Raw genomic sequence first — 120,104 nt, forward strand, 5'->3', positions numbered from 1 at the left:
ATTTCTTACAATATTTCCTTGTCAGCAGAAACGTTTGCGTAACTTCAATGAAGACTACCGCATACCTGCTTAAAAGCAAACTTGACAAGTTGCTTACATAATCAACCTCAATTTAGTAATAGAATCAGTGAAATGTGCCGTAGTGAGTTGGCAGCGAAATAAGTGTAGTGCTGTGAGGTAATTGTGCAGGTATGAACATACCATACTCGTGGGTTTTAGTTCGAACTTAGGGTTAAGATACAAATTAGACTTACTTTAAATGTTATTTTAAGTGATCGTCCTGCATTTAATTTAGGATCCTCATTATTATTATTATTATTATTATTATTATTATTATTATTATTAGTAGTAGTAGTAGTAGTACTACTACTAGTAGTAGTAGTAGTAGTAGTAGTAGTAGTAGTAGTAGTAGTAGTAGTAGTAGTAGTAAGCAGTCGTGTTCTGTGTTTGTAGAGACTTTTTAGTAAGAAAATGTCCTTCCAACAGGTTACTAACCTGGAGGAAGTAAGTCCAGTGGTGGGAGTTGCCACCTATAGCCTCTGGACAGGCATAGGAGTACAACATTTCCTCTGTACTAGATGTAATGGTTATTCCGCCATGACTCGGTCCCCAGAGTCCCCGTTAGTTAATCAGTAGGTTGCACCACTAGCAGGTGGGGTTGGCAAAACAAAAACAGACAAAACTGGATATCATATGTCAGCTGAATGCCTCGTTTTAGAATTCCACGCCAAATTTTAAATTACCATCCTGTGGGCGAGAGATCCTTGGGCAGACCGTTCAAGCGTTGGCAAGAGACCGTAACGGGCTACTAGGCCCAATACATGCAAGGATGATGATGATGATTATGATTATGATTATTATTATTATTATTAATTTATTATTAATTGTATTTTTATTAGTTGTGTTTATTATTAATTGTCATTATTGAGTGTAATTAGTTACCACTGCCACCGGGTAGTGGTACACCCATCTGCAGTGTGAATAAATACAAACAAATATTAGTGTTTTATAAGGTACATTAGTTTCATCCGTCTGGGACTGACACATAGTCACTGCCATGCACAGTCAAAGCAGCAGTCATGCATTATCCGTAGGCATTAATTTTAATATCTAATTCAGAGATCAAAGAATTTTGGAAACAATATGTATTTATACTTTGACAGCTTCAAGTGAAACCCATAAAACACGCCAACTTCTGGAATCTCTCTCTTTCTTTCTTCTCTCTCCCTCGCTCCTTGTCATTCAGTCACCAATCACCACGTAAATATCTGAGAGGGTGTGTGTGGGCATCGCGACCAATAGAAGAACCACTCTCCAGTATTACCACAATAACGGATTCTTCATTTTTGCCTCGACTGTCGGCTAGGAAGGTTCCATTATGCTAGCATTGCAGGCAACTAGTCAACCTTTTAATGCTTTTGTTAGCAGGTTTGACAAACTGTGAGTGCACCTGCAAGTACATAGTGCATAGCGCTCTCTCCCTTCCCCCCGTGCTTTCTCACTTGCTCCTTCCCAAGACAGCCAGCGCTCACGTAGTAACTCGGTCAGGGTTTCAGTTCGATTTGTCAATCTATAGTATAATCAAACTTCTTAAACACTATACTTTTGTTACACAGGGAACTTCTGGCTGGAATTTGGATTACCTGTTGCACGAGAGCCTCCATTGCATTTACAGCATAATGGAGTCCACAACACTGCTGCTGATTGCTGCCCTTCTCTTAGGATTTCTGATTTTTTGGAGACGAGACCCAGAGGCGAGACGTATAAGGAAAATGATGGATAAAATTCCTGGGGAACCAGTATATCCAATCCTGGGAACAGTCCTACCATGTCTATTCGCAAAGCCGGAAGGTATAATACACGATCAATATATAGTCATAATTTTATAAGAAGTAAATGCATTTAATCTCGGTGAGAAGGGTAAAAGAGTAATTAGGACTAAAAGAAATATCATTGCTAGTAACAATGGTAATTGCGATACTAATAAATTATGTTGTAGTAACGATAGTAAAATGACAGAAATAACTATGCTTCGTATTCCAGCTACCTATAAACTAGAATAAGGTTGCCTGATTCGTACTATATGTGGCGTCACAGCACTGGTACAGGTACGTTCGTATACAAAATAGCTGTTACGCATCCTCTGCCCTCTTCTTCTAGAAAGTCAAAACCGGGACGCAGTCATAGTGAGTAATCTTATCGATCACTGCTCTTACTAGTCGTATTATTTAAATAAGTACATTTTTGTGGCTGATTGAAGGTTCATTGCAGAGGTAAAATGCCTTAGGTAAGATGCTCAAGCATGCAATATGTAATATTGCAGAGCATAGTTGAGGATATTTGAACGTATATTTTCAACAGTCAATATTAGACAACATTACATACAAATTGTGCAAATTAAACGTAAAAGTGACAAAAACAGTGCACTGAAAGACACTGCAATACCAAGGGCACAGAAAGTGTGTTGAACGTAACCGAAAAGAATCAGTATGAACAAATCTGAAAATGATGAAGATATTAACTCGACGTTTAGCATGGATTTGTGTAGCCTACCATGATGTTCAGTGCCAACACCTCAATTAATAAATTAAATAATCTATATTTTAGGGAATTTCTAGAAAAGTATATAGAAAATTAGTGGGTTTTCAATTATGAGCGACATATGCAATAGGCATTCAAATGAAACAAAAAAATATATATCAGAAAATAAGAATATCTTGTACTACATCATACACCAATAATGTCATGTGCTATTGAAATAATTTCTTGCAATATAAAATAATTTCAAGTGACATCCGCATATGTTCAAACTTCGTAACTTAAGAATGCACGTCATTATTCACTGCAAAGATGACGACGAAAATGAACATCACTGCTCAAGCATGTGTTTACTAGTAGGCCTATAGTTTCAGAATATCGGGAGTTGACTGTACTCCACGAACACGCAGCGACGACCTGTTTGTTTATATCTTTATCCGTAGCACTGCTATAAAATTGGAGTGAGGTACTGTTTCCTTCTTTTTAGTGAGATTATGATTGGATTTTACTGCTTGTAACTGTTTAATTTAAACACAACGACGGTGTTGAACTTAGACTACTAACACACAAACGTTTTCAAAAGTTCTGGGGCTTCATAGACAAAACAAGATCCTCTCCTTTGTTGAACAAAACATTTTCTGCTAATATAAGTCCAGAAACTCTGAAACACATCGAAAACATTATCCATAATCAGCAGTATTCAAGAGATGATTACAGGGAACTTCTGGAGTTGACCACTATATTTTTAGGGGAAAAACCAAGAGTCATTCGTATCATAGCACCCGGAGCCATTCATCATGCAAGGTGGATGTCGAAAGCCATATAACTATGCCTTCAATATATTCTTGTTTGGAGAACAGTTTAAGCATAGGAATAGCGAGATGAGGAGATTAACGAGGTTTTGCAAATTTGTGGCAAGGATTTACGTAAAAGTTTGGTTTGAAGCCCCGTTTTTCTATTTCAGCCCCCAGGAATGATATTTATCTACTAAAGTATCTCCATGAATATAAAGAAATTGATCCAGAAATAGAAAATGTGGCCAGAAACAAGTTCGTTCAACATCTTTGGTACCTATCGGAGGAACTTGTAGGGTTTGCTTTTTTGATAGGAATGTCCCTTCACAAACTAAGTGTTTGATGGTTGAAGCTCTACATAACTTAGTAACAAAAATACAAATCGTGGCATTAGAGCTACCATAAAAAATTGACAATATCAATCAGCTGGAAATAAAGGACTTTGTTGGTTGTAACACTTCAATTCTAAGGCATTCCTCTCAAAGGACCTAACTGAATAGAAATATATCTACAGAAGAATTTATCAGTGCTGAAGGAACGTTAAAAGCAGAGGTGTCAACGACACCGTCTTTCAAATAGTTCCCTTCAATATTACTCCGCCATTACACAGCGGAACACAGACGATCACTCAACTTCAGTCTACTTCAAACCATCAACACTCCCACATACACCGAGACATATACGTATAATTCTTCCATATACACACATCTTAATTAAACACAGTAATTCAACAACGATATGCATTATAAAAGATAGATTATTTAGATCTAAAGGAACAAGGATAACCACTATTTGCATCGAAACTAGACAACATTTAGATTACAATCAAGCAAAGTACTCGTAAGTAATCTTAAAACCTTTTCACATCTCCAAAACCAAAATAGACTTCTATCCCATTTGATCACTAAATAATGCTCATAATTTGTATAAATAAATCATACTTTTATGTTTACAGCATATGAATGATAATTTATACGCACATCACAATCAACCTACAACATCGATTACTGCAAACTTCGGTATGATACACAGTACTCCAAGACGTGTCATTTTCTAAACATTGAATAACTATAACCCAAGATTTTATCCATTTATTCATTTTAACATGATCATAATTTGCATAACATTATTTGATAAAATGTATTATAATGTAACATGACTTATATGTACACACAATCCAATTTTAATCATATTTGAATTTACACTACATTGAAATTCATCATTTTATTTCTTGTTACAATTTGTATACATATAACTCATGAAAATTTTATCACCATGTATTACACACTGTTCGTATTTCCTTTTATAGATCTAATTTAATATAAGCTCAGATCACATAATTTTAATATATCTGATGATGCCCCACAAGGCGAAAACGTTTATATACCTTATATTCACGTAGAAAATAAACATTTGCAGATAGTTGTATCTTTGATTGAAATTTACAACATTATTTTATGACTAATTCAGGAGTTCAACTAACTTCTTACGGCGAATGAGGAGCAGAAACAATATTTAATGACGATGATAAAAGAACATAGAAAGAGGATTCCTGACTCAAAAAAGAGCACAATGAGCACAATTTTAAAATACCATGAGAAGAAAGTTTAAAACTGGTTTCTTGTTTAATGACCAATATTGTTCGTGTTTAACATATTTTATTATAGAGGTCTGAAAATTTAAGACCTGGTAGCGACCTCTAAATTTGTTTCTTTTGTAATAAAATCTTACACAGTTCTTTTCTGATGTTATTGCTCACATTTTCATCCTAAGTCCATTAAAATTTGTTAAGTTTAATTTTTACTCCCCTGATAATGATCACCCTAATGTAACATGCTGCAGTCAACATTTGTAATCGGTCCCAAACATTACAAGCATACTAACATCATTTTAAATGAATGCAAATACCATGCAATATAACATTTCACTGTGGGTAGACTTCTAACTTCTTGGAAATTGATTTATGTTGCAGACTACTTGAATATGGCTATAACAATGGTAACAAAATACAAACCCTTACTTAAGGTATGGTTTGGTCCAATACCAGCAGTCGTTATAACGGATCCTGATTATGTAAAGGTAAGTACGTATATAAATACAGGGCTTCTGTTATAGGTCTGTGTACTGACCGCTTGCGGTCTTTTGCTTCTCGACAGCTGGACGTGTCGTTAACCCCACTAATTAAAACGTGAATAAAATCGTGCCTTATTAAAGATGCTGGAAATTTCGTCTTTCCTCTGTTAAATAGCCGTTGTATAGGGAAAATATATTCTGATCAACATAATGAGTTCTGCCACTGTAAAGTTTCTGACTTCATTTGTCCTACCGCTATATACGATATTTAACCTAACAAAGTGCTCAATTTACGATCAATGAAGAGTATATCAAGACGTGTGTTCCACTCGCAAATATCCAACCAATTATTCGCCTTGCGCTAACATCACACCAAACTCCAAATTTCCTATCATCAATAGAGATTTCTTGTACACAATGTCGATTTTCAGAACACTAGTAGCTAGTATTTTCATTATTTGCACGACCAATTACTGTAAGTGGAACCACACCTCATCTGAAAAGAACATCAGCTATGAGTCGATTAAACCTCATGTCACTGATGAAAAAAGCCACTCACAATAACGTACTCGTGCTACTTCATCGTCTTGTTGTAAACAACGCACACGTATACACTTGTGCGGCTCCAATTTTAACAATTTCGTTGCTTTATGTACAGAAGACACTGACATCTACACTTGTTGTGATAATATCGGGAGAGATTTCGTTGGCGACCCTTTCAAGATATACGCCAAGATGGTCTAAGTAGCCCTCTGTTAGATCTGTACATTTTGGCGTCGGCTTTTTATTTTGCACTGAAGGAGTAGATTCGGATCTGTTCGCAATATTATGAATTACAGTTCTGGAAGGAGGTAACTGACCAGGGAACGTCCGAATAAATTCCGCAAGAACAAGACGAGCTAATTCGTCATTGTAATGAACTGCACACACACACAAATGCGATGCTATATGTAGAGTCAGCTGTCTAACCATCTTCACGAACGAATGTACACTGTCTCGAGAGAACAGCATATTTTGTACTGGGGTTGAGCCAGTTGTCAGTAATAGAAGCCGTGACCAAGCCCAACTTTTAAAGTTTATTAAACATTTATTTGTTTCATGTATCCTACTAAGAACATTTTTGTATGCTACTACTAGCTGTCTACTCTCACAAGATCACTCTGTTATAGCCTACATCAGACGTCTCAATAGGGCCTTCTCGGAGCACTTCCTCCTCTCTCTCTCTCTTTTTTAATGTAAGAGTGGAACAAGATGCGGGAGCAGTTCGTGTATCTCCGGATGACGTCATTGACCGCGACGTTTGAATAGACATCTGTAACCGCTACGATTTTGTCTCCATCTCCGAGGAAAGAATGTCCTTATTACCGCAAATGTATGAACAAATAAAAGCTTTAATAGGGAAAGCGAAATTGTGGGCGTTGCAAGTTTCAGTGGATAACTGTTACCACTTTATTAATCTAAAATTGTTACCTAATTTGAATCAAAACCAGTATGACAAATATAATAAAGTACTGAAGGACTTGAGAAAAGAATTTGAGGGGACATAACATAAGAATGCGTACCTTAACAATCAACAAGTTTAATTGTAATTTAATTATTATTATTTAATTGAATTTTATTTTATTAAATATAATATGAACTTAAAAAAAGGGAGATACCAAAAACCATTTACTAGAAATGAAGTACTTTGTTGTTTAGTCAACTATCCGAAGACAGTCTGAACCACACATGTGATATCAACAAGGCACCACTTATGAGGCAACTAGGCAAGGAGATAATGGGATAGGGAGCCAGTTCCTTGTGCTTAAATGATTACGTAACAGGTATGGTTCTTCATGCTTCAGATGTCTTCTTTTTACTCATAATATATCATTAGAAAGTACATTTATTATTATTATTATTATTATTATTATTATTATTATTATTATTATTATTATTATTATTATTATTATTACTGCAAACGACTTAAATTTTATTCCTTCCGAAAACAACCGTTTATTTTGACAGTACAACTCAAAATGCCGCTTTGTGGAATTTCTTTAGCTCACTCATCCTTGTAACATAAATCAACGATCGGCTATCTTCGGGTATTGCGCTTATCTCTTCAGCTGACTACGCTATCTACATTTGCTCTGTGTAACAACTTTCATGCGTTGGCCTTGAGATGCCTGGCCTACATGATGGAAGTAATGTAACTCCAAATTTTAACAGCTTATTCCTTGGATATTGTACAAAAAACTTCTGATAACATTATGTCATTCTCGTGCTGTTTGACGTCTTTATGAGGAAAGATTTCCAGGTAGGAAGGTTTCAAATACTCAAATATTCATTTAGTTTGTGAGCGTGTCCGTGACACATGAAGAGTAGTACCTAGTTTTCGTAATTGTTGTATCAAGGGGACACTGCACTAAAACAACGTTTTTTTTTTCTAATCACTTTTTTTCAAGAACATTTTGAGAGCGTGTTCACTATGTAAAACACTAATAAAATCCAAATGTTGAACTCCCAAATGTTTTTGACCTTTTATTTTTTATATATTTTTTAGATATATTTTCTAACTTACGTTTTAATAATAATAATAATAATAATAATAATAATAATAATAATAATAATAATAATAATAATAATCTTTATTGTCATTGAATGAAAAACTTCACTATAGACATTTTCAAATGTTACAATCTTACTGCAATACATTTCATAGATAAACAAAATAAAAATTTAATTATAAAAACAATGTAGATATTTATCAAATTACATAATATTTGGTTAAAAGTACTATATTTACTAGATAAAAGAGAGTATCAAGTACTAATTGTCATATGTTTAATAACTAATTGAATCGGTCATTGCAGAAAGGGGATAAGTCATAAAATCTTACTTTTGAGATAATCAATAAAAACTGTTTTCTTCTTCCAATACTGGAGTAATCATTATAAATATTTTTTCTTACTTTGTTTATGAATAGTGAAGTATAATACATCATGTTAGACATCTGACATCTCAAACACTTTTGTTTCAAGTTGTTTAATCGAACCATGACTTATCCCCTTTCTGCAAGGAATTGTTAAATATAAAAGAAAAAAATATATAATTTACAATTTTGGGCTAATGTAATATTTGAAAACAAACTAAAAGTTAATAATTACAATGATAACGATGTTTTTATGTGTAATTACTACATTACTGTCACCATTTACATAATTATTTTTGCATTTTAGTCATTATTCCTACTACAGAAATGTACCAATATGTGATTTTATATCACAGTTTTAAATCAAAACTCTACTTTAAACTCGTACTTAAAAACTGCATATAGGAGAGCACAATAAAAATACACTAAAGCACTACACAAAGTCATTTGTTTCAATTGTTATAGAGTGTATTGTTAGACGTTGGAAACCATGTCATTTGTAGATTTCTTGTCACAAGGTGGCCAGTTCAGGATCTCTTCGTAAAAGAAAGTGTGTTCCAATGGAATTTATTGCGTCACTTTCGATAAGTCTCCAAGTTTTTTCGTATTAATGGGAATTTTCCCATTGTATGCTTTTGTGTAGGCATTACTATGCGTCCAGAACCTGGTTTTTTCATACAGAATCTGTGTTTCCTCATTTCACTACCAATGAACAAACTGGCAGTCACACATCCTGGATCATCTATAGAGTAAACAAATTCACTGAATTGTGCTGAAGAAAACATATTCTTATCTTTCCCTTTCTTCTTCAATGTGTCTAATGAGCAGGTGGTTTTCTTGTAATACTCTGGCGACTAGTATTTAAAATTCAAAATATCATCAGTAGTAACTGATTCTACAGAAAATCTGTTGTTTGTGTTTGCCTGGTGGATCAAGGTATTGTATTGGTCTGGCACATATACCCTGTCTGTCTTTCTTAGTTTGCGCTTCACTACACCAAAGTTGCGGTCACAGGGAAGAAATGAATGTCCTCGTTGTCGAAAATAATCTCCCCATTTGGATCAGTGCAAGCAACAATCGAATTAAGGTATGATTTTTATTTTGCCCTCCACAGTTATAAGAGAAAAGATACAATTCCTGGACTGAAGAAGGGACATTATTTTCAATGTAGTTCAGAAGGGACACACTTCATTTGAAGATTTGTGGCCTATACCTTCATGATAGGAATAGAAGTGCGCCGTATGGTCTTTGAAATTGTGAATGTTGAAAATTGATGACCCAAAGTTGCGGCTAAACAAACAATGAGTAGTTTCTTACCCACATTGTTCTCCTGTCGTACGGGCTACTACAGACTTCCCAACGGAATTGACGTTCCAATGCCTTCAGTTTATTTTTCTTATTTACATTTCTGCGGTAGTTAATTTCATTGCGTTTACGTTTACCACTAATAACACAGTTTTCTTCTACCTTATCTGTCATTTTCCTTATCAGCTGATGAGCGCGTAACTTATTAGATCCGCGGCACTCAGTTGCGTCACGTCGTCAGTCAGTGCAGAAAGAAGGTAAGTCGCTGACTTGTCCCCTTTCTGCAATGACTGCGCTGCTTATGGTGCTCTGCTTTGCGTTGAGAATGAGCAAATTTGTCCCATTTCTGTATGTAAATGTGTGTCTAGGCCTGGAGAAAACAATGGCACTCTTAACTCATTTTCGCGTTTTTCATGACTTATCCCCTTTCTGCAATGACCGATTCAATTAAGAATACTACAAACAGAGGCTAATAATAAACTTTAAAAATGCAACATAAGGTAGTGCAATTTGCTCTGTTCATTAATACATTGAAGTTTAAATAGAAGATCTCATTTTTTTTTTTTTTTTTACACTCAGAAGACATAATGAAACATTTCTATGCATTCATTTTATGGAATATCTTCTTTATTTACATTGATTTTTTTAAATGTTATTTTTTCTTTTTTTTTTTTTTGTTACACTCAGAAGACACAATGAAACATTTCTATGCATTCATTTTATGGAATATCTTCTTTATTTACATTGATTTTTTTAAATGTTATTTTTTCTATAATTCATGAAAAAAAAACACTAATAAAATAAACTAACAGCATTTCTTACAAAATTAATGCATATAAACATGCAGCTACCGTACCTCTTAAATATTTTCAATAACAATTTCATCCAGCTGATTAATATTTGACATAAAAGGGTTGGTGTTGAATCAAGAAAAATAAATTTACGGAAAAATGGACTTGAACGTAAAATCAATATTTATGTAACAGATACGTTACCTAATAAAATTCTCCTCCGCTACAGTCATCTAGTAACTTCAGTGAGCCAACTTTAGAACAAAAAGTTACTAGATTTGTAATCAGAAATTTGTAAAAAAGAATTTTATGATAAAAAAAATAATTTTGACAGCTCTTTAAATGCCACGTCCCCTTACAGCCTCAATTTAAAAAAAAATTAAACAAGTTTGTAATCACAATTGAACTAAATGCATTTCGGGTATGAAAATATACATTCTAAAGAAGTGAAATAATCAATAAAATTATTCTGGAAAATGTTCATGATTTTCAGTGGAGTCTCTCCTTAACTGATCTAATTAAATTGTCAACAGGAGGGAATAGATGTTGAATTTTGTGGAACAAAATCCAGGTCTGGCAGCAGGTATATTGGTCGTGAGGTTGGAGTATTGTATTGAACATGTTCTAAGAATTAAAGAACAGTTGTGCCCATAACACATCCAGTGTGTATATTAATGTCTATGGCCACGTGTTTTAATGTGACAGTGGCTACGTGATCAGTAAGAAACGAAGTCTGAACAGCAAACCATTGGCCAAATATGGCTACAGGTTTAAGGAACACTAGCTATAGGGAGATGTTAATTGTTTACTTTTCTCATGTGCCTTCAGGTTCTTATGCAAATTGAAAAACATCGTGAAAGATGTTCTGTTCATTCGCAATTTTATGGGTGCGGTTTTGTATTGCTTACTGCATTCTAATACTCTGTTTCTACACAGCATGCGTATTTACCGTTTTAAATGTAAGTCTTTCTTATGGAGTTCAGTTGTGATCTAGTGACGGTACTGTGAATTTGTATTAAAATGCCGATAAAATCTACATCTTTGCCTGTGCTTATAAAAGACTTCGGAGATGATTATAATATTATTCTTCCACAACTTGCGGTTTCAGTCACTTATATATTTTTCCACTACAGTAGAGTGATTGGTGCAGGAAATTTTTTCAAGAGACAGTGAAACACACGAACATTATAGTATATAAACTTTTCGAGAAAAAATAAAATTACGTCTACTTGAGTCAGATATTGATTTTGAAGTAGAATGTTTCACGTCATTTTTGTATATCCTATGCAAAGAAAAGTATTCCATATATTAGGCCTATATAACTCTTGCGCGACCATTTTTATCTCACAAATGCGAGGCTTGGACCATAAGAACAAATGACTCCTCAAGAATAACGGCTGTCGAGAAGAAGTTCATGAGATGCACTGCAGGAATCACAAAATGAGACCACAAAAGATGTGATGATATCCTGAAAGAACTAAACACCGAACTAATATTACAACATGTAACAAATCAAAGAAAAACTGGGACAATCAGAAGGGTAAATAGAACACGCATCCCGAAGCAAATCTTGCAGTATGCTCCCCATGGAAGAAAATCCATTTATTTTGTTTTTATATATTTCGTAGCGTAGTGTCCCTGAACTAATATTCATTTTGCAGATTATATTATACTGTATTTCTGCATTATATAATTTCCAAAAAAATAAAAACTCTCCTGCATTTGTTGATATATGATTGCCAGCTAATCTTGATTGTATTCAACTTCGTGTGCCTGGAAGGTTTAATTTCCATCATGTTGAAAACTGCTTACTAAACTGCATAACTCCATTGCAAACGTTAGCACGTAATGAAACTGGCTCTCTACAGTGCGTATTGCTATAATGTAATTACGAAAGTCATCCATCCAGATTTGCAGATATACTGAGTTGTCTATGTAAACAGAGCATAGTATACACAGAGGACAACTAGTGCAATTGAGCCAGCGTGGTCTATATGCGTGGCTGCATTCTATTTGAAAATTATGTTTTGGTATTAACTTTTTAAAACACCAATCCAAGTAAAGGCTGTCCCCAACAAGAACGCCGGATTTACTGTGAATGAATGCAACAAAAACAGATAACATAGAACAGGTAATAGTGTCGCCAGCACAATGACAACAAAACATTGTGGGGACATTGCGTAATTGTTTTGTTGTTGGGTTGACGGACTGTTGTCTGTTTTGTTGCATTTATTAACATTATTAAATCCGGCGTTCTTGTTGCGACACCGTTTAGTTGTTTTGACTCAGTGTTATCCACATTGAATTACTGCACCTTGGATAAATAGATCTGTGGATATCGTAATAAAAATAGATGACCAAAATAAATTTTCAATCTATATATTTCCACTAGGATATAAGGATATACATCAGACCTCAACAACGGATATTTAAGGAACACAATGACTGAGTTTTTAGATTTTTACAATTTGATTCTGATTTGTTTAATTCTTAACAATGTGTTAGATGCACTAAAGAAAGAAAAACAAATTTTATTTAATCTTAATCACAGTGCTAGTTTCGAAGTTAATTTTAATTTAATATTGAGATTAAGGTGCTTAGGTAAATATTTGGGGCTAAGATGGATGGAGTTACAGAAGAATGGAGAAAGTTACACAACGTAGAACTGCACGCATTGTGTTCTTCACCTGACATAATTACGAATATTAAATCCAGACGTTAGAGATTGACAATGTAGCACGTACGGGCGAAACCAAAAATGCATACAGACTGTTAGTTGGGAGGTCGAAGGGAAAAAGACCTTTGAGGAGGCCGAGACGTAGATAGGAGGATAGCAAAAAGGATTTGAAGAAGGCGGGATATGATGGTAGAGACTGGATAGGGAGCGATGGCGGGCTTATGTGAGGGCGGCATTGAGCCTCCCGGGTTCTTAAAAGCCATTTGTAAGAAAGTAAGTTCATATTTTTTCAAGTGGACCCTGATTCTCGGCCAATATTTCATCGTTGAGAAATTCATTATATATAGGTTAGTTTAAGCACAATATGTTTTTTAGAAAATCAGACATTTCTTTATTCATATTATATTATTTAAATATATAACCTTTTCCTCTTAATTTTCAAGATACTTAAAATTTCTCGACGAGATATCTCAGATAATATATAGGCATGGAATCGCTCCTAGACCTATAAGATGACTTAGGAGCAAGAAACTTTTTACTCTCAACTTTCTAACGAATATTTCAGTACAAAGAAACGAAAACTGATTTTGTAACAATTTTTTTGTGAAAACTCAAAACTAGTGTCCCTTAATTATACCTGGCTCTAATAGTTGAGAACTCAAAATTAGCGGGGCACAACATAAGATTTCAGTATTATTTTATTTTATTGATATGAGTATATAACTCTTTTACATATAGGCACACTATATGGATAGATGGCTTTATATCTGATGCAAAATGAACTTAGATTTTCTCTGCTTCCTGCTGGATTTAACCCCGTGACATATGAATTGGGAAGCAAGTATGATGACCATTATATCACCGATAACTATTAATGCTTAATCTTGAACTTGAACGAAATATTATATTTGTAAAATAAAATAAATTATTCAAATTATATTCTCAGTTCAGACGCGTAGACATGCAATTTCTATTTCTTCACAAGTTACAACAGAAATATATTAATTAGTGAGAATAAATTCTTGGGGTCTAGAATAAATTATCATCATATTTCCATTTTCAGGCAGTTCTAAACAACACGGAGATGATAGAGAAAGCCGCATTTTACAAGCTTTTCCATCCCTGGCTTGGATTTGGTTTATTTACATCTACAGGTATGTAGTATGTTTATTATAATTCTTCCAATCTTTAGATTCTTATGTACACTACTATGCTTTTCGTGGCATATTATATAGGGAATTATAGAACCTTTCAATGTGCAGACTTACATCTTCCGCCATTTCTTTCTCTGTCTTGCAGTCTGCCTTTCAACTAATCCACCTTCCCCCGTATGTGGTACCTAAGAGGTTACGTCCATTTTCGGCTTTCTCCTTCACAGTTTTCTAGAGATCCTTCAGTGGAGCAGAGTGACCCGGAGTGAGACAAGTGGCCAATAGGTTGCAGCTCACATACTCAGTTTCTGTCAGCCCCGAACTCCCTTTGCCAGGACGTGTTTTCGCGTACCTTTTATATTTTCCCGTCCCATTTCTCCTCCCTTTCAATTCTTCAATTCAAGACAAAAGTCACTGCAGCTCTGAAGAAGGCCACAGTATGTTCGTCAAAACTACTGCTTCTACAAACAATAACAATGCTGTAAGGACCCGGAAACCTACAACCTATAAGCATCGGCTGCGGAAGTGTAAGTTTAAAATTAATGTTCAATACCTGCTGAAGTGTTTGACATTCTATTACTTACTTATGGCAATTAACGAACCCGAAGTTCATTGCCGCCCTCACATAAGCCCACCATCGGGCCCTATCCTAAGCAAGATTAATCCAGTCTTTACCATCATATCCCACCTCCCTCAAATCCATTTTTATATTATCCTCCCATCTACATCTCGGCCTCCCCAAAGATCTTTTCCTTCCGGCCTCCCAACTAACACTATATATGCATTTCTGGATTCCCCATACGTGCTACATGCCCTGCCCATCTCAAACGTCTGGATTTAATATTCCTAATTATGTCAAGGAAGAATAAAATGCATGCAGTTCTGCGTTTATGTAACTTTGTCCATTCTCCCGTAACTTTATCTCTCTTAGCCCCAAATATTTTCCTAAGAACCTTATTCTCAAACACCCTTAACCTCTGTTCTCTCTCAACTTGAGAGTCCAAGTTTCACAACCGTAGAGAAGAACTGGTAATATAATAGTTTTATATAAATTTTACCTTTCAGATTTTTTGAGAGTACACTACATGATAAAAGCTTCTTAACCGAATAATAGCACGCATTTCTCACATTTATTCTGCGTTTAATATTCTCCCGAGTATCATTTATATTTGTTACTGTTGCACTAAGACAATTGAATTTTTCCACCTCTTCAAAGGATAAATTTCCAAATTTTATATTTCTGTTACGTACAATATTCTGGTCACGAGACATAATCATACACTGTCTTTTCGGGATTTATTTTCAAACGTATCTCTTCACTTGATTAATGTAAAATTTCCGTATTTTTCCTAATCGTTTGTGGATTTTCTCCTAACATAATCACATCATCCGCATAAACAAGGAGCTGATGTAACCTGTTCAATTCAAAACCCTCTCTGTTATCCCGGACTTTCCTAATGGCATACTCTAGAGCAAAATTAAAAAGTAAAGGTGATAGTCATCTCCTTGCTTTAGCCCGCAGTAAATTGGAAATGCATCTCACTGAAACCGGCCTATACGGACTCTGCTGTACGTTTCACTGAGACACATTTTAATTAATCAAACTAGTTTCTTGGGAATACCAAATTCAATAAGAATATCATATAAAACTTCTTTCTTAGTCGAGTCATATGCCTTTTTTAAATTTATAAATAACTGATGCACTGTACCTTTATACTTCTATTTGTTCTTTAATATCTGTCGAATACAAAAAATCTGATCAATATTCGATCTATTAAGCGTAAAACCACACTGATGATCCGCAATAATTTCATCTACATATGGAGGTAATCTTCTCAAAAGAATATTGGACAACATTTTGTATAACGTCAACAAAAGTGATATTTCTCGAAAGTTACTATATTTAGTCTTGTCTCCCTTTTAAAGATAGGTACAATTATGGGCTCCTTCCATTATTCTGGCACAATTTCCTTTTCCCAAATAGTAAATACAAGCTTATAAATTTCAGTATTGGCAGCAGTGTTTTAGGGAATGTCTCCGTAAAATCTTGAGGCCATTCAGCTTCCTCATTTATTTCGTTTAATAATTTAATTTCATTCTTGTCTTCGCCCAAGCATTTCCTAATTCAATGAGGATTCCAACAACTCCTGTAGCTTTCCCATTCTTCAATTAATTAATTGCCTCCTACATGATCAGAAATAATCAACTTTCCAGTGGTACCAATATAAGTGTTTTCAATGACTTTAACAATTAATCGTACTTCTATTATCCATAGGGCAAAAATGGCACTCTCGAAGGAAGATTATCACACCCTCCTTCCACTTCAAGATATTGGAACAATTCATACCAATATTCGCCGAAAACTCTGATATTCTAGTAAACGAACTCAGAAAGGAAGTTGGACGAGAAGTCTTCGACGTTAATCCCTACATCTTCGCCTGCAGTCTGGACATTATCTGTGGTAAGTACCTATCGTAACCTACATGACATTCAATAAAGAATGATAATCTGTAGGCCAATTGAAAGTGAGATAAGATAAGCAAGAACAACAGATCAAAAATAGATTATATAAGGTATATGTATACCGTTCTTAACTGCCACGCTTCGATCGTACATTAATAGGCCTACTTTGTCAGTAATTAAAGTTATATATTTCGGCAATATAATTTGGGACTCATCTCACCAACCGTGGCTGGAGGAGAACATTACAGGGGAGCTGACAGTGGCGAAGTAGTGAAACTGATAAGAGGTGTTGACAGGCTAAAGTTCTGACCATTAAGGTACCCCAGGGGTTAATACATGTTAATTCAATGTTTTTTTATGTAACTTGTGCTGTAGATGTCACCAGTTCGGAACCTGGCGAATAAGTGCGTATTTTCAAGTAGCTTTGGAGTGAGTAACAGTTGATACATTACTTTCGCATTCTTCACAGGGTCGGTGCCTGCTAATAGGGAGCTATGATCTGACATGGATTCAATTCCCGATGACTTATTACCATGTTTCTTCAAAAAGTAAGGCGAATGTCAGGCAATCCCATGACAAACAGAGCTCAAATTGCAAAATATATTTATCTATCACCAATTCCATAAGACAACAATCTGGGGGTAGCTACATAATCATCATCATGGCAAGGTTTGAAGCTAGTGATCCGTTTGGATCTCAATAGAGTCATCTCATCATTTTGGAGGTCTTTCTAATGCCAATTAAGTAACGGAAGAAAAATATAATAAACACGATTCTGTCATTATATGACATCAGTCTCTTTCTGTATTAATATTAGGAGAAAAATTCGCTCCGGCGCCGGGGTTCGATCCCAGCTCCTTGGTTCCACGTACCAAGCGCTCTCACTATTGAGCTACGCCGAAGTCCAATCCACAGTACCGGATTGAACCTCTCTCCTCCAGCTCAATGGTGTAGTTCAATGGTGAGAGCTCTTGGTACGTAGAACCAAGGACCTGGGTTCGATCCCCGGCACCGGAGCGAATTTTTCTTCTCTAATAGTAATTATTACCACAACAGATGCATTCTGTAGGACCAAAAAAAAATATCTTTACGTAGACTCTTTCTGTATGTTGTTGTTCAGTCAACTGCCCGAAGACAGATTTGAACCTCATAAGTGGCACAAATCAGGATCACTCATGAGGTAACTATGTCTGGAGATAATGGGTTAGAGTTGCCTCTTTCTTTCCTTCTCCATTGCCTACATCGGTGACTAGTGACATTATATATATATATATATACATACACACACACACACACACACATATATATATATATATATATATATATATATATATATATATATAACACCAACGAGACTTCAGATTATACAAACTATTGTCATTCTGACACATATCGTCAAGTGACATGTACTGCCTGATAATAGATGCACATATCAGCAGAACCTCAATCAGAGGTTCTCTTTCTGTATCTGGAACATTATTCAATTTGCACACAACGAGATTTACAAGGGAAGGGTTTCGGCTCGAACAGGAATTTCGTATCCAAAATTTGTATACAGGCCCATTTTTACATCTCTGTAAAGCTCCCAAAAGCATTCGTTTGTGTAATGTGTGGTTTGTCTGTTAGAGCACTGTACAAGTTGAGGGTGGGGGAGCACTGTACAAGTTAAGTGGATGGGACACTTTACCCGTAAGCCTAGCCTAGCCTAGAAGCTAGTGTGAGTGGTAAAATGTCTAAAGCCCATTTAAGAACATTTTTCTCCAACGTTCTGTCTGAAAATATTGCAGCTAATCAAAAGTATATACTGTTGTGTGAGTCATTAAATGCGCACAAGGACGCAACCTTAATAAATGAATCATTCCAAGATTAGGACATGGAATTTATGATCATTCCACCTAAGAAACTAAATATATCCATCCTATGAATATCTATTTCCTTAGACAATACAAACTATATGCTCGGAAGATAACAGATTACATAAGGACTCTTGCTGAGAATCCAGAACTCAACTTGGGAAATCGAGTGTTTATAATGAAAATGCACTGTGTTAGCTATTCATAACCAGTTGTCTGCTCCAGTATACCGCCCTATGCTTCAGTATTCCTGGCAGTCAGCTGGTTACGTGAATTGTGAACAAGTCTCAGACTTCAAAAATGTACTGTAATTCAGGTGGCATTTGATTTTTCAGCACTGGAGTGTGGTTCAGAAGATTGTTCAGGTGTTGCTTCTGTGTGTTGTGCTTATTGCTCAGCTCCATGCTGTATCATGCATTTTGTGGAGAATCCTCATGTACATTTTTAAAGAAGTGTATTGACCAATACCAACCAAACGGAGAGTTACACAAATGAATGATTTTACGGTCTTCATCACCATTGTGAGGTAAGCGTCTGTACAAATTTTTAACCAAAAATTCCTGTTCAAGCCGAAACCCTTCCCTTGTTAGTGTCGCCGAATTTAATTCACTTAGGGATGTGTACCAAGCATTTCATGGAATTTGACCCCAATGAACTTCTCTCGTGTCACAATGATAAGCGATCTTAGGAGTCCAAATTACTCTGTCCGACTTATACGCAGCGTAGTGAATGTTGTTTATCACATATTATATGAATACTAAGGTAAGGAATAAATCGTGCTGTACGTTTGTTAATTACTAGAAGACAACTACGACTAGCAAATTTTTTCTTCCACTACTTGCATCATTCTATTGAGATTATTTTCCTTTTGTTTCTCTACAGAATCAGCCATGGGAACATCTGTAAACGCCCAGAGATTTGGAAGTTCAGATTATATTGATGCTATGCACAAGTAAGTATATCGCATTATTTAGAATCATTCACATGTTTTGTTCAAAATTTTCATTAACTTATGGGTCTCTATGAAGAAATAGTTTTCAGATGTTATACTGGTTTAGTTTATTTTGAATAGGAAATATCTTGGTGAATATTGATCCCAGTGTCAAAAATTACAACGCTTAGAATTTAAATTTTAAGAAAACAAAAGTAATAATTTCCTTATGCATTGTACAGAGAATGACTAAAAAATAAAACAAAATTTTCTGGAATGTTCTTTAAATAAAAAATACATAAACAAAAGTTTATATCATCAAATGAAATAGTTTCAAAGATATAAAAACAATTGCGAATAGAGCCTTCAAACTGGTAGGTTTTATCTATAGAAACTCAAAACATTTTTTCAGGAATGTTGAAACGATCTTAAAAATATATAATAGTTTAATACGAAGTAAATTAGAGTACGCATCTATGGTTTGGAACCCTCACTATCACTCGCACTCTGCCATTTTAGAGTACAGAATAAAATCCTAAAACTGCTATATGTGAAAAAAACATTCATGTTACAACATATTCCAACCTTATGAATCCATGCTGGTTGAATTTAATGTACCATCTCTCAGTGATCGCAGGATAAGAGCACAACAAATTTATTTGTTCAAAACCATAAATGGTTCAATAGACAACCCTGATCTTCTACAGCCAATTAGTTTCAATTTTGGTAAATCAAATTTGAGAAAGCGATCTCTCTTTTATTTACGGATATCAAAAACACAATCTCATAAAATGTCTCCACTTTTATTAATGCTTCGAACTTACAATCATCTATCAAATAAACAGGATGTAGATTTCTCGTTATCGTACAATTTATACAATAAAAAATTATATACAGCAATGGTTTCATGATATGTTAAATTCTAGTTGCATGTTAGTTATAGTTATAATCAGATATCCTACTAATTGGAACACATGTTCTGTAGCAGTGAATTTTTTAAATTAATAAATTAAGCCTACTAGTCCTACTATATAATACTGTATACTGAATTTATTAACGTAGTGTTATATTTACTCTGTAATTTGCCAATTATAGCTACATTTTACATTTTTGGTTAAGATATCTATACTTAACTATTTTTCATTTATATCTATATCTGTGTCTTTTATTTAGGTAATATCTGTTTTTTCATTTTTAATTTGTAATTACACTTGTATCTTGAATTTGTTTCTGTTTTATCTCTTTTTCATGTTATATGCAATTCTATGTTTTTTTTAAACAAATCTGTGCTGTCTATTGTAATTGGGGCTTTGTCCTGTTATAGACATAAATAATTAAATAATTAGATAATAAATAAATAATAAATAAATAAATATCAATTAAACATGATTTGTGATTACTAAAGACAGTTTTATTCGTTCAACAACAATGGAATGAATACAAGTGTGCACGCAATATACATAACGTCACGTCCTTCAGTACACACCCTGCTCACAAATACAAGTAACGCGCACTAGAAGGTCATTCTAAACATTTTCCTTACTCCTAAACAACTACTGTATACTTCAGTTTAGCAATGTTTTTGTTATTATGCACTTACTAATTGAAATAAACACGCCTAAAACAATTACGAAAGTACAGAAGTGAGTAGAGAAATTCGGAAGAGAGTATGTATGTGTAAATTACGACAAAATTGTGTGTAATTCATGTAAGACTGACATAATCTATTCTAAAATATGGTATTTCCAGCAGCATTGTGATTAAAAAACATAGAAACTATTTGAAATTTATAGAAAGAAGTGAGTCTGATGATCTACCTTCAACTAGTAATTCAGTGTCAGCGCACGAATTTAGCAGAAATTACGAAATTATGGTGCATACCAGCATTCCTTTCATCAAATTTGACGGCAATTTTTTTTGGAAAGAACACTTTTACACGAGGGCAGTACCTGTGTTACAGTTGTACAGGTATTTTAGGCTAAATTTTACACTAAAGATTATTGTAATATAATAGGCTTAAATATTCCATTCAGTACAGAAACTTGTTACACTTGTACCGATGTTTTAAGTTAAAATTTTACAGCAAAGATTATCGTAATATTACCTTAAACATTGCATTAAGAGCGGTACCTATGAAACAGTAAGATTTTAATTTAAAATGTTACAATAAATATTATTGTAATATAGGCTTAAATATGTTAAGAATAGTGCCTCTGATAGAGTAACAGTAGAAATAACTAAAATGCTCTCTCAATTAATATCACTCAATAAAAGAATTGTATTCCAATGGATACCATCCCATTGTGGAATCCTGGGAAACGAGAATGCGGATGCTTTAGCAAAGAAGGGCAGCACTGCTACTTACAGACCTGTTACTAAATCTACGTATTATTCTGTGAAAAGATTTATTAAATCTACATACTTAGATTTCAACAAACAAAATTTGATAACCAATCTCAAGGAAAAAAATGGAACTCTCTGCATCATAATCCACAGTTAATTCCCGATTTACCACGCATTTAGATTGGCCAAACATCTGCATAGAATTGGAATATATCAGTCTCCTAACTGCCCATTGTGCAACTCAAACGAAGAAATGGATTCGGAACACCTCAAAATCTGTACTTCAGTGGCTGACCATGATAATATCTTTGAAAATACTTTATTGTCAAACGCCTGGCATTAGAAAACAACAACAACATTTTAAGTTAAAATTTCACATTAAAGATTGCTGTAATATGCGTTTAAACATTTCGTTAAGAACAATGTCTGTGAAACAGTAACATTTTTAATTGAAACTTTTCAGAAAAGACTGTGTTTATTCTTTTGTAATACACAACACAACCTTAGTCTTGAAACCATTGTTATATGTATGTACTGTGGCTGTTGGCCTTGATGCGGGAGTAGTCTCTTTTCAGTTGTACAGCGCCACGTGCCACTACTCTTCGTCTATTTATTTGGCTTATTCCACAAACTCCGTACTGATTTAACTTCAAAGAGTAGATTCTGAAATTCCGCTCTCTAGTGATTATGCATTACGTTTGTGTACAACACTCGTATTATAAATTTGTTTACCACTTGGCATCGAACTGTTCATCTTGTAACTTGCCACGAAATCACAGAATAGGTCTCCAGAAACTGCCTACACTCTGAGTTAGGTTAAGTTTGCGTAACTTTATTTATTAAAAAGATGCAAATCCTTTAATTGGAAAGACCCGAAACATCGATAATGTCTTTTATACAAATAACAGAAGTCCTGTCCCTTCTTTAGGCCTTTCAGACGTTGTTAACTTTCATTATTTGGATTTTGCTTTACCAAATTCACAGAATGGCAACTTGAAAAAATATTTCTAATAGAACTGTGGCGTTTTACTGGCATATCTGGCATACTCTGTAGCTACTACCAAAATTAATTTGTTGGTATATTTTTAAACATATTTTCCATGGGTTAACGAAAGGGAGTTTCGCTCTGTACTGACAAATCGTCCATTTCTACATTCAATATCCTATGAAGGATGGAAATCAAGAAGCAAAGAAAATTGAGTCAATTTTGCGGATATTTCCTGATTCTTAGCATATACATCTACCGTGCGGTCTCTTACAATTGTCTCCCTGACTAGTTATGCGAAGTATTTCCCGATTTACGAGAAGCGATCCATGGTCGCAAGCGTTACGAAAAGGTACGCAACTGCGAAATCACCGCCGTATGTCACAATAAACTTTAACATATTTTCAATACACAAAAGAATTGAGGAGTTAGTTACGGTGAAATGATAACTGTTTCAATGCTATTTTTAGAGGAAGAGTGAATTATATCCCCCAATTTTGCGAATATTACTGGAGGCCAAATGTGCTTTCATATGTCGCTCCCATGATCATAATAATTGGTTCTTTCTCAAATACCAACAACAATCCTTTATTTCGGCGCGTTTAATTTAAAAACAGTTAGTTTGAATTTATTCCATGCAATGTTTCATAAAATATACAGAAAACAGCTCTGTATATTTTTATATTTTACAATAATTTATATGTTCATTTCACACTTTGAGTACCACCCAGCAGTGACTCACTTACCACCAGATTTACGCGTACCATAGGTTGCTGCTCTAATTCATTGTATTACTTTCTTATGGAAATTAATGAACCCGGAGGTTCATTGCCGCCCACACATAAACCCGCCATTGGTCCCTATCCTGAGCAAGATTAATCCAGTCTCTATCATCATATCCCACCTCCCTCAAATCCATATTAATATTATCGTCCACACCTGTGGAGTAATGGTCAGCGAGTCTGACTGCGAAACCAGGTGGCCCGGGTTCGAATCCCGGTCGGGGCAAGTTACCTGGTTGAGGTTTTTTCCGGGGTTTTCCCTCAACCCAATACGAGCAAATGCTGGGTAACTTTCGGTGCTGGACTCCGGACTCATTTCACCGGCATTATCACCTTCATATCATTCAGACGCTAAATAACCTAGATGTTGATACAGCGTCGTAAAATAACCCAATAAATTAATTAATATTATCTTCCCACCTACGTCTCGGCCTCCCCAAAGGTATTTTTCCCTCCGGCCTCCCAACTAACACTCTATATGCATTTCTGGATTCGCCCATACGTGCTACATGCCCTGCCCGTCTCAAACGTCTGGATTTAATGTTTCTAATTATTTCATATGAAGACTACAATGCGTGCAGTTCTGTGTTCTCTAACTTTCTCCATTCCCCTGTAACTTCATCCCTCTTACCCCAAATATTTTTCTAAGCACCTTATTCTCAAACACCCTTAACCTATGTACGACTTGAAGCTTTCCCGGCGTTTGATGTAGAATAACTCTTCTCGGGTTCTCAGCCAGGTGAGTTGGAGATTAGCTAGCCGTCGGAAGCTTGGAAGCTAATCTCCAACTCACCTGGCTGAGAACCCGAGAAGAGTTATTCTACCCTATACCTATGTTCCTCTCTCAAAGTGAGAGTCCAAGTTTCACAACCAAAAAAAAAAAAAAAAAACAACCGGACTGGATGATAAAAGCTTCTTAACCGAATAATAACAGGCATTTCCTATATTTATTCTGTATTTAATTTCCTCCCGAGTATCATTTATATTTGTTTGCTGCTCCTAGGTATTTGAATTGTTCGACCTCTTCAAAGGATAAATTTCCAATTTTTATCTAATTCATTGTATTACTTGTAAAAATACAGTAGATGATGATGGAGCACAAACATAATTTTTACTCTAAAGGGCTTAATATATAGAGTAATTCTGTAAGTGTGTAATTTATATTATCTAGACCTATATTATAATGAAATATGTTACATAACTTACTTTAATATTCCAGCCTTAAAGTCTACGTGTCACTTGAGGTTATTTATTACGCATTCAATTCTTTCTGCTACATGAATATACACTAATGTCTGTGCTCAAGAATCACCAAGTCACACCCTTCAACCAAACAAACAAGATTCGGTAAACAACTATGTGAATGGAAATGAATTGAATTTATGGGAAGGGGACACTATGGGCCAGCGCTGCGACTTGTTAAGACCTACTGCGCTAACCCTCAAGCTAGGCGCATTCCTAAACCCACACCGGCTGACTACACTGAGGTTGGCTGCGTACCCGGGTTTCGAACAGACAACTCCCTCTCCTCCCTACGCCAGCCCCCTTCGTGCGTCTCCATCCGGCAATCGGAGAATGCTATGGAATGATGACGAAATGGAGTAATGGCGACAAAATGATGTGCATGCCTAATATGGCGAAAAACGGGAGAACCCCGAGAAAAACTCCTACTGCGATCTTGACCGCCACAATTGTCAATTCAATGAAAAATCCCAGATCTGACCGGGACTCGAAACTTGGGCTACATGCGCGACAGGTGGGAGGTCTGACCACCCAGTCACCGCAGGGGGTATAGTATGTGTAACGTGTGACGCCTGAGGTAGCTGAGTAGTCTGTCACGCAGGCGCTCCGGGTTCGAATTCCGAAATAGCCCACAATTATTCATCGAAAAATCCATAATGACAATTATGACTGACAAGGTCTCAGTTAGGTTTTTTTCGGGGTCCTACCGTTTCCCCATATAAGGCATCTACATCATTCCGTCAATTTTCGTCTCTGATGTCATCATTCTATAGCATTCCCCCAACGCCGACAGGCGATGCACGGAGTGGGCTGGCCTAGTGGCGACTGACGCTACCTGTTCGAAATATTTATTTATCTATGTTTTTATTTATTCATTTATTCATTTATTTATTTATTCATTTATTTATTCATTTATTCATTTATTCATTTATTTATATATATATATATATATTATATATATATATTTATTTATTTATTTATGTCTATAACAGGGAAAAGCCCCAATTACAATAGACAGTACATATTTGTTTAAAAAACACAATTGCATATGCCTATAAACTGAAAAAAGAGGTAAAACAGAAACAAATGCAAGATACAAGTGTAATTACAAATTAAAAATTAAAAATGAAAAAAAAACAAATAAATAATACCTAAATAAAAGACACAAATATATATATATATATATATATATATATATATATATATATATATATATATACATACATATACTAGTGGCTTATGCAGCAAATGCTGCAAACTAATTTTATTAAACGTCCAAATAAACATTTCTCAGATTTATTTTCAATGAAGAATACCAGACATTCGGAAAGTTATTTGCTTCCGTAACAATGAAAGATACTCTCTCTCGAGCCAATACTGAAGATAACCACGCATATAAATATCTATACCACACCGCCATTAAATATATGAAAAAGACCCAACCCCACTTGATTAATAAGTATAAAAATATTTAATTTTTAATAATATTATTATCTTACGTAAGTTTTGTAGCTTTCAGTAACATATACTATATATATATATGTATATATATATATATATATATATATAAGAATAACTTAAATTAGATTTTAATTATATATTTTACTGAGTGGCGGCTATATAGTATATATAAGTATATATATATATATATATATATATATATATATATATATATATATATATATATATATAGCCGCCACTCAGTAAAATATATAAATTAAAATCTAATTTAAGTTATTCTCTGCATCTACTTATATAACCCCAAAACGTTTCACTTTCATATCATCAATATGTATAATTAATGAAAAATAGTTACATCATGGCATTAACTACAATAATACTGTATTTCATTTCTAATGGTAATAATGTCATCAAACCACCTCAAGTTTTGTAGTTTTTAATATCCAATACACAGCTGTGCCCAGAAAATTACACACCACAGAATCGAACCTATAAATTATTTTTAGTAAGTTAATTTTTTAATAACCAATTTAATTTGAGAGCTAAATATGTCAGCATTCTTGCAGATCATGGCCTTCGTATAATATTGTTTACTGTAGTATGTGTTTTGTTTTATTTTGAAATGCAACACGGCAGTCTTGATGCTCGCTTCGCTCCTCCTTTACAAAAAAGCGAAGGTAATATCAAGTCGGCCGTGAATGCTATTAGCTAGTTATCAAAACTGACGACAGAACGATTTTGGAAAATAGGAAAATTATGTTTAAAAATTGACATTTCACTGAAAACTACTATTTTTCCGAAAAACTTTGAGTTTCAAGCTTCAAAATGAGGAGTCATTTATTAAAATCCGTCCAGCCGTTTTCCCGTAATTTCCACTACCAGTTCAGAGAGACAGAGACAGAGACAGAGACAGAGACGGAGAGAGGGACAGAGAGAGAGAGAGAGAGAGAGAGAGTGTGAGAGTGTGAGAGTGTGAGAGAGTGTGTGTGTGTGTGTGTGTGTGTGTGTTGTGTGTGTGTGTGTTGTGTGTGTGTGCGTGTGTGCGTGTGTGCGTGTGCGCGCGCAGCGAAGTAGTCAGCCGGTGTGGGTTTGGGAACGCTTAACTTGAGGGTTAAGGCAACAGATCTTTAAAGGTCACAATTCTTGATTCCAATACCCCCTTCCGAAATTCTATTCCATAGCATTCTATGTGTGCCGTATACCTTGCGGTTCATTCAACTAATGTACGTTCCTTAATATCTAATAATATGGGTAATAATAATAATAATAATAATAATAATTATTATTATTATTATTATTATTATTATTATTATTATTATTATTATTATTATACTAATGATAATAGATAGCAATAATAATTCCTTCCCTGTAAATTTATGAAAAAAATAGAATAGAAATTTCTGAGCCCAATATTGTACTCTAAATCAAATAGTGAAAATTATAATGCACACAATTAAGTGCAAATTTATCTTCAGCATAGAATAAGACAGCGATATAGTAATAAGACGTAAGTTTTCGTCCCGTGCTCATCTTTAAGTTAGCAATAAATTTCAGAGAAAATTCCTACAAGAGTTGACTAACATGTAATAAGCAGGATTTGACACTGTGAAACACAAAAGTCTGCATTACATTTATTTCAAATACTTACTACTGAATTGAAGGGTTCAGAGCCGCAGTGGGCCAAGCGACATATATTACAAGCGGAGAAAACGAGGGTTAAAGTTAAGTGATTACCGTAATTTAATTAAAACCTATAGCAAGTAATATAAAGTAGCCTATGCACATTAAAACTACGAGTAAATGATATGTCAATTTTCATGGTGTTCACTAACTTTAAGCCTTGCTCTCCCGTTTTCAATAAATGGCGCTTGGCCCAATATGGTTCTGAACCCTTCAATTATAATCTAAGACGTCATACTGGGATATCTCTTCCTCATGAAAAAATTTGTGAATAATTCATAACATTTAGGGCCGTATTCATAGACATTTTTGTTGCGGACTTCCGGCGGATGATCAGCGAAGTAACGATTTTCGTATTCATAAACCAGTGTTAGCGATATGATATGATATGATATGATATGATATATGATATGATATGATATGATATGATATGATATGATATGATATGATATGATATGATATGATATGATATGATATGATATATGATATGATATGATATGTTATGAGATATGATATGAAATGAGATATGATATGATATGATATGAGATATGATATATGATATGATATGAGATATGATATATTATATGATATGAGATATGATATATGATATATGATACGATACGATATATGATATATGATACGATACGATATGATATGATATGATATGATATGATATGATATGATATGATATGATATGATATGATATGATATGATATGATATGATATGATATGATATATGATATGATGTGATATGATATATGATATGAATCCTGTACAAGTAACCAGTCGATAGCCGGGGCTAGTGTAGTACGCTCGTAGCGCGGGCTAGCGAAATGTCTATGAATAGCACCCTTAATGTTTACTTCTATGGAAAAAATCAAATTTTTTAATTTATTAAATACTATGTTAAAAATATCATGCATTATGTTCCACGAGGAAACCCAGTCTCGCGGATATACAAGATTGATGTAATTGTTTCATTATCTGTGAAGTTATGTGTAAATTTCATTCAATGTTTAATGTTTCAGTATGAAAGAGATTTTCACAGAAAGGATTGCCAAGCCGTATCTACTAGCTGACTTCATTTTTAATCTTACCAAGTGGGGAAAACTTCAAGCCGAAAGCCTAAAAGTTATACATGGCTTGACTAAAAAGGTAAGACGCATATCAGTGAACAAAACGTCTGGCGAATTTAATTGGATTGTATTGAATACTATTTAGAAGACAGGTAGCCAAGAAGGTAAGACGCATATCAGTGAACAGGGGCCTGTTTCTCAAAAATACTAGTTTAGTAGTTCACCAGTTACTAGTTACCAGAGTATATTTCATCAGTCAACTCAAACTATTTCACCAGTCTAGTAACTTGTGACAATTTTTCACTAGTCACATGATCTCTTTCACTAGTTAGCTGATTGAGTTCATTTGTTTATAGTCATTGGTAGGTATTGTTATTTGAGTTTAGAAGGCTAAGTTGTTTGTGCTTTGGTTCTTACTTCTCTCTTTTCTTGAAATTCCATCAATTGAAAGCAAATTAACTATACTCAATATGAGTAATGAATCAAAGGATATATCATTCGGTGCTTTTTCAAACATAATAACAAAAAATGATAAAGTAAACGAATGGACAAAAAATTTGTAATATGTGAGGCTATGGAACTGATACCTCAGAACAAAGATTATGCATACGTTAGAGACACTTACTGGCCCAACATTGAGAAAGCAACTCTGACGAGTACCAATTCAAGTTTACAGTATCATAATATGAACACATTATGCAGCTAGTGGGTCTACTGGCGACATGAATGCCACTTATGACTTGAAAAATTCGCTAATTTTTTTTTTCAGTTTTACGTTTGATCTATTCGTAAATTGGTGTCGTTTTGTATTTAATTTGTAGACTAAAGTTGACAATGTCAGAAGAACTGGCAGTGGAGGAGGAAAGCCAGCAAAAATTACTGCAGTTGATGAATTGGTATCAGATTATTAGGAAAAAAATTCTGCATGTGTTGCTGGTCTAGGGCAGACAAACCAGATGGCATTGGAAAATAATCAACATCCCGATTTGTAGAGCAATTTGTATTTGAAGCTTTGCTGATAATGCATGACTTCTATTTGTTTGTCTTATTATGGCAGGCCCCACTATATTTAACAACTCTCCAAGCTTTTCAGCACTTTATTTAAACCATTCATTATATTTAAACAATGCTCCCGTAAAGGAATAATAACTGTTCCTTCTCGATATAGTTTTAGCTCTTCTCGCAACTTCTTTACTACTTCAATCGGAATCACTAAACCACATATTAAAAAAATAACTACAATATTTTGTTTTGATTATCTGAGAAAGATTGCCACTGGTAACTGATAATATAGAAATCACCAGTCTTTAGAGTCTTGTAGGAATATTCCTGTTGAATACTAGTATAATCAACTAGATTAGCATTTTGAGAAACAGAATCTCTTAGGAACTGGTGAAATTGACCAATATTACTAGTCTGTGAACTGGTAACTACTACTTTACCCTTGTAGTTTCTAGAAACACAGACTTGTAAAACAAACTATTGTTACTACTGTACAGACTAGTATTACTAGTCCATGAGTTTTGAGAAACAAGCCCCAGAACGTCTGGCGAATTTAATTGGATTGTATTGAATACTATTTAGAAGACAGGTAGTCTACTTTGATTCACAGGAATAGAACCTTATGGTAGCCTATGTTACTTTTTCCTTCCATAGAAGTTTTAAAGGAGTAATAAATGTTTTATTATTATTTTTTTTTTTTTTAACTTTAACATACTTTAAAATTAGATTCTTATATATTCGTACTCTTTCTTATATTTATCAGCTTAGCATTTCGTTCTAATGATAACAATTTAACATAGTAGGTATTTAATGTATAGTACCTTTCGTTCACTTGAAGTTACTGTGAAGGAAGAGCAGATTGTTCACACGTTACTGCCTGTACTACTGAATAGACGACAGTACAGCTACATAATGATGTATCAGTAAGCTACCCCTTTTAGGCATTCAGTGTGCTATACTCTAGCCCGCAGGAGTAGCAGCCACAGACGCCACAAGCCTGCATGATATGACGCAACTTGGCCTAACCGCTTAAAGCGAGGTCCACAATTAAGTCAACTAGGGCCGTATTCATAGAGATTCTTAGCGCGGGCTTTCGGTGGATGATCAGCGAACTAACGTTTTTCGTATTCATAAACCAGTGTCAGCGATATGATATGATATGATATGATATGATATGATATGATATGATATGATATGATATGATATGATATGATATGATATGATATGATATGATATGAATCCTGTTTAGCACGCTCGTAGCCCGGGCTAGCGAAATGTCTATGAATAGCACCCCTCGAGTTCAACCCAACCTCATCTCTAGCGCATAGCTCACACACACAACAAAAAAAACAGACACACACAGCTTTTTTCTGGCTAAAACCGAGAAATGTGTCAATAGTTATGTTTTTAATACATTTCATCTTTGAACACCACCTAGGCCTTGAAAGTATACAATTTTGATGAAATGAAGGTTAAAACTACAAAATTTCCATGCACAGGACAGTAATCATCTTCCTGACTACTATAATATGTATATTCTACATAGAGTTCAACCACATTTTTAACCAAAAGAAACGCAGCACATGCATGCATGCATACATACATACATACATACATACATACATACATACATACATACATACATACATACATACATACATACATACAGGGTAAACTAGGGTCTGTTGGACAGTCGGGCATGTTGGACACTCTGTACTTTAACGTGTTACCACGCCACTTGTGGGCACCACATTCAGCTAGAAGTCAATGACGGAAGTAGCCACGAGTGGGGCTACTTCCGTCATTAACGCGTTAAAGTACGGAGTGTCCAACATGCCCGACTGTCCAACAGACCCTAGTTTACCCTATATATATATATATATATATATATATATATATATATATATATATATATACACACACACACACACACACACACATACATCTACTGTCCATTACTCAGGAGAAGACGAGCGGAAAGAATGTGACCTTCTTGACTATCGCTGCTGATTATTATAAACATCGCTCAGATAAGCATCCCAGTAGCCAGGTTATTACTCGTACCGGAAACATGAGTAACAATGCGTATGGAAATTAAATCTAAGTTGAACAGAAGGAGACCTAATGTTTCCGTTTACTGCAGTACAAATATTGCACGTGTTGTCTTACGTTATCTGCTCACATCCCTTCCTCCTCAGTCCGCTCTCGTCTTCCCCTGAGTCACCGACAGTACCCACATATCCCTACACTTAAAAAAATAAACTTTACTCTTACTAATTTATGGCTGAAAATGACACACTAGTATTCTCTTGTTAAGCTGGACAATAAATTAATCTTGTAAATTAATAATGACTTATGTCATTATATACATACATGCATTTTTTTTTATTTTATTGGGTTATTTTACGACGCTTTACCAACAGCTTAGGTTATTTAGCGTCTGAATGAGATGAAGGTGATGATGCCGGTGAAATGAGTCCGGGGTCCAACACCGAAAGTTACCCAGCATTTGCTCATACTGGGTTGAGGGAAAACCCCGGAAAAAACCTCAACCAGGTAACTTGCCCCGACCGGGCCACCTGGTTTCGCGGCCAGACGCGCTAACCGTTACTCCACAGGTGTTGACTACATACATAGGCTACATACATACATACATACATACATACATACATACATACATACATACATACATACATACATACATACATACATACATACATACATACATACAATATGATGTGTATAATATGAATTTATAAAATTATTTCTGATAGACTTCGCATCAATATTTGCACCACGAAAGGGAAACACGTTATTCAACTTTTTCTAACTTTATATTAATAATATGACTTTTTTTAGGTGATAAAGGAGCGTAAAGAGCAGAGAGCAAATGAATCCCAGAAGATAATTACAGAAGACGACATGAATTACGGTATGGAATCAGTTCTTTATATAATCCATTAATTACCACCACAATATTTACAAAATTTAAGTAGCCAATCAACAATAAGTTAGGCTATAATAAAATTGCTTTTAGAAGCACTGCGTGCTAAAAGGTGATAAATCCATTTTTGGTGATTTCGAGATTGGAAGTGTAATGTGTTGTTTTATCCAATTACTACATATGAGGAAAAAATTGTGTGGATTAAACGTTGAATAGTCCAGTTTATAGGCCGTCTCGGATGAGCCATGTATATCAATGTACGGGTTGCATACCTATGGATTTGGAAGGTATAAGAATGAGTGAAAGATGCCATGGATTGTTCTACTACTTTATTAATGTGAATTAAGAGAAAAAAAAATTGACTAGAGGATTAATGCGAGAGCTGTGATACTGTGTCGCGGAGCTATGAGAATCCGAGTGCGCGCAAGAAACGGCATAAGTAGCAACGATTTTCAAGTCAGTATTTCGTAAACGAGGAAAAAGCGAAACGAATGACTATCGCTATGTCTCTTAAAGACCGAAAATTAACATAAATATGCATTCTTATTAAATCGAAGCACCTAGGACGGAACCCTTGCCAGACCCATCGTATGAATTAATTTATCATCAGTTCACTGAACGCATGTCTATTTATTGTTTTAGTTGTTCTCAATCATTACTTAAACTAAAAAATAAAAGCGCCGCGAGTTAGAGAATTTCAACGACGGAAAATATCGTGTCTCCGCCACTAGACGTGTTGTGCGTGAAGCCTAAAACAATTTATGAACGGCTTGAATTAGACACATTACGAGTATGTAGTAATCTCGTTTTCATTATGGACATGCAGTGTGTGAAAAATTTTCGTTATCGCGTCACAATTGCCTTTGAAATCGGAACCGTGTCGCGCTTTAACTGTCATTCAGCTCTTCGTCACCTCATTTGGAGTTTCTCGTTGTTGCTGCCAGATCTTAGTTAATAGTAGCAATAATAATAATATTTCTAGATTTAGACAACATGGAGAAAAACTAGACGTGACAATGCCGCACACGTTTTAAAGTCTAATCAGGTGGTTACAGTAATTATTATTGTTACAAGTCAGAGATCGGCAGCTCCAAAACGATTGCCGCTTGTCCATAATGAAAACGGGACCACTATAATACTAAACAATACACAGATTAGCCCTTGTAACTTAGCTCCTCTAGAATTTTATGCTACTTGTCTGGGGTATTTTTTGACCTCAAGAATATTTGTTTTTAATAATTAGGGTATTTTATAGCTTAATGTATTTCTATACACAGTACAAGCAAATTGAAGGGTTCAGAGCCATAGTGGGCCAAGTGACTTTTATTAAAAACAGAGAAAGCAAGAGTTAAAGTTAAGTGTATACCATAGTTTAATGAAGATTAACATATCATTTAGTTTTAATGTGCATACTTTATATTACTTGCTATACGTTTTATTGAATTATGGTATTCACTTAATTTTAACACTTGTTTTCTCCATTTTTAATATATGGCGCTTGGCCCACTATGGCTCTGAACCCTTAAATTGACATTTCTTCTTGCACCTAGATTATTTGCTATATTTAAAAAATGAATCAATTAATTAAATTAGTTTAATAGCAAATTATTTATTCTGTATCTGTGTTTTTACTTTTTCAATTATCAGAGAACACATTCAATTTCCTTGAAATAAAACACACAAAAAATATTATAGCATCAAGAGTAAATTATTATGTTTAGGCAATTAATTTATTAAATCACATCACATGCTCCTTGTCAGGGAAAAGTCGCTCTTTTTTGAGAAAGGTATTTGTTTGGGATCAATATGTTATTAGAATTCTAGTTCTAGTCTAAGGAATTATAATTTAAAATCTGCACAATTGTACACGGATGGCGTTTACAAGATTTACAGTTAACATGATTTTTGGAAAGTTACGGCTCAGAAGAAACTGTAATGTTTTACTCTATTTCATTCTTCATCAGTGCAAAATCAAAATTGGTAAGTGTGTAAACTGTACCTACCAATCTTTCTATAAACAATTCTGTTATTCAGGACGAAAGAGGCGTCTGGCATTTTTGGACATGTTGCTGGAAGCAGCGGAGAATGGTGCAAATTTAACAGACAGAGACATAAAGGAAGAAGTTGACACTTTTATGTTTGGGGTGAGTAAATTATAACTAGCTTATGTATCAAAAGATTGTCATTACTGAAATGTGTTAATAGTATTCTGATAGAGAACACAAACTCTAGCTCCCTTAGGCTTTCATTTTAAGAATTTAGAAGATTTAAGAATCAAAATCTAGAATAGCCTACATAGATTTTAAATTAAAAGTTGTAGTTTCGCCTAATTTTTGTCAATCCTGATTTGTCAAGTACAAATTAGGAGATAATTCTCTTCTTTTAATGTGTCAAAAAATAAATATATTCAATAATTAAAAGATTAAATACAACATAAACACAAATGGCTTTTAAGGAACCCGAAGGTTCATTGCCGCCCTCACATAAGCCCGCCTGCGGTCCCTATCCTGTGCAAGATTAATCCAGTCTCTATCATCATATCCCACCTCCCTCAAATCCATTTTAATATTATCCTCCCATCTACGTCTCGGCCTCCCTAAAGATCTTTTTCCCTCCGGTCTCCCAACTAACACTCTATATGCATTTGTGGATTCGCCCATACGTGCTACATGCCCTGCCCATCTCAAACGTCTGGATTTAATGTTCCTAATTATGTCAGGTGAAGAATACAATGCATTTATTACTATTGTATTTTATAATTAATTATACGATGTACGCTAATGAAATAAATTACTTCGCGCGGCCAAATGAAAGAATAAATGTTTCATTTCCTCCATTTCACAAATATGTTTTCTTTTGCAACTGAGAAAGAAAGATTTCTGATATAATGTTGAAACGTTCATGTTTTATTAAGATGTACGCAAGTAACTGGTCATATAATTCCCGTAGCGTAGCAGATCACAATTTTCTAATAATGTAATCTCTTTCATATCACTCTGATTTGTACAAGATTGGATATTAAAACTGTATATACTAAGAAAATCATTCGTTGCGAAGGACGGTGCAGTCTTGTCAAATGTCGTCTTATACACTATGCCTCAAATTGTGGCAGAAAAGAAATTTTTAATGCATATTTGCTACAAGTGATTTCACTGAATATTATTCCCTTCCTTTCTTCTGTTTTCATGACTGATGATCAGACCCACAATAATTTTATACCGTAATTATATATACAGGAAGTTCCAGAATTCAACTGAAGAAATTTAATGGGTTATAGAGGGGTCCTAGGGGAACTAGAAGTCTGCGGGTTCAAACTTGCAAGTAATGGCGTGAAATACAATATTTCTATGTCTCTATGCCACAATCGGTAAAATTATAGACGGCTTGTGTCAGATTATGAGGTCGAAAGTTCGTCTTCCTAAGAGATGGAAGTAAGCAATATTCATAAATTGCAGTACATTACAGTACGTACATATATTGTAATGAAAACAAATTATTCTTTCACTACTCACTGCCGATTGTAAAAACAGTTCCAGGGATCTTACAAAGTAAGGAACTCCACCTTAAATTTGGTATTCTTCTACAAGAAAATAAGTACACAGGGTCGTACTGAAAGTCATGATCAACACGTTGCTACAGACGTGGACAAATTATTAGACAAAAACGTTTCTCTTTGAAATATAATATAATTCGTCATATCAACTATCAGTATAATTCACAGAGTCTCTATTGTTGTAAATATGATTGGTTAAGTATATTTTGTCTTGCTGTGTTGGTACTACTGGTGTTTTAATTATATACAGCAGAAGATATTCAACAGTCTGTTCTCCCATGGCCTGCAAGAAGACCGGACATGAACGAAATTGAAAATGTGTGGTCTATACTGAAGAAGAAAGTGAACAAAAAGAGTTTTACAACAAAACATGGACTCATTTAAGCACTGTCTGATATCTGGCTAAATGATGTTGATATTCAAAGACAGTGTCAAACTTTGGTTTCCAGCATCCCTGACAAAATCAACGTGTTAATAAAGAATAAGGGAATGTTCACAAAATATTAGTAAACTCCAGACTCAAGTCTCTATTCATTACTTCTGTGCAAAATACATTTTTGTTCATTATTTCTGCCGCTAAATACAGCTTTGTTGCACAAATAATTATTTTTGCCTCATATAATTTGTCCACGTCTTTATAATTTAAATTTCAACAATATATAATAAAAACGATTATATGATCATAATCTACAGACTTACACTATGTATTGACATATTGTGACGTCATTAACTTCTATAATGTGACCACATGCAATGTTTGCAAAATGGTCGACGAGTGTACGGAGGAGTTGCAAGTGATGTAAAACCAATTAGACTCTGCTTCAATAAGTTGCTTACGACCGGCAGTGACCTAAAACAAACTGGTGGAGCTCGGCATACAGTGACAGAAGGAGAGGTGGAAGAAATTCGAACTGGATTTCATAGAAGCCCGAGTAAATCCATTTGCCAGGTATCTAGGCAATTCAATGTGCCTCCGACAACTCTGTAATTTCGTTGTGTTGAAATCACGGATTTCGTCTCCGCATACCACACCACCGTTTGCCCGCGTTGCTGTGGAGTCGCCATTTTTGCTTTTGCGATTGTTGCGCAACGTAGTGACAAAACAATCAACTTTAAACAAATGAAATACAAATTGTTTGAGTTTCTATTTCTTTTAGGACCAGTATCATTTCATAAATCCGCATACCTTATTAGCAATGATCAATTGAACTCAGGGAGGTTCGAATGGAACACCGCGTACATCAATTTTCAAGAAAACTACTCTGAATTATTTCTAAATGTAGAATCTGATTCTCTGCTTACAGGGTCACGACACAGTAATGGCTACAGTTAGCTATTGCCTCTTCCTGTTGGGCTTGCATCCAGATATACAGGTAACATTAATTTTGCATTTGTCTGCAAAATATTTTTCTTATACCGTATAAATCTTACCAGTCTCATTCCTAAAATATAAATAATATTATAAAAATTACTTAAGTTACAAGACTATGAGTCTAAGTTTAATTACATATTGTCACATTTTGCACAATAGGCCTACGTACTCGTATTAAGAAATGTTGTAGTAGCACTCCCTCCATTCTTAAATCTCAACTCCTTTTCGCAAGATTTATATGTTTATTCCAAAGTCTGTAATACAGTAAATAGGTTATTTACAACATAATAAAAATGTTACCTAAAATCCTATACTGTGTTCCATTATGTATGACAGGCGAGTATACATTTCCAGCAGAGTAAGAGAGAAGGAAACTTGCTAATCAAGCAATGACAGTCATCACATTTCAGACTTACTTTGAATCTGGGCGAACTGAAGCGTTCTACTTCTGTCCAAATTCAACATAAACCTCTGGCATTGGTTGAATGGCAAGTTTACGTCACCTGTCAGACATTATGGGACGCAAGATAGACACAAGTTTCGAAATAAAGTAAGCCAATACTATGGGCAATTGAATGGCTGCCTGGAATAACGTTTTAAGTCAGTTTTAAACAGTTTGTCAGGAAAGTAAAAATATATTTATTCCATACTAACATTGTTAAATATTACAAAATATGACAGTGTTAGGTCTCTATTAATACTTCAGTAAGTATTCATACCATTTATATATGTATGTATTGCGTTCATCTTCCAAATAACACAACTTTTTGAACATTTGCAGTAGAAAAACGCTGTATATCAATCCAGAAGAACAACGTTGTAAAGCAAAGAAACTTAAATACTGTCCATATTTCCTGGTAGATTCTTTATGGTTCTTACATTTGAGTACATTAAATAATAATAATAATAATAATAATAATAATAATAATAATAATAATAATAATAATAATAATAATAATAATAAGACAAATTTAGCTCATCAAAACTTGAAAGAAATTACGCAACTTAGATCATAGGTTTAGGCATACAATATCAATATTACACACACAAGAATTTTATTTTCTTTATTCTCTTATTAGGCCATGGCAGAATTCAGAGTAACCATGACCTTATTACCTTTAACCATTCTCCTTTAGTACTCTATGGGCCTACATTGACTTACAACATTATTATACTCACCAGTTCAGGTCGTTTCACATCTGGTTTAACATCACATTTCTTCGAAGTATATTCTTTCCCCTGATCCTTTAGTGTCTTACGTACATTGTCCTTCCATTGCATGATATTAATCTTACGTTTTCTCTTTCTATTACCGTTTTTTATTAGATCACGTGTCACGCTACAAGTATGATTCTCCGCCATTTTATTTGCGTTACAACGTTATTCAGCTCAGCAACACAATCAAAATACTACAGCTCTCGAAGTAGTGTGAATATCAGCAAGACAATGACAGCACATGATGCAAGATGTGCGATACAACATTTTTCAGCCGAAAACTCAGTTTTGTTAAAAGCGGACTTACAACGTTATTCTAGGCAGCCATTCATTTATTGCGACTTGGAAAGGAAAAGGAACTGCATTAGTGCAGTAGAAAATATTACCTGGGGGATTATATCACTTTTGTTAGTATATTTAACCGATAGAAATAAGGTCTAAATGGAGATCTTTTCAAGATCTAAAAATAGTTACGCGAAGGATTCTGATAACAATAGTCTAAGCTAATGGTTCTCAACCGCCATGCCGCTGCTCTCTGGTGGTCCGATGAGAGTAAATGGGAGGCGCGAAAAAAAAAAAAAATAATAATAATAATAATAATAATAATAATAATAATAGTAATAATAATATTATTAATAATAATAGTTTTATATTATTTTCGTACGAAGAAATATTACACTACTTAGCGTTAAACGAAAAAGTAATTAAATTATTTATTTTGAAATCGATCCGGCGGTTTCAGCAATATAGCACAAACTTCTCTGTGACAATGTAAATCAGATGCATTCTATAGGCTATCTTCCTTATAAAAAAGAAATATTTTTCCTTCAGCTAAGATGTTCTTAAAAAATAAAAAAAAAATGTTAAAACTTGTTTAAAATGGTAACATGCGTTACTGGCAAGCGGTATCGTTTCAATACTGATGTAATGCCATCGTCACTGTCTCTTGAACTGCTGCGGCTTCAACTAGTCTTGATTTTCGATGATTACTGTCGTCAGTGGTGGGGATGTGCTGCTGTTACGGTGGTGAGGGTTGTTTTTATATATTTGCTGAATTGTAACTGCAGCAAATTAAGCCTCACACACCAAAGATAAACGCACTACCGAAAATTCAAAAACAAAATATACCGATCAGGCCACTATTAAATTACAAAAATGCACCAGCATAGAAATTAGCGAAATACATTGACAACATTATAAGAAGTAGATTCGTTATTAAATTTGAGAACCCAACAATAACCGACACCATAAATCTAGTCGATAAAATCAAACATAAACATATTCCACACAACACAACATTAGCATCATTCGACATCTAAAATTTATACAGAAACATACCAGTAACAGAAACATTGAAAATACTTTTAAAAAATGCTTAACAGAAACGAAGTACCACAGACTCACATTGACGAATTCATGTATGTCATAGACATCATCACAAAACAAATTATTTCACACACAAATATTATTATGCACAAATTGAAGGATTAGCAATGCGTTCATGCATATCGAGCATATAAGCAGAAATATTCATACAGAATATAGAACACACATATATACTAAATACCACCCGGGTTCGATTTCCGGTCGGGGCAAGTCACCTGGTTGAGGATTTTTCCTGGGTTTTCCCTCAACCCAATATGAGCAAATGCTGGGTAACTTTCGGTGCTGGACTCCGGACTCATTTCACCGGCATTATCACCTTCATCTCATTCAGACGCTAAATAACCTAAGATGTTTATAAAGCGTCGTAAAATAACCTACTAAAATAAACTAAATAGCAACAATAACGAACACACAGAGAAAATAATATACTGACATCTATTCGTAGATGATATAGTAGTCCTATATAATGACAATAAAAGACAAACAGAAAACCTATCATATATACATCCCAATTTAATGTATACAATAGAAATAAAACATAACCAAAGTTATAAGATTTTCAGACAACATAATAAAAAAAAAAAAAAAAAAAACGAATTTAAGACATACAGGAAACCCACTACAACCACAACACATAAACACAATTCGACAAAAAACATGAAGCTTTCCGTATAATGACACACAGATTAACACACCAATGAACGACAACAACATTGAAGAATTGAATACAATCAAATATAGCATATAGCATAATACAACAGTTACAACCCTAATATAATGGACAAAATACAATACAATATACAATACAAGGAAACCGGAGGTTCATTGCCGCCGTCACATAAGTTCGCCATTGCTCCCTATCTTGAGCAAGATCAATCCAGTCCCTATCATCCTCAAATACATTTTAATATTTTCCTCACATCTACGTCTTGGTCGCCCCAAAGATCTCTTTCCCCCAGGTCTTCCAATTAAGACTATATATGAATTGCTGGATTCACCCATACGTGTTACATGCCCTGCTCATCTCAAACGTCTGCATTTAAGGGGATGGACCTACAGGAATGACCAAATATGTATCAAAATTGAAATTCTTTCATTTTTAGCATAAAATTACTTCATTGTATTGACTTCATTTCAGCGAAATTTCAATGTCGTTAGGAAGAAAATAATTGGTTTTACGCCATTTCAAATATGTGTGCCCAAGCTTCTTCGTTGAATATCCGGAGTTTACTTTATATTTTTAAACATATAATGTGTAACATCTCAGACAATAACAGGGATAAAATTTTCAGGGCATAATCTCACATTATAGGCCTACATGAGTAATTCTGTAAGAAAAATTTTACAAATTGTAAATCAAAAAGTAACTTACAAATAGACGTGCAACGACCAGGTGATAATAACAAATTCAGAAAATAACTTATAAATAGCAGTGCATGAATTAAATAAGGTAATGGCAAAGTATAATATGGTAATATCAGCAAAAAAAAAAAAAAAAAACGAAAGTCATGGCTTTCCAAGGGAAAATCTCAGTCCCTTGTAAAATATTTTTAAATGACTCACCACTGGAACAAGTTAGTAACTTTAAATACCTGGAATAATATATTAGGTTTAATAATACCTTAAATCTGGACATAAAGCTACATGTCTTCAAAAATACATGCGGAACGATGAAAAGAACGTTATGCAAAAAAAAAAAAAAAAAAGAAAAAAACCACGAATAAACACAATTCTAAAATTCCACAAAGTTATGGCTGTACCTGCATTACTTTATGGCTCAGAATGTTGGACATTAATTAGACAACAAAAAAGAAGAATAGAGGTGGCAGAAATGCGTTTCCTTCTCGGGATTGCAGGATATAAGTGGACAGACCGTATGAGAAATATTGACATCAGGAAAGAATTAAACATTTTTAACATCTTAGATAAAATTGGAGATTATCAATTATGATGGTTCCATCATGTTGAAAGAATAGAACTAAACAGATATCCACGCAGAATTTATAAATACAAACCAACAGGAAGAAGACTGCAAGGAAGACCATCAACGAGATGGACAGACCAGTTAATGGATCCATTAAATTTCCTTTGAAGACGGAACGGTCTATTGAGACCAATTCTTCCGGTTCCTGTTCCTGTTCCTGTTCTTCTTGTTCTTGTTGTTCTTGTTCTTGTTCAAATTGTTCTTCTTCTTGTTATTCTTGTGCTTCTTGTTCTTGTTCTTCTTGTTCTTGTTCAAATTGTTCTTCTTCTTGTTGTTCTTGTTCTTCTTGTTCTTGTTCTTCTTGTTCTTGTTCTTGTTCTTGTTCAAATTGTTCTTCTTGTTCTTCTTGTTCTTGATCAAATTGTTCTTCTTCTTGTTCTTGTTCTTCTTGTTCTTGTTCAAATTGTTCTTCTTCTTGTTGTTCTTGTTGTTCTTGTTCTTGTTGTTCTTGTTGTTGTTCAAATTGTTCTTCTTCTTGTTGTTCTTGTTCTTGTTCTTCTTGTTGTTCTTGTTCTTCTTGTTCTTGTTCTTGTTATTGTGTTCTTGTTGTTGTTTTTGTTGCTGTTGTTCTTGATGATGTTGATGATGACGGTGACGGTGATGGTGATGGTGATGACGATGGCGATGACGATAATACCAACACGTACAGAATTGCAGCTCTATTTATAAAACTAAAATACAAGATAGCATACAAAGCAAACAATGCAATACAGAAATATCTAAACAGTCACATTAAACAAACTAATAAATACAATTCAACAGGGGTTTACAAATTAAAACCAATACTGTCAAGCTTAATCCATAGGTTAGATTAAAATTTAATTCCTAGGTACAATGAGCACATTAAAGCAATAACTAAACCCTACATCACAACTCATTACACACAACATATTATTAATTAGCCGTACCCGTGCGCTCCGCTGCACCCGTTAGAAATAAATATAAAGTAATTACATAATTAAAATAGGACATTTGATCCAGGGAACACTCGTGTTTGATAGAAGGAAAATCGTTTAATATGTTACTTAATTTAAATTGCATCCTAATAATTAAAATGCGATCATTTTGATTTGGTGCAATGACAATTCCTTTAACATGTTTCTTAATTTTTATTACATGCAACCATAGTTTAATGAAGATTGACACCATTTACATTTAATGTGTATATTTTGTTTTACTTGTTGTAGGTTTCCATTGAATTATGGTAGTAACTAAATTTTAACCCTTGTTTTCTACGTATTCAGTAAATGGCGCTTGGCCCACTATGGTTCTGAACCCTTCAAATAACTTAAATTATATTATATACTATTACATATTATATTATATTATATTATATTATATTATATTATATTATATTATATTATATTATATTATATTATATTATATTATATTATATTATATTATATCAGAAATTACTGTAATAACATTATAGCATTATGTCCATCTAGAGAAACTACACTTTCCAATGATGAAATAATAATTAATTATACAAATCGGTTAATTTAGCTTCCGATATTACTTCACACAAACACAGAAACATTATCTGTAGGCTATCTTTCATAGCTTTCGATTGTTGCTGTCCAAGGCCCCTTATAGACGAAGTCATTTGTTTTTTAATTCATTACACGGCCTTAGATGGCAGTTATTTTAATTTTAAAACTCATTTACCTCATTAAATGTCAGTCCTATCAAAATTTTTCAGGGAATAAACCTTATCGAAAATTATTTTTAAAGAAACATTTTTTATGTAACATTTTTCACAAAAATCAATAATAAGCGAGATATTTCGATTTATTTAATTCAGGCCCCTTATAACCCCCTTTTAAATAATGTATTTTGAATGCCATATAGCCTACAATCTAAGTTACAACGAACTTAATTTATATTCCAATTTTCATCGAAATCCGTTCATCCATTATCGCGTGAAAAGGTAACAAACATACAGACAGACAGACAGACAGACATACAAACAAAAATTTCAAAAAAGCGATTTTAGGTTTCAGGGTGGTTAATTATATATGTTAGGACCAATTATTTTTGGAAAATCGAAAATTACCAGAAAAATTTCGGCTACAGATTTATTATTAATATAGATTATAACAAAGACAATTGCAATAACAGAAATAGATAATATGGAAATACTACACATCACACCAAAAAGCCCACAATTAAACATATTATTAGAACAGTACGAAATCTACACGCACATAATAACATTTATACAACATTTACTTAATATCCAACTAAAATTCAGTACTTTTGTCAGTGTCTTCCATTGCATCTTCACATTAAGTTTATCTTTATCATGTCTCTATTTCTCTACAACCTACATTCTCACAATGAGCATTAAGTCATAATTTGTAGAAAATAGAAGTAAAACTCAATTTAACATGCTATTTTCTAATTTTACTCTTGCTACAAGATAACTGCAGTTGAAATAATAAAAGTCTCTTACAAGTTGTTGCATTCCACTCTTTGCAGGACAGAGTATATCAGGAACTGAGGAACATTTTTCAGGACTCCGACCGTTCTCCTACCCCCAAGGATTTGCAGGATATGAAGTATTTGCAGATGGTCATCAAAGAAACTCTCAGGTTTTTTCAGATTGCTCCAGTAATTGCGAGATATGTTCCCCAAGATTTTGAACTAGGTAAATGTTAAATCCATGAGTAATTGCAACGTAATTTTCCTTGCACTTAAAAGTAGCAGATAAAAAAAAAGACACAAGCAATAAAAATTATTCAAATAACAAAATATACTAGTGTTATAAATAAATCGTAGTTATTAAGTTCGCAAACACTTTATCACAGGTTTTAAACTCTTCGCAACAAATAGCATATTTTATAATGTTACGAAGGACATTTATTAAGGGAAGGCATAGGTGAAATTTGACCAAAAACTAAAAAAAAAAAAAGTGATTTTTTGTTTTTATATTATTAATTAAGTACAATCTCCCTCTCTAGATTCTAAATCTATTTTAATTTTCGTCCTAGTGACCATTTAAGTATTCACAGGTATGTCAGATGTAGAAAACACTACGGTAGTTTTAATTTAAAATTTGTTTTTCTCGAAAGTTTTCATTTATTTATTTATTTATTTATTTATTTATTATTATTATTATTATTATTATTATTATTATTATTATTTTTACATTTCTCAATATGTAAAACATTCCACATGATGGAGTTTTAAAGCATTTTGCCATATATATTCAACGTATACTCAGAAAATACAACTAAAAAATCTGTCGTATCAATTTTTTCTACTCTTTATATTTCACAACTTATATTAACTGATAAGAATAAATAAATTACAAAAAAATAATAAATAAATAAAATTAGTATTCGTCACATTCAAAACATTTTATCTCTGCAAGCAACAAAAACTGAACAAAATCATATGACATTTTGTGTACGACTAAATATAGAAGAAATAAATTCATATTTTAAAATAGTGAAATTCTTCTACCTTCATCGTGTGTAAGCATTTATATAATACATTTCAAATAATGTTTTAAAAATTGTATCTCAAAATGGTTACACTGACAAAAATGAAAGTTGTACCACTACATATTCTTTAGGAGAGGCACATCTAGTAAAAATTTCAGTTCATTATGGTGAAAACTGTGGAATTAAAAAATTTCACCTATGCTTTCCCTTAAACTCCTTACAGAGGACATGTGCAGCTTAAATCAAAGAAACCACCAAATTTGCACTTTAACATCCTACAGAATTATACAACTATATTATTATTATTATTATTATTATTATTATTATTATTATTATTATTATTATTATTATTATTTTACGAAAAATCTGAAAGTTAGAATTTATAAAACAGTTATATTACCGGTTGTTCTGTATGGCTGTGAAACTTGGACTCTCACTTTGAGAGAGGAACAGAGATTAAGGGTGTTTGAGAATAAGGTTCTTAGGAAAATATTTGGGGCTAGGAGGGATGAAATTACAGGAGAATGGTGAAAGTTACACAACACAGAACTGCACGCATTATATTCTTCACCTGACATAATTCGGAACATTAAATCCAGACGTTTGAGATGGGCAGGGCATGTAGCACGTATGGGCGAATCCAGAAATGCATATAGAGTGTTAGTTGGGAGACCGGAGGGAAAAATACCTTTAGGGAGGCCGAGACGTAGATGGGAGGATAATATAAAAATAGATTTGAGGGAGGTGGGATATGATGATAGAGACTGGATTAATCTTGCTCAGAATAGGGACCAATGGCGGGCTTATGTGAGGGCGTCAATGAACCTCCAGGTTCCTTAAAAGCCAGTAAGTAAGTATTAATATTATTATTATTATTATTATTATTATTATCATTAGTAGATGGGGGCAATGAACCTCCGAGTTCCTTAATAGCCGTAAGTATTATTATTATTATTATTATTATTATTATTATTATTATTATTATTATTATTATTATTATTGTTGTTGTTGTTGTTGTTGTTGTTGTTGTTGTTGTTATTATTATTATTATTATTATTATTATTATTATTATTATTATTATTATTGATTTGGATTGGAAAGGGAGAAGGCTGTTTAGCAATCTTTACATGAAACAAGAAGTCAGTCAGGATAGGAGGAGAAATGTCAGAAGGAAGTGAAACAATGATAGGAGTATGTCAAGGATGTCCTTTATCGCCTACCCTGTTTAGCATCTGCTTCTAGGATTTAGTAAATAACTGTTTTCAGAACATTGGAGGAGTGATAGTAGGAGTAAAAAGAATAAAGAGTATAAGATTTGCTGATGATATGGCGTTGTTACCATAATAGGAGATGATACTGACGGATATGATACTGGAGCTAAATTACAGCTTTGAGCGGTATGGGATGAAGATATATGCAAACAAGACGAAGACCATGGATATAGGAACAAAAATAAAGAAGGTAAACATGGAAATTTGTAAGGAGGCAGTAGAACAAGTGGACAGCGTCAAATAAAAATAAGCACTAATATAAGCTGCCAGCAAGTAAAAAGAACAGGATAGCAATGACAAAGGAAGCTTTTAAGGAAAAAGGAGCATCTTCTGCGGAATTCTAAGGAAGAGTCTAGTGAATGGCTTTATGTGGAGTGTGGCATTGTATGGGGCACGACGAAATGATGCAAATAGAAGCATTTGAAATGTGAATATGGAGAAGAATGGAAAGAAATGATTCAATTTCCCGTGATGTAGGATATTTCTTTCCGTTCTACAGAACAGGGTGTTCATGCCTTATCTTATCCTGTAACGCCTTCACTATGGCCCAGAACCGTGTTAACCACGAGGTCAGAAAGGTTCCCTACGTCAAAATATAGTGCAAAACATCTAGCGCCTCAAAAAGAAGTGATTTAATAATGAACCATTTATTGAAATGTGCAACAGTGCTGTTGTCCAAATCGTTGATTGGCATTTCATAAAAAGACTATATAAGACGATTTAAAATCAGTGAATACAGATCTTTTGTGCATATGTACAGATTACGATGTCCATTGTAATAATGTAGTATAGATTACACGATTAATCGTGAGCAGAAACAATACTGTAGTTCAATGTTTCAGCAAATAAATTGTCCTTTTTATGATATGGACAAAATCCGTTCAACATTTCAGGATAAATCCCAGTTAAAGAACAGATATAGAGACGGACCGAATGCCAAAAAATATTTTTTGAGTATGGGGAATGCCAAAATCGCGTTTGTGCTTGAGAATTTCGTAGACGGACTTCGAACAAACCTCCTATTTCTCCTCTATAATTTATACAATGAAGAAACCATTAGAAAAAGTAAATTGTTTTACCACACGTACACGGAAATAAATATGGGTAAGAATCGTCGAGTTTTGATTTTTGATCTTGTGTTAATTGGTGAACTTTGTGTTTCAGGACATCACAAGATACCAGCCGGAGTTAACGTGATTATACCAATCATCATGTTACATCACGATCCTGATATTTTCCCCAATCCAAAAGAATTCAATCCTGACAATTTTCTACCGGAGAATGTGGTCAAGAGGCATCCTTTTGTATATATTCCCTTCAGCGCTGGCCCCAGAAGCTGCATCGGTCAGAAGTTTGCCATGCTGGAAATGAAAGTGATGGTGTCGAGTGTTCTACGACATTATGAAATACGTTCCGTTGACAAAGTGGAAGACTTAGTTCTTCTCTTTGAAGTAATATTGAAACCAAAAAACGGATTCAGAATATCCATTACCCCAAGAAAATCTAATAAGGTGGGTTAGAAGCCACCGTCAAAGATATTAACTTAAGAATGCAACACAACAGCAATGTCGGAAATATTCTTGTTTAACGTGGAATATTTTCATATTCAGATTTCATCCATTTTGGTGACAGCGGTAATGTCTTTATCGGTGGCGTTGATGTCTCTTCACGATAACTTAGTGATGCACTGACAAGCTAATGATCAGATAGTGTATGCGGAATGACTTAAGGAAAAGTGAAGTTGTTTCGTTTCAGAGTATATGGTACGTGCCGCGTCGTCCGTCTTTTGTGTACCTGGCGAGTACAGCAGAATACATAACGAAGGAACCCCGATCCGTTCACAGTAACATTGCAACGCAATGTATGCAGTTGTGTTATCCTGCTCAACTATTTAGTACGCATTGAATAGTGTAGTGCTGATCCATTCATAATGTCGAAGGCAAAACGTTCAATTCGCTCAGAGATACGAAGTGCAATTAAGAAGTATGGGAGTGACATTTTATGTATTAACGAAGACAATATCGTGTGTAATGTAGCCTAAGTAAAATTGAAATAAAAACCTGAACTGAGGCTATAGAAAAAAAAATTGCAACAGTACATCGCACAGGAAATACGTTGAATGAAATGTGAGGAACCAACTATATCATAATCATCATCATCGTCGTCATCATCAGCCACCGGCGTGGCTTAGACGGTTAAGGCGCTTGCCTGTCGGTCTGAAGTTGCGTTCGGGCGCGGGTTCGATCCCCGCTTAGTCTGATTAACTTGTTGAGTTTTTTCCGAAGTTTTCCCAAACCGTAATGTGAATGCAAGGTAATCTATGGCGAATCCTCGGCCTCATCTCGCCGAATATCATCTCGCTATCACCATTCTCATCGACGCTAAATAATCTAGTAGTTGATACAGCGTCGTTAAATAACCAACTAAAATTTAAAAATCGTCATCATAATTATCATTTAGTTGTACGGGTCTAAACGAAACTCTTTGAAAAGACATGTGTAACATGATGCTCAGTGCAAATATTCCTCTAAAGAAATTGAGTGATCCCCATTTTAGAGGTTTTCTTCAGAAATTCTCTCGATACAAAAACTGTTTAAGCGATAGGCGAAGACGATTCAGCTTCGACAACATACGAGAATATATCGTCGTTTACTAGCAACGCTAGTAATTCCATCAATGATGACGAGGTATGTGCTACAGTACTTCATTTTTCTCTTCCTTCTAACTGTACGGAGATACAGTAGCATGTTAACGTCGTCTGTTTACGTTTAAAACCTATTGAGCCAATTGTCTGAATGAAAAAAATGTAACCTATAGTAAATGTGCACCTACATTCAACGATAAGCCATCCCGCATCCACTGTCTACTAATGATGTTGTTTTTGACTGTGGCATTGATAATGTTTCTTCTGCTGAATACAGATATTAACCAGAGGACAAATGTGGCAGAAATTCACGAAATCCCTCGTGTATCCCTGTAATTGCATGAATCGCTTATCCTGTCTGTAAATGTACTTGTAAGCATCGTTATTGTATCGGTGTTTGGGTTTTGAAATAAATTGCTCACATTTATTTTCATGTCTGTCTTTATATTCCCCGCATTTGAAATTAACAAAGTAGAACTTCTCGATTATTAAGCCTGGTTCAGACGGTGCGTGTTTCTGTGATGGATTCCAAGGTGGCTGCGCGGATGGGTCACCTGCGTGCTGACTGGCTGGCTCCCGTGTTGCCTACGGTGATGGTAGTTGTTCACACGGAGCTGGCTCTTTTCACAGTTCAAATTGGAAAATCATCTGCTGTTTCATTTGTTGCCAACACTCATGGTCAGAAAGAAACTGAACCGTGAGTGGAAAATAACTAAAGTTCTGCATTAACAGTAGTAAATGTCGTAATAAAGTAATTAAGCCATAAGTGCAAAACAGCTAAAGTCCGATATTTAATTCTTGCTTCTTAGAAACTAGAGAATATAGAAAAAACAGATTTAGTTGGAAAACAACGGACATGGCGACATGGTTTCAGTGCTGATATTATTGTATGATCATTTTTGGTTTCCAGCCTGCAAACCATCACGAAAAATAGGAAGGAACCTACCCTCGAAGTCCAGCAAGCTAGCCATCCACGGAGCCACCAAAGCGCATTACTTCCGGTGAGTGACCACGCAGTCGACCCATCCGCGCTGCCAGATTGGAATCCATCACAGAAACACGCACCGTCCGAACCGGGCTTTACTTTACAATTCCTTCCTCATCCCATAAGCCCTCATCTCGAGAAAACAATGCAACTGATAATCGAAACGATTCACACTTCAATATGACATCAATTAGTTGTTTGAAATTATCGTACTAATTGATGATGATGATGATGATGATGATGATGATGATGATGATGATGATGATGAGATGATGGTGATGATGATATTACTGAGATTAGGATTAATTTCCTGTTTCACTTTGCCGTGATGGTAAGACATAATTAGCTTTTTTTATATTTATACATTTCTTTATGGGAAGGTTATCCTTTTGTGTTCATTATGAGATTAAATTACCTTGGGGATAATTATGAGTAGCAGTCAAATGAAAACGGATCAGACGGCAAAAACTATAATAGAACATTTATTACCTCAAAAGTAATCCCCAAAACTGTTTATACATTTATTCCACTGCGAAGTAAGACGATCAATCCCATTCTTTAAAAAGCTTGTGGGCTGTCAACCGAAACAATTCTTTACCCAGTCACACACGTCTTCGTCCGATGCAAAACGAAGTCCAAGAATGTCTTTCTTAATCTCTCCAAAAATGTGAAAATCGCTTGGGGAGAGATCTGGGCTGTAAGAGGGAGGGGCGGTGCTGAAGCTTTTTCCAACCAAATCTCTGAATCGTATTCCTCACGGAGTTGGCAGTGTGTGGGCGAACATTATCATGAAGGATAACCCCGTTTGATAGCATTGACTTAATGGAGCGTCTCAGGTTCTGTAAGTTTCTCCGTAAAGCTGTGCATGCTCGAGAAATTCAACAAGCAGAGGATCCCTAGAATCGAAGAAGAATGTCAACATGACTTTACCGGAAATGTAAGTAGTCCAAAACACGCTATGAAATGTTTGATAAAACCATTTTTATCTGAAAACAAGCAAAAACGAGCAAAATTTTATTAAATTATTCGTTTGAAATATCCCAAAGAATACCTCTGAAATTAATGACATTACTTATGTTTCATTCTGTATAATATATGGGTAAACGAAATGAGTGTTACTAAGCTCCTTCTTTTACGAAAACAGCTTTGCGCATCTTAACGGAGTCAGCTAATGAGGCTCATTGTAAACCTTTATTTATTGCAGAAAGTAGGGTCTATTCTTACGACAGTAAATTTTTATACTTTTCAATGTTTACTCCAAGTAAAATGATATCTTAGTAATGATTAGAAACCGAGATGTTAGTTACATAGTTATCAAACACGACTAATTAAATCATTCTTGAGTTGTACAGTTCGAGAGGCTAGACCTGACATGTGAGCTGCGCGAGAAGGGAAAGGTTAGGCGATCAGAAAACGAGTTTGATGTGAGGGGTGACGGTCGTTAATATAACACAAATCTACAGACTCGGAAGTTCAGCTCAGACTAAAAATTTATTTTCCCCCTCCATACCCACTGCTGATGTGACACGGTGCGTGATGTGGTCACACACACACACACACACTATAATAACTCTGTGATCAGAATTAATGAAGATCTAGCATCTGTAGCTCAATGGGCGCAGAAGTTTGGACTCAGACTAAATCCAGACAAATCACAAGCTATAATAATTGGCCAGCAACGAGCATTAAACAAAATAGATCTAGCCACTGTATCAAATACAAAAATAAATAATACTACAATTACATATAGTAAGACAGTAAAAAATTTAGGGATATATTTAGATTCAAATTTTAATTTTTTAAGTCAAGTGACCTACATATGTAAGAAAACTTTTTCCATAATTCATTCCCTCAGACACTTAACGAAAGTTTTATCTCTCAGCCTTGAAAAGAACCTGATCCAAAGTTTAGTGATGCCCCATTTCGATTATTAAGATTCTCTATTCACGAATCTAAATACTGATCTTGCCCATATAAAGGCTGCGTCAGAAAGAACGGATGGATTTCAAACTATCGACACCAACGAGGAGAGAGATATAGTGAGGGGGACCACGACTGTTGGTTCAGCCATTGAATGCAGTTTCAGTTGAGAATATGGTGTTGGTCTGGTGTACAACGTGCTTTCATCGCAGAGACATTTTTGAAAAATGAAGAGTCTGTGATCGCCACTCAGGACTCATTTCGTCACGCTAGGATTCCAACTCGGAATACAATTTTGTGGTGGGTGGCTTCATTTCGTATCACAGGTTCAACATTAAAGAAGAAATCACCTGGACGAAATTCGTATCACAGGTTCAACATTAAAGAAGAAATCACCTGGACGAAATTCTATTGCACTGAGATTTCCGAGGCTACGGTAAGATCTCGCGCCCTGCGACTTCTTTCTTTGGGACCATTTGAAGGCGTAAGTTTGTAAACATCGATCACATACACTGGACGAACTGAAGACGGCGATTCGTGAAGAAATCGTGGCAATTGCACCAGCTATGTCTGTGAAAGTGATGGCGAACATCAGAAAACGCCTCGATGCCTGTATTGAAAGCCAAGGGCATCATATGGATAATGTTGTTCTCCATAAATAAACTGCATGTATTGGTGAATATGTTGATAACAATAAGTTTTTGATTTGATGAATCTTTACAATTTTCTTGCCATGTGAAATCCATCCGTTCTTTCTGACGCACCCTGTACTACAGCGTGTTCACAATATCTGCGTTCGTTTCGTTTGTAACATTAGAAAATTCGATCATGTAACACCGTCACTAGAACTGTTGTCTTGGAGTCCACTTAAAGAAAGAAGATTCTTCAACTCTCTCTTATTACTATTTAAAATCATCCACACCTCCACACCCTCTTACCTAGCATCTCGTTTTGTTTACCTTTCACTACCTCGAACCGGGAACATGTACCTTCTCTCTATTCCTCTGCACAGAACATCCTTCTACTCATCATCTTTCACCGTATCTATTCCACGCCTCTCGAACTCTCTCCCTGATCATGTCAGAGACTGTCGGACAATATCAAAATTCAAATTTAAATTAAAAATCACGTGCTAGTTCATGGAATTGCTTGTTGAACACCTGTCAGGTTGCGCAACTTCGGAAACTTCGACATGACGACATATAGTAAATATTGTAATTATGCTGTTGTAAAATTGAGAATAATATGTAAAGCATTTATTATTATTATTATTTTTATTACTATTATTATTATTATTATTATTATTATTATTATTATTATTATTATTATCAGTATCATCATTGCTATCTCTGGTTTTCTTTTCTTTCTTTTTTTTTTCTTGTATTAGCTCGATTAGAGCTCTATAGTATACTTTTCACCCTGTTGACTCTCTATAGGGCTTTAATTTAATTTGTACTATTTTCATCAGCGTCTGTATTTATTTTTTGTACTTATATGTGCTATCTGGTAGGATGGAAGAGATGCCTTATGGCCTTAATCCTGTCATATTAAATCTATACATACTAATAATAAATCTGTAGCAGAAAATTTTCCGGTAATTTTCGATTTTCCAAAAATAATTGGTCCTAACATATGCAATTAACCACCCCTGAAACCGAAAATCGCTTTTTTGAAATTTTTGTTTGTATGTCTGTCTATCTCTCTGTCTGTCTGTCTGTCTGTCTGGATGTTTGTTACCTTTTCACGCGATAATGGCTGAACTGATTTCGATGAAAATTGGAATATAAATTAAGATCGTTGTAACTTAGATTACAGGCTATGTGGCATACAAAATACTTTATTTAAAAGGGGGGTTATAAGGTGGTCTGAATTAAATAAACCGAAATATTTCGCTTATTATTGATTTTCTGAAAAATGTTACATAACAAAAGTTTCTTTAAAAATGATTTTCGATAAGTTCTATTCCAGGCAAAATTTTGATATGACTGATATTTAAAGATATACAAGAGTTTTAAAATAACAATACAATACATTTCCACCGCCGCGCCGCCTCAGATTATAGCGTCGTTGTTCCGTAATTCCTATGTACAAAATATAACATTTTTCAGTAGGAAGAAAAACAAATTTATTCATTCATTCTATGGCAGTGGTACATAGGAGATCGTGAATTCTTACATTTTCGAAAGAAAGAAATATAATTACATATAGTAGATTGTATTATTTGCTGTATCACTATTTAAGTTATTTAATAGAGCAAAAATCTAAAAATCGATGTCACATAGGAGTTATTGCAGGAACGGCAACGATGGCTATAATGAAATGAAAACAAATGACTCCATCTATTTGAGGCGGCCTTGACGTTTATCAATATTAATATATTAATTTGTAGTTTCTCTAGAAGGATGTAATGTTACATAATGAAAACTGAGGTAAGATGAAAATAGATTTTTACGCACACAAAACTTGATATTCTGTAGAAATATTGTATAACTTGATTATTTCAACTTTATTTGGTCCACATAAAATACTCTAATTTCATACACTTAAGTTTCTATTTGTTCACAGAACATAATAGTTAAGAGTTTTGTCGTAAAGATGAGTATTTTTACCTGACCAAAAATACAGCTGCTCACTGGAGCCGAGTTATTTTAAAAGATGTCACGAAATGGCGTTCTTGCGCTCATAATTTACCCATATTCTTTTCCCGTGTTTCTTAAAGTAATATTTATGTAGGGTACATCATTTTTATTTGCATAAATAATGATATACAACCGAGCGAGTTGTCTCAGACGGTAGCGTTTGAGACACACATTCGGGAAGTCCCGGGTTCAAACCCCGTGGCCGGCCAAACTGACTGGGGTTTTTCATGGTTTCCCTTAGTCATAAAGGCAAATGCCAGACGTGAATAAAATAAACTTAACAAAAAAAAAAAAGATGCACAGTAAGGTTAACATAAAAATTATCTTCGTACACAATCAACTCTATTAATTTGGAGTGATTTATTAAAGGATGCATTCAAGACTAATTTATAAAAATGTTAAACGAATTATCCTTGCACAAAAAACCGATGTTCTCTGAACCAAATGACCATATTTTAATTATTTGCATGTAATAACAATTAAGAAACATGTTAAAGGAATTATCGTTGCACTAAATGAGTGGTCTCTTGACCAAAATGATCGCATTTTAATTATTTAAATACAATTTAAGTGACATATTTAACGATTTATCCTTCTATCAAACACGAATGTTCCCTGGACCAGATGTCCTAAGTTAATTATGTAATTACTTTATATTTATTTCTAAAAGTGCAGCGGAGCGCACGGGTACGGCTAGTATATATATATATATATATATATATATATATATATATATATATATATATATATATATATATCCAAAGTGAGACTGTCAAAAACCAAGAATTTTTACTGTAAACGGAAAAATTGAATTATCCAATAAGTTACCTTATTAGCCTCATACTGTTAGTTGTAATAGATTCAAAGCTTCCTTACATGAACGACTTGCTGTTAGCCCATTCTACGTAATTGAGAAATATTTCAATACTGTTGTTTGTTTATAAATTTAGTGTATTTTTATGGCTTTTATTGTTATTTTAACTTGTATCATATGACGTTATTATTGGTTGTTTGGGTATGTTATCTCTCTTCCAATGCTTTTGACAGTATGAATAAATCTAATCTAATCTAAAGATACTGGCAGTAGCTTACAATTTTGTAGTTGGACTTCGTGATCAGTGAAAACTACGAGTGCGTGCGTGCTGGTGGAGGTCATTTTTAACATCTGCTGTAAATAAGGTAAGAATTTTAAATATAAACCTTTCATGTGCACGGATAAGTTCTGTTTGGCGCAAACGGCAGTATAGATCTGGTTGTGACCACTGACCAGCGACTAACGTCAAAACTGTGGCACACGAACGGATAACATCATTATGTGTAGGTTATGATTGTATACAAGGTGTAAGGGATATAAGTGCCTTTATTTTAACTGATGATTTTATTCATGTCATAAGGAAGAAAAAATGTCCTTACAATTTTTTTCTAATTGCAATATTCAAGTAATTATTAAAGTTTACAATATTAGACATTTTTCAACGTTGATGGATGGTGAGGAGGGGGTGACTTACAAGTACACAGCACAGTTAAAGCGGATACAGACATATCGGTACAAAACAGAAGCTCTGTTCTAATGCAGGGGCGGACAGGGCAATTATTGATGTTGACATAAAACGAGCAGCAAATACAAACTTTCAATCTCATTAATAGAACATTATGTTAAATTTACATTTTATTTAACAATATTGCTTCATTTTTATTGCATGTCTAAAAAATAAACAATAATGCTTTACTACACAAAATGACAGCTATTTCAGGCTCATGACTTACAGTATGTAGACATCTGCTTACCTATTTGAAATAACAAGTTATTATGTAAAATAAGACCTAAAAATTAAACATAAATACTGGATAAATAGAGCAACAGGAAATATTGTTTTACACTTGTTTATTGTAGAGTTAATATTAAAAAAAAGTATTTTAAATATTTATGGTAGTAAATTGTGAAAAGAGCAGATAAATAAGGTTTAAAGTCTTAATGGTTATTACGATTGGTTTAAACATGAACTACAACCAGACTTAAGTGCAAGTTTGAACCAATAAATTATTGAGATTTGCGATAAATAAATTAGTTTAGGAAATTGTATATTTATTAGGTATATCTACTTTTGTATATTGATCTTTTTGTTAAATTATTAAGTTTTGTACTTTTGTGAACTAATATCAATAAATCTATCACATATTTACACAAAATGACACGAGATTTTTCTAATGGAAAATTTTACTCTCTTCCATTTTCGTAAAGCAGCATCATTTTTAAAGAAATTTCTGTTTGTGTGATTTTGGAAACGGGGTAAGCGACTCCCAGTTTCTAATCATCGTTGAGAACTGCTTTTGCGGAAAATCATGATTACTTGGAAACAATATTAAAGAAATACGGAAACTGAATTGATAAAGGAAAAGAGTTAAAACGCCAATTAGGTAACCTCTTTTGCGGAAAATATTGACGGTACTTCTTTCTTGCCTCAATTGAAATACGACGATTTTTACAATAAATTAATAACATATTATGATATTCCAGAATGACATTATAAGTTGTTTATCGACACCTGTGGAGTAACGGTCAGCAGCGCGTCTGGCCGCGAAACCAGGTGGCCCGGGTTCGAATCCCGGTCGGGGCAAGTTACCTGGTTGAGGTTTTTTCCGGGGTTTCCTCTCAATCCAATACGATCAAATGCTGGGTAACTTTCGGTGCTGGACCCCGGACTCATTTCACCGGCATTATAACCTTCATTTCATTCAGACGCTGAATAACCTAGATATTGATACAGCGTCGTAAAATAACCCAATAAAATTAAAAAAAAAAAACATTATACTGAACTACCATCAGCTCGGCAGGAGACCTATGGACTGGGAGCTTGATCTCAGCTGAGCTGTACATCTCTGCAGACTACTGTGAGCACATGAATCCTGCTAAACATGTTGCCACGTCCATCACGCCAGAATATTAACAGATTTAAGCATGCATTATTACTTAATTTGACGAAAACGTAATGGACTACACAAATATGTATTTAAACTAATATTAACATCTTTGCTAGTTGTATCTACTGATGTAATTATTTTCGTAATTTTACTAATGATATAAGCAGTGTAATGGAAAGAAAATAAGGAAAGAAATGTTTTTTTCTGCGAAAACTATCAAGTTTTGATTCTATGTTGTAAGGACATTTTTTGATCCTGCAGACCGTCTCCGACGACTGTGAAAAAGATACTCCTTACACCCTGTATATATAGAGCTTATATACCGTAAGTAATGTCATTAATTTTAAGGGATTTTTTTTTTTCGAACCAAAAAGTTAAATAAACTTTTATTTGGCTCGTTTTTCTTCCTTTCCGAGGTAAAAATTGTTCTATATTAAGCATTTCATAGCTGTTTACGGAAAGGCATTGATTTAATTCCCAATACGCTCTGTCAATTTAAGAGAACAGTGTATTATTATAATATGTGATTGAAAGAATTTTAGTTTTGTCCCTTAAATGTGCAGACATTTGATCCGGAAAAATAAATTTTTTTATGTCAAAAAGAGTTTTAAACTATTACATCTATTCGGATCAAATTTCTACACATTTAAAGGACGGATAAAATTAAAAGTATCATATTGACCTGGTCTCTTAAACTGAATGAGCATATTGGAGAATAAATCACTGGCTTTCGCAAAATACGCTATGAAATGTTTCACATAAAACAATTTTTATGTCTGAAACGAAGCAAAAAATGGAAAAACTGCATTAAACTTATTTGGTTGAAATAGGTCAAAGAATATTACCCTGAAATTAATGACATTACTTACGGTTCACTCTATGTATGTATGTATGTATGTATGTATGTATGTATGTATGTATGTATGTATGTATGTATGTATGTATGTATGTATGTATGTATGCATGTATGTATGTATATATATATAATAATTAGGCTCTCATGCAAAGTGTATTTAATATATCACACATGATATTCTCGTTAAACACACTACTTCAAGCATCAATTAGCGGCAATGGAAAATATATGCATTAAGTTAACAGATATATTGAAGTCTCGAAGAATATTTACCTTCATTCCTAGAAAAATGCTATTTATATATTGAAAGCATGAGTGTTCAATTTTCATTTGCTAACTCGTAGCTATAGAAATTACTATAATATCCAATCATCAGCTACTGGTAAACAAAATGAAGCCAAGTCTGCAAAAAATATAAATTCACAAAGTTACAATATCAAATATCAAATTCGGAGCACAAAAACATATTTTTATAGCATTTCAAAATTGTGAATTTATTTCATTCCATCATGTTATTGTGTTAGGTCCTTTAACGAAATCATTTACAAGAATGGTATCGCTAATTATTAACTAAAATGTTAACTCGCATTGAATCACACACAATGTCATTAAATAAGAGTTTAAAAATTCCCTCAAGAAAACTGTCATTGTCATAGCAGACCGACTGCTCTACACAGCATTACATAATACACTGCTTGGAGAAACAACGTTCTGTATTTATATGACATCAGTAGTTAAGCATATTGAAGTTCGAGTCAATTTAAAGTAGTAAAACTTGAGATGTGTGTCTTCATGGCCACTGTACTTATCTGGTACTTGAACTTCGAGAGATATAGTATGGAAAACAGGTGTGATTAGGTCCATTCGCAATATTTTTCTACAAAGCAAAACAGCCTCCACATAAAAATAGAAACGTATCTAGAAAGGCATCCCTTTTACACACCATGAAGTCGCTAGGGTAGCTTAGAGGTAGAGCTCCATGCTTTTAAGACCTTGGCTCTAGAATTAGATCGTAATGTTGGCACCACTCTCAGATTCGCCTTTTATCCCTGGGAAATATCCAGTATTCAATTTGGTAGGAGGCTGAGTGAAACTCGATGCTGTTCTGAAAGTTTGGCAACGAGGAAAATCCCTCTCAGCCCTAAACAGAACTTCGGACCTTCCATTCCGTAGTTAGTTCCTCTACCAACTTAGTTGCTCGGCCACTCCGCGATTGCATGCGGTAGAATAACATAAATTTGCAGTTCCGGTTGAAAAGAATTTCGTACATGCAATAAACGTGAAATTATTTATGAAATCATATCTCGCCCGTGGCGGAGTGGTTAGCCTCTCTGCCTTCCATAGTATATATTTAATTTATTTGTCCAATACTCTCGCCTCTACATTCCAAATGGTAATTCAAGAATGACATTGAACAACGGTCACATATATAATCTCGGCGGACTTCAGTTTATTGATTACAACACAGCACGCTGTTACAAGGTGAAGGTCTATCTTTCAAGTGCAAGAGATTTGGTAGACCGAATATTGCCCACAACTGAACATAAGGTACGGTATCTAAGTACTCTTGGATCCAGAAAGAAAAACAGAAACTTTATACATACAAGGTGCGTTTGAAAATTTCGGGGCCTGACACATACTGTAGATTCCAATGAAATGTCTTAACAATGTCGCCATTGTTAGCGGCCATTTTACGTTAGTTCATGAACGAAAATTCATAATTTTCTGTTGATTACATTTTGTGTAGTTTAATTTTGCAGTTAGTGCGCCGAACAGATTGGCAAAAATGGAAAATATCGAGCTTCGTGCTTTCATTAAGTTTTTCGTAAAGAAAGGAATGAGTTCAACAGAAATTAAAGCCGACATGGATGCTACAATGGGGGAATTCTCTCCAGGGTTTTCGCCTGTGAAGAAATGGATAGCATTATTGAAACATGATCGAGAGAGTGAGGAAAACGACCCCTGCAGTGGACGTCCAGTAACAGCAGCAAGTGAATAAATCGTAGAAAAATCCACGATGAATTACCATGCGAGAAATTAGCGATATTACGCGTATCTCAAATGAACGGTTACGCCATATCTTAGTAGGCATATATATTTTAGACATATCCAAGGTCTCCGGAAGGTGGGTTCCGCGTTTGTTAACACCGGAATAAAAGCTCGTCCGGTGTCAAATTTTGAGGGACTGTCTGGCTCGATTGGAGAAAAATACGCCCCATTTTTCAGGCGGTTTGTGACCACTATGAAACTTGGATCTACTACTACATACCAGAGAGAAATAGTCGAAACAATGAAACCAGAGTGATTCTCCGCCTCCATAGAAGACAAAAGCTGTTCATTCGGCTGGAAAATTCCTGGCATCCGTGTTCTGTGATTCTAAAGGGATAATCATGATTGAGTATCTAGCAAAGGGGGAACAACAACCGGAGCAGCGTCTCCTGCAGCAACTGTAAGAGAAAAATAGCGATAAGAGGTCGAATATAGCCAAGAAAAAAAGTGTTGTTTCATCACTACAATGTTCCTGATCACATGTCTGCAAACGAACTACGATTCGAATTGTTGATTCAACCCCATTTTCAGCAGATCTCACCCCCTCAGACTTTCTTTTCCCAAAGCTCAAAACTCACTTGGCTGGAAAGAAATTTTAGTCAAAAGAAGAGGTTATCGCAGTAGAGAAAACTCTTTTGCAGAACTCGAGGGATCTGTGTATAAAGGAGGTATAGCAGCATTGCAACATCGGTGGATCAAGTGTGTGAATCTCAGGGGGAATTATATTAAGAAATACAGATTGTTTCAGAATAATCCTAGTTTAACTTTTATGTCAGGCTATGAACTTTTCAAGGCCCCCTCGTTTCTGTTTACTTTTTACATCTTGTTTACACAACTTTTAACATTATATCACTTTGGAAAACGTGTTATATATCTTTCACGTGTCAAATTTATGTTACCTTGTTAATATGTTTCGACCTGTTATTGGTCATCTTCAGAACTGGTTGTTGCTGGTCTTGGAGCCTTTTGTTTTGTTTCCTGTGGGGGTGTGTTTGTGTAGTGTAATGTGGAGTCAAAGAGTGTATGTATTCTGATATTGAGCTTTTTGTTGATTTGTGTGTCTGTATATTTCGTATTGTTCTAGTGTGTTTAGTTTCTGGCTTTTTGGTTGGATGTGTAGAATTTCCATGTTGATATTTCTGTATGTGTGGTTAGCATTTGTGTTGTGTTCTGCATATGTGGAAGTGTTTTGTAATTTTTTTTATGGCTGAGATGTGTTTTTTGTAACGTGTTTGAAATGATCTGCCTGTCTGTCCTATGTAGAAGTTGTTGCAGGTGTTACATTTGATTTGTATACGTCTGCGTGGTTGTATTTGTTTGCTTGTGTTGCATGTCTGTTGAGATGTTTTTGTAGAATACATAGCACAAGAAAATGGATACAACGCCAACATAATAGACAACACAATACGAAAGACAAAACATAATCGCAAAGAAGATAATAATACAACACAAACACAAGAACACAAAACATACATCACACTAATATATGAAAACAAAAACACACACTAGATTGCAACCTCATTCAAGAAATTAAATTACAACATGATATAGGGTAAACATTGGAATTTCGTGACAATTTCATGAAAATTAATTTAAAATGCAAATCTGCAAATATATCCTTATTCCAATTTTTTCATCTATAAGACTATAATTTGCTATACAAATTTGGACACATAAAAGATTGGACACGACTCAGTCGAGCTTGAAGTCTCTTGAGAGTTGCCAAATACGCGTCAGAATTAATTATGGTTCCTTGTGGCACGATGTTCACAAGCAAGAGTCCTTCTGAATCGAAAAACACAGTAGCCATAACTTTTCCTGCCGAAGGTGCACTTTTGAATTTATATTTCTTTGGTGAATTTGCATGATGCCACTTCATTGTCTGCCTCTGTCAACGGTCCAAAATGGTGGAGCCATGTTTCATCTTCTGTCACAATTCTTGCAAGTAAGTCATCTACCACTTATCATTGGCACTTAGCATGATAACAAATCAAACAGAAGCTACACTGAAGCCATTGCGTCCCCCCTTTTTTTTTTGTTATCACATCTTGTCTTCAGATTTCTAAAATTCGTATTGTAATACAATTTTTAAAATAGTATATAATGTAACGCTTAATGCTCAACAAAATTTCACCTCAAACAGCTAAAATTGCTATCATTAAAGCTAAGCCTATATGGCGACTACAGCTGTATCTAAAATTCCAAAAACATTTCCTAAAATTTCATTAAGATATAATAGATCAATGTACCAAATATCATATGCTTATCTTTAGTAATAAGCCTGTAATGTAATTACAAACATCCACAAAATTTGTACGCCTGAAAAGTCGACGCTAACTTGTTCTTTCCAAACATAAAAGCTCACTGAAGCAGCTACAATAGTCACACAAAGCATAGCTGTATGTTTCTGGAAACCGGACACCATATGCAATCTCTTGGAGGAAATTTGAATCTCGTAACACCATTAGTTAGTTCACGAACGAGCAAAGAAAATGTATCACGAAATAACCACTACCACGCAATTACCAATGTTTACCCTAAAGAACAAATAATACTCTACATAAAAAATTTAACACATGAAATATATACTCGTATAATACGTTTACTTTTATTGAAGTCAACTGCAGTATACAGATTATGAAGGCTACAACTGGTTATGAAAAGAGTGAAAATTGTGGCAATACATTGAAGTATTAGTAGTTTTATTAGTGTTATTAGCGATAGTGGATAGGGTTGTCAACTCTTTTCAAGAAAATACGAGAGAATAAGAATCGCTAAAATTTCACACAGAAACTTGACAAATTATTCAGTACAGTTACTAAAGATAACTTTATTCTATACTTTGGCAGCTGGGCTTAAATTAAGATTATTTTAGAGAAATTTTTTTCTCGCATAATAGTTGAAGTGGACTGCAGTTTCCAGCTCTAATTTGATTAGATGTATCGTGCTCCTGTTTCGAATATCTATCCAATTATTGTTATGACGTGAAACATCCTGTTTGTATAGGCATTAATGTCACTGATCAACAATCATTTTGCGCCAGGCATAAAACTAACAAATTCTTACTAATTTCGATCTCCTGAATTCAAAAATAACAAGTAAACAGTTGCATCAGTTCGGTTTTCGAGATGCACAAAATAATTCATTTTCTATGCATTTTATTTTTAAAAACTCACCCTATTTCGTGTGTAACTATTTTGTTTTACAAATATGACGACCCATTATGTGAAAACAATATAAGTATAAGTAGGCCATCATGTTAGAAGCATTTGTAGAAACGGAAACGGGGTTGGTAGGATGAAGAGAAAATTGAGAATGTGGAACATTTAAAGAACCATGTCACTGAAGTCTGTGCTAAAGTCACCCCGCAAATGCTAGAAAATATTTTATCCACATTTTCAATTTTGTCTTCATATTTCAAGCTCTTTATGTAACCCTAAAAGAAAAAGAATCAAGGGGTGTTAAATCTGGAGACCTGGCCGGCCAATCTACTGGTCCACTCAGACCAATCCAATATCCAGAGAACTGTTCGTTCAGTCTGCTGCAACATTTCTGTGACTTAACCTACCAGAATGAAGAACGATAACTATTCTTTCCTCTTTCGATAATGCAATCACGAAAATCAAGAAATTTGTTACAGGAAAGCTTCAAATTATCACCACAATACATTGAAACTGTCACAGGTTAACCAAACAGTAAAGCAGGAAAAGTTAATTACCATAATTGCATAAAAATACCTTTTCCAAAGCCTCCTTTGTACTGTACCATGTTACAAAACATCTGTAGATGCCGTAACTAATGTTTGTGTCATTATGACAGTTATCTTTAAATAACTTGAAAACGATTAGAGATATCTCAAAATGGATTGCACCATTGTTTTTCTCAGAAAAAAATTACATTATTTTGAGTACCTACATGACCCCTTTCCATTTACAATTTCACAGTTGCATTCAAAATAGCGGCTTTTCAGATAGATGAGAGCTAGAATCGAATGTGTCACTGGTAGAGCATTTGGTCTTACAAATAATTGTAACACCAATAGTAATCGAAAACAAGCATATGGAAGATATTTATAAGGTTCCAGATTTTTTATGCACCCTATATTTAATCAGCCGAGTTTGATTTCTGGTTACTGCCACAGAGAGCCAAAGTAAGTCATTATCCCTATAAATCAAATTAAATATCATATTCAGAGGTCAAGAAATTTGAGAGACAGATGAGTGTCACGGATAGCCAAAGTAAAAGTCATGCATTATCCCTAGGAGTCAAATTCAAAATCACGTTCAGAGACCGAGGATTTTGGGAGACTGGGATTTTATCGTGTCACTAAACTAAACTTCTTCCAAGATCTTTGTGATTTGTTTCACAGGTAACTGCTGGCTGAATTTGAAGTAAGATCCTGCAAGATTGTCCTCTATTGAATTTATAATGGAGCCCACAACACTGCTGCTAGTCGCTGTCCTTCTCTTAGGATTGTTGCTTTTTTGGAGACGAGACCCAGAGGCGAGGCATATAAGGGAAATGATGGACAAACTTCCTGGGCCACCAGTTTATCCAATCCTGGGAACACTCCTACCATATATATTCTACAAGCCTGAAGGTATAGTGCACGATTAAAGAGCAATGGTAATTTTACAAGTGGTAATTGGCGTTATTTTTGGCAGAAAGAGTAAAACAGTATAGTAAGAGCAACACAGGCAGAAACAATGGCAGTTGAAAAAGTATTAAAACACAAGTGCTGTAACGATAAAATAGGAGTAACACTATTGCCCGAATTTCCATGCACTATCAAATCTTGAAATTTCAATGCACTATCATATGACTAAACATGCACACTGAAGCGAAAAAAAAACAATAAAAATATGCTTTATCAAAAATGAGTTAGCCAGCGGTGTAGCTCTGTCTGCTAAGGCACTTGTCTTCCAATTCAGATTTGCGCTCGGGCGCGAGTTCGATTCCCGCTTGGGCTGATTATCTGGTTGGGTTTTATCTAAGGATTTCCCCACCATAAGGCGAACGTCAGGTAATCTAAGGCGAATTCTCTATCTCATCTTGCTTAATACCATCTAGCTATCATCAATACCATCGACGCTAAGTAACCTAGTAGTTGATACAGCATCGTTAAAAATAACTGAAGAAATTGAGTTCTACATTATGTTACATTTTTATTTTACTTTGAAACAACGTCCCACAAATAATTTCTCAAAATTTTCTTCACTTAAGCTGATGTGTTTGTGTGAAGCACATTCAACACAGAACATTATCTTTCTACGTAGAGAAAGTAACAGGTGCATACTTAAACGAAAAAATTTGTGGCAAAGTGAGGTGGAATTTTAAGCCTTTGGCATTTCAGCAAGACCAAGACCTCATCGGTAACCGAAACCAAGACCTTCCGACTTTGCAGTGTTATGGCTTAATCGCGATGCAATCGCGCGCCAAAAATGCAAAATTACTTACATATTTATCATAACAATCACAATAAACTACATCACCGTCCTCCTTCAAAAATTCCTTACCCTGAAGCTATTTTGAAACAAGATCCCCTCTTGCAGTTCTAACAGGAGCTTTAGCAACACTTCATAATTCGACACAAAAATATACGAGTAAACTGTAGTTTGCAAGCATGCTGCTTCTGCCTTCTTTTCTTTCAATATTTTTGATCTCCTGCTTGCAACGAGCGAGAGTTCGTGGTTGGCAATTCCATGAGGCCTATAACAAAGAAGACTTTAGTGAGAAGTCCAAATATTAGTTGTCAGGTAGCATGCCACGAAACCTTATTACCTGCAGTTTTCTTTTATTTTGTTCTCAATAAACAAATAACGAGGAAACGTGAGATTCTATGAAGCAACATTCATAGAAGGCACTATTATGCAAGTTAACATAATATATATGCACTAAAGCCAGGAAAAGGATATAATATGCAATATAAAAGTCTACATATATGCTATCAAATCCAAAAACCTTCAAAATATGCATTATTCATGAATTTACTACCAAAAACTGTCAAAATATGCAAAGATGCACACAAAAAGTACGGTTATTTGTAATCAAAAAGTCATACAATGAATATTTGCAAAGTTTGATAAAATTATAACCAGTTTATATGAAAACATACATTTGCATTCAAATCCAGGTTAAAATCACAAACAGTAACAAAGCCAGTTACGAAAAAACATTAGCAGTAATACAAGCATCTTCGGAAGTAATGCCTGAAGAAATAAAAACATGAACATTGGCAATAACAGCAACTTTAGTGGGAAAAATGCTATCAGCAAAAACGACATCAAGAATCATCTCTACCATCTCAGCTCCTACTTATATTCCTTCTTTTTTACCTCCGTTTACTAATTTCGTCCTCATGGTTCAGATTCTTTTGATATGTTCCACCTGGAAATTTTTCTGCCCCCATCTTAGTGATACCTCTTCAAATTAACACAAATATCTATGACTAAAATAAAACATTTAGTAGCAGGTGTATTGATAATTTCGTGAACGTGAATATCTGTTGCAGATTACTGGGATTTAGGTGTAAGGTTTCTAAATGAATACAAGCCCTTGGTAAAGGTTTGGCTTGGACCTGTACCAGCGGTCGGTGTAACGGATCCTACTTTTGTGGAGGTCAGTATTTATACAAGTGCAACCTACAATTAAAAATGTATATATTTACGTTCATGTTACTGGAGAATTTTTTTAAAATGCTGTTAACCTCACATTCCAAACATACTAGATATCCTGTGACGATGTACCAGACTCTTGATTTAGCAGTTTTTCCCTTAAGGTCACTCGTCATACACAATCTTTCGAATCCCTGTTAGACTTAATTGAATCACCAGTTTGAATAGGGGAGTAACTCCAAAAAGATCATTTCTCAGAAACAACATAAACTTTCTAAATTTGTTGTTTACTTCTTTATGGAATTTCACCTCAAATAGAAAACGTCGACTTTTATGTTTAGAATCATATCGAGCTATTAGAAAAATAAGAGATAGGCCTACATAATTTAACCAGTCACACCGGTCATAAACAGGTGGATTTATGCTCTTCTTCAAACTGTCGGACAATCTATTATGTAATGGAACACAAAAATTAAGGACAACAAAGTCAAATTAAATTTCAACTGTTTTAATCCTTATTTGAATGAACTGATGGGAGAATATGAATAAAATTAATATAAAAGAATAACAAACGAAAGCAGGAAAGGTACTTCAGAAACACTGACATAATTTCACTGATTTCTACCCTCGACATCACTAAGTCGTTCATCACATAAAGTAGGCCAAGAATTCATCAACTCTTCGTAGAACGTTTTCTTATCACCTGGGATATAAGCAACCATTTTTTTTTATTTTATACATTTATGTATTGTTAGCTACACAGACTGTCATCTTCGCCATCTATTCATAGAAGTAATAACTGAAGAAGCTACACTTAAACGAACAACTTATCGATCACTATCGATTAGTAAAGGTCAAGTATCTTTGAACATCAGTGTACATACTAATGATTCCTCATATTTTTAAAACTGACGCCAAGAAAAAATGGTGCCCAGTTCTATTAAATTGTTCATTCACCGGTGTACTCTCTTTGACTCGGAAAATGGTCGCTCTCCTGCAGCGTGAGAGATCCAAGATTGAAGTCAGGTCGTAGCAGCGACGTATCTGTATGTCATGGAACGACATATTCCCTACGCAGCCTTTACTATTTAGCAACAGAGTTCTTTCTTCTTCGGGTTTCGAAACTCTCTATGTAAAACGCAAGCGTTGAACACAGGGTACACGATGATTCCCGAGCTGTACTCGGGTGTGGGAGCAGCGACCAACTTCCGTGTCGAAGTCTTTCATATATTCCACCAAATTTAATTTCACAATTTTAAGAAATTTATATTGAATTTTGAATTTAAATGCAAATTAAAAAGATCATTGAAGTCTTTATATGAAGAAAGGCACAAGAGTTGCACTTTTATTTTGGAAGTAAATAAATGAGTACAGTAAGAAAAGTGTTGCTTATATTGCAGAACATGAAAATTTTTGTTAGTCTTTCATTTAGCTTATGTTTCTATTCAATATCTCTGTAACATTCTATATGAGTATTAATTGATATCTTAAACTTTAAATATATCAGTTCATTATTGATGTATAGACTATGTGCCCTTCTTCCGGCAAATCTCTCAATTACAAACTAACATGAAACCCCTATAACCAATAACTCTTAACGTAATTTTCATCAAAATTTCAATTTGTACGTTAATGTTATATTTGTAAAACGCTTATTGCTCTAGATATTTTTCACTTATTCTTCACTTGTATTCATATTTGCCAGCCGTAAGTTGAAACACCAAGGTAGTGAAAAAACATTAGTTATTTAGGAATCGAATATAATTGCTCACTCTCTGTAAGGAGTAAACGTTTAGAGACCTTTGTCTCCAAAATTAGACCTACATCTGACAATAGCATTATAATAAGTAGTGAGAGTAGTACAGGGACATCATTTTATTTTTACTTCAATTTTTATTGTACCTGAGTTTTTGAATGTACTTCCCTCCCACCCCTTCTACTAGTAAACTTCCAATCGTCCTCCAAACAGAACCAAGGCCGCCTCACGGTGATACTAAACAGTACTGAGTTAGTGAGTATAGTACGTTCCATAAATATATTCGCGTTTTTCAGTGACGAAATAGTTTTCAATATTGAATCATATCTTCGTACAGGTTCTGTCGTCCGTTTGCCTACGTCGCATGCCGATTTTCCCCACCTACTTCTGTTCGCCCCTCTGTAAAGGCTAATGGCTGGGCAGTCTTAGCTCTTTTCTGAAAACATTAATTTCTGTTAGGAATTGGGCGTCTACGTAATAATATACAATTGTTAAAAATAACTTAAATAAAAGGACCTCCTTCCTTTCTACGACTCTGAGACGTAACTACTTGGATGGAAAATAGATAGCATGTCTAAGCAATTTTATCTTTTAGGATCGGGCAGAATTGAAGATTGAATTTACAGTACGTCAGGTAATCTTTTATAGATGAGGTGCATAATTATTTCCACATCAGTTACTGGTATCATTATCTTATTCAGTTTTGTGTGTAAAATTGTAGTGTGCTTTGTAAATTTGTAGTGTATTTTGTAACTCAGTTTTACTCCTGGTTGAGTGTTAGGGAAGGCCGTATGGCCTTAACTCTGCCAGGTTAAATATATCATTATTATTATTATTATTATTATTATTATTATTATTATTATTATTATTATTATAGTACGAAGGACGAAACTGCTAATTGGAATTAGGTACAATAGTCTATAGTGCGATAATATGCACAAAAGAACTGAAGCCTGTATCGAAATGAACAGCCACCATTTTCAAAAATGTGTTTAAATATTCATATTACAATTATTTTACAATTTAACTTCATTCTCTGAATTATACGCTAATGTGCTATAGACAGTATAATATACACTGCATAATGAATATGTCCGAATGGATAGCTCAGTTCATGAGTAAAAACACTCATTGTTAATACTGTACTGTATTTTGATTAAATAAAAATGTAATGAAAATTATCAAACTCAAAGTCGCGATATTTCCTAGTTTACGTAAATGGATGAACTACTTTCCTTCCTTCCTATACCTAGTAAAGAGATTTGTTTGTATTTTACGCCAGTATCATCGAACTCCAGTCGTGGAAGGGGTAGCAAAGGTATAGCCAGGTTAATATTAGAAATGCTAGTAAAAATAAAATGATGTCTCTGTATATATAAGTAATGCGAACCATGCATTTTGGAGATATTTCCTGAAATCCCGCGACTTCTGCAAAAAAAAAAAAAAAAAAAGAAAGTCTTCTGTTCGTTGGCTTCCGGTACAGATCATATTCTACCACAAGCACTTAAACTAATACATAGGTCTGTGGGTATCCTCCCAAACAAAATGATATGTTTACGTTTTGAATCTATATGTCTCTACTCAGTCTGCAATCAAAATTCTTGTTACCCCTAAAATTATAGTTGACAATGAAAAATTAATAATAAGTCAGAAACTCAGACTTCATTATTATTCAAATTAATTCATTAGTAAATTGCTCTTTTTTAAATGCATAAAATGTACTTCAAGAGTAAATGAATGTTATTTACATCCGATTCAAGATAAACGTAGTTTTCCCCAACTTCTTCCTAGATTTTATCTAGCGATATTTCACTTCGGATCATTACATCACCATTCATTCATCCATAGTGTTATACCATGGGCAGGTCTTTCCCTGCATACCCAGCATTCTCCAATCTTTCCTATTTTCTGTAATCCTCTTTGTCTCCTCATATGATCGATATATCTTAATGTCGTCTATCATCTGATATTTTCTTCTGCCCCGAACTCTTCTCCCGTTCACCATTACTTCAAGTAGGCAGTTTCTTCTCAGTCAGTGACCCAACCAATTCCTTTTCCCTCTTCCTGATCAGTTCCTTCACCCGCTCTATCCAACACAGATTCATTTCTTATTCTCTCTGTCCACTTCACACTCTCCATTCTTATCAATATCCACATTTCAAATGCTCCTATTTCCTTCTCTTCACTTCGTCGTAATGTCCATCTCTCTGCTCCATACAATATCACACTCCATACAAAGCACTTCACTAGCGTCTTCCTTAGTTTCTTTTCCAGAGATCCACAGAAGATGCTCCTTTTTCTATTAAAAGCTCCCTTGGCCTTTGCTATGCTGCTTTTGACTTCCTGGCAGCAACTCATGTTACTACTCACAGCACAGACCAAGAATTTGAAGCTGTCCACTTGCTTTACTGTCTCATTTAGAATTCGCAAATTTATCTTCTTTATTTTTCTTTCTATAACCACGGTCTTCGTCTTATTTGCATTATATATCTTCATCTCATATTGCTCACAGCTGTCATTTAGCTCCAGTAGTATATTCCTTTGTGTCATCTCACCTTCTGCTAACAATGCCATATCATCAGAAAATCTTATGCACTTTATTATTCTTACTCCTACCATCACTCGTCCCATGTTCTGAAAACAGTTGTTCACTAAATCCTTCAAGTAGATGTGGAACAGGATAGGTAATATAGGGCATCATTGACGTACTCCTCTCCCTATTTCACTTCCTCCTCAAATTTCTTCTCCTATCCTGACTTTGGCTCGTTATTCCAAATAGAGATTACTAAACAGCCTTCTCTCTTTCCAATCTACACCAATTTTCTTTAGGATCCTCATCAGTTTATTGCAATCCACTCTGTTAAAAATCTTACATTATCGATGACGATTGATATGGGCGGAATATTGTCTGTGTGAGGTACAATCAATTACTTAAATTACATTTGCAAACTCTTAAAATACAATTTCTGTTTTCTTCATCGAAAAAATGCTTTATATTACACTCTGCTACAATTATATTACTTAATGAGAATAATATTTATATAACCATCAGTTTTTTGTTTTCAGACAATTCTAAATAACACGAAGATGATAGAAAAAGGTCACGTGTACAAGCTTCTGGATGCTTGGCTTGGAACAGGTTTACTCACATCTACAGGTACAAGTTTACCACTAGTACTCGAATCTTTAGGTTTTTATAAAGATTATTTAAGACTTTCACAGCATTTTATAATGGTAATAATCTTTGTTTTTAAATAAAATTCAATTTTAGTAAATTCTCAACTAAAGAGAATTTTAAAATACCCAAGAATTACCTTTAATCGAAATTAAATCCTAATTTTAACCGAGAAATTCACCATAATTGCCATGACACATTTGAATTTCTTCCACATATTTAGAATTTACGATTCTTGCAAATAGTAGCAATATAACTATTTCAATTCAGTTTAAAAACATATTATATCTTTGACATACACAGGGCAGAAATGGCACTCACACAGGAAGATTATCACACCCTCCTTTCACTTCAAGATACTGGAAAAATTCATGCCAGTATTTGCCGACAACTGCGATATTCTGGTAAACAAACTCAAGAAGGAAGTTGGACGAGAAGTCTTCGACGTTTACCCGTATATCTGTGCCTGCAGTCTGGATATTATCTGTGGTAAGTGTCTTAAGTTACATCACAATCTTTTATATTTAATAAAGAATAACACTGTGTACAGTCTACGAAGAGAGTTATGTTGCAAAAATAGGAGCTCCAGAACAGATTACATAGGGAAATATGTTCCGTTCCCAACAGCCTCGCTTTGATCGTACGTCAGCCTTTGTCAGTAAATGAACAGTTCTGCTACAACTCATTATGCTTTAAGACATGATTAAGTAATATTATCGTATAAAATCTAAATGTAACATAGTCTTAAGAGAATCTATTTAGGTATATATTAGTTGTAACAGTAACTTACATTTAGCTGCTACAAAATTAGAACATAAATGCAATTTCACTATAATATATTTAATTCATATATAAACGAAATCATAGATAAAATTTCAAAATCTGTTCACTGTTCCCGACAATAATAATTCTAAGTGAAGAATATATAATGTGAAATGATCCACACAAATGTAATATTTTTGATCCTCCGATGCCAGGAGCTTGTTCTCGAAGTCGGTAAGTCGCACAGTAGTCCACACTTCACGAGATGATCTCTACGAGGGGGGATGGTCCTTGCGGGGTAAGAGACGAGGTAAGGAAATGTACAATAACTTAGCGCGTCTGAAAGAGCAGGTAGATGAGGGCGGTCCATTGACTGGCTGGGACAAAGTTCAGTGACACTCGACCTGAAAACGTTGGTTTTGCAAACTATGCAAGCATTTTAGTTACTGTTGAGATTTTATTATATGATGTTGGTGTTTTGAATACTGTGGATAACAAGTGTAGTTTACATTAAAACATTCTTAAGTCAGAGTTTAATTTCTTAAGTTAACTTAAAGATCGTGTCAGTTTGGCTGCATTACGCTTTAATTAGGCAATTATATTAAATTAGTAATTTAGTTAGACAATGAGTTACGAATTTGTTTAGTCAGTGAAATATTTAGTTAAGTAAGTAGTTTTAAAGCGAAGTAGAGTTCTGTTTGATTTCAATAGTGTCACATATCAGTTATCATAATGTTTACAAAGTGTAAAAATGGAAAAACTTTGCATAGTGAAGCACGACAAAGTATACCGAATGTAATAAAGATGTGTGATGAAGAAGCAAGGCAGAAGAGATTATTGTGTCCTTTGATGAATGCTACAGAAAGGGTTGCTAAATACCCAGGTGTTTATTTATTTTTTGTAATTTAATACTAATTTCATTTACACTAACTTAATATTCTCATAATGTCAATATTAAATTACTGAAACTTACAATAACTTCAGTTAACCACGGGCGTGACTTCGAGAGGGGAACAAATGTAAAACTTTAGTTAGCTCAAAAGTATACATGAAGCTTTAATATTTCATTTAAATAACATGCACCATTATACTCGTAAAAATTTTAATTTCTATATATAAACAAATCTTAATAAATTAAATAATTAAATTAATAAAATAAATTATTATTATTATTAATTACTATATTGTAAACCAAACATATAATATTTACATTGACTGGTATAGTATAACACTGTCACTGAATAATTGCTTTCCGTAATCAACTTAATTATAGATATTAAATGTATAATATGTAGCCTGTATGAATTAATAATCCGGATACAAAGATAATGTTTTACTGAGGGAAAATGTTTTCACTGTAGTTGATAGCGAAAGTTTAGAGCACACAAACCCGGTTCTGTCTCGATGTTTGGTTGTGAGAGTGGGGGAAAACCTTGCATTCCTTGCTCGGATCATCTCGTGAAATGTGGACAGTACGCTGTATTGAACCTTCGAACTAGAGAACTAACCTTCTACCCGATTCCCTCTCTCTCGTTATCCTGCCCCCCCACAACACACATGAGAGCAAGCCGATTTTACCCAGACACTCCCGTTACCCACACCTCCCTCACACGCAAATCGTATTTTGCTTTCATAACTCTTCCCGCATCGAAGCCTCAGGACGAATTTCTAAAATTTATATCAATTTCTATCACGACTCCCCCGTTACTCCTACTACAGAACTAGGAGGGAACCACAGTTATACTTCTCTTGTTATTTCTGTAATGAACAAATGTTACTTTAAAACAGTCTTCCCATAGTTTCGTACAGCCATCTTGTCATGTCTCTCCCGTTTCCCCACCCCACCACGACTATACGTCGGAGAGGAACGACGAAAGGAGACCGGCGTACGACATGCAATTGCTTTATATTTATTTCTAACAAGTGCAGCGAAGCGCACGGATATGGCTAGTAGAAGATAAAATAGTGTTGTAAACATAATGAACCTTCATGATCCGTAATCGAAAATACAACAAACAACGGTATATCAGCACCATGTTTTTGTCGATTTGGAGCTGCAGCAGCTGACATTGCATTTAGCACAAGACAGCACTATTCAGTGTGAAAGAAATAAGGGGGTGTGTTCGGGAATGTGAATGATTAAATTTTTAATTTACGTTGCAAGTTTTAGCTTAAAGTATGTAGTTATTTTATCATAATATTGGACGGAATACAGAAACTCGTATGTGCATGTTAATGACTAAATATCATTAGATAAAAAAATGAGAATTTGCGTTTTTTTATGAATATTAAAGAAGACTTTTTACAAAAAATGGGTCTGAACGGATCAACGAAACTTTGATTATGCTTTATAATAATCTTAAAACTTAAAAACATTCAGATGTTAGGTGCGGTAACCTGTGGGTTTGTAAATAATTATATACCATTCTTTATAAATCTGTCAACAGTTGCAGATCTTGCGAGTGAGGTGTACTTGAAGTTATTATATTATTATCATAATTATTATATTCAATTTTGCAGATCTGTAGACGTTTTAAGTTCGTTCTCATTATTTAATAATTCCTGCATGTAATTTATCCACATAATATCGAAATACTAATTTCTTTCAGGCGAGATTATGTCGCGCAGAAGAAAAAGTGATTTGCCTCTTATAACCAGAATGAAAATTTTAAAGTTCTACGGAAAAAGGACATTACATGAACGATGTGATTGTATACAGAAAAAAAAAATTAGCTAACAGGACTGCAGTGTTGCTATTTTTAAATTATGGTGATCGGTTTGAAATTAATTTCAAACCTTATTCTGCACGAACACTCATGTACTGCAAAATAATTTATTAATATCGCAGGCCTATATTGCAGATTTAATTAAATTTCACATTATACAGAGTGTTAAAAATGTATCCAAAATTTTAGGAGGTGCTAGTATGCATCAAAACAAGAAAAAAAGTCTAATAAATATGAGTGCTACAACACATACTTTCTGAGATCTGAACACTTGTTCATAGGAGGTGTTCAATGTGACGTGCATTCATGGCAATGCATTTCTCTGCCCTTCGGCGTAAGGAATCACGCACTCTTTGAAATTTGTTTAATACGTTAATAAGAAAGTTCTGATAACGAGACCCAGTTAATCTCTGTGGTAACACGTATAGCCCTTAATCTATCGCCAATAACGCCTGCCCATACGTTGATTTAGAATCGGTGCTGATGTCTTGTTTTCTTCAGCTGAATGGGAATTTTCATCAGTCCCCACATGCTGATTACGAAAATTCACATCAACATCTCTACTGAACCCTGCTCTTATCCGCAACCAAACTTTTCTTTTCAGTATAGCTTCCGAAGTATCAGTATTCCATGCCAGGGTTGTCAACTAAGGTATGATTATCTGGTAGCCTGCTGTATTGTAGGTAAGAGAAATGCATTGCCATAAATGGACGTCATATTGAGTACCTCCTATGAACAAGTGTTCAGATCTCAGAAAGTATGTGTTGTAGGACCCATGTTTATTAGACATTTTTTTCTTGTTTTGATGCATACTATCACCTCCTAAAATATTGGGTACTTTTTAACACCCTGTATACTAAATGTTTTGTTGCGAAACAAAAAGCTGCATTTGCTGTGCTCCCGGCTTTATAGGCCTATGATATAATCTTGCCTATCAATTATTATTAATTCTCAGGCAGCGAATAAATTGAGGTATGCATTTGTTAGCTACCAGAAAGTGAGTATGACGACATATTTGTTCCTTCCAATTGTACCATTCACATTGAAGAAATTGTTTCCATTTTGCTTATTCACAGAATCAGCCATGGGAACTTCTGTAAATGCCCAGAAATTTGGAGATTCAGATTATATTAACGCTGTGTACAAGTAAGTATATCACATCTGTTAGTATGATCAATGCTTTTTCTTGAAAATGTTCATAATTTTATAGATATCTAAAAGGAGAAAAGTTTGGGGAATATATGTTGTCTTTAGTTTATTGATTCCAATAGCCAAAATGAAAATTGGTCCGAATATAAAAAATTACACCTCTTAAAATTTAGATATTACGAACATAAATACAGTCGTCGCCCTCGGTAGCGCAGTTGGTATAGCGCTGGCCTTCTATGCTCGAGGTTGCGGGTTCGATCCCGGCCGAGGTCGATGGCATTTAAGTGTGTTTAAATGCGACAGGCTCATGTCAGTAGATTTACTGGCATGTAAAAGAACTCCTGCGGGACAAAAATTCCGGCACACCGGCGACGATGATATAACCTCTGCAGTTGCGAGCGTCGTTAAACAAACCATAATTTAATTTTTAAATAGAGTCCGACACAACAAATATTCCCGATGTTTCTGTCGGTCAACCAGCGGATGTTCCCCCACCTCCCACGTTCCCGTCGCTGCTTGCATCGGCGAACTTACAGTGCTTCGGGGCATTAAAACTTGCGTACTATGTTATATTAACAATTTTCCTTATTCACCCTCCATGCAATAATGTAACTTTTATTTCTACTTTTACCCACTACCAGACAATAATAATGTGACTTTTATTGTTAATGATTCACCCTACAACTATGGGTATTCAACTCAACACAGCAACACAATAGACGTTATTGCATTCCACACGACGACAATGAAAATACACGTGTATTATTGAGAACAACAACAATGTACTAATGTTCACAAAGCACTATGTGCAGAACAAAACTGTCAGTTCTCAGGTCACAGTTCGCTTGCCTTGGCTAGTTCTTCTAGCTCACTCTTCAAGTTCACTGCACATCGAATCTCGGTCTTCCGGCTACGGTCCACGACACGTCGAACTCGAGTCTCCCCAGTTACAGTCCTCCTCACGTCGAACCCGGGTCTCGAAGGCTGGCTTCCTTGCTCGCTCGAAGACTCACGTGTAGACTGACTTCCGAAGACTAACTTTCGTCGGCAACTCACGATGTTATTTATTTACAACGAACATCTATAATGTTCTGCGTCGCGAAGCTCCTGGACCTCCACAACAATCCGCTTCCAGGTGCTTCCTTCCTTCCGCCCAGCCACAGTAGCTTTTCTCCCCCCTGGCTCCGTCCGCTCCGCGCCATCACCATATTCTTCTTTCCCCTCGCTCCGTGCCGCGCTACAGCGCCTACCGAAACTCGAGTTATTTCCCCGCGCCTTCCTTCTCGTTGGATGCGCGCAACTCACCGACGCGACCAGAATATTCCGGTCTGGCGCCACAATAGTTATTGAAGTGTTGCCCACCTTCTGTTATTCTTAATATAAAGCACGTAATTCAATGATACTTTGTCATTAAGCCTATTCATTAAATTTAGTATTGTTTTCCCATATGCCTACGGAACTAAGCGGCCAGGAAATTTACGTCTAAAGTTTTTCCTTGTTCTGCCACACGATTTCTTTCATAGTATGTACGTACGTTTTCAAAATAAGTAAACGTTCACGCACTGAATATGTAACCATTTCGAAACACAACGTAATAAATTGCACTTATTCTGCGTGCTTTACTGGCTGTCAGAGACAGATTACAGACTGGTCATCTAGTTTGGGGACACGAGGATTCACCAACTACAGCATTCACGTGATGTTCTCTAGCACCCTTCCCCTCATTCCGTCTCATTTCACACGTACACAAAAAGCTGATGGATGAAGGATAATACTGTATATACACCACTCAGGAGTGATGAAATTAGCTATTTATTAGATAATTCATCAATCATGCGGGTAATAGAGACGAACTTGTGATAAAGTCCAATCACCATCTGTAGTTGGTTGCTCATGAATAGACTTCGTTGAATTGCCACACGCAGCATGCAATAAGGTTGGCGATGCACGGTAGTATAGAGGAGGTGAGCGACGGCCCGGTCTCGTAGTATAAGCAGTTCATGTTAAGAGTTGTGACCGGTCCAAATAGATAGAGCAGCTACAGCTAATGTATACCTATGTAAGTACTTGTTTTTGCATTACTGTGGTTGGAATAGTCAAAGCTTAACATTTGTTCAGTGCAGACAAGAATTCAATTACAATGAGAGTGTTACTGTTCCAAATAATTGTCTCTGGAATATCCTTACCCCCGCAGCCAGTCTTGACCCGTTGGGGAACGTGGTTGGATGCTGTTAATTATTATGGAGAATATTACAGCAAAATAATGGAGGTAATTGATGCATTGGATAGCACAGACAGTTCCGCTGTTGCAGCTGTAAAATCATTGCCTTCTGAACAGCTATTGGAAGATATTCTCTTCATTGACTCTAATTTTAAATCGTGTCCAAAAGCATCACTCTGTTAGAATCGTCTAAACTACAACTCTCAGAAGCCCTTAATATAGTGGATAAAGTATCACAAACCGCTATCCAAAATAACAATTCAATAATTTCAGAAAAAGTGAAATGTAAGTTGAGAAACATTATTGCTAAAAATTCTGCCTATTCACAACTTCGTATTATAAATAATGTACCATCAGGTCATGACAAGACATCTGAAGTTGGTGTACTAAAAGTAGTGACTTTCCGTTCTTCAAATATGTATGTATTACATCGTGTGATGTTGAACGTACATTTTCCCAAAATAAAAACTGTTTAAGTGACCATCGGAAGAAATTACTTTGAAGTCGCTCAAAATGTACGTAACTCTTCACTGCAATGCACATATTCAAGAATGATGTGAGTATCTTACATTAAATTTTAAGAGTTAATATATCTCGCTATAAAATAATTGTGTATTCATGTTTAGACATTTCCTACTTCAATGATCATTCATTATATGTCTTGAATGCAGGATACAGGTTGTATAGTAACCGCAGTATACTGCTCAGTGTTTACATTAGAGGCATACTCCATCCTTTGCACGCCCCCTTCTCATACAGTCTATACCGCGTGCGCAGTAAACCTTACGATTCTCGTGGCAATTCCACGAAGTCTACTCATGAAACATAGCTACCCGATTTTTAAAACTTATTAAATTTATGAATTATTTATAACATAGTGCGCGGGTTTTAATCCTTCGAAGCAATATGAGTTCGAGGATACAAGAGCTGCAAAAGAGGGCGGGCCTGCCCCCGGTCGGCCGACATTTCCTGGGACAAACTATAGACATAGATAAATATATAATGGGTTGCGAAAGTTACTGAGTTTCCCGTAATACATGCTAGATGCGCTAATGTAGAAATTGATCTTTCTGCCAACTGTTGGGCGGAGAAGAACGTATTACATCTAGCAGCGCACCAAGTAGTGGAAATAAAAACTAATTACTGCATGCATTTAGCAGTGTACCTGGTGACGAAAATGTTAAACTATGCAGAAAGTATTCCCTCCCATCCTCATCGATATTCAAAACTAACCCAATTTAAAATAAAACATTTATATTTCTACTCCTCACAGCATCTTCCACTGAAAATTCTTATCGGAGCCAACAGGAAGATAAAAGAGACGATCTATTTTACACTACCCCATTATAACATAATCAAACAGAGACAGAAAATAAAAGGTTTGATAATTGGGATAGTATTCTTTGGGTACCGTATTTAGTGTATAGCGCAATGGGAGAGTCTGCAAAAACTAATTAGATAGTTCAATTTATTATATTACTATTACTTTACAACACATTCAACAACACTATTTTTGCAACGTCCATAAACATTACTGTTTAACATACACTGCTTATACACACACGTAGTATCACTTTATGTTCACTTAATAGCAAGTATCTGGCTACCATCTTGTCTTCTCGAGCAACATCTCCAACGAACGGATAAATAGAGAACTCTGGGTAATGTACCCAACATGTTGTTCTAATGTTCACCACATACGACGTCGAGCGCTGATCATCTTATTTGAGCCCCCTGCCGCCAGATGGTGCTGACCGCAGTTTCGCATCCTATTATATATTTATCTATGCTATAGATGTCACAGTATATTTGCGCAAAGGCTGAAAAGAAGCAATTGTCTGGAGCGTAAATATGAAGTGTAGGCTAATGTTTTGTACCACGTATATATCCAGTAAATAATTTTGAAGTGAAGACCATGACAGCATTATGCACTAAAATGAAATGTAGTTGTACAGTAGCCTAGTTATTGTCCCGTAATTAATCTAACATTTAACGAAATTTATTTGTATCTTAATTTAAAAAATGGACTTAAAAACATTAAAATATATTGTGAAAATACAACAAATTTTGGACAGGGAAACCTAATTTCGACGAAATATAAAGCTAATATAAACTTTTAATTTCCGTGAGGGTATATAAATTTAATGGACCTTGAAATGTTTCAGTATGAAACGAATATTCATGGAACGTGCCTCAAAGCCATACCTGCTATCTGACTTTATTTTTAAATTCAGCAAGTGGGGAAAACTTCAAGACAAGAGCCTGAAAATTTTACATGGCTTTACTAAAAAGGTAAGGTACACATCCATAAGATTCGCCGAATTTTACTAGATATTCATAAATTCTATGTAGAAGATAGTGTTTCTTCTTCTCCTTGCATCAAAATTTAGAAGAAATACGGTAATACATTTTAGGGAACTTAAAAATTTTCTTCTTCAGCCTTTTCATATTACACATTCCAAGTTGCATCTTAAGACATAAATAAAGCTTCACAAGATAAAAGGTTTCCTCCCTCTTCTCTTCCTCGACCTCATCCTCATCATTATCATTTATCTTGATATAGCTTGCATATTACAGTAAGTTTTGTTTAAAGATCATTTCTAGGCAAATGGTTTCATTTCAGAAGTCAATATTACGTAATTAGTCCTCCTGGCATCCTGATAAAATTGTCTGCGGATGATGCTGACAACAATACATTAAACCCCATTATTCAAGGCTATGAGAAATTTCGCTCTCAACATCATACAGCGTGATATTCATTGCTAAGAGTCGAAAACAGGTTTAAACTCTCATACAGATTAACCAACTTAGATACGACGTTCTGTAACATTTTCATTCAACACAACAAAATTACAACACTAAGAGTTAACCATAAGTAATGTCATTAATTTATGGGGGTATTCTTTGAAATATTTCAAACAAAAAAGTTAAATACAACTTTGCTCGTTTTTGCTTTCTTTTCGAGATAAAAACTGTTTTATATGAAACATCTCATAGCATGTTTTGTGAAAGTAATTTATTTAATTTCAAATATACTCAGTCAATTTAAGACAACAGTGTATTATGATAGTGAATTATTGGAAGTTTTTTTGTTCTTTCCTTTAAATGAGTAGGAATTTGATCCGAACAAATGTAACACTGTAAAATTACTTCGCGTAACGAAAATATACATTTGTTCATATCAAATTTCTATACATTTAAAGAAAAAACTAAAATTCTTTCAGTCATTTGTTATCATAATACATCATCATCATCATCATCATCATCATCCTGTCAAATACTAGTCCTAAAAGAACTGTTACGGCCTGAAAAAGCGATTTTCTTGCCATCTTTCCATGGGTCGACCAAGTGACCGTTTCCCATTTGGACGATACTTCATTATTGCCTTAGTGATCCTGGATGAAACCATTCTTGAGATGTGTTCCTTCCAGTTTAACTGATATCTGGAGATATACCTAGTCCAGTATTGATGACACATTAAGTTTTGAAGAATATCTTCATTTTTCTTTCATTCCTATTTAGTGTAGCCAGCTGTTCGGCGCATGAATCTCATCTCGCAAGCTGTTAGTCTGCTTTCATCTTTTGTCCTTATAGTCCACGCTTCACTCCCATAACATAGGACTGGTCGAGCTATTATTTGATAAAGACGAGTACGAGTTGATTTTTGTACTAACGAAGGTTTTAAAACTCTATTAATGATGCCCATTGATTTGTTGAATTTTACAATTTTCTTTGATAAATCCAAATTTTCAACAAAAGAAAGTCCAGAAGCTCCAGATCCTTAAAGATGGCAACCCCATTACTGGACTTACCACCTCCTTGCTAGCAACTAGTTGGTGGACATTCTAGTGGTTTCAAGCCTGATAACATTATAGCCTACTTTACGCTCTTAAATTGACTGAGCATATTGGGAGTTAAATCAAGGGATTTCCCAAAACTTGCTATCAAATGTTTCATATAAAACAATTTTTTATCTTGAAAAGGTAGAAAAATCGAGCGAAATTGGATTATATTTTTTGTTTGAAATATATCAAAGAATAACACCCTGAAATTAATAACATTACCTACGGTCCAGCCTGTATGTAAATCTCGAGTGTAGCCATCACTAATTCTCGAGGTCACTGTTTCATTTATAGGCCTCAAAAAATTTGTAAATATAAAATTTGGTAAGATATAATGTACTATATTTAAGATAACGGACAAGTAGACAACTAGATAGTTCAGAAATGTTGGGAATTGGTTATAACAAGATGTATGTGATATGTATATAGATTAGTAGGCCTACATATATAATTTGGTAAGTTTCAAATAAAAAATTTGCACCATGCAAAGAAAATAACTTATCCAATTTAGGAGCCGCATCCTCCTTTTACCAAATCATTATCTTAAATAAAGTATTTTTAGTCGCATAATATTAAAGCATTTATTCCTTCCAGGTAATAAAAGAGCGTAAAGAGCAGCGGGTGAACTGTTCACAGAAGATCTGTACAGATGACGATATATATTACGGTAATTGAATCATTTATTCATATATCCCGTTAACTAGCATTAATATAGGCCTAATTAGAAAATTAATTTAAAGTAGTTTAACATTACAATTTGGGTATAATAGCTTTCCAACAACGGTCAGATCCATTATCACCAATTCATTGATTACGATAATACTCTGCTTTTCATACAGAGGGAAGCTTCCCGCTGAAATTTCAAACCTAAGTACCTCCACTTCAAGTAGGGGCTACTATACGGGGCGTTTAAGAACTAAGTTGACAAAAATTAAAGGAAGATAAAAAGAATTTCATCTAAAATATTATAGGTGTCATTAATTCCCAAATTTTTCCTTTTTTGTGTTTAAAAATTGGTCGCGACGGGCAACAATGTCGTCACATTCAATTAATCATGGCTAACAAGAAAGACAAGCTTCGACACGAATTGGTGTCACGTGATTATCATGGTCTAGTCATGGTCCTCTTGATAATCGCCTAATATAAATACATGTTCAAAGTTCTAAAAAACAAACAAATTTCTACATTAAACTCATGTTAAAGTTGCATTTACAAATAAACTTGTTCAATGTGGGCCATGTTATGACTAAGAATGTGACGTCGCGCCGTAGCCTGTCTTTCTCGTTAGCCACGAAATTTATTATCTCTTATTGTCCTCGTTTCTACAGTACTGGAATCCAATAGCTTTTACTACTTTCCACAATGAGGAACGTGATGTTTTTATTTCTCGTGTTGAGAAATTTGCAAGTTTCCGGCAAAATGCAGGGTGTTTCCGGGCTAGTGTTACGAACTTTCAGGGATGATGGGGAAAGGCACATGTATCAATTTGAGATAAAGAACCCTGCTCCGGAAATGACCGAGTCGAAAGTTACAAGCAAAAATCGTTGTGTGGAAATGAAATGATTTTATTCCTCTGTACACCTTATTTATGTGTATTTATCTGTACATCTTACACATACTGTATTCATCTGAATTTGTTTACGTTGTCTACTTACAGTATTCCATTCAGTGCGCTCTCTGAGGGGAGGGGACAGGAAACTACACTAAAGCAATGCAGATAGCGTAATGTGTAACGGACATGGTCGGTCCTGATATGCACGTCTGTAGACAGCAGTGTATGTGTACAAGTTGCAGTGTCCAGTCGATCAGTCCTAGTGAAATGGAGAAGTACACGAGAGCGGAATATGCAGACATGATTTTCGAATACGGATGAGCCAATGGGAACAGTAAACAAGATCATAGATTGTATCCGTTTAAGTACCCACGTAGGAGATATCCGACCTATACCATCTTTCCACGACTGTTCCAAAGGTTAAGGGAAGGAGGGCACGTGATGCCAAATTATAATTCCATTTCCACACAACTATTTTTGCTTATAACTTTCGACTCAGTCATTTCCGGACCAGGGTTCCTTATCTCAAATTGATACATGTGCCCTTCCCCATCATCCCTGAAAGTTTGTAACACTAGCCCGGAAACACTCTGTATAGACTAAACTGGGTTAAAAGACTATTCAATACAACTCAAGCTATATCCGTCTTAAAGCTTGCTGATTAAATGTGTCCAGTATAACAGAAGAGTCGTGAATACTTTTTTGGAAGGGCTCTTAAGCTTTTCTCCCGAGTAATTTTCTTTCATGTAACTATATCGCAACAAAGAAAAAAGAAAGGAAGAAAAGAACGATGGAAAGAAACAAACAGAGAATAAGCTGGATCCAAAAATGAATTCTTGTACGAAACAAGAGCTTCGAAATTGATATTGTAAGAACAGCATATACACTAAAACATTTTGCAATATGAGCTCGGGTCTTTACTAGTTTCTTATTGCACTGCACTAAAAAGAGTAAACAAACGTGAAGTGATTTGTCTCTTCAATATAGGAAACATTAAAATAGCGCCTGTGACTCTCCGTATAAGGTGTCTAGATCCTAAAATAAACAACTTTCGTTATATGAGTAGGCCTACTTGTTTATCAACTTCATAGGATATGTGCGGTGTGATTTCCATTCATTACAACGCATGTTCTGCCACTCACGCACTATTTAAAGCACTCCTAGTTGGTTTCGGATATGTTGACAAGCACTGAAGACTGCTCCTGTAGTACACTATCCACTAAAAAGTGATTGAGCACTGTTTTTGCCACTTTAGAACCTCGTGGTACCACCTCTTGTTGCTATAACAGCAGTCACCCTGTCAGACATGCTCTCCACTAGTTTGTGTAGGATATCCACTGGAATGCGTCGCCATTCCTCTTGCAACATGGCACTCAGTTGGACAATGGAAGTTGGCCCCATGTTTCGGCGGCTACTATGCGGTGGTATGCAGACAATAATGTTCACCGGTTGGAACTGGCCTGCACAGAGTCCTGATCTCATTCCCATTGAGGTCTCGGGAGATGCGGCCAACTTGCATTGTCCAACTGAGTGCCATGTTGCAAGAGGAATGGCGACTCATTCCAGTGGATATCCTACACAAACTAGTGGAGAGCATGTCTGACAGGGTGACTGCTGTTATAGCAACAAGAGGTGGTACCACAAGGTTCTAAAGGGGAAAAACAGTGCCCAATTACTTTTTGGTATATAGTGTATTTGTAGACCTACATCAGTGATAGCAGCTGCATACACCAAGGCCTGTGTCTACCTGATACAATCCCAGATATTATTTTCATGTTTACTACTGTGGGGAGCTGACGAGAATGTCTCTGCGAGGTGTATTTTATTTAGGTGCGGTGCGGGGAGGTATTGGTGAATGGAGCACCGCTCTTCTTAGAATTGACCAGAGATAAGATAAGTTGTTATGAGTTATGACTCTTATTACACTAAACAAATGACATCTCAATCACCACATGATGTTTAATTATACTGTGGCTGAAAATATAGTTTGAGACTAGTTCTGTGTCGGTGTGTTGTATACGTTGAAACTGTTGCTTTATATTTTAAAAGATGATCGAATGTTGACGTTGGTTAGTTACTGTAATGTAATTAGTAGTGTGTCATTATGTCGTTTTCTGGGAGCAAGAGTGGCGTTACGCTGGCCGTTGCCAATTACAATACCAATTTCAAAGCCCTTGTATCGTACGAAAATAAATCTTAGGGTTCATAGTTGTTAGTCATTTATTTTAATGTTGATTAATATTGTCGATCTGGATGGCGCAGTCGGTAGATTGCTGGTCTTTTATGCCCGAGGTTGCGGGTTCGTTTCCGGCCATGTCGATGGCATTTAAGTAGTCCTCTACATAAATGCGACAGGTTTATGACAGTAGGTTTACTGACATGTAAAAGAACTCCTGAGCAGCAAAACTCCGGTACACCGGTGACACTGATATAACCTCGGCAGTTGCGAGCGTCGTTAAACAGAACATAATTTAAATTTTGATGAATACTACATCCTCTCAGGCAATTGAATGTCTATAATTCCATCATCTCATATTATCATACATCATATCACATTACACCATCTACCCCCAATCGCATTAAGCATCATTTTAGCAAGACACACATCAGATATCATTTATGGCTACTCTTTATGAGCCAGTAGGTTTTTTAAACGAAGAAATGCAATGTAACCAATCAGTATAAATTCCACTCCTCTCTTCCCCAGTTCTGTATCCCTACACTAATGCCACCAAGGTCACCTGTCGAACTGGAAGAACTATCGAATATAGACTGAACAATGGACCAATGTGACACTAAGTGAGTGGACCTTCGAAAGCGATCCAGCTAGGAGATGTTTTTGCTACACTGTTAAATGTGTAATTTCTTTACATTTGTGAAGTCTTCATATTTCATTTGTGTCCACATTTTTCTGTTTCATACATCATAATTACCTCTCACTATCTGTAGGCAGCGAAACATTCCAAGTCAACAGAGATTTTACGAAAGCAGCAACATTAAACATAGCAGAATATTTTACAATTCATTTTGTTTTCTGATAAATGTAGTTCAATATAATAAAAGTTTCAAGTTCAATCTATAAGATTTATCTATTTTGCTTAATTTCATTTTTGATTCATGTTGTTTCAGCAAAAGTTTTCGTTTTCTTAGCTGACAAAGTTTTGCTTTGGATTTCGATTTTTGCATAATTAGGTGTTAGTTTTCCTTTCAGACAAATCTGGAGATATTGCAAGTAGTATACTGCTGGCAAAAAAAAATAAATCTTATAGATTGGACTTGAAACTTTTATTATATAGCAGAATATGATGAAAATGGTGCAATAAATTGTTTCTATGTAGACGGCTGGCATTTAAAACCTTTTACATTAACCATAAAACACAGAGGTGCGGTCTCTGAGACCGCTCCAGCCACTTCACGAATGTGAACGCTTGTGGTGGCGCACTTAGTGGTATTCAATTATTTCGTGTAATCTGGAGATATTGCAAGTAGTATACTGATGGCGGTTCGTAGGCCGTACGTCTCTGTAACTGAACTCTTTTTCTCTGTTCTTGTAATGGATTCTACACAAGGCCCTTCGCAAAAAGATAGTGTTAGTGATGAAAATTTTGACGAGACAGTGCTTGAGTAGACGGAGGATGAGGATAGTGAGGATGACTGTGCAAGTGAACAAGATTTCGTCCTTTAAAATGATCGACAGTGATTGTCTATTGAAAGTTTACTGTATATAAAGTAGATAGGGTTTTGAATATTTTTATTTTTTGCTTTAAACATATATTATTTCATGTTTTATTTCATTTAATCGTTAAATTATATTACTCCACTAATTTCATTCAAAACTCAACATTAATACATACTGAGTTCTGATAAACGCGTCTGTGTGTGTACTCATCATGCATTTCCAAGCAGTAGCTGTCACGACAATGAGTATTTATGATTTTATATATAAAATGTTGCAGTATATTACATCACTGCTTTTTAAATCAAGCGAAGGGATGTAAAAGAACACAACCCAAGTTATCTCACATCCATTTCTTTATTCTTGTCCCGACAGCAATACTAATACAGTAGCGGTATCAGAGACCGCACGTATGCGTTCATGGTTCACAATGCGCACGTCTATTGTTGAGGGTTAACACAGAATTTAATCCGATTTTTCGAGAGTCACAAAAGTATTTGGAAGCGAATGCACGATTTTCCTGCATTTTATTCCAAATCTATACAAAATCAAATTGGTAAGGTTTTAAATTGTACCACTATTAAGTACAAAAACTTCTGCTTTTCAGGAACAAAATCAAATTGGTAAGGTTTTAAATTGTACCACTACAAGTACAAAAACTTCTGCTTTTCAGGAACAAAGAGGCGTGTAGCATTCTTGGACATGCTGCTGGAAGCAGCGGAGAATGGTGAAAATTTAACAGACAAGGACATACAAGAAGAAGTTGACACCTTTATGTTTGAGGTGAGTAAATGTTGAGAAGATTATATGAGTACCAGCTTCTGAATTCAATACAACTTCTGTTTCGTCTATATTGTGTACATCCTGATTTTAACTAGAGAGAAACTAATTAGCTACATGTATCAATCGTTTAGACCAAGAATATTATTACAATGCTTGTAGGCAATATCAAAGAGGCGTTTCTCACTTTAATTTTTCAAGGAATTAATCAACTCGGTTATTAAAAGACGCAATAGAACATATTTTTATAAGGAAAATTGGAATGTATGATAGTAAGAGGACGTACAGATTCTCTTATACTCATTTTGTTTCTTGTTCTTTTTTACGTTACTCTTCGTAATATTACTTCCTTAATAAACAATATGGTTTATGAAAATTAAATATAACTTACTATGATCCCAAATAAAAGTTAAGAACATCCATTTTTCCATTTTACTTATGTATTCTTCTTTGTTAGTGCAGGAAATAAGTTATCTCATATAACATTAAGAATAACATGTTTATTTATGTAATTAACCCCTCACAGAACTCCCCATATAATATAATTTTTAAAGCATTTTATTTTAAGAAATTTTTGCGTTAGATTAAAATTTAATATAACAATATACTATATTTTTATAATTTTGTCATTAATTCAACTTTTTAACATAAGATAATTTATAATTTATAAATTAATTTTTTAATAACAAATCTAATTTATTAAAAAGGATTATTTATATTATAATAATTACAATTGCAATTACAATTATTTTAATGTTAGTTTAATTTATACGAAATTCGGTATTAACAATGATAAATAATTATTATTCCCATTAATTTTAATATATTTTATTCTGTATAAGTCCAGTTAAAATAATGATCTTTGATAATGTGTACAGAATGAAATGTTTTACAAAATATATATCCATTTCCTTCGCAATACGGTCTCCCTCTGAAATTATTTGTGGCGAAGAAGAAATTCTGACTCAAGTGATATTGTTACTGAAAAATATTACTCTCTTTTGGTCTCATTCCATAACACATCAGATTTCGTCCATTTTATGACCGAATTTTGTTCCATAGAGTGCTCATTTGAAACTATAATTTATTCTGCAGGTATATATTTCTTGATATATTTTTCTAATACGGTTAGAATAATTTTGAAAGCAATTGCTATATGACATTTTAAGTCCTGAAAATTTTATTTGCGAATTTCTCGAATGATCGCGTAATTAAAGGGTTCAGAGCCACAGTGGGCCAAGTGCCATTTATTAAAAAACGGAGAAAGCAAGGGTTAAAGTTAAATGAATATCATAGTTTAATGAAGATTGACATATCATTTAGTTTTAATGTATATACTTTATATTACTTGCTATAGGTTTCCATTGAATTATGGTAATAACTTCATTTTAACACTTGTTTTGTACCGTTTTAGTACATGGCGCTTGGCCCACTATGGTTCTGAACCCTTTAATTGTATAAAGATGTAGTTATTTTTCTCTTCATATTACGATCAAAACCTGTTATATCAAAAGATCAGTAGTCCTTTAATTTCTTTTTCGATCTCCCAGGGCTCCCTTACCTTCAGTTGGGAGATTATTAAGAATTAAACTGTGTCCAATGGTATGTGAGATACATATCGTTTCCATTGAAATAATCTTCTCTTCATCAGTCGCCAATATTCCAATATTTTCTATCATTATTATTTTTATACCCTTATTTCTCGCTCTATCTCTTCTAGATTTACCCAGCATTTTCTTAAGATGTTTACTACATTTGGTTCTAGTATCTTTAGTGAATTCCACTAATTACATTTGGATAATTTGCGATCAGTACCGTTGGACTATGTTCAGCACAAATTGATCATTACAACAACTGCTCTGAATTTATTTTAAAATGCAGAATATAGGTCTATGTCCTTGTTCACAGGGTCACGACACTGTAACAGCTGCGATAAATTTTTCCCTCTTTCTCTTGGGCCTACATCCAGATATACAGGTAAGATTAAAATTACAGCTGTGTGAACAATATTTTTCTTTCGCAGTACAAATCTTCGTGCTCTCAATGTCCGAACAGAAATAATTTCATAATATATTTCGTAAGTTATAAGATAATAACAGATCTCATTAAATGACACTTTTTCACTTTTACACCTCATGTATTAATTAAAATATTACCAAATCTAGTAATGTTAGCTAAAATTTATCAATACAATGCTTATAGATCCCTTCCATTCTGAAATATCAACTCATTATTGCCCAAATCTACTCCAAATTCTATAATAAATATTTACCACACCATAGAAATTCTTCCTGAAATCGAAGACACACATGTAGAGTTCGAACTCTTCAGTACTAAAGGCAATCTTGAGTTTCAACAAATAAAAATAAATTAAATTTGTATAGCACAAAATGTTATGCGAAAGTCTGTATATTTTAATTCAATATCTGCAAGCGAGAGAATCAAGATTTATTTTTCAGTGTACCTACACAATCTCTTTTTGAAATATATTTTTCTAGACAAAATTTTACATTATAATTGCTTAAACAGTATTGCATTAAATTTAACAATATAAGCTAGGCCTATATATTTTCTACCTCTCTATAAAAATAATTTTTTTTCTTCCAAAATTAGACATAAAGATTCCATCAGCATTATGTTTCCGCGATTTGTCTTAAATGCCAGTAATTTCAACAACATACTCAGTATAAAATGTTTGTAAAAAGGTATTTATGGTACTATAGAGAGCTGAAGAGGTTACTTGGCAGAGAAACATTTTGTTGTTGATATTGATACCGCATCAAGAAGGAGCATGCGGGCAGCTTAGGACTACTCTGCGTTCAAAAAGCATTTCTACACATTATTAATTTATTATTAACATTTATCTATTTACTTTTTTAATTTTCTTTGCTTATTCAGTCATAAAAATGTTGCCATAAAAACGTTCAGTCACATTAACTTGTTCAATCATAAAATGTTCAGTCTCTAACTTGTTCAGTCATAAAAATGTTCAGTCATTAACTTCTTCAGTCATTAACTTCTTCAGTCATTAAATCCTTCAGTCATTAACTTGTTCAGTCATTAAATTCTTCAGTCATTAACTTATTCAGTCATGAATTTGTTCAGTCATTAAATTCTTCAGTCGTTAACTTTTTCAGCCATTAACTTATTCAGTCACTAATAAATTACTTCATTTACTAGATCGTTCGCCGGTTTGTTTGTTCGTTTATTCAGATTCTGCTGTTTCTTTCTATTCGAACTTCTTCTTCCTTGCTATTCTGCCACAAAGACTTTTATCTTACTTCCTTTGAATTAAATTCTTTCTTTCTCTTATTTCATTTCTTGACATCTTCCTTCAAACTGTCGTTCTAATTCTGCCTATATCTTCTATTCTCACGTCAATGTTTCCCATACATTCTCTAAATTTTATTTCTTCTTTCCTTTCGTCTTTTTACATTTTATTGTGTCATTCCATATTCCCCCTCGCATAATTACCATTAATTTCTTTCCTTTTCTGCCTTTAAGTAGGTCTGTTTCCATCAGGAAAAGATATTTTGTTAATTTTCTTTCATTACTTAGATCTTTTATTTACTACTTCTTCTCCCTAACTCTCTGCTTTATTATAATATTTGTTTCTGTTCCTTTAGCGCATTATTAATTTATCATGATATTACCCTTTCTCATCTTCATCCTTTCAATTCAGTCTTTTCATACTTTTATCTTCATCACACCTCTGTTCCTCTCCTCTCTTCAGTTTCACAATCAATCTCCAGTCATATTTGTAAAAATGAAAAGTAAAACTTAATTAAACGTCCCCTTTTTTTAAATGTCACACTCACAAGATAACCAAGATAACTGTATCTGTGATAATTTTCTAAAATCTGGTGTATCTCATGTTTTGCAGAATAGAGTATACCAGGAACTTAAAGACATTTTCCACGATTCCGACCGCTCTCCTACTATCAAGGATTTACAGGATATGAAGTATTTGCAAATGGTCATCAAAGAAACCCTAAGGTTGTACCCAAGTGTACCACTGATTGCGAGACTGGCTCCCAACGATTTTGAACTAGGTATGGGTAACTATGAAGCAGACGGATAGGGGGGCAAATGGACAGGTCGTAAGGAATTTTAGCCTATTTCTGTCTCCGATGTTGGCATCACAACTTACTATAACTTGTTGTGTTCGTTAGGCGTGTGTTGAAGTGTTGTGAATTGGATCCATTGAAATCTACAAGGAAAGTTAAAATCCAGCAGAAAAATCTGAGCAGGTAAGAACAACTTCACCTTCATTTACTTAAACAGTAAAAAAAAGTGTTTAGTTTCCAAGGATTACAAGGAAAACTATGCCTCGAAGAAAGACGCAACACATGTTAACAGATTCTTCTGTGTTCCCTTTCTCGTCTGCTAGACTTCCTGTTAAGTGTTGCCAACTCGATTCTTAAAAATCCTCTATGAGACCGTTCAGAAACCGCTAAATTGCTATATTGTCAATGTAGAATTAGATTATTTTGCCGCTGTGAGTGCTAAAAATACCCGCTAAATCCCTATATCAGCAATACAAATTTCGTAAATTTTATCCGCTAAACTAACACTGAAAAACGCTAGATCTGGCGGGAAAACCGCTGAATTGGCAACACTGTTTCTGTTACGCATAAGCTCCTGCCATCTGCTAGGGAGAATTTGAATTACTTAGCCATCACTGGGGGCAAACGGACAGGCCTTCATGGGGGCAGACGGACAGTTGTTATATTATCTTACTAATGTTATATTTCAAAACAATTTTCATTTTTAATCCATGAAGGAAGAATTAAACTTAACATTCTTAAAATATAATTAGTTATGTTTTTCATAACATGCATTTATGAATTTCACATCTGGTCGAAATTTAAAAGCTGAGAATTTCATCTAAATTTTTGTAAATTTCCTTTATTTGTGCTTTCTTCTCACAGTAGCCCACTCTGTAAATATTATTCACATGTCTTAAATCTATTTTATTGACACAAATAACAAGAAAGTATAATTTTTTAAATTTAGATTATTTTAAAATGGTTAAGTCAATTTTTTTAAAAAATATAATACTGAATATTCTATTTCTTTTAAACAAATTACATTTATTTTCGTTCCAGATATGGTTCGTAACCGTGAAAGAACTACAGACCTTTGTTCGTGATCTGAAGAGAGCATGTCATTGGCCGTAAAGCCTTTTAAACAGGATGGAATGCCACTTGAAACTGCTGCAAGAACGTTTGGTGTCCTAAGAAATTCTCTTCGGAGAAGTGTGATGACCATCGTCGAAATGCCTAAATTCGGTCAACACACGACCTTTTCGAAAGACGTAGAGGAGGCTTTAGTGAAATAATTAATAAATCTGGACAACATAGGTAATGGACCAACAAAACGAGAACTTCGCGAAATTGTTTATCGATTTGCATTCACAAATGGTCTCAAACATCCATTTAATAATGAAACTCAGATGGCTGGTGAAGACTGGATTCGAGGATTTCTAAATCGGCACAAACATTTACGTGTTCGTGTAGCTGAAGGCTTGTCCTTCGCTCGAGCAAGAGGGATCAGTAAAGAAAAAGTGGACAAATTCTACAATCGTCTCTCCAGTCTGCTGGATGAGCACAGCTTGTGGGATAAACCTCAAGCAATTTTCAAATGCGACGAGACAGGTCTGCAACTTGTGCACAAACCGAAAAAAGTCATCTCTCAATGTGGGAAGAAAGATGTGGAGAGCCAAACCAAGAGGAAATACCATCAGTGTTATGGCTTGCGTCTCAACTAGTGACAAGTATCTTCCCCCGTTTATTGTGATGAAGGGCCAGAGGTACAATGACAATTTTGAAATTAGCATGCATTCTGGCACAAAAATTGTACTCTCCGAGGAAGGCTATTTAGATGGGAACAATTTAGACAGTTTCTCGACCATTTAATAACAGCAAAGCCACATGGACCCGTCATTCTAATAGTTGATGGGCATGGTTCACACTGTTCTGATCCTCCAACCCTGGAAAAAGCCAAAAACCATGACGTCATTTTGTTATGTTTGCCGCCCCAGAGCACTCATAAGCTACAGCCACTAGATGTGGCATTTTTTGCTCCTCTTAAAACATTTTACAATAATGCATGCAGGCTTTATGCAAGAAGAAACTCAGGGAAAGGCATAAACAAAGTGGCATTTGGTGGCATATTCGCCCAAGCTTGGAATCGAACCGCTACTGTGGGGAATACTGTAGGTGGATTCAGAAGCACGGGCATATTCCCGTTCAACCCCAACCGACTCACTGAACATGTGTTTTCTCCTGAATCCGTGCATAGGCCTGATCAAAATGCTGATCCAGAGCAAGAGCAGGATGGGACACATGAACCATCAATACCAGTTTGAACACATGATGAGGCTCCAACACAAAATTTGAAGGCAGAAGACCAGGAGGAACAACCGGAACCTGAAGAACACACGGAACCACAACAGAAGACGTCATACTCAACGCCAAAGTGAAGTTTTACCAGCCTGAGTCCGAATCCCAATATTTCGCAGACTGCGAAGACAAGGAAGACAGGGGAAGCAAGTGTGTTAACTAGCAGGAAAATGATAGAGAATCTCAAGGCTGCAAAGAGAAAAAGGTTGCAGTCGCTGCCAGAAAGGAGGGAAAGGGCAAAAGAGAACAGCGGCCCAGGCAATTGTTGTATGATAAAAATAATACCTGCAATTCATGCTGAAAGGCTTATAAAGAAGGTGAAAACTGGGTTAAATATCTTGAATGTAATATGTGGTACCATGTGAGGTGCACAGAAATTGGCAATGTCCCATATTTTGTATGTTACAATTGTCTAAGTGGCAACAGTGATTAAAAATATAGGCTGTCCATTTTCCCTCGTGGGTAGGGGCAAACGGACATGATGCTAGGGGATTTTAACATATAATTTTTCTTAACAACTGTAAATATTTTTGGTGATATTTGTTTCACATTTCATGCATAGAAGTACACTGTTTGTTTTAATAATAATAATAATAATAATTTATTATTATTATTATTATTATTATTATTATTATTATTATTATTATTATTATTATTATTATATCATATCTTCCAATAAGTTTTGTGTGATTTATTTCAAAATATTTGCTTAGAGTGTCCCTTTGCCACACAGTTACATATATTTTATATACAAATTAAATAGCTTCAGGTATCTGTATTATCTGCACTTATTACTTCATTAAAAGGTATATAAAGAGTGGGAATTATTCTAATAGTAAAATAGATGCCATCAAAATGTTATCAATAAATCTCAATTTTAAAGTTAGCACATACATTCTCACACGTTTCACACTTTCGAAAGAATTGAGGTATTTTATAATATTACGATAAGTATTTATACAACCATTATTCAGAGAAGATAATATGCAGTATGATTAAAAAACTGGATTTCTATTCTAAAAATCGTGCATAATTATTACTACTACATAGCAATATGTTTATAACGTATTTGTATACTGTGGAATCTATATTCTGAAACAGAATACATTTAATTCACTATTAGTGCACTAAACGGAAAATCAGTCATTATACAGTGCTTTTCTTCCACACTTCGGCCAGCACACGGCGGCTAGCACTCCTGTCACAGCATCTCGGACTCCCTCCGAAACAGTTATAATATCCCCTTTACCACTTCACGTCCTTATAGTTACAGCTACAATTACAATGATAATAAGCACATACCTTATTATAAGAGATGTTGGAAATGTTGTCCTTCTCTATTCATACTGTAACTTCTTATTCTACTTTTCACCACACACTCGTCAACAATGCGACTTTTATTCTTAATGATTCACCCTATAACAATGAGTATTTCACTCAACACAGTACTCGTTATTGCACCCCACACAGCGACAATGACAATACACGGGTTTTATTGAGTAGAACAACAATGTACTCCTAATTTCAACTAAAGTTCACAAGCGCTATGTGCCGAACAAAACTGTCAGTTCTCAGTTCACAGTTCGTTCGCCTTGGCTAGTTCTAGCTCTATGTTCAAGTTCACTGCACATCGAACTCAGGTCTTCCAGATCCGCTGCACTTGCCTGGTCACTGCCACAGTTACGGACCCACTGAAGTTCACTGCACGTCAAACTCAAGACGTCCGGATACGTTGCACCCGCCCAAGACAAGACTTGGACGCTAACTGAAGACTAACTAACTTCCGAAGACTTACTTGCGCTTTTATTTATTAAATAACACGTTCTGGAATCTTCCATTCGCGTGACTTACGGAAACGTCGAGAGGATAACGCTTCTAGAGGCTTTCCCTGCTCTCTCCGCTCCGCGCCGTCCCGTAGTTTTCTTTTCCCTTACTCCGTGAAGCGCTACAGCGCCTACTGAAGCTCGAGTTTCGTTTCCCCGCGCCTTCCTTCTCGCTGGATGCGCGCGCACATTCTCGAGGCAACCAGAATCTTCTGACACGGCGCCACAATACATTTCTGGCATCTTCTCAGGAAATTTTCATTCACACTCGAGAATTCAATGTCCGAAATTGAGTCAAATTTCTCGCCTGATGTTTTCTTTTAGTTCTTCCAATGTATAGGGTCTGTTGCATACACTTTATTTTTCAAATTACTATGATGTACCGAAGTACATAATGACATTTCCGTGCAGAAATTCTGCATTACCATTTGGTGAAGAATGGGTAGAGCGGAAACTAAGTCTCTTCAGCACCGGGATTCAAACCGGGTTTTCAGCTCTACGTTCTGACGCTTTATCCAATATTTTTCAAGTTCCCCATAGATAAAATTTGCATACTGTTAAATCAAGGGATCGTGTTCCTCTTCGCTTTCTATCGCGAATCGACCCCGTATCCCTGAATTTGTTCACAAGTCTTCCCACGGTTTCTCTATGTAGGATATGCAAACCAGGAAATTATGTTTCAAATCGCCTTCTAACTTACTACAAGAGTTTGTTGTCACATAAGTATGTGCCGTACATTATTATTATTTTTTTTTAATTTGGTAGGTTATTTTACGACGCTTTATCAACATCTCACTGAATGAGATGAAGGTAATAATGCCGGTGAAATGAATCCGGGGTCCAGCACCGAAAGTTACCCAGCATTTGCTCATATTGGGTAAAGGGAAAGCCCAGGACAGAAAAAACCTTAACCAGATAACTTGCCCCGACCGGGAATCGAACCCGGGCCGCCTGGTTTCGTAGCCAGACACGCTAACCATGGGCAATATCCAGCTCCGCAAGACAAATTTAAACCAACCTCCGCAACAAAAAAAAAAACTCGTCAACCTTGTGTCAAAGTGCGCAACTATCTCCCCTCATCAGCTACCTCCACTCTTTCACATCAATACTAAGCAAATTCCCTTTACACTTCAGCGTAATCAAATTAGTAATGTCAATATTGTGTACTCTGTTCTAGGGTTAGGATTAGCAGCATATGCCTTTATGTCGATCAATGCTGATGGTTTAAATTTTCTTACTACTGTTAAAACAATCTTCACCGTTACTGCTTTCTGTGTTGACTATTTGTAGAGCTTCATGAATCTCTTGCTTAGTTTTAGGTAGTACTGAATTAAGTTTTCTTCTTTGCGTGTATAAGTTGCATGGTCTCCCAAGTCCCCCGACTTCAATTCTTTGGATTTGTTTGGGGATATTTGAAATATTTTGTGTATTCCAGCCCTATTGATAATGTTAACTAATTATTGCACTGTAAATAGTTGTCAACGAATTAGAGACACGCCAGGAATATTCGAACGCATACGAATGTCGATTGCCTGCCTTTTCATGAATCGTGGTTATATTGAGCACATATTATAACGCTCTGTTCCTCCAATGCATGTAAGATGTTATGTTGCTCTAGAGTACCTATAGACCTATTGACAAGTAGTAATAAAGTCCCATAGCTTTCGGAAACGTCTGGTTTCCGGACGTATGTTTATTAAGACTGTTTTGCATTGTTTCGTTGTCCTCTACTACCCATTCAGTTTATACCTATAACTAAGAAACTTCCTGTATATATCTTAAAATAAATTTTAAAGAAATCATTTTCTGGAATATTAAATTTGTTGACCTTGGCCTCTTTGCTATAAAACAAGTGAACGTTATAGGTCATAATACGACTATTATAACATTTTATTGTGAAATACATTATTATATGTTTATTTGAATATTACGTACTTATATTACACACATGACGCTTTGTTTTGAATTAAGTATTATTTAATTGCATTTCAAAATTATATTTTACAGATTATACAGGATTAACAATAAGTATGGAATATTGCTAATAAGTTCTTAAATATTAATTTCACAAAAAAAAAAAGTTTGTACAAAAACTGTTGGAGATAAACCCTACAATGTGATACCAGTGTTCGAAAAAAAAGTTATTTATTCAGGTATACAGAATGTGACAGTAAACTTAATTTTTTAATGGCATCCTATATTAAAATTTACATATTCCGATCACCATTAAATTTTACGTATGGATGTTTAGAAATTTTACCTATTCACCCTTTCCATGTTTTTAACTATTTATTAAATTCGTTTCTTGGATTTCAAACTTCAGATAAATAAATATGTAAAATCATGTCGAGTAGGCCATAAAAGTAAACAAAACACTATCACTAACCAAATTTGACAACAGATGCTCAAAATGAGAACCATTCACAGCCAAACAATATCCCCGTCTATCATAGAAACAGTCCATTGTCTCACTCATAGTTACATGACTGATCTGTTCTCTGTAATATCTACAATAAACTACATATTTTGTTGGTAACTTGGGACATTGTTTGACTATGAATAGTTGTAATTTTAAGTCTCTGTGATAAAGTTTGGTGAGTTATAGTGTTTTGTTTACATTTATGGCATACTTAACACGATTTTATATATTTTTTCGTCTGAAATTTTTTTGTAAAATTAAAATTTCAAAAGTTCAGTAGCGCTCAAAAGTAAGGTTTTATGTTAAGTTAAAGTTTTATGTTGCCAGTACTGTTGACGTACAGTTACAACAACGCAAAGCACACAGCTGTGTCATTCTTTGAATAGTGTCACGTTGCTGTGGTTACGTATCTAGGAAACAGGCAAGTTCGTATCAATATAGAATGACTGAGTGTTCAAAAGAACTTTTCCCCATGTGGAATGCTAAATTCGGGAACGTTCTTGAGAATTTTGAAGATCGAATTCTTATTGCCTTAGAGTACTTCCCTATTGTAACTCCTAGAATCAAGGGGCCAATTTTAATTAATTTAATATACGAAAAACGTAGCACAACAGTTAAGCCACTTGAAATATACCAGTAATTCATAACTTTCCTGGTCCCTTGTGAATTCGTAAAATTATTGAAATATTTTCAAAATTTCGTCCATGCAACCCTACAAGAGACAATTATTTTCTTTTACAGTAATTTTAAGAGTAATAACTTTTAATTGATTTTTGTGTTACAGGACCCTACAAGATTCCAGCTGGGATTAGCGTGGTTATTCCAATGTTCTTCTTACATTACGATCCTGATACATTCCCCAATCCAAAAGAATTCAATCCTGACAACTTTCTACCGGAAAAAATTGTCAACAGGCATCCGTATGCATATGTCCCATTCAGCGCTGGTGCCAGAAACTGCATCGGTCAGAAGTTCGCCATGCTGGAATTGAAAATGGTGTTGTCGAGCATACTGCGATATTATGAAATACGTTCCATTGACAAAATGGAAGACTTAGTTATGGTACTTGAAATTGTACTGAAACCAAAAAATGGATTCAGAATATCTATTACTCCAAGGAAATCTAATACGATGGGTTGAAAGTATCCGTCAAAGATATCAACTTAAGACAACGCATAAAAATTCATGGAAATATCCTTTCTTAACATGGAGTAATATCCTGTTTGGATTATATAGTTGAATATAAATAACAACAGCAGGGCAAATAATATTCTGGAGGAAAGGTATGGAATAGGAACATGAAATATTCTCGTAAAAGGAATCTGTATGTCTTTGCGTTGGTTTACAGAAATAACAGGAATGAAACAAAAGCTGTGTCAAGAGGAAGAGCAAACACATGGTTTCAAAGAATGAATGGTGGGGTTTTACGAGTTGACTGTGCGTTTGTATAGATTGAAGGTGCTTGTAATTAGAGCAGTACCTCAAATAGTTTCCAAATAATGTTTGTAAATTTCAATAAGTTTACCCTTACCAGTACGACAGACGTCTATGCGAAATTCAATTTAACCCACACACTGACAAGAACATCTGGCGTAATAGGCCTAGTTATGATTACTTGTCTGATTCTTCGGTTTAGGTTATCAAAATTCTCAATTCTTTTACTGTACACCTTATTCTTGAATAGCCCCAAAGATAGGAGTCAAATAGAGTAAGATCCGGGCTTGTAGCAGGCAATGGAACGGGACAATTTCTGCCAATCCACCGGTCTGGAAATCAAAGATTTATCTCTTCTCATACATGGTTTGAAAATTGAGACGGTGCTCGATCTTGTTGAAAGATGATTTGCATTCCCATTTCCATTTGCTCTATTTGAGGAAATAAAAACTTCTGTAAAATATCCACATGAGCATCGGAGAAGAGGATATTCTCTAGAATCAATAATTCTTTGTAGTATGGTAGCAGCGAATTCAACCCTAAGCAACTATCCTTTTGTTTTATTGCATGCAAGAATTGAATTTTATAGAGATATAATTTCAATCTTTTCCGCATGACACAGTACACTGTTGACTGATGAATGCCTAATGACTTATAATGACAGACATCTGGTGAGATACGAAGAAATGACGTGAAAAAAAGCTGTTAGAATTACTGAACTAATTAGAAGTACCTTCAATTTACTACACATAATACGAGGAGAGTCCACAAAGTAACTTTCTCACTCGTCCCACAGCTAGCAAACCATATGTTGCGCGAAGCGACTGCGTGTGCGTGATAGAGTAATGTCCTGGCATGGCGCATGCGCTAGCGGAACTTCCCGAGTTCTCTCAGTAGTTTCGTTGCATTGGTTGAAGATGGACGCTCCTATTCTAGCTCTCGCCGCGTGTTAAGTGCGATCAGTGATAAAAATTTTTTAATACACAGGGCATAGCGCCGATTGAAATTTATCTTCAGCTGTGCCAGGTCTATGAACCTAACGTCATGAGGAAGTAGATGTTGCGTTACTCCACAAGGTCGTCTGTGATGATGGTTGGTCTCCCACTGCGCTCGTCGTCATGCACATTTTGGAGTCCTGCTGAAAATTGTCCACAGCAGTAATGTGTGGATATACAAGTAGGCCGTTTTTACTCTTGTTCAGTTCCTGTTTCTATTGTGTGTTGTAGATGCTTGTGTTCATGTAACTGATTATAGACTTTGATTAATGTTTTTGGTATTGGTGATTCAGGCGGTGATGAATCATGGCATGTATATTTCCAATCCGGCATTTTCCTTTATGACTAAAGGAAATCATAAAAAAACCCCAGTTAGATTGGTCGGCCACAGAGTTTGAACCCGGGACCTCCCGAATGCGTGTTTCAAATGCTACCGTCTGAGCCAACTCGCTCGGTTGTATATCATTGTCTATGCAAATAAAAAAATGAGGTATCCTGTATAAATATTATTTTGAGAAACACATGAAACGAATATGGGTATTTATGAGTGCAGGAACGTCATTTAGTGACAATTATTAAAATAACTCAACTCCAGTGAATTCAATGATAAAATGCTTATTTTCACTCTATATGTATGTTTTTTTGGTCCAGTAAAATACTCATCCTTACGACAAAACTCTTAAAAATATTTTTATGTTCTGTGGACAAAAAGAAACTAAAGTGTATAAGATTAGAGTATTTATGTGGACCAAATAAAGTTTAAATAATCAAGTTATACAATACTTCGACAGAATATCAAGTTTCTTGTTCGTGAAAATCTATTTTAATTTTACCTCTGTCCTCATATCTAGCATTACAACTAGAGAGGCTACAATTTCAAAAAGTGAAGGAATTATCCAAATCGGTTAATTAGCTTCTGAGATTACTTCATACAAACACATTCTCTATATATTAATATTTATAAACATCCGTCTAAAGTAGTGTTAAATGAATAACTTTCTCCGTTTGTTGTGTGCAAGGGCGCTTTAAATAGACGGAGTCATTTGTTTTCATTTCATTGTAACCATTATCTGAGGTGGCGGTGTTAAAACGTATTGTTATTTTAAACTTTTGCAGCTCCTTAAATATCAGTCCCATCAAAATTCTGCATAGAATAAAACTAGTTGGAAATAATTTTTAAAGAATTTTGATATGTAACATTATTTTGTCAAGAAAAATCGGTAATAGGCAAGATATTTCGTTTTAATTCAGGCCCCCTTATAGCCCCCTTTAAATACAGTATTTTCAATGCCATATAGCCTAAAATATAAGTCAGAACGAACTTAATTTGCATTCCAATTTTCATAAAAATTCCGTTCAGCCATTATCGCGAGAAAAGATAACAAACATCCAGACAGACAGATAGACAGACAAAAAATTAAAAAAAAAATGCGATTTTCGGTGTCAGGATGATTAATTATGCATGTTAATACCAATTATTTTTGGAAAAGCGAAAATTATCAGAAAAATTTCGGTTACAGATTTGTTATAAGTAGATCGATTGTTACGAAGGAAATTTTTCCCCATATTTCGTTACTTACGATATTTATTCCTGTCTGGATTAAATCTTTGTTGCATTGTATTAGAATTACCAGAATTCAAAATTCATAGATAAGTTGACTGCAATCTTCTACAAATCATACCATTGTATCTAATTCAACCCAGCTTAAAATCTGAATTAATACAAGTGGTCAAGCTGCATTGTGTGTCGTAGACAGCAAGAATTTTGTGATGCATGTATTCGACCGCTTGATAGATGCAGAATTTCTTATAACAATCTTACATTTGGATTTCATTTTATTGATCTATGTAATCAACACTAAATTGACAATGATTCACATCCTACCGAAGTCGGGTAAATTTTCAAAGCAACATAGTATTACATTTTCTTGGTTTCCTGAAAATGGACACTTGAAGGAAGTATTCAATAAAACTATGTCGAAATACAAGCGAATTGCAAATGTTTATAACAAACATCTGATAATAAAAAATTCGGCACTAAAGTTGCATTTATAAGATGAATTTACACAATTTTTTTCTTACAAACTTTATAACATACTGTACATACCAAAACGGTAAAGGAATTAGTACATTATTTTCAGTATGTATATGATGTAAAATTGTGATTTGTGTATTTAAATCAAATAAAAAAATTTTAAACAGATACATTACGTATTAATATTAGCCTTACTTTTTATATAATATCTTAATTTTATTCATTCACAGTTTTCTGAACAAGGGAAAATGTTTTACTGCAAACCTAGCATTCTCCAATCTTTCCTACTTTCTGCCTTCCTCTTTATCTCCGCATATGATACATATATCTTAAAATCTATCATTTGATATCTTCTTCTGCCCATAATTCTTCTCCCGTTTACCATTCCTTCCAGTGCATCTTTCAGTAGGCAATTTCTTCTCAGCTAATGACCCAACCAATTACTTTGTCTCTTTCTGATCAGTTTCAACATCATTCTTTTTTCATCCACTCTTTTCAACAGAGGTTCATTTCTTATTCTGTCTATGCATCTCAAACGCTCCATTCTTCTCCATATCCACATGTCCAATGCTTCTATTCGTATCTCTTCACTTCTCGTAATGTACAAGATTCTGCCCCGTAAAATGCCACTCCACACAAACGCACTTCACTAGTCTCCTCCTTAGTTATTTTGTAATATTTTTTAAATGTATTACCGAGAAAGGATTGTACAGTATTAAAGGTATACTTGTATACTTAGTTGGGTATAAATAAAAACAGTAAACAAGAAAAGGATATAAACAAGATAATACAATATAATATTTGTTTTATTCAGTCTTATGACAAATCAATTATTAAAACAATGACATATATTTAATAACATGTAGTCATTGAGTAACATACAATTCATCATTTTAATGGAATCTACAAAACAAGAACTACACTGAGTATTATGAAGTTTAAAATGTAAAACACTACGTGTTCACAATTTTCACAATTTTATGACCCTGTAACATGATTACATTTTAATTATGCATATGTTTGTACATTTTATATATATCATGATCAATTTTAAACAGTCCATCTTATCGACTATCATTGTAATTATCATACAGATTAATAATGAGATATTGTACACAGTACCTGAAGATGCCTGAATGGGCGAAAACGTTCGTAACTTACTTTGTATAAAACTCAATGACTACACGTTATGAAATATATGTAATTGTTTTAATAATTGATTTGTCATAAGACTAAATAAAACAAATATTATATTGCATTATCTGTATTAACATTGACAATCTGAATATTTACAACATTCTTTCTAAGTTATATAAACGAGAGAATAATTTGTTACACCTGTAAATTTGTAATTAAGGCAAATAAGAATGTGATTTCTGATAAATAAATAGCTTATTATATTAAATTTTACTTTAGTAATGTTGATTTTGTACAGAGCATTCCCGTCTATTTTCTACAAGGTACTCCTAGTCACTATCACTGCCTTGTTGTAATATTCGTACGATCATAATCTTCTCTAGCGTTCAAAATCTACGATATCTAAAATACATAGTAGAATTTTTGTCTATAGTAAACCATCATATTGGTGTTATAACAATAAGTAATAATGACTCATGAATTCTATGTATGGTGTTTTACTTGTTGGAAAAAAAAAAATTAGGTTATAAATAAGTCTACATTGTATAAGTAATTATGTTACATTTAGTATTGAAATACATAAAACTCATGTTACAATGGTTTCAGTTACATGTGTATTTTCAGTTGTCACAATTTTAAATTCAAATACATCTATATCAAATTTTGTGTTTAAATATATGCTATTTTGTTTGTTATCATATATCTCTTAATTTATGTAAAGCTTTGTTAATGTAATTTATATCTTCATTTTATACACGTCCTAAATCGTAATATTACGTTAATATCGTGATGTTTGTTAACATGTTTTATGATTCTACGTAATATCAAATGAAAATTGTTTCTTCTGTTTGTTGTTTTAAGCCTGTTTTGTGCTTGATAAAATCGGTGTGCTATTAAGTCATTTTTGAATAATCTGCAAAATATATACGTATATTTTAGGTTGAGATAAATTAATTTAAATAAATATTTTTGCTATTTTAACTTAAAATTGTGAAAATTTAAAATATTCATGTAAATGAAACCATTGTAACATGAGTTTCATTTATTTCAATACTTAATAGAACATAATTAGTTATACAATGTAGACTTATTTATAACCTAAAAATTTTTCCAACAAGTAAAATAAATAAAACTCGTGAGTCGTTATTACATATTACAGTATTACTTATTATTATAACACCAATTTGATGGTTAACTATAAGAGAAAACAAAAATTCTTCTATGTAATTTAGATATCGCAGAAGCAAAGTGTTTCTGATAATTCCGTAAAAGACGAAAACGTTTATACATTATTTTAATATTTAATATGTATTAGCAAATGTTAATATTAATTGATAAGTCATAAGATTGAAAAATGTAAACATTATTTATTGTTTTTAATAACTGACTTATCTGAAAATCAAAACATGAGTTGTGAATTAATATTTCCCCCAGACGAAGAGAACTCTTATTATGATACAGATACTGCATTAATAAGCAGTATGAAATACTAGTTTTTGTTTGTTACGTGACGACGCTATGTCAATTGTAGCGTTATTCAGTGTTGTTGAAATTTCTAACAGCGAAATTATGTATGGTTTGGAAATAATTTGGGTTACGAAACCACGTCCGTACGCCAAGACACGAATCGAGCTCTCTACATGCTTACCTTCAGATAAAACACAATTTGACATGTAGTGATGTATAGGTCTAATGTACACATAAAGGCGAATTACGTTATAAAATGTTGTATTTGATTCATAGCCAAAAATTACTGTCACTCAAATCGATATCCGTAAAGTTTGTGGAAAAGGGTGCAACAAAACTGTATTTACTGAAAAAAAATAATATTAAGCAAAGAAGAAGCCATTTAAGCTCAATAAAATATTGGTATTACATGGTGAAAATGATTTGTGTTAGTTCTCAGAGGAATTGTAGAACAATATCATTTTTATATAACTTTTGAAACCCAATTCGTGCACATTATCATTCACTAATACATAGAGAAGATAGCCCCAATTATCTGTAAATATTATTATATAAAAAAAAGTGTAAAATAAATTCGTTTCATTCACAAAGCGAAATTTTGTACATATGCAACAGGAAAAATTTTACGTTTCACGGAAATGACCATGGTTAATTAGAGAGAATAGAAAAATATTATGGCTATTTTCATATATAAGAATCATTATTTATTTGTATCTCTCTCTCTATCCTCCTGTGTATCTTTGTTTGTTTATTTGTTTTTGTTTCTTTGTTTGCTTCTTTGCTCGTTTATTTCTTTCTTTTATTATTTAATTTTTTTTTATATATCTATGTATCCATGTATCAATGTACCCAAGTATCCATCCATTCATCTATCATCCATTTATTTATCAATTTATCTATTTACCTATTTATGTATGTGTTTATTTATCATTTAGGCCTATATATATTTAATAATTTATTTATTTAATAATTTAATAATGTAATTATTAAATAATTAAATTATTTATTTATTTTTTATTTATTTATTTATTTATTTATTTATTTATTTATTTATTTATTTATTTATTTATTTACTTATTTATTTATTGATTACAGTCTTTTGATGCAATTACTATTATAGCCCTTGTCAAGTTTTTGCTGTTTAGTTAACTGTCCGAAGACAGTTTTCAACCTGACAAGTGATATCAATATGACACCACTCATGAGACAACTAAACCACAATATAATCGGGTAGGGTGGCTAGTTCCCTTCCCCCTCTGCTGTATACATTGATGATTAGTAACATATTTCACTTATCAGATTTCAAATGCATAAAAACAATTCGATGGTGTTCGGGTAAAGGTGTTTAAGCCAATTTTTTATTTTGCAAATGCAGTTTTCTTCTTCAGGTAAATACACAAGTTAAATTCTACAAGTGGGTGTGCAAAAAACAAAATAATATTATCATTTGATGTGTTTTATGTAGAAAATTGTTTGTAATTAGGGTCCGAAACTAAATTTTCATTTATCTCAAAACTCGTTCTTTTATAATTTATCTTCTCTTGCTCAAACATCTTGGAATTGTTACTCCTCTGACACATATTGTCAAGAGAGATGTACTCCCTGGTAATAGATGTACACATCAATCAGAGGTATTGTCAAGTTTATACATCAATAAAAGCAAGAGTTAAGAAATGCTTGTTTGTCATTAAAGAACTTACTAATGAGCAAATTTTGAGACAGCGTCTTTTAATTCACTATTGCTTCGGGTAAATATATATATATATATATATAGGTATTTATTACATACTTTTATTGCCCTTATTTGGAAAATTTTCACCGGTCTTTGTTAGTAGACATCTTGCTTGTTAAGACATGTTTAATTGTCTACTAATGATTCTGACAATATGTCTTTAATACATGTAATGAGTATTGTTTTTAACACACATTAATATTTTTCAAGAATATAATATAAACAGGTAAGAGGTTGTTTTCACTGAAGGACGCCAATGTCGATAATAATTAAAATTGGTGATACTTCTAATGACCATTTACTTTTTTTTTTTTTAGCTTTTATCAATTATTGAGACAATTTTTAATATGCTTGATAATAACCAGGGCTAGGGTTTATATGAGGCGTTCCGTAAGAGAATGGCGAGCCACCAAGGGTCGATTTTTTTTTTTATTTTTTAACTCCTCAGAATATTTAAGACACATATCTACAACTTGAGCTTGTCAGACGTTGGCCAGTTCTCCCTTGCTACATCGAAATTATCATTGTTTGTAAGGTTGGAGAAACTGCGTAGTCTGTGACAGGTTCATAATATTCATATTACTCCGTACGAGAAGGGCGAATACGCCAATCCGCCTGAAGGCGCACGCCATTCATTGTCTAAGTGTTGTTGTAACCACACAGACGAATACAACCGTAGTGAGGAATTACGTGTATTTACGGACATTGTGATAGCTTAGTATCAGTAATAGTAACAGTGATAATCAACCAGGCATACCTAGTTATTGTAGGAACGTCAGAGGCATGTCGAAAAATGTATAAACGTACAAGCAAAGATTAAAAGGAACAAAGGTGAATCGTATATTAATACGAAAACATCTCGACATGTGCAAGCTCGCGGTATAGACCCGCCATGTACTTGTGGGTGCTTCAACGCATTATATATGGAGAACACGCAACCTGTATTTCGTAATTTCTGGAAGTTGGGTGATTATGACCTCCAGAATGCCTATATTTCTAAGCTCATAACCAGTGCTGATGTGAACAGATGTCGCGTTAAGAACAGGCCGACCTCTCTCAGCTGGGTTTGCCAAAGAGGTACTATGTCACGCCAATAAAGCTCACTTGTGATAAAGTAAAGGATCTGAAAGCTCTCCTTATCTATGTGCCACAGAACGTTTCTGGATGACGTGATCAGCAACCAAAACATGCAACTAACAGTGACCATCTCAGAGGAACATCTTCATGAAGATGATGTAATGGATTATTAGCACCCCTGTTCCCAGAACAAGTGAGACCACTTTTGGTAGCAAGGCTAATAACATGACAGGCATCTACTTATTTTTGTTTATTAATAATTTGTGACACTTTGTAACTGTCACATCACAGTGCGATTAAGTGTCCTTATTTTTATTATTATTATTATTATTATTATTATTATTATTATTATTATTATTATTATTATTATTATTATTATTATTATTAATGTCTGCCACTATTGAGTTCATTCTATGCCCTTTCCTTTTTCTAATATACTCTTCAAATTATTCCCATAATATTGATGAATTCATAATGTCATCAATGATCACTATTAGGTTGGAATATTAAATTGGACACTTAATTGCAATTTTCAATAAAGGTATTCGTTTTTCAGTTTACAAAATAATTATCATTATTTATAGACGTGTGCTTGGCGGCTTCGCCCTTATCTCGTTTACAGGTAAAATACTTTGAACATCGATTATCTCTAAAGGTACATTTGGCGGGTTCGCCCTTCTCTTACGGAACGCCTCATATGTAAATACATATTTCTGTATAAAAAAGGTACTATTTAACTTATATTCATCAAGTATGTCATTTGTAATACAAATATATTTTATATATTTTTCCGTATTTCTATGTTTAGCACATATTAATATGGAAAATAAGTATTGTTTCATATTTAGTGGTTCTTACGCAATATTCATACATATTTAAACTCACAGTTGTTCAGATGGATTATCTTTGACATTTGCTCGATGGTTTCATCACAGTCTACTATATACAGTCGCGAAGCTTGAGGTGATTTTTTGCAAATCTCGCGATAAAGCGCTCCAAGCGGTTAGCAACTAGAAATAATAGACTGTCCACTGTCGACTTTGGATATAGAGTCGACTGTGTCGTATTTCCATCGAGTGCTAGGTCGTTGCGTATTTCGCATTGATGCTTGTGAAGAAAAATCCTAACATCTATTTCTTATTTTACTTCTAGATGCAAAAAGTGGTTAATAAACAGCAGAAGGGAAGATTTAATGACAAAGAATGAAGCATATCTTTATAATTATATAAAGTTTTGCTCTCTTCATTTCGAAAACACACAATTTATGAATTAAAACAAAAATTAATTAATCTGGAATGCAGTTCCAACTTTATTTGATGTTTCAAATAAACCTGTTCTGTTATTACCTGCAGCTGAGAAACAAAAGTTTTGCATTAATTCTACGTCTGTATAAGCGGATTCCTTGAATAATTGTACATTTTCAGACAACTTAGGCCTACTTTTTTTTTCAAAGGATATGTTTTAATTATAGCTGTTAATTTTGTTGTTATTTTTATTTGTTACTTTACTAGAGAAGTAGAAAAAGTAACTCTGTTACAATAAAATTTAATGATCACGTTTTATTTCCAATTCTGGTGTGATTATTATTGCTTAACCTCATCCCATTTTGTTAACTACGTAAGCCTACACTACAAGTACCGGTACACGTAAGTTACTCCCATTAATTCATATTTCCATTATTATTGTTATTATATTATTGTTGTAAGGGGAAATGCAAATTAATATTTATTGGTTTCATAGTTCATTATCGCTATAATCTTGAATGAGTGAAGCGATTATAGTAAATTTCAGTTCGTTTTGCACAAACAAAAATAATATTAACCTATTTCTTGCAGGTATCTTCGAGTTTATGGCGGAATTTAATATACTTCATTAAAATAATAAATGAACTTTATCCATTAAATATTTCAATAATGGAAGGACGGTGTTAACTTTTCCAAAAAGAACTCGACATCGAAAGTGTAACATATTTTGTCGTCTGCTAGGAGAATAGACAAATAACAGAGCTAGGAGAGATCTGTGATGATGAGGCGATAGTAGCGATCCTAGTGGTGGGCAACTACCCATGTTTGCATTTTTACTACATACTGAGCTTCGCGACTGTATATAGTAGACTATGGTTTCATCGTACCACTTGCGATGCTCAGTTGTCCCGCTTTTCGTAATTTATCCGGGCTCCAACTCAATACGACATTATCTCACTTCAGTTAGCACTGTAGCCTACTTGTAGCAGCGCTGCTGCGATCGCCCATTGTTACAATATTCTTCTTCTTCAGTAAAGACAAAGTATGGCAGACGAAGTTTACAATTTTATTATACACAAGAGTTGTGAACATGAAATCTTTGAGAAGACAGAGAGAAATTTAAAAGTATGTGGCTGTAACTTGAACAATAGCAAACATCCCTTGGAGTCAGATAGAATAAGTCAGTGGCATGATAATCCCTCACTCAAGTACTTGTTCCGTGAACATGCTAACTTCAAGTGCCAAAAGAAGCTAGATGTACAATTGTCAAATAAAATAATTTTGTTAGTTTACAGATGAAGGTTTTGCAACAAATAGGAAAGAGTTGTTCTGCAATATGTGTCAATCCAATGTCAAAACAGTCAGAGTTTTTAATTGAGGACGTGACCCGAATAAAGGCGTTTACCACTGTGTGTCTCTTTTCCGATTATTGCTCAATTTGAAAGTAGAGTGTCTGCAGTACATTGCAGTAAACTTTTGTATAAGGTTCATTACACGTGACAGGAGACGTGTTTTGTCATAGAGCTGCGCGTGCATCAGTGTAACTGGGAACCTCAGTTTGTTTAGTGAGTCAGTCCAAGCAGGTTGTTCAGGAATGCGTCTCTTGTGCTACACGTAAACCATGTCTGAAAACAAAGGCGAAAAGAAAGCTGTAGACAAAAACAAGTGGAAAACAGAAGAACGAAAAACCAATAGAAACAGTGATAAATCATACACGACTTCTAAGGAACTCAAGTAGCAGGAAAATCATTTGTTTCGATAAGAAAGTGATGTATTAAATTAAAATTTGTCATCACAACAAATCTGAAGATGATCAACAATTCATTTCTCGATTATTTTGGGATATGGGTGCTAAAGTTTAACAAGATTTCTTTCTTGTTTCTTGTATGCAAAGGACTAACCTTTCGGATGCATAAATACCAGCAGTTTCTGTATAGTTCATCTGACGTAGTTTCAGCATCAGCCTGGTACTCATCATCTTTCATTCATTTTAAAGTCTGGAAGACTCCAGTGGAATTCTTAGGGATGAAGAGTTTGAATCCACACAAATGAAACCAGTACCTATTAACCACTCCAATGAAAAAGACGTAAGAAGTCGCTACACATACTTGGATGAAGAAGGAAAAGTATGGTATGAAGCAGTGTTTCAACAAATGACAACAGCATCAACAACAGCAGAAGACACTTCTGTTGACGCATGATAACAAAGAAAAGTAAGAAGTAAACCTACTTGTATTTATACATGTTTAAGTTATGTATTCTTATTTCCATTAAATTTTTCAATTATTGAAGCACAATAAATGCAAAGAGAAGATATGACTTAGGAAATTATGGTATAACTGTTGCAAAATATTATGTCCTTCAATAAACCAGTTTTGTAGAGGTTTAGAAGTTTCTTAAGCACGTCGTTGTCGGAAAAAGGGCGCATAAAAAGTATTACAAAACTTGTTATTACAGAAATGTGAAGCTTTTCTCAACAGTTTCCTTTATTACATTTATTTCAAAATGAATTCACATAAGGATGTTTTCGTGAATATTTCCTTAACTTGAATTCGATCGGCGGAGCAAGCTCCTTAACATGTAAGTCGCGTTTATCTGAAAACACCATTTTTCGTTACACGTCCTTATTCCGGCCATGTCCTCAACTAATCAGCACATCTTTTTTCGGCTAAGGACCAAGATGGCTAGAAAATAAATACAGGATTACATCAATATTTTGTATCGTAACCGACCAGCACGAGAAAACGAGATGAATTAAACACTGATCTTTCTTTGCTTTGCCCTCATCGGATCGCATATACCTACCTCATTGAAAAGCCAATAGTCCAGCATTCCGTGAGTTTCTAGATAAATATGTTATACTACCCACTCAGATTAGTCAAAACTCCACATGGGTGTCAGTGGGTGAAACTACAGATCCAGAAGGACGATGTATCGGCAATGTTGTAATAGGCAGTTTGACTGCTTGCAAACATATATTTTTGACAGGTGAATTAATCGAAAATGCAATCACAAAACAGTAGCGAAACTTTTTAATGATGCTATGAGTGCTCTGTGGCCTGATGGAATAGTGTATGTCCGGGTTTTACTATTTGTAATCGACATGATTAAAGCATCAGATACATTAAAAGGTTTATTTCTGAAAATGATCCACTTTACATGTTCTGCATATGATTTTAATCATATTGCTGAAAAATCAGAGTAAGTTTCCCGAACGTTGATCAATTAATTTCCAATAGAAAGAAGATTTTTCTGAAAGCCTCAAGCAGAATTCAGATTCTGAAATAAATGTATCAGGATATAGCTTTTTCCACTCAAACGGTAGGCAAACTTATCAATGCGAAACGTGAGCAGCTGTGGGGTGTTACTTGAAATGTGAAGCTATCAAGAATGTGCTGGATTCTCTTAATTCAGTAAGTGCTGTCTCCAATGACATTGTAAAATCTTGTTGACTGACAAGCGTGTGAAAAATGAACTGAGTCATTGTTTCTAATATGTCAAAAACAATTCAGAATTTGCAAAACAGCAACCTAATATTACCTGACAATATTGGGATCAGGATCATTCGCCAAGAACTTTTCATCACTAGGACGATTCGTAACACATTACAAATTCGTAACAGGACGATTTGTAATAAATTACAATTTCGTTGCCGGACTATTCGTAACACATTACAATTTCGTAACAGGACGATTTGTAAGACATTACAATTTCGTAACAGGACGATTTGTAACACATTACAATTTCGTTACCGGACGATTTGTAACACATTACAATTTCATAACAGGACGATTTGTAACTCATTACAATTTCGTTACCGGACGATTTGTAACACATTACAATTTCGTAATAGGAAGAATTGTAACACATTACAATTTCGTAACAGGACGCTTTGCAACACATTACAATTTCGTAAAAGGACGATTCGTAACACATTACAATTTCGTAACAGGACGATTCCTAACACATTACAATTTCGTAATAGGACGATTTTTAATACATTACAATTTCGTGACAGGACGATTTGTAACATATTACAATTTCGTAACAGGACGATTTGTAACACATTACAATTTCATAACAGGACGATTTGTAACACATTACAATTTCCTTGCCGGACGATTTGTAACACATTATAATTTCGTAACAGGACGATTTGTAACACATTACAATTTCGTAACACAAAGATTCGTAACACATTACAATTTCATAACAGGACGATTTGTAACACATTACAATTTCGTTACCGGACGATTTGTAACACATTTCAATTTCATAACAGTACGATTTGTAACACATTACAATTTTGTTACCGGACGATTCGTAACACATTACAATTTCGTAACAGTACAATTTGTAACACATTACAATTTCGTTGCCGGACGATTCGTAACACATTACAATTTCGTAACAGTACAATTTGTAACACATTACAATTTCGTTACCGGACGATTTGTAACACATTACGATTTCATAACAGGACGATTTGTAACACATTACAATTTCGTTACCGGACGATTCGTAACACATTACAATTTCATAACAGGACGATTTGTAACACATTACAATTTCGTTACCTGACGATTCGTAACACATTACAATTTCGTAACAGTACAATTTGTAACACATTACAATTTCGTTACCAGACGATTCGTAAAACAATACAAATTCATAACAGGACGATTTGTAACACATTACAATTTCGTAACAGGACGATTTGTAACATATTACAATTTCATAACAGTACTATTTGCAACACATTACAATTTCGTTACCGGACGATTTGTAACACATTACAATTTCGTTACTGGACGATTCGTAAAACATTACAAATTCATAACAGGACGATTTGTAACACATTACAATTTCGTTGCCGGACTGTTCGTAACACATTACAATTTCGTAACTGGACGATTTGCGACACATTGCAATTTCGTTACCGGAAGTTTCGTAAAACATTACAATTTCGTTATCGGACGATTCGTAGCAAATTACAATTTCATAACTGGACGATTTGTAACTCATTACAATTTCGTTACCGGACGATTCGTAAAACATTACAATTTCGTAATAGAACGATTTGTAACACATTCCAATTTCACAACAGGACGATTTGTAACGCATTACAATTTCGTAACAGTACGATTTGTAGCACATTACAATTTCGTTACCGGATGATTTGTAATACATTACAATTTCGTTTCCGGGCGACTTAATAAAACATTGATGCCGGCTTTTATTTCGGTTGATTACGAATCTGCAGTTTTGAGTGCCTCAGTCAAAGATTGATGGATGTCTCTTTCACCTTGCCCAAACATTCTGGAGATATAGACAACTTGAATGAATCTGTGAAGACTACATGAGGGAAGAAAACAGTGAACTTCGACTTCATTTTCATCCCCTTATTGTCATAACATTTGTTCCCGATGTGATACTTGCATTTGACCGAGGTGACCGAGGAAGAACTGCTCCCAGTTTTGTACTATGCGAAGAAAATTTCATTAGAAGTCGAAGACGCGATCGTGGGAGACATGTTTTCCTACCGAACATATGGAACTGCTGTGTTAGGACCTTAATGGAATTACGGAGAAGAACAAACAATTGCGAAGCTTGGGATAGGCGACTTAACCTTTTAATGGGAAAAGCGCACTTCTGAGTACATTATTTTCTGGCACTTCTTCAGAGAGAGACGGCAGAAATCAGCGTTAAAGTAGAAAGAATGGCAAGTGGCATATCTCCAAGCAAGAAATAAGAAATACGTTGACATAGATACAAGAATTCAGATAATTGTTGAAAAATATGAGGAGTACAAGGATAACGATATTATGTTCACTTTATTATGAGAATCTTTCACTTTATTATGAGAATCTTGAGAAAGGCTAGCCCCAAATCGAGGGAAATAGCATATCTAACGTTAGTGCGACCGTTAATGGAATACGGAACTACATGTTGGGATCCCTATAGAATATACCAGATAAATTCCTTAGAAAGAATCCAGTATAGGACAGCGAAATTTGTTAAAGGTAAAAGAGAAGATGGAAACGATACGATAAAAGAACTTAAATGGGAAACTTTGGAAAACAGACGTAGGAAAACTAGAATAACATCATTGTATAGAGCACATCTAGGTCAGAAAGCATGGGTATACATAACGGCTCGGTTAGAAAAGCCAACGTACTATTGTAGGAACGATCATGATTTTAAAATCGAATGTAGGAAACAGAAAACGGATGTAGGTAAATTCTCATTTTTAAATAGAACTATAAATGATTGGAATGACCTACCTGCAGCGGTCTTTGAGGGCTGTCCTTCCTTAAGGAGATTCAAGAATAATTTAAAAAGTTGTATATAAAGTGAAAATTAAAATTAAGATGACTTTCAACATTTAATTTTTTTAAGGTGACATGTATTTATCTAGCCTGACGAGTTTACTTCCTTGGTTTGAATTGTAAATTATTTAAAAATAGCGTGTAAGAGGGCCTTAGACTAGAAATGTTTAGTTTAAATGTAGTTCTGTTTATAAGTACAGTATGCATAAGGGTGTAATTATTTGACTTATTTGAACTGTTGTATCAGTGAAGCGAGGTGAGTCAGTGAAGTTATGGTTTTACAGTGCAGTGAACAGTTCCGATCAGTGATAATTTATAGCGTCAATGAAATGTGTTCTATAGTGTCAGTGAAATGAGTTACAGAGTGTCAGTGAAATGTGTGCTAAAGTGTCAGTGAAATGCGTCATAGTGCCACTACAAGGAATGAGATGAGAGGAAAGTGAAAGACTACTGGAACTTATGTAGGACCTATAGATAATTATGTAGGTTGTATTGTAAAATTAGGTATTTTATTTTATGTTTTATTGTTATTGTGTTAAATTGTATTGTGTATTATTATTGTATTGTGTGTAAAAATGTATATGTGTTGTAAAATTGTATTGTGTATTGTAAATTTTATTGTGTATTGGTTATCATTTTATTGTGTATTGTTAATATTGTATATACCACTGCCACCGGGTACTTGCCCACTTGCAGTGTAAATAAATACATACATAATGGGGTACTTACGGTCTCTTGGACATAACGTAAAAGGAATTTTTTTACTTTTATACATTAAAAGTATAATGAAATTAGTAATTTTTTTTTAATTACAATATTCATTCATTCATATTGGCAGCAAGTGGTACTGTGACGAAGTTTTTATTGCAACGAACATGTCACATGTTATGAAAAAATACTTGTGACCAACTTATCATTGAACGAACAGGCATTGTGACCAACTTATCACTGTGACCAACTTTTCACTGTGATGAACTACCAGTGACTAAACTAGCCGGTGACGAAACATTTGTGACGAAACGTCCTAGACCCGAAAATATAGACATTGTGAAAGACACAATTTGTGAACTTAAGAGTGCACGTGATAAGTTAACGGCTATATTCACCAAACCTAAAGTGCACAATGTGTTTTCAAAAAGTTCAGGCTTTGTAGAAATGTGTGAAGTTAGTGCCATACAAAGTGGCATATCAAATGTACAACTGCAATCAGACGTAACTCCTACCCATATTGTGAATTTTAAATACACGCCAATCACCTAGTGCAGCCATGTTAGCATCAGCTCCCAATGAGTAAGTCGCCTGCCATGTGAAAAGTCAAGCTCGCGGGCGACCTTACTCTTCCCCTCTTACATCGCATAAAGAGTAGCAGAGATGAATAAGTGAATAGTACGAAAGACACGATTTCTTGCTGTACAGTACCTACTGAAAAAAAACATGATGGCAAGTGATAATGAGAACCTATAGAGTTTATACGCAGTATTAGGATGTATTACTTTAGATTATTATATAAGTTATATAATTGATTTTGTTTTTGGCATGAGAAAAAATAATTAACCCTTTTTCACATTTATACTTTAATTTATGGGAAGCTTATCCATTTGTGTTCATTAATAGATTAAATTACCTTGGGATACCAGCGTAATTATGAGGGGCAGTCAAATGAAAACGGGTCTGATGGCAGGAAGTACAATAGAACATTTATTACCTCAAAAGTAATCTCCAAAACTGTATATACATATATCTCGCTGCTAGACAAGAGGATCAATCCCATTCTTGAAAAAGCTTGTGGACTGTCTACGGAACCAGTTCTTTACCCAGTCACACACATCTTCGTCCAAAGAAAAACAAAGTCCACGAATGTCTTTCTTAAACTCTCCAAAAATGTGAAAATCGCAACCAAATCTCTCAATCGTATTCCTCACGGAGTTGGCAATGTGTGTGGACAAACATTATCATGAAGGATAATGCCGTTCGGTAGCATTCCAGGGTGTTTTCACTTAATGGCACGTCTCAGTTTCTGTAAAGCTTCTTCATAACGCTGTGTATTGATTGTGGCCCCGTTCTCGAGAAATTCAACAAGCAGAGCACTCCCAGAATCGAATAAGAATGTCAACATGACTTTACTGGAACTTAAGTAGTCCAAAACACCCTATGAAATGTTTGATAAAACCATTTTTATCTGAAAACAAGCGAAAACGAGCAAAATTGTATTAAACTATTCGTTTGAAATATCCCAAAGAATACTCCTGAAATTAATTACATTACTTATGTTTCATTCTGTATATGGGTAAACGAAATGAGTGTCACTAAGATCCTTGTTTTACGAAAACAGGCTTTGCGCGTCTTAATGGAGTCAGCTAATGATGCTCATTGTAAACCTTTATTTATTGCAGAGAATAGGGTCTGTTCTTAAGACAGTAAATTTTTATACTTTTCAATGTTTACTCAAAGTAAAACGAAATCTTAGTAATGATTAGAAACCGAGATGTTAGTTACATAGTTATC

General features: G+C 34.5%; 1 protein-coding gene across 6 annotated transcripts; it reads left to right on the top strand.

Moving 5' to 3' along the window:
- The first annotated feature begins 1,606 nt into the window (after positions 1-1,606).
- On the top strand, positions 1,607-104,781 carry LOC138698303 (cytochrome P450 4C1-like). Of its 6 annotated transcripts, none has more exons than XM_069824118.1 (12): positions 56,496-56,602; positions 65,620-65,850; positions 67,762-67,868; positions 72,687-72,777; positions 73,099-73,284; positions 77,360-77,429; positions 81,819-81,945; positions 84,090-84,162; positions 89,397-89,506; positions 91,412-91,480; positions 93,387-93,555; positions 100,934-104,781. In XM_069824118.1, the coding sequence occupies exons 2-12, from the start codon at positions 65,679-65,681 to the stop codon at positions 101,287-101,289; spliced, it is 1,530 nt and encodes a 509-aa protein (XP_069680219.1). In that variant the 5' UTR covers positions 56,496-56,602; positions 65,620-65,678; the 3' UTR covers positions 101,290-104,781. The 6 variants fall into 6 exon arrangements, with proteins under 6 accessions (XP_069680224.1, XP_069680223.1, XP_069680219.1 ...); XM_069824120.1 differs by lacking the exon at positions 56,496-56,602 and adding an exon at positions 56,648-56,740; XM_069824119.1 differs by lacking the exon at positions 56,496-56,602 and adding an exon at positions 60,579-60,749.
- The last annotated feature ends 15,323 nt before the right edge of the window (positions 104,782-120,104 follow it).

The sequence above is a fragment of the Periplaneta americana genome, chromosome 4 (genome assembly GCF_040183065.1).
Source record: "Periplaneta americana isolate PAMFEO1 chromosome 4, P.americana_PAMFEO1_priV1, whole genome shotgun sequence".
NCBI classification, from domain to species: domain Eukaryota; kingdom Metazoa; phylum Arthropoda; class Insecta; order Blattodea; family Blattidae; genus Periplaneta; species Periplaneta americana.

Coding starts and splice junctions, on each gene's coding strand:
- LOC138698303 (XM_069824123.1), top strand. CDS start 1,680: ATGGAGTCCACAACACTGCTGCTGATTGCTGCCCTTCTCTTAGGATTT. Junction 16,705..19,441: donor CAGTCTGGACATTATCTGTG/GTAAGTACCTAT, acceptor GTTTCTCTACAG/AATCAGCCATGGGAACATCT. Junction 32,994..35,039: donor AGAAGACGACATGAATTACG/GTATGGAATCAG, acceptor TCTGTTATTCAG/GACGAAAGAGGCGTCTGGCA.